Source organism: Mytilus trossulus, chromosome 12 (genome assembly GCF_036588685.1).
Source record: "Mytilus trossulus isolate FHL-02 chromosome 12, PNRI_Mtr1.1.1.hap1, whole genome shotgun sequence".
NCBI classification, from domain to species: Eukaryota; Metazoa; Mollusca; class Bivalvia; order Mytilida; family Mytilidae; genus Mytilus; species Mytilus trossulus.
In genome coordinates this window covers 8,576,836-8,721,014 of record NC_086384.1, presented here as the reverse complement: position 1 = coordinate 8,721,014, position 144,179 = coordinate 8,576,836, and the positions used below count along the sequence as shown (strand labels likewise).

At 32.1% G+C, this 144,179-nt stretch overlaps 7 protein-coding genes across 7 annotated transcripts in view; 3 read left to right on the top strand and 4 right to left on the bottom strand.

Moving 5' to 3' along the window:
- Positions 1-4,751, bottom strand: part of LOC134693209 (uncharacterized) — a 12,597-nt gene extending 7,846 nt beyond the window's left edge. The window contains exons 1-5 of the mRNA XM_063553944.1: positions 4,625-4,751; positions 3,919-4,037; positions 3,126-3,260; positions 2,417-2,596; positions 934-1,090 (exon numbers count right to left, since the gene is read on the bottom strand). Coding sequence (XP_063410014.1) covers positions 934-1,090; positions 2,417-2,596; positions 3,126-3,260; positions 3,919-4,037; positions 4,625-4,743 — 710 coding nt within the window. The 5' untranslated portion in view covers positions 4,744-4,751. The remainder of the gene's footprint in view (positions 1-933; positions 1,091-2,416; positions 2,597-3,125; positions 3,261-3,918; positions 4,038-4,624) is intronic.
- Positions 4,752-45,513: 40,762 nt separating this feature from the next.
- On the top strand, positions 45,514-50,237 carry LOC134693050 (thrombospondin-2-like). The gene is made up of 6 exons (XM_063553755.1): positions 45,514-45,821; positions 46,544-46,717; positions 47,423-47,596; positions 48,107-48,216; positions 49,407-49,497; positions 49,909-50,237. Exons 1-6 carry the CDS (start codon positions 45,599-45,601, stop codon positions 50,133-50,135), a joined length of 999 nt encoding a protein of 332 aa, XP_063409825.1. The 5' UTR covers positions 45,514-45,598; the 3' UTR covers positions 50,136-50,237.
- A 3,386-nt stretch (positions 50,238-53,623) lies between these two features.
- Positions 53,624-54,829, bottom strand: LOC134693640 (toll-like receptor 6). Its single transcript, XM_063554481.1, has one exon. The coding sequence runs from the start codon at positions 54,827-54,829 to the stop codon at positions 53,624-53,626; it is 1,206 nt and encodes a 401-aa protein (XP_063410551.1).
- A 7,353-nt stretch (positions 54,830-62,182) lies between these two features.
- Positions 62,183-88,747, top strand: LOC134693728 (protein brambleberry-like). Its single transcript, XM_063554628.1, has 11 exons — positions 62,183-62,458; positions 64,835-64,963; positions 66,390-66,575; positions 69,994-70,216; positions 70,723-70,839; positions 71,175-71,354; positions 74,270-74,476; positions 75,741-75,887; positions 78,856-78,950; positions 84,763-84,905; positions 85,875-88,747. The coding sequence occupies exons 1-11, from the start codon at positions 62,234-62,236 to the stop codon at positions 85,996-85,998; spliced, it is 1,776 nt and encodes a 591-aa protein (XP_063410698.1). The 5' UTR covers positions 62,183-62,233; the 3' UTR covers positions 85,999-88,747.
- A 411-nt stretch (positions 88,748-89,158) lies between these two features.
- Positions 89,159-94,812, bottom strand: LOC134693638 (uncharacterized). Its single transcript, XM_063554479.1, has 4 exons — positions 94,626-94,812; positions 91,079-91,925; positions 90,086-90,315; positions 89,159-89,400 (listed from the first exon to the last, which is right to left on the bottom strand). Exons 1-4 carry the CDS (start codon positions 94,810-94,812, stop codon positions 89,159-89,161), a joined length of 1,506 nt encoding a protein of 501 aa, XP_063410549.1.
- Positions 94,813-102,828: 8,016 nt separating this feature from the next.
- LOC134692125 (short transient receptor potential channel 7-like) lies at positions 102,829-130,340 on the top strand. Its single transcript, XM_063552545.1, has 12 exons — positions 102,829-103,700; positions 104,288-104,482; positions 106,046-106,213; positions 106,500-106,683; positions 107,566-107,847; positions 108,345-108,606; positions 119,856-120,087; positions 120,528-120,725; positions 123,974-124,003; positions 125,994-126,063; positions 126,820-126,995; positions 129,087-130,340. The coding sequence occupies exons 1-12, from the start codon at positions 102,954-102,956 to the stop codon at positions 129,300-129,302; spliced, it is 2,760 nt and encodes a 919-aa protein (XP_063408615.1). The 5' UTR covers positions 102,829-102,953; the 3' UTR covers positions 129,303-130,340.
- On the bottom strand, positions 108,681-118,195 carry LOC134692124 (uncharacterized). Its single transcript, XM_063552543.1, has 4 exons — positions 118,059-118,195; positions 117,174-117,250; positions 110,896-110,947; positions 108,681-108,957 (listed from the first exon to the last, which is right to left on the bottom strand). Exons 1-4 carry the CDS (start codon positions 118,078-118,080, stop codon positions 108,734-108,736), a joined length of 375 nt encoding a protein of 124 aa, XP_063408613.1. The 5' UTR covers positions 118,081-118,195; the 3' UTR covers positions 108,681-108,733.
- Positions 130,341-144,179: the final 13,839 nt, after the last annotated feature.

Sequence of the window (144,179 nt, the reverse complement as noted above, 5' to 3'; positions counted from 1 at the left end):
GCTCATATCAACAATTACAAAGTCAAATTAAAGAAATCGAACTTTAAGAGCATGAATTAGCGAACATAATGGAAGTTGTTCAAAATACGCCTAACGTAAATGTTCAAGCTTTCTCATGGAAAATAAACATTAGATGTTTCGTATCCAATTACATGTGATAATGTGATAAATTAGCTCCAAAATGTATTTAGTAACTTTTTAAGTTTGTCTTTTATTTTGTACGTGTTCCTAGTAAAGATTAATTCAGCTACAGGTGCACCAAGTCCATCGTCTTTGGTAAAACTATGATAGATATAGGAAGATGTGGTGTGAGTGCCAATGTGACAACTCTCCATCCAAATAACAATTTATAAAAAAAAAAGTATGATGAATGATTCACATTTATGAATAGTTTAATACCATATGGTATATATCATAGTTTGCGAGAGACAATTTCTGGAGAAAGTTGCGTTGTACTACATCAAATAATGTTCATGCACTGAGTTCAGATTTAAACCACCATTAACTGTTTTCCCAACTTCTGATACTTTTTTTACTTTATAGTTGTTAACAATGCTCTTTAATTTTACAACAACGGCACTAAGATTCTTCCCTGTATTGTAAATGACCAATTGAACCAACATTAACAAAAGACTTTTAAAAAATTAACACTGCATACTATCACTTAAGTTTTAACGAGATTAAAAATAAAATACTAGTATCTAACATGTGTGCAACTAAGAACATTTTACTAATATATTGACATTTAAATTGTATAAAATGTTGCCCTGTCATATCTTATTGGTTGAGAGTTTTGGGGCCTAATTTTCACAATAAAACAGTAGTTTTAATCAAAACTATTTGTAACTGATATGGGCTTTGCTGAGCAGGTTAGCTTAAAAAACAAATTCTTAGCAACTCATTTTAATCATTCAGTTGCTTGATGAAATTTACCTTAACGTCAACAAAAAATCGTTTTCCTTTGGATCCTTAGCAGACGACATAGAGGCGCTCATGTTGGCACATAATTCTCTCCCTTCATACACTGTCATATAAACATCGAACCATTTGTAACATCTTTCAGAAAAAGTTATCCAGCCTGGCGGGCATTCTACAAAATACAAAAATAAAATTGTGGGTTCACTGTTTTTCGGGTTTATCAATTTATCAATGGAAAAACTATTGTATTTTCATTACTTTAGTGGTGTTGCCAAAGATTGTATATCATAAAGATAAGAAGATATTGTATGATTGTCTTAGTTTGTTTCGTACTGTTTTATTATTAATATTCATACTCGCAATGTCACAAACTGTCATATTTCCTTTTAGATAGTATACTAGGCAGAATTGAAATCGTGTTATCAAACGTTTATATCTACACCTTTGAGAACATCTTTGAATGCTAAATTAAAGATATCAAAATCTCGATTTACATTTTGTTTTTGTTAATAAACTTTTTATCTGATTCGCTTATATTATTAATTGATAACATTCGCATATTTGCAGAAATAATTGTAAAATGTGTAAATGTGTGACTCTTTGTGGCATTTCATAGAAAAACAAAAAGCCAGACAAAACGAACCATTTCAGGCAATGACTGCAAACTCATTATCTCGTACACTCACGAGTTTCAAGTTCAAATTGTTTTTAAATATTTTCATTTTGCAAAAGATACACTTACCTACAGCTCCTACAAGTTGAAACAAAAAGAAAAGATTTTGAAAGCCTTAACCCCTGTGATGTAAATGTGGGAAAGACAATGCAAATATTGTAAAATGGAAAAATGCCAGAGTCGCTTTAATATTGTGTAGCTTATGCTACTGTGTGTGTTAAGGATTAAACATGGTTTATGAATGAAAATGAACAAAATATGTATGGATCTTAGCAACTGCACAGTTATTATGCCAAATGAGTATATAGTTTAAGATCTTAAAAACATCCTTCAAATAATTTAATTATGACAAAAGTCTTTATGAAGATTGGTCTTACCACTAGGATAATTGTTTTAAAGAAGGCCAAAATTGCATCTGACTCGTTCGTTGTATAAAGCGGGAGGAAATTCACTATGTACATAATGTATCGCACAAAGTTATTGATACATGTATTTGTCTTATCTTTCTATCATTTTGTGCTACTGGTAACTATAAGAAAGCTTTTCTTCAATGTTTTTTTTTTTTAGTTTATGCTATCTTTTTGCATAAAATTTTATGAAAGTTGATGTTCTAGTAAACTCAACAAATTAAGCAGAAGTCATTGAAAAAATAAAAAAAAATAGTATGAGAATAGAAGAGAAACGAAAATTCAACATCTATATCACTATGTGATAACAACGACGGGAAATATATGCTGCTACAACCAAAGCGTATAAGCAATTACATTGTTCACTATAATGTTAAAATTATAATTTGCATCCTCTTAACAATAGATTAATACGTACTTCCACAGACAAAGTTCCCTCCTGACCATGTACCATCAGCCAAACATACATGGCTATCTGTTTCCACACCGTTTATACACATGAATAAAACAGTTTCTCCAACTGCATAGCTTGTTTTCACGGGTATTTTTGGAATCCCGTCAAAGGGTATTAGTGGGCTTGAACAAGATACCCGTTTCACTACAATATAATTTTCATCACTACAATTGTATTTATATCTACAACAATTATATATTTGTTATGTTTTTTATTTTCTGTATGGGAAATCAAATTTTTTTAAACATATTTTATCATTAAATGTCCTCTTGTCATGTTTTGGAGTTTTTGTTAGTCAGAAACCTCTGGTTTTATCCATTTGAATGCCCTAATAAAAATTGCCGATTGACCCCCATTTTTCTTTTTATAGATTATTTATATGTATAATTACAAGCCATCTGTAAAAGTCTTATAAAATCCTTGTTATATTTTTAATAGTATTTAAGCACTTAAACTTGTCAATGATAAAGCTATGAAAAACCAAGAGAGAACATTTTCCAGCCAAATTTTGAATGGCTATTATCTCGAAAACAAGCACATTGACCTATATTTTTTTTTACTCCTTCGGTTCCATTAATAACCCCCTATCAATATAAACTAGTGTTTTGAAAAGCTTGTTTTTTTTAAACTGAGTAGCGAACCTCTTTAATACAATTATTCTCACAAACAGTACCTGGTAAAGGCTTCTCAAGATTACATAATTTACAACTTTTTCTACAACCACGTGATGCCTCTATATCCACAGAACAAAACTCCTTATCTTCTGTCATTAGATCATTACAGTCATCGAAGATGTCATAACATTCCTCTGCAACAGAAAAAATAAATAATTTGTGACACTACACCAAAAAATATAAACTTAGAAAACAAATATAATATGATGAAACATATTCATTTTAAATTAAATTTTTTAATTTTTAATATTTTAATTTTTGATATATGTTATTTTTAATTTTAATTTTAACAATAACATTTCAATGAAAGACTGCCATATTCTATCTAGTTTGAAATTTAAACTTTTAAGTTAATTAACGAGTTATTATTTAATTTATGAAACCTGCGAAACGGAGTTTTCATTTTTTAAACTGGTTATGGTCTAATGGTATGTATCAATGTGTCCTAAAAAATTTCATTGTTTTTATCGTAAAAAGGCATATTCTGAAAATACTTTATTCAAATTATTTTATATGAGTGATCAGGGCACAATGAAAATTCGAATTAACAATACACGCAATACTATCTATTACCAGCTTTGCACGAGGGATATATTACTTAGTCTGTGTATCTTTACATTGTTCTTACCTAGAAAGGTGTTTTTACATTATGTCAAAGCAGTGACGGTATAGTAGAATATACATTTTTCTGTACTCTGTTGGGTAACTTGTAAACAAATATGTGGGTAAAATACAATTTGGAATAAACATGCACAGGTCAATGGGTTTGGTATTAATTAAACATATACCTACCAAGATTACAAACATCACAATAGTCACGTGAACACTGGTCTACATCAGTATAACACCATGGTGCTAAACCATCGCCTGCACGCCTACAGAAGTTTTCTTTTAAAAATGATGCAGATTCACTACAATGATGACAAAACATAATATAAATGATGCTAAGAATAATACAGATTCGTTAAACACAGGCCACACGACATTTATTTTTTTAATTTACTTTCATACAATGCGCTAGAAATATAAACCTTCCAGTGTATAATATACATGTAATGGAAGGACTGTCGAACGAACATCGTGTAATAGTTTAAGTACACACTCCTTATTTAGAGTCTGTTTTGAGTAATATGACCATTCGACTTTTTGAAAATGAAAGGCGTAACCGTGTGGAGCAGTTTAGTTCACCATTCTTTTTATGTGAGTAAGTGCTAGTATTATTCAAGTATGTACCTGAATTTTAACTTATGTTTATCTTTTATACTTTCATCTGTTGGCAATTATGTTGCTGGATTTTCAAATATGATTCTTAATTTTACCCCTTTTGTATCTCCTTATCTTAGTATCATTTTCGAAATTGACTTGCACATGTGTTTGGATATCACACTATCTTATCTGTTGTGTAATTGTATCTCAATTCTTTTAAAGTACCCCTTTAATTTTCATCTTACATATTAACGAACATAAAATACATATTTTAATGGATGTTTCATAATACCTTCTTTCATATAGATTATTCACACAATGTGTAATTTTACTCCAATGTAGACATGTCTGGAACTTTTTTGTAACGTTGACGTTTCCATTGTAAGTAGTTCCATTTCCGTTATAACACATATCTCGGTCTGTTAAGATAATTTGAATTTTAAAACATTTCAAAGATTTTTCTTTGGAAGATAAAAATGCATAACATCTCTAGCAACAATAAATGGTATAGTCGGCATGATTTGAAGTTGATTAACTGTTTCAGTAATGTTGTCATTTTAATGTTATAATTAACACTGTCATTAAAGCGGGAGGTTTAGCATGGTACAAAACCAGGCTGATCCCAAAATATTTTCATAAAATGCCCTGTACCAAGTCAGGTAAAAAGTAAAATCTAAAAAATACTGAACTTAGAAGAAAATCAATTCGGAAAGTCCATTAACACATGGCAAAATCAAATAACAAAACGCATAAAAAACGAATGAACAAGAAATGTCATATTCCTGACTTGGTACAGGCATTTTCAAATGTAGAAAATATTGGATTAAACCTGGTTTTCAAATTCCGTTACATCTACAATGATGCGTTTACTAAACAGACACAATAAATAAAATAGTCAAAATATTTGTACAGCAGTCATCATCGTGTAACAATTTTAAAAGGAACAATTTAACAGAACACAAAAACATCTATCTACAAACACATTCATTGATTTGCGTGTCAGACGTCAGAAAATTTTATACGTCACATTTGTCGTTCAATGTACATACAAACAATTTTTAAATTTCACATAGGCAATGTTAGCATAGAGGGTTAAAATATCAAAAGTATAAAAGAATAAATTTCATAAAAAGACCTAGATTTTAAATAGTCCAAATAGTTAATTCCACTACGCGATTGAATGATTTTGACGTTTGAGGTTCAACGTATTTTGTAATTCATAATAGAAATATACCATAATGACATAAAATAGAACACTATCATACTGACGGGATCTTTTGAAGTACTTGGTCACGGTATAAGAACCAAAGAAAAACAAAAAGTCGCTTATATAAAACACACCACCAAAAAATGAAAGACAATAAAAAACATTGACGGGATATATAAGTAAATGGCCATTGTTACATTGTAGTTCGTTTCTGTGTGTGTTACATTTCAGTGTTGTGTCTCTGTTGTGTCGTGGTTCGTTTATATTTGATACGTTTCCCTCAGTTTTAGTTCGTTGCCCGGATTTGTTTTTTTTCTATCAATTTATGAATTTTGAACAACGGTATACTACTGTTGCCTTTATTCATAGCGCTGCTTTTCATCTATTCATTCATTTTCAATCTGAACCTTGAAAATACAACTAAACTACACACATTTGCAATACTTGTGAATATGAATCAAATTTGGTTGAAAGTAAACGTTTGTGATAAATTCAACAACTGAGGTTAAAAAACATTCACCCATAAATTTCTCAAATTAAAACTTCCACACAAGTTCGTTTCTGTATTAGAGAAGAAACGCTACCAATTAACTGACCAAGATGAGCATTTCGACAATTAGTTCCTCTTCAATGATGTTCGAGGCCAAACTATTTATAATAAAAAACAAACGTTGAAAGGCTGATCAAACCAAAAGTTAAACAGTTTACTAGAAATATAATCTAGACGATGGTACGCGTCAGAATGAGTACCATATATGTTCTACTTTAAATTGTTATTTACATAGCTGGTGCAATCTTATATGCCTTTCAGTCTTTTAGTCTGTTTGTCGTCTGTCATTTTTGTGTCAACGAGTTGTCAGATGAATATTAACATGGTAACCAACTTTCAGGAATAATAAGTTATGCTTACAAAACATTTTCGTACAAACCTCTTATCAGTGATATTGTAGCATTAAACCCTGACAGTAGCTGATTGTTGTTTCCACTTGTAAATGTTACTCCTAGGAAATTCATATCTGTCACCACAGATCTCTTGAAGCCATCGCCACAGTATCTATAATTATAAAATAGGGTTACTACTGTAACATTGATTAAAGATATGATTTATTTTATGAATTAAAAACAATGATATAGAAAGCCATAGAGAACACTAAATACCATTTGTTTCATGTGTTTTAGACTCTGATTTTGACTCTTGCAATAGGACTTTCCGTTTTGAATTTCTTTTTTGGTGTTCGGAATTTTTTTCGTTTGTCTGAAGTGTAATAAATATATTTAGTATAATTAAACCTTTCCTCTCACTTAGATAATTATAATATTAACTTTATTGACACAATCTTTGATGATTCTCGATGCAGAATTCATTAAATAACAAAATATTACATGATGTTTTTGTTTAGTTTATTTCTTGGTTATATTTGTGATTATCCTTTTGTTAGCGGTACTCTGCAGGTTCTTTTTATTGTGTGTTTAATTTCTTCAGCATAGATAGGGAAATGCTAAGTTACATGCGCAGTTAAACCTTAATTGACCAGATCCTAACATGTACCTTTGTTTATCGGAGCCACGTGTCGTTTGCCTTTATATGTGTGTCTTTTTGGTAGTTGCTAGGTATTTGTGGTTTGTTTTTCTGTTACTTTTTTGAGTGATTCCTGTGATACGGATTTACTTTTTTCGTTTATGTGCTTCATCAAATTCATGAATATGTAATAAAAGTAAAAGGTTTTTGTAATTCAGGTAATTCGTGATTCAAATGTGTGAATTGACAAAAGCATTTTCACAAAGAGCGCTTAAAAATATTGGTTTGACATAAATTTGAAATTAAATATAATTTTATTGAAATAATTCTTTTGTTTTTTTTTAAATATTTTGTGTTGACCTTTTTCGGATGAACGTTACATAATTTCAACTTCCAGTCTTACTTGAACATGAACTTCTTAGGAATCAACCTTATTCCAAGCCAACTCTAAATATTAATACATTACTTGATATCCGGTTGACCTGGTAGAGCACTTCTGATTCCAACTGTAGAAACACATTCTCCACTATCACCGACTTCAACGTTAAATGTATGGAAATTCATAATCAGTTTGGAATCTTCAGGACCCTGTTAAAATCAGAAATAGTGTGATATGATAGTACTAGCTCCTAAATATTACTCGTTTGTTTACCTTAAGTTTCATGCATGTACATTGTCAAATGTAAAATCGTATGTGTTCAGGAAGAATAAAAGAAAATATGTTATTTTGTTAGACAGCATTTTGATTAAAATCGAATATTGTAATAAAAACCATGTTTTGGTATTCAGACATTTCTGTTCATATTTTGTTCTTTTCAATTTTGAATATTTGTAGAAATTAAAACAAAAGTTTTCGTTCAAACACATACTTTCAACACCACTCTACGCAAGTATAACATTGAAAAAAAAACCCATAAAACTAGCTTACCTTGAATATAAAATTACATCTTTGTCTTGCAACATATGGTCCCGGGAAGTTAGGAGTCGCTATGTGCACTACTGGATTTGACGAATTCAGTTGATAAACACCACCACAATCTGGAGTGACAAAACAGGAAGCAAATTATATTATCAAATTGAGATTTCCTGATAGAATATAAGAAATGGTTTGATAAAACTTGAATAGAATTTGATTGAAAGGGAGAATTGTAAAAGTGATGCGAAACATACAAGAGGGACATTCAAACTCTGAAGTCGTAAATAAACTAGCTCAAAAAGAAAAAGACAAACAGACAAACAGACAAACAATAGTATACAAAACACACAACATAGAAAAAACTAAAGACTGAGCAACACGAACCCCAGCAAAACTTGGGTCGATCTCAGGTGACTTGAAGGGACGAAATTTACCAAAGGGACCGTAAAACTCATAAATCTAAAACAAACTGACAACGCCATGGCTAAAAATGAAAAAAGACAATAGTACACATGACACAACATGGAAAACTAAAGACTAAACAATACGAACCCCACCTAAGACTAGGGGTGATCTCAGGTGCTCCGGAAGGGTAAGCAGATCCTGCTCCACATGTGGACCCCGTCGTGTTGCTTATGTGATTACAAATAAGTTAAATAGTCGAATTCGGTAGGTCACATTCATGAGAGGGAAGGGGATTGTAGTTAAGACGTAAGGAACATATCCGATATCATATGTGAAAGGGTTATTCCATAACGGTCAACCAACTCAAATTGTCATATGCTCACCTTTCAATGTGAATCCCACAAATATATATTATTCTATAAATTTCAATAAAACAACTCAAACATCATTTAAAGCATACATATTATTTATGTATCTGTTTGTTTGTAGTTGACACCTATGGTGGAGTTCTTTATTGAGGAACGAATAATTACATTTTTGGAAAAGTCAACTTGTATATGTTATTTATCGAACGTAACAGCATATCGTTTAAAGAAGAAATTAAACATATGACAGTACACACAAATATAAGTGACGCTTCGGGTGACCATTTGTGAAATTCTACATATAGTAGTAAAGATAACTCTTTTGTTCTTTCTCTAAATCTAAATTTGATAGCTCTGTTCCATTGATAGGATAGATCACGACATGATATTCTTGGTTCATTTATTAGAGATAGTTTTTTTTTGTCTAGAGACAATGTTCTGTGATTAGAAGATTTACTAAATTTGATAGTTTAATAACATAATTTCAAATGTAAAATTAGTCTTTTGATTTTGACGTCGTCTGAAAAATTCAATAATCATCCTTTTGTTTTGTTTTTATATTTAGATAGTTGGTGTCGCAGTTGAATACAACTAGATTGATAAAAAATTGATAATGGACATACACCATGTTTAAATACAAAGTTACAATAATTTATTTGAAGTATACTCACTTGTAACAGCATGGTGGTAGTGGCAAAAGTGAACTTGGTAAACTCTCCCAATTCCACTCACTTTAGGAACAAACCCATACAAGGCCTGGGTATTGGATACATCGTTTCTAATCGTTAAATATTCCTCTTTGTCTATCATATCTGTAGAAAAAAAAGCATTTCATTCATACTTTATAATGAGCATAAAGTTATGTTTACTAGATTTGTTACAATGTAATAGTATAAATGTTCCGGATTATTGAACTTCTGGATTTCATTACAGTTGCTTCTACTTTTACGCATGTGTATCTAACACTTTATTGACTTCAATAACAGATGGATGACTCTGATACAAAAACTGCTGCACAACAGTTAAATGAAAAATTGCATAGGTTGTATGTTTATTATCGTGTTTATTATTTTTCTTACGATGAACATGATCTATCCGTGTCCAACTCACCAGCGACATGTTTTTTTGTATGGTTTTATTTTTTTTTTTAGAACAAAGACAGAAGCCGATTATCTTGATATTTATTGTTTGTCTCCTCTTATAAAGACAACAGTAGTTAATTGCTGTTGAAATTCATCAATAGATTGAGAAAAAAAAACAAATCCGGGGAACAAACTAAAACTGAGGGTAACAGATCAAATATAAGAAGAGAACTACGACACAACAGAAACACAACATTAAAATGTAACATACAGAAACGAACTTTAATATAGCTATGGCCAGTTTCCTGACTTGGTACAGGACATTTTGATAAAACGAAAAGGGTTGAAAAACCTCCTTCATTTATGACAATGTTAAATATAACATTAAAATGACAACATTACATGGCAGGACAACAATACAAATAAATGGGAGAACAAATAGGACAGAGAAACACACGAACAATAGCTAACAAAAGGTACCAGTTTCAAAATATAATACGCCAGACACGCGTTTCGTCCACACAAGATTAACCAGGCTCGCTCTGATGAAAAAAGTTCGAAAGCCAAAACAACTACAAAGTTAAAGATTTTGACAGAATGATGATTTAAATTGCGGTTTATGCTTTGTGTGATTTTTGTGAATGTTGTCTCGATGTAGTTTACACTAACAACTATTTTAGGTGAGGTGATAAACAAGGAACACGACGGGTGCCACATGTCGAACAGGATCTGCTTACCCTTCCGGAGCACCTGAGATCACCTCTTGTTTTTAGCGGGGTTCTTGTTGTTTATTCTTTAGTTTTCTATGTTGTGTCATGTGTACTATTGTTTTTCTGTTTGTCTTTTTCATTTTAAGCCATGGCGTTGTCAGTTTGTTTTAGATTTGTGAGTTTTACGGTCCCTTTGGTATCTTTCGTCCCTCTTTCATATTCCACATCAGTGCTTACTATTTAAAGCCATGCAATACATTCTTAGCTTTTAAATGTATTGATCTGAGCTTTTCTTATTAAGATAAGTCCAGAACAGCGTCCATGACGTAAGAAATTTTCAAAGGGATCTTTTCATTTTCTTTAATCAGATCAATATCAAAACATCATATTGCCGTGCAAGTCTTCAAGAATGCTTTCAGCTACTTAGTATTTATCTGCCACAGATAACCGTCAACATTTTCCTTGACTTTATTTTATTTTAAATTATAAATTGAGAAAATAAGAAGAAAATATCATTTATTTTGTAACATATTTACCTACAACCTTCTGGCAAGGGAATTTGCTATGACGAAACAAAACAAAAGAATCATGTGTCGGAAGTGTAATAGGATCTGACCAAGTACCGTCATCCCGACAACAAAAATGGATTTTAACATCTGAACTAAAATCTCCATTAGGTAAATACTGGTCTTCAAACTTTTTGGGTGGTTGTATGTCATCAAACTTGATGTATCCGTCTTCAAATCCTATTAATAAAGCATTGACATATATTTAAACATTGACACAATTACCTCGGATATAATTACAAAATGTATATCATTCAATTATGTTTCTCTCAAACGCCAAATTAACAGTTTATACTATTTTTTTAAATAGCTTATTCCGTATATGAATATGACAGACAATTACAGATTCACGCAACAAGAAAATGACAAAACAGCATAGTTCATTAATATTGTCTATGTCCATACGAAAATTTTAACGCGTTTGATGTCTAAATTGGTTTTTTTTTGTGAACGAGGTATATTACATATTTTGACTATTTTATTTATTGTGTCTGTTTAGTTAACGCATCATTGTAAATATAACGGAATTTAATGATACTGTCATCTAAGTGAGAGGGTTAACGCCATAAAACAAGGTTTAATCTACCATTTTCTACATTTGAAAATGCCTGTACCAAGTCAGGAATATGACAGTTCTTGTCCATTCGTTTTTGATGTGTTTTGTTTTTTGATTTTGCCATGTGATTATGGACTTTCCGAATTGATTTTCTTCTAAGTTTAGTATTTTTGTGATTTTACTTTTTGTATAGCATTTGAATAACAAATGTACCTTTGATAACTATTTACACCACTGGGTCGATGCCACTGCTGGTGGACGTTTCGTCCCCGAGGGTATCACCAGCCCAGTAGTCAATACTTCGGTGTTGACATGAATATCAATAATGTGGTCATTTTTATAAATTTCCTGTTTACAAAACGTTTATTTTTCGAAAAACTAAGGATTTTCTTATCCCAGGCATAGATTACATAAGTTGTATTCGGCACAACTTTTTGGAATTTTGGATCCTCAATGCTCTTCAACTTTGTACTTCTTTGGCTTTATAAATATTTTGATATTAGCGTCACTGATGAGTCTCATGTAGACGAAACGCGCGTCTGGCGTACTTATATATAATCCTGGTACCTTTGATAACTATTTATAAGACCTTTTTATTAACTGTCCCCTATTTCGGATATCATATTTTCCTAATTGTTTTTTCCTATGTTTGTTAACTTATACATAAGCGTAAGAAAAAAAATTAAGAGGATTTCCCATTTGATGAAATCATTCATATTATTTATGTTATGCAAAAAATCATATCAATAGCCTTCTTTACCTGTAGGACATATTCCTGTATAGCTAAGAATGCAATACGATCCTTTCTGCCAGTAGCTTGTTGGTCCTAAAGGCTCACTTTTAGGTTTTGAGCAAAACTTATACGTAATGTTGTTTGATCCCACCGTCACAGCTGAATACATCGTGTCAGACATAATAGGCAATGGTTCTGTAAACTGCTGAAGAGAACTTTCAGAAAATCCCTCTGGACACCCGTCTTGAGATTTCAGCATTGAAAACGATTCGACAGGCCAACGATTATAAAACACTTGACTTTCTGTGAAAAAATCAATAAAAAAATCATTTCTTTAAATATTTTTTATTATCATAGCCATATAGAAGAAAAACAATTCACTTTGATCAATGTGGATAATGCGCTTCGTATTTAGGGAAAATTCACCAAGGCTTAGGATATCAAATGCAGATTGATGTGCAGGTTAAACGTAAACATGTTTATCAATGATAGGCAACAATGTAAGACTAGTTGCTATCAACACAGTGAAATGTTTGCTAGATCTAAGATTATTTTTTTTAATTTACTTTTAATATATCGTTTCAAAACTTAAATTAAAGAGTACGTATATTAGAGTTGCATCTTATTGATAATATTCTACATCAAAATATATACTTACCGAAGTTTTCTGGTGTATAATAACAGTAGAAAAATTTAAAGTGACGAAAGGCCGCCTTGATACGCGGATGATAGCCACCCCTGTAGGCGACTTTCATGTCAAGATTTTTCACTTTGAAATACTGTACTGTAGATTTCATACCTAAAAATATAAAAAAAAAACATACAAGTAGCATATTTATAACAAATCGTTGATAAGTTTAGATTGTGATAATGTTATGTTGGTATAATTTCCAGACATGACTTCGTCCGTATCAATTAGACTTATACCTCGATTTAGAACGTCTCGTCCTTTTCCTAAAAACAATTCATCGGACGGTACAAAGACTTTGATGATAAATTTTCAGTATTAACTTCACAAATAATACGCAATGGTCATGTAGTATATATTCGGCGTACTGACGTTGTTGATCATCTTAGTAACGTGTTATAGTATTCTTTTATTTTTCTTTAATAATATTACCTTTACAGTTTGTTTTGTTTTTTTGGTGACATATACATCCCGTCATTGTGCTGTTTAAATTTTTTTTCGTGTTTGCTTATATGCTTTGTTCGTGTGATTTTTTGGTGTTTCTTTGTTACATTTGACGTGGCTCTGTACTAACACATTCCGTCTTTGTGTTATTGTTCTATCATAGTTTTTGTATTCTTGTCTTTAATATATGCTATGCTTTGTCAATATAAAATTGAGAATGGAAATGGGGAATGTGTCAAAGAGACAACAACCCGACCAAATAAAAAAACCAACATCAGAAGGTCACCAACAGGTCTTCAATGTAGCGAGAAATTCCCGCACCCGGAGGCATCATTCAGCAGGCCCCTAAACAAATATATACTAGTTCATTGATAATGAACGCCATACTAATTCCCAAATTGTACACAAGAAACTAAAATTAAAAAAATACAAGACTAACAAAGGCCAGAGGCTCCTGATGCCTATTTGATACATAATGACCTGGCTAAGAAAAACAAAATAAGCATATAGACAAGCGACAAGAAGGCAACATGGACAAAGTAAACTTCTAATTAACATCCTTCAAGGATATACCTATAATAATGCTTATTTGTTAAATACATGTTTGTTTTCGTTGGAATTACGATTATAACTCAATGTTGACTGATGTACCCCTAATTTTGCCATTTTACCCATTATGTCTGATTGCTTTGTTCACACATAGGTGTCGATGTAGTTGGGTATAATGCGGCTGTTGTACAAGTGTGTTACGAATTAACCGCAATACAGAAACACTTACTAGTTGTTAACGTAACGTATTGTAAAAAATTGCCCACAAACCCCTACTTTTCTTTTCATAATTATATAACATAAAATTTAAAAAGACATATTTCAAAATTTTATAAGATTCTTGTTACTTTTTCATTGTATTTGAAACAAATTAGATGTCAATGTTAAATAGATGAAAAATCTAGAGATAATTATTTCCCGCCAAATTTTCAAGGGCTTATTTCTCGAAAACAAGCACACAGACCCTCAATATGTTCTTCTTTTTTCAGTTTCTTTGTTTGTATACTATCAATACATAATAGTCTTTTAGTCATAATAGTTTGTTTGTACATTGAACGACAAATCGATGTGACGTATAAAATTTTCTGACGTCAGACACACAAATCAATGGATGTGTTTGTAGAGAGTAGATGTTTTTGTGTTCTGCTAAATTGTTTCTTTTAAAATTGTTATACTACGATGACTGATGTACCCATATTTTGACTATTTCATTTATTGTGTCTGTTTAGTTAACGCATCAATGTAAATATAACGGAATTAGATGAGACTGCCATCAAAGTTAGCGGGTTACTGCTATAAAACAAGGTTTAATCCACCATTTTCTACATTTAAAAATGCCTGTACCTAGTCAGGAATATGATAGTTCTTGTCTATTCGTTTTTGATGCGTTTTGTTATTTGATTTTGCCATGTGATTATGGACTTTCCGAATCGATTTTTTCCTCTATAGTATTTTTGTGATTTGACTTTTTAAAAAGTTTGTTATTAATCATTCGTTTGATGTGTTTTAGCTTTTGGTTTTGCCATTTGATTCAGGACTTATCGTTTTGAATTTTCCTAGTATTTTTGTGATTTTACTTTTTTTATAGTACTACAAAAAGGTGTCTTTTTACCGATAAATAACTAGATGCAAATGTGAACGCCAATTTGTATGGCCATCCTAGAAATATAGAAGCTTTAAAGCTTATTTAACTATTTAAAAAGTACTGCTATATCCGAAATGACAATAAGACATTTAATTTGATAAATATGTTCATGATTATATGAATACCTAGTTGACAAATTGAATACTAGATATTAGCAAAACAGGAAAAGTATCGTTTACTGTCACACACATAGGAGAGAGGCTAAAGATACCAAAGGTTCTTCCAAGTACATAAGTCGAAGTTAAACTGGCAAAGTCACCGCCAAATAAGACGACCAACAGTATAACAAAACTCATTATAATGTGATAAATAATTGAATAATGTTTTTGTTTTATCTAATAATCACTTATATTTTTTATAAATATATTGGAAGCTGATCGAATAGCTATCAAAGGTACCAGGCTTATTATTTGATACTCTAGACGCGCGTTCCGTCTACGTGTGACTTATCAGTTTCGCCCTGATCAATAATGTTATAAAGCCAAAACAAGATTAAAAGTTGAAGAGCGTTGAGGTCTAACATTCCAAAACATTGTGCTAAATTTCGTCTTAGGAAATCTTAGCCTGGGATTCGAAAGCCCATATTTTTTTTTATAAATCATACTATTGCAAACAGTTAAATTCATAAAAATGACCATATAGTTTATGTTCGTGCCAACAACAAAGTGTTTTCTATTGGGCTAATGATATCCTCGGGGACGAAACGTCAACCAGCTGTGAAATCTAACTAATGTGTAAATAGTTATCAAATGTACCCAATTATAGTTTGATACGTCAGACGCGCGTTTGGTCTACATAAGACACATCAGTGACGTTCAGATCAAAATAGTTAAAAAGACAAAGCGAGTACCAAGTTTAAGAGCAATGAGAACCATAAATTCCAAAAAGTTGTGCAAAATACGGATTAGTTATATAAAAAGCAAATATAAGTTGACCTACCATGTACGGCTTGACATCCATAGAAAGTTTTCTGGAAAAGTATAAACGGTTCCTTGTTTGGTAAATAGAGAGGTTTAGTTAGTCTATCATCTGACCGACAACAAAACTGCCATAGAACATCTTTATCGTACTCTCCGTCAGGTTGAAACCCATCTGTAACTGGGATATCTATTGTATCTATCCTTGCAGCTCCAATGGTAAATCCTGTCATTATAAATGATCGGTAGTTAAATTTATATTGCTTAACAAACGTTTCTGTGTTTGGTTTATAAAACAAGCAACTAGAGGTAGACATGTTTATCATGCAACATAATTAATTGCGTTCAATTAATTATTCCAGTAATCATAAAGGAATAGGAAACAACAAGCTTTTTAACATTTAATATTTCACCTATTATTTGGAGAAAAATGTATCTCTTCACAATGCTGTCATAACATTCAAGATAATAACATCGCTATTTATAAAGATAATATAGTGTTCAAATTGTTTTTGAAACTAAATTGTATTGATCAAGACAAAAAGTAGAAAAAAAAATAATTGTTATACTAATTTAAGATATTTTAGCATCGAGATTTTTTTTATTTGAATTTATTTAAAAAGTTTGCTGTAACAATTGTATTGGATATACGAATTCAAACTGTTTTAAATAAACTCATCATAGATACCATTTACATTTTAATTTTTTATTTATTTAACAATTAATTGTGATAACAGTGTATATATCTTACCTGACGGACATGAATTACCATGTTGATATATACAGTATTTTCCAGGTCCCCATCGGACACTTTCACCACCAACTGATGATTTCCTGGTACAAAAAGACTGTGTCAAAGTTTGGCCATCCATTGTTATAAATGCCCCATGATTAATCGATTGGCTGTTTCGAAGTGTTGTATATTTTATATTTCCCTCGATAAATCCAATAGGACAACCTGTCTTGGGTTTAAGAAGAGAGAAGCCTTCCGAGGGCCAATTTTCTACAGCTGTTAAATCTACAAGCCAAAAATGAGTATCATTTAATACATGAACATATAAAATATTGAAAGTATTACTTATCTGTCAGTCAATAGCTGTTACTTTTCAGTCGTTATTTTAGATCTTTCTTTGTTTAGACAAGTCATGTTGTTAAGAGGTTTACAGCTGTATTTTAGTTTGAATAGTTTATGACTGGCTGTTATACGGTTTGATTTGTTCCCTTTTTATTTATGATATTTGCATTTTGTTAACCGCTATCCTAAAGTGACTTTAGGACAAGTACACTACTGTCTTTATTTTATCTGTTCTTACTGCTAGTATTGTCATTGTCGATGTCAGTACCTTTGAGATCCTTGTCGCACAGCTACAGACTATCTCAGGTTTCCCGCGAAAACAAATCGAAAAGATAAATAACAAATACCATTATGAAAGTATGTTTTCCTTTATATCTTAAGATTGGCATATGTCTGCTGTGGTTGAAAATGCATATTATAAGCATAACAGATTGAAACAGACAAAAATCTTAAACGACAACGTCCTAGTAAGGCGGTTAACGTTATGCATGTACATTTATAAAATTTAAATCATAACTGTAGACATTTGGTTTTAAAAGAATGTTATTCATGTGCGTAGAAAACATTTCTAAAATCGTCATGATACATAACTAAATTGAATATACAAGTCACCTGAATAGTATAATGAAGTACATCCCGAGTGCGGATCTAAACCTTCTATACACCGACACTGGCATCGATCTCGTATTACTGTTTGGTATCCCCAATTATCACATTGTAAAGGAAAGTCCCCACAATGTAAAGCTACAACGGTTAAAAACATCTACATTTATATCAATAATTGGTGCTTCTACCTGTATGGTGATGCTTGCTAAACTTCTGGTGGTGTGTTACTCTCAAATGAAGTTGTTATCAAACATGTTTTCTTCATTACTTTTTATCACCCTTGTTCTTATGGTACAAGTGGTGTTTGATATCTCAAGTTTTCAGTGTATGTAAGAAATTGGAGTTGAATAAAAAATGAATTAGGGTTTTCTCACTATAATGTATAATTTATTTAAATAAAGGTGCATGCTGAATTGAAACAACATCTAAATAGCATAAGATACGCATCTTGTTGGCGACTGAAATCCAGTGAACATTATTAAGAATTCAGGATAATGCAAATCGTCAATGAAAGTATCAATTTAAAATAAAGAATGAGTCGAAAAGAAACTGATTATACCATGACATGAAAAGATGACTGTGTGAAGACAGCCACAATACATAGACAACTAAAATCGAGACAAACATAACCCACTTCTGAGGGTGTCTGAACTCAGATGCACCAGACGAGTAAGACTTTCCTGTTTTACTAGTCACATATTTTTTTTTCACTGTTCATATAATATTATAAGTCTTATTCGTTATATTGCTTAGTAAAACATCATATGATTCATTCACTATGGTCGAAGAAACTAAATGAAATTAGAATATTAAAATGCCTAAATGATTTAACAGACTTTTATATATTCAAAATCATTAATTTGCAAACTAAAACGTCACATATCTATGCAATATTAAATGATTTCCAGTAGATATTACCTTTACAATTATTTATGTCGTTGATAACTTCAAACATATAATAGTCAGTGGGGTCGCCATTCAGTAAAATTAACTCGTGGTCAGAATCTAGTACTTTCAGAGTATCTTGGTAGTCAATGTGTCCATGCTGAGTGTATCACATGCAATGAAACAAATATTCAGTATGCTATACTACAACTTCATAAATCATGTGTTTGTCGATTGGATAAAAAATTTCTCAGTAAATTTGTTATTAGAAGAAGCACATATAATGGTTTAAATAAATTTTACCTGACCTTGTGTACGTCACTCACGTCAGCGTGTCGTACACATCTAGAAGTGAGGTAAATAAATTATCAATTGTGAAGATTTTATATTGCAAATGTAGCATTTTCATGTTTGTTGTATGTTGATATTCTTGATTTGTTGATTATACTATTGTTTCTTTATATAACATTCAAAATCTAGGAAAACACCATATATCTGAAAATTGGCATGTTCGATTAAAATTCAAATATTCTTGAATAGTGTTTTGTATTCGGCAAAGCTTGATCACATAGTGTTATGTTCCTCTGTTGATAAATTATCAAAAGTAATAGACAAAAGTGTTGCATCATTATGTTTTTGGGGATGGTGGTGATATTATAACAAAACTGCACTTCAATCGTTTCATAAAGTCTTATTAAAACATAGTTGATTTTGACAAAACAAATCATCCCAAAGAAAAACAATAATTTGATGTTTGTCTAGATCTATTCTATCAGTACAACTGTTTGTTCTTCATGGATACTTATAGTCTGAAACCTTTTGCTTCATCCTATAAACAAACAAAAAACTATAACTAATGACTATGTCCTACTTACAAATGCTCCATAATGCATCAATGAGGACAAATCGTATCTTCCATAGAATCGGATTATATTTGAGGCTATTTTGTTAAAGTTCTGTACATTGGTAGCTACAATCATACATAAGTTATTGAAAAATTAAGCGTTGAAAAACATTGTATATACTTAACATATATTAAATGATGTTTGTTAAAAGAGTCGAAAGATACCAAAAAGACATACTAAGTTATTCAAGGAAAACAAATGGTACAATAAAAAAACCAACATAGAAAACTTATGTCTGCGCAACATGAACCCCATCAAACCCGGGAATGATCTAAGAGAGGTCTGGCCGTTCCTTATTCACATGTGCACCCTTAGTGCTTAATTCTAGACAAATAGATCAACTTCAGGAAAGAGTGACCTTCTGAGCCGCTAAACTCATAACATTTCTTTACACGGGTATACTATATATTCAAATATCTATCTTCACAAAATAAAATGAAATTTTATAACGATGGTTACGTTAAACTTTGTAAAATTAATTCTTTTACTGAGTACGTTTTTTACTATTCAAGCTTAGTCATTCCCTGAGATTTGTTTTAAAAAAAACTTTGCTTTGGTCGTGTAGGATTATAGCGCTTCTTGACGTGTAATAAGGACAGATATATAAAACAAAAATTATGTAAGTGCATTTATCCTGATATTAATGAAAACAGTTATCAAAGGTACCAGGATTATAATTTAATACGCCAGACGCGCGTTTCGTCCACATAAGACTCATCAGTGACGCTCAGATCAAAAAAGTTAAAAAGCCAAACAAATACAAAGTTGAAGAGCATTGAAGACCCAAAATTCCAAAAAGTTGTGCCAAATACGGCTAAGGTAATCTACTCCTGGGCGTAAGAAAACCCTTAGTTTTTGAAAAATCAAAGTTTTGTAAACAGAAAATTTATAAAAATGACCATATAATTGATATTCATGTCAACACCGAAGTGCTGACTACTGGGCTGGTGATACCCTCGGGGACGAAACGTCCACCAGCAGTGGCATCGACCCGGTGGTGTAAACAGTTATCAAAGGTACCAGGATTATAATTTAATACGCCAGACGCGCGTTTCGTCCACATAAGACTCATCAGTGACGCTCAGATCAAAAAAGTTAAAAAGCCAAACAAATACAAAGTTGAAGAGCATTGAAGACCCAAAATTCCAAAAAGTTGTGCCAAATACGGCTAAGGTAATCTACTCCTGGGCGTAAGAAAACCCTTAGTTGTTGAAAAATCAAAGTTTTGTAAACAGAAAATTTATAAAAATGACCATATAATTGATATTAAAATTAACGAAATAAATCTGATAAAACAATATATATACATAAGACAGGCTTATGTTATACACTTAAATATACTTGTGTAAAGCGTACTACAGTTAAGACATTTCTGCATGATCATTTGGCAATTCTTCAGAAAGTTATCAAAGATACCAGGATTATAATTCAGTACGCCAGACGCGCGTTTCGTTTACATAAGAGTCATCAGTGACGCTCATATCAAAATAGTTATAAAGTACAAAATTGAAGAGCATTGAGGATCTTAAATTCCAAAAAGTTGTGCAAATACGGCTTAGGTTTTATCTATTCCTGAAATAAGAAAATCCTTAGTTTTTCGAAAAAAAATCTAAATGACCACATTATTGATATTCGTGTCAACAACAAAGTGCTGACGACTGGGCTGGTGATATCCTCGGGGACGAAACGTCAACAATTTGTTTATTTGTGTCCACAATAGATATTCGCAAACCCCATATTATTATTGTTTATTATGGCAAACATTCTACTGTTGCTCACAAGAACACACAATTGTTTTTTTTATAATAAATAAAGGCAACAGTTGTATACCGCTGTTCATAAGTCATAAAACAACTCTGGGATACAAACTAACACCGAGGGAAACAAATCAACAATTTAATAGAAAAACAACGGAACATCAGAAACATGTAGGTGCAACAAAAAACAAACTCTAGCATACATAGAAAATGACTATTTGATAACAACTGTCATATTCATGACTTGGTATATAGAGAACATTATAAAAAAATTATGCTTGAATATCGAATAGAATTAACATAGTGCGAGTGTTGTGTATATGATTTAATGGAGATAAGGAAAATATACAAATCAGAAGTTATATTTTTGTCAAATTGTCGTGTGGCTTTTACGCTTAAATAGTTTTTTACAAAAATCACCACTGGAAAAACTTCTAAGCAATCTTGACTAAGGTTTTTTCATTATGCAAAAGATAAGATTGAGACTTGTCAAGCAATAGAAAATATTCAACAAAATATAAATGATTATCCGTTGAATACGTAATTGACCAAAACAATAATTTGTTAAACAAAGAAAAGGTTGAAAAGTAAAATATAAATGTGAGTGTATGTGTGTGTTATTGTTGCAGATTTAAACCTAACCAGATTAATTTACGTCTAATATATGATTAGAAATTTAGTCTTATAGTTCGTTTTTGTTTTTGTTACATTGTTGTTTGGTGTTTTGATGGGACTTAAATTTTTCTGTTGTTTTCCTCTAATAGTTGATAAGTTTCCTCCGGTTTTGGTTTATAACCCGGTTTCGTTTTCTCTTAATCGATTCATGACTTTCGAACAGCGGTGTATTACTGTCGCCGTTATTGATACATAGCATTTAAAAAAAAAATAAAAAAAAATAGGGGACCTCGTTGGCCGAGTAGCCTAAGTAGTTTCTACTGTAATCACTAACCAGTCAACACTGTGGGTGTGAGTTCAAACTCCTCTCATGGGTGTTTACCTCGACTCCAAACTTAATTGACTAGGATTGTCAACTTTGCTATATTAAAGATCGGCGGTTTTCTCGGGGCACTCCGGCTTCCTCCGCCAATAAAAAAAAACTGGCCGCCATGAAATAGCCTTAATGCGGTGCTTAAAAGTGGTGTTAACACATAAAAAATCAAATCAAATCATTAGAAAGAAAGTCCAAACCTTCAGTATTAATATTGTCGTAAGAAACCCGTACATAATCTCTGCCAAAGGGACTTCTTTGTTCATGGAATAGTCCAATTGAATGACCTAATTCATGAACACATGTTCTCTGAAAAATAAATACAATGTGTCAATTAAAATATTATTATTTGATAATTAATGAGACGGTAAGATGATGAATATCAGTTTTTAAATAGAAATAGAATTATACTATGATTAAAACATCCATTGAATCAGACATTATTTACTTTTGTTTGTCTATTTGTATTTATGTTTTGTTAAGTAGTGGTTATACGTTGTCGGTTTATTTTAGACTTATGAGTTTGAATGTCCTTCTGGTATATTTCGCCACTCTTTTAATACAATTTTTCAGTTATAAATAGTATCAGTAATTAATAAGAACAACTATTTAATTATAACCATTCGTTATCGGTCAATGTATGACGTATTGACCACGTCAAATATCCATAATTGATTAAAAGTAAATCATATATTTTCAAGGATGTGTGATTCCTTAAAACTTGATCGCATGTACATCTGTATTTACTTAGTTTGCACGGCATATTATTTCTTTGAAAAGCTTTTCGTTGGTCTAAAACAGCATTTTGTATAGGGTATACGCAGATTTTAAAACTACATTCTAAAAATCCCCCAATGTTCATGCAAAAGTTGTTTATAAATAATATAACATTTGTAGCCTTTGGTTGCGGTCAAGACGATATTATATAAGACATATCGACCTCAAACTTTTTCCTTAGTCAATATGTTTCTCTTATCATATCGACATCATAAAAGGGCTACACATATGTGTATATTTGTATAACGTCTATAGATAATCATTTCAAATGTGTATTTTAAAAGACAGTTACATCAAGTTACACGTAAGATGCATAATAAAGTTTCTCTAATTCTTCGTAAATTTATCCCTTTCAGCACCCAATATATAAAAAAATTCAACGTGTGGTTATTTTGATATCAGTATTTCATTGGTTTAAATCCGATTATGACGTCGATTTTTTTTTTGCTTTCCTCTGAATTTCCTATTGTGACGGCATGAATAAAGACGACCATGTCTGATGACGTCACATAAGAGCACATCTTTTTGCAGATCATTCGAAAGGAATAAATTTGCCTGCATTATGTTAGAAAATCATTAGAGAAACAGATTCCACCACCAAACCTCATGTCATACGATATGTATCCACTCTCGACAGTTAAATTTTGTATATTAAAAACGCTCGGGCAAGCCTCGCGTTTTCAATTTTAAAATCTAACTGTCTCGAGTGGATAAATATCGTATTACACTCGATGCAGTGGTAGAATCTATATCTATATACATATATATTAATATTGTTTTGTTTATCATGTCACATACCATACTAACTCGTTTTTTAATATCACATACTGCATCAAGCCCTTATTAATATGTTTTCTCAGGCAGAGCTCCCGAGATTATATTGATGCTTCAGATTTATACGAATTTGATATTGATAAAAAATTTTAAATATTGTATATTTACTAGTATTACAGTACATTGAGTGTCAATCGACATATAAACAATAACTAAAACTCACATCGTCACAGCAGTTGATTTTCTGACCATTTAGAGCAACTGGTGATCTTCCGATTAGGCTATTGCACCTATTAAATATTTTAATTGGCATATTACATCAAAAGCAAACTAATATTAATATACATATACACATTTCATGGATCTATAATATGTCGATATCTGTATCTTGGCATTGCTGAATGTTTTCCTCTCAGTGCTTATGACGTCTTTACACTAAATACATTAGATGTTGGATGTGTACTGACTTTTTTGGCTGACTGTACGGTATGAGGTTTGTTCATTGTTGATGGCTGCTTCGTGAACTTTAATTGTCTAGAAACATCTCGTTTTATCTCTGTTGAATAGTTGTCTCATTATCAATCATATCACATATCCTTACTTTTGAAAATCAAATCAGAGACCACAAATAAAATGAAATACAGTGACAAAGAAACGAAAGAAAAAAACAATGTCAATTATTACAAACCCTCCTGTTCTTATAAACTTTAATCTACTGTCATGGTTCAGTCCATAGTCAGCACGGGTACTGTTTGTCCACTCAACAAAACGTACACAAGTCCAGTATTCAATATGACGGAAAGCTCTGTAAACGCCTCTTTTTCTGATTGCATTATCTCCTAGAGGTTATAAAATTAGTTTTAAGAAGTAATAATTATAGAATCTGAAGATTTAGTAACAAAAGCAATCTGCAATATTTGTATTTTAATCAGAAGTAAAGAATTACATGCTTACACAATGTGTTTCCATTCAGAGTAAACATAATTTAAATGATGTAGACCTGTTTCTTTTTCTTTTCTTTTGTATGAGTAAAGTTAATGCATGAGAGGAAAATACACTTACAAATATTTCTATTCAAAGTTGCTATATTTAAGAAATTTCGTTGTTAACTCTCTGCCATATTTATTTGTCATTTAAAATTTTGAAAAAATTAGGTCATTGATTTTTTTTTTCATGTAGGGGTCTTTTATACCTTACTGTACGGTATGAGTTTGGTCAATGGCCATGATCGTACGGTGATATATTGTTGTCACCATACATGTCCTTTGGACATGGTTATGAGTTGTTACACAAACTCTCCTTATTGTCATATATTATCATAAAAATCATAGGTGTGATGTCATTAAATGTGTCGAATAAACTACATGTAATTATCTAATGAAGAAACATTAGTGTGAATGACAATGCACACACATATAATCAAAAATATATTATAAAAAAACACTATCTAATTATTTAATGTTATAGAACCGTGACCACACCTGTATAACAGTCCGTTCATACATACCCTCGTAGTATTGAGTCCACACATAAGGTATGATTGCCTTTGGCCAGTAACGTTCCACATTTGCAATAGCCAATCGTTTTCGCCTTTTCTTCGCACCTCCCATATGATTATTGTCTTCTCCTTGTTTATTATTCATTTCATGTTCTTCATTACTCATTTCATGTTCTTCATTATTCATTTCATGTTCTTCATTATTCATTTCATGTTCTTCATTATTCATTTTATGTTCTTCTTTATTCATTTTATTTCGTTCTATATTAATTTCATCTCCTTCAATATGTATAACTTGTCCTTCATTATTTATTTTATCTCCCTTGTTATTCTTTTCACCTTCCTTATCAATCTTTTCATTTATTTTAATTTTCTTTTTCTCTTTTCGTTTCTTCTTCTTCTCATTTTCTTTATTTTTCTTTTCGTCTTCTTTATTTTTCTTACCGGACGCATGCACATTTGGATATTTTTCCTAAAAAAACAGTCTTGGTAATCCTCATATTATATTATTGATTTCAACTCTGATAATTTTCGTGTTTTTCTTAGTTAATTTATATGTTTGGTTAGACTGTGTTTTTGCTGTATAATTGATGTTTTATTTTTGTACAGGCATGTCCATTCTTCTGAGCGTTACATGTTTATATCGATATAATGTCTTTTTGAACTTGTCTAGAATTAATCCTTTAATATTTTGGACTTTATAGAATAAACTATTCCAAAGTGCAAAGTTATGAGAACTTGTAACTTTCTAGGTCCAAGCGAAGTGCAATAAAAAAAGAGAGAAGCTTTTTGGTCACACGTAGCCTGCATAATTTGTAAGTTTTATACGCCCATAAAAAGAACTATATTATTTCCATCTGATGAGTTAGGCCTTTTTCAACTAATTTGTATAGTTCGTTCTTAAGTTGTACTGTTATACCACTGTCCCAGGTTAGGGGAGGGTTGGGATCCCGCTAACATGTTTAACCCCGCCACATTATTTATGTGTGTGTCTGTCCCAAGTCAGGAGCCTGTAAATTCAGTGGTTGTCGTTTGTTTATGTGTTACATATTTGTTTTTCGTTCATTTTTTTACATAAATAAGGCCGTTAGTTCAGTTTTAATGCTTGTTTAACACCTACTATGAACTTTTTAAGTTTCTCTGATTTCCATATTTTATCCGGATCTTGTCCTCTCTTTTCTGCTATTTTCTCTCGATACTCTACATCCTCTAACTCAATTTCTTCCTCCTCAATTGTTTGCTCCGTAAACCCTGATTTCATTTCCTCTAATTTCTCTTCCTTCAATCAGAAAATTATGTGAATTATTAAATATTTTGTTCATTATTTTACAAATCATCACTATATAAATATTAGGAAAGCAATGTAAAACTTCGAGACAATAGTATGTATTTGTATCTTACTAACAAAAACACCATTTTATCCAAGTAAACTTTGCTTGAGGTAGTTGACACCAGATTTTTTTTAATAGTTTCTTTATTTATCAGGGGCGAAATTATCATGCAAAACTTATGTTGGAGAGTCCATAAGGTATTGTGTTACGTGTTATTTTCGTGCAGATCAGATTACAACTGAATTAACTTGTTTATATTGTGCTGTCCATGGTTAAGGAAAGGGTTGAGCACTCAAAAAACATGTTTAAACTCATCATAATATCCTTTGTTTCCGTCCAGAGCAAGAAACGGGTACTTTTCTTTTGCCTTCGATAGTTCATATTTGTTTTAAATTTAAAATAAACTAAATATTCGAAAGTCTCGTTTGAATTGTTTACTTTTTTAACACCAACATTACTGTAATTTGGCTTAGCTCATTGGTAAAGGCCGTATGGTGAGTTTTCATTGCCTTTATCTACGTCATTCAGTTTCTCGCTTTCTATTGCCTCAATTGTAATAATACCATATGTACTCAATTGTATATTGTGTATAAATAATAAAATAGATTAAAATAGATAAATTTATGTCATAGAACAGTAAATTACGGGGCGCCGAATGGGACTCTTGTGGTTTTGTACAAAATTCAATTCTGTCATAACAAAATCATTTTTGTCTTACAAAACTATGTGCTGCAGACTTGTTTTGTGAGAACTTCAATTTTGTGATGACAAAATTTATTTGTGTAGACAAAATTCATTTTTGTCATGGCAAAATTAATTTTTTTAGACAAAATTCATATTTGTCATGACAAAAGTCAATTTTGTCTAAAAGGTATGCAAATATAAACATATTTGCATACAAAATTGACTTTTGTTACCTGATTTGGAAATTAAATCACAAAAGTCAATTGTGTGAGGTAAGATTCAGTTTTGTCAGACAAAATTGACTTTTGTGAGACAAAATTAACTTTTGTGAGACAAAATTAACTTTTATGAGACAAAATTGACTTTTGTGAGACAAAATTGACTTTTGTGAGACAAAAGTCAATTTTGTCAATTTTGTTGAGACAAAAGTCAATTTTGTTAATTTTGTTGAGACAAAAGTCAATTTTGTCAATTTTGTTGAGACAAAAATCAATTTTGTTAATTTTGTCGAGACAAAAGTCAATTTTGTCAATTTTGTTGAGACAAAAATCAATTTAGTCAATTTTGTTGAGACAAAAATCAATTTTGTCAATTTTGTTGAGACAAAAGTCAATTTTGTTAATTTTGTTGAGAAAAAAGTCAATTTTGTCAATTTTGTTGAGACAAAAGTCAATTTTGTCAATTTTGTTGAGACAAAAGTCAATTTTGTGACCACAAAATTCATTTTTGTGACGACAAAATTGACTTTGGTGAGACAAAATTGACTTTCGTGAGACAAAAATCAATTTTGTTGAGACAAAATTCAATTTTGTCAATTTTGTTGAGACAAAAGTCAATTTTGTCAATTTTGTTGAGCCAAAAGTCAATTTTGTCAATTTTGTTGAGACTAAAGTCAATTTTGTCTCACATTGGTCAATTTTGTCTCACAAAAGTCAATTTTGTCAATTTTGTCAATTTTGTTGAGTCAAAAGTCAATTTTGTCAATTTTGTCAATTTTGTGTAACAAAAGTCAATTTTGTGTAACAAAAGTCAATTTTGTGTAACAAAAGTCAATTTTATGTAACAAAAGTCAATTTTGTGTAACAAAAGTCAATTTTGTGTAACAAAAGTCGATTTTGTATGCAAAGGAGTTCACAGAAACCAAACTAAACTAATTTCAATACAAAATTGACTTTTGTCGCCCAATTTTCAAATTAGGTAACAAAAGTCAAGTCTGTGTAACAAAAATGAATTTTGTCATGACAAAAGTGACTTTTGTCCGCTGATAGATAATTTTGTATGACAAAATTTAAATTTGTAGTATGATACAAATTTTGTTAAACTGAACTAATTTTTGTTGAACAAAAGTCACTTTTGTCCGTACAAAATTGAATGTTGAGTACAAAACCACAAGAGTTCCATTCGGCGCCCCGTATAAATAGGCTATGTCAAATAGGTTGGTAAAATTTTACATATCAGTTGTGCTTGTTGAATTATATCTGAAAATCGTAAACATAGTACATTTATCTCGTTTATCTTCAGAAATATTACTGATTGAATTTTTTCTAAATAGGTGAATATTTGTATAAAAAGCACATGAAATCGACGAAAACCGTTCATAAATTAACCCCACAGGTTTTTACGCCTCCGGGTGCGGAAATTTCTCGCTACATTGAAGACCTGTTGGTGACCTTCTGCTGTTGTTTTTTTTATTTGGTAGGGTTGTTGTCTCTTTGACACATTCCCCATTTCCATTCTCAATTTTATTTTCTTGAAGAAAAAAATATTTGTTGGTGATACATAAATTTCCGTTTTAATGATATAAAATAATGATATGATCACCGACGACATTGTTTGTGATATAACAATTCCATTACCTTGTCTGCAGTTTAAAACGTTAAAATTTACGTTTAAGGTTCTACAGCGAGATAATGTTGCGATTATTTCGACGTGTTTGTTTTTTAATCAAGTATACCACTTTACTTAATGTATCCTGTAAAAACGGTGAGCTTATAAATAATTTACATCATTTTTTTTTGTATCAACAACGTACAGTTTTTTTGCGATTTTTAGATACAGTTAACGACCCAAAGATGTATAAAAATCTGTGACAAAGCCCATTTACTGTAAGCTTGTGAAAAAACTTTTTTGTTGGTTTTTCGGACACCTGTTTCGTTTTAAGGACACTTGTTTCATTTTACAGTGACCTCTCGATTAATCTGTCTTGTTTGTGTTTTGATTAGTCGATCCCCCGTTTTTACTAACCAGGTTCAAAAACGCCTTCTTATAACAAATGTAAATATAATATTAAATATAGATATAACAAGACAAGGGTTACCATTAATGTATATGAACTATTCTCTTAATAATGATACAAGTGATTAAACATACACGCATTTCACTCATCTTCTTAAAGTTTTCGTAACTGTGGCTCATCTTTCCTATAACTACAGCAATAGGTCGGTACATATCCTCTTTGTCCCCTTTATTCTGATAATCAAAAAAGAAACTTTAAACATTGTATGCTAGAATATTTGCTTTACAAATAGTTATATATAAAATTGTCCATTTTACATTGTTTTAAAAATTCAGAATTGATTGGAAAACGAAGACAACTCCCTGTCACGACAGACTGTCTTCCTGTCGATTCAATCCTATTAAAGCATCATGTCTAAATATACCTACCAAGAAACTAATTTACACACAACATATACAGTCTAGGCAATTACTGAAAACTTTAATATAACATTTTAATGTAATACAACATAAATCTGTAATATTACTCTTTTCTGTAATACAACAATTTTAAGAGGAATTTAGAGTAATCTCCCTGCAACTGATAACCTAAGACCTTATTTTTTTCGAATGTCTTCTCTCTATTAAAGATAAATATCAAAGCTTATTTGTAATTTCTAAAGGAGATACTATTTCAAATTACTTTTACTAAATTAATATTATAATATCAAAAGGTCACGGTTATCAGTTGCATGACTATATCAAATGCAAGTGAAAACATATGCTTATGATGAGTGTCTAACACAAGATAGATGCAAGGATGTGGTTAAAACCACAATTATAAATGTATCAGATAATTGTTAAATCAATTTATCTTTCTATTAATCTTAGTGTAAACAGATGAAAAAACTCTTTGTCTTCAGAAGTTAGACTTGTCAACTCACAACACGGGATTGTATTATCAAAAACTTTTCGATTCAGTTTTGAAATAAAGTTTACAATAACAAAATGCATATAATTAAATACGATATTAAAGCAATGAGTTATTAAATATGAATTTCATACCAAAATGATGGAATGACAACTCAATTCAACTGACAATTCCACCCACAGAAGAGCACAATATCATATGAATTGTTTTGTATTAGTAAAACCGTTATGCGTTTCATTATAACACGATTATTTTAAATGAAAAATAAAAATGTAGAACAAAAGGTTTTAAAGGGAGATAAGTCCATTTTAGACAAAACAGTAATTTAGAATTAAAAAGATTGTAAGTAATGTGAATGATCATTGTTCAGAGCCTTTTTTTCTTGAATATTAAGATATTATAATAAAAACAACTTTAACCTCGTCATCACCCAATATACTTAATCGGGTCGATAAACCATGAAGTGTTGTAGTGCTTGCTTCCGAGGCCAATATACTTTAATTGGTCGGTAAAATCTTGCTATAACTTCAACAACTGTATTACATTATAACATTCTTAAGTATGTATGCTTTATTTGTTTTGGTATTAAATGTTTCAAGTCATTTTGATTAGTTGATATGTATAGATTATTACATGGCATTTTTCATATCAAACCCTTTATCGGCCCAAGGTTGTGATATCAACCCAAGAGCCGCAGGCTCGAGGGCTGATATCATGAACGAGGGCCGATAAAGGGTCTAATATGAAAAATTACATGTTATTATCGTTTTATCATATTCTTCAGCAGAAGATATACAGACAAGAACTATTAAAATTGAATTTTGTTTGTCTTTTTACTTTCAGAAAATATTTACAGACAACCAAAACAAATTCTTTACTTTAATTGTTTTATTGATATAAGAAACATTTTAGTTGTTTTGTTCATGTTCTTGAATAACATTGTCACCTCATTTATGTCTTCCAAAACAAGTTTAACTTAATTCAGTTTTGCTTCTTAACTTTTTTGGGAAAAGTCTTATAAATTGACGTTTTCCGCGTTCTGTTGTCGTTTTCAATCAAATTTCCGTAAACGCACGAAGTTGCATGTGATAAACGTCACGGAAATTAACGAAAAGGCATGTGATAACATTCCGGAAGCAGTCAATAAAGGTACCTTTATCAGCCCGCAATGGAAATTCTTAAGAATCTGGTCAATAAACCTAGTAATCCTTTCATAGCCTTTTGATATTTTCAAATGTTATTGAATTGTAAAATTTTAGTAATATTTTATACAAGTATATGATAAAATTACTTACTGTATTGTACAGTTTATATAATTTTTTGATCTAGTGAAAATATACATTTAACAGTGTCCAAATTTGTAAGTATACAGTACATACTCAACTTTTCATTTATACATAAAATCAAATATGTGGTCAGGAGAACATGGTAAATAATCAGTTAATCTAAAAAACCATTCGGGTGTTGTTGGGTTTTTTTTGTTTTTATTTTGTTTACATTTGTGGTTGTGCTGATCTTTTTTTTTTATTGTTGGTTTTAAAAGAAGTTAAATCAATTAACGTTACGATAAAATAAACATGTATCAACTTACATAATCGAGTAAGTCCTCTGCAGATATGGACATCGAACAACAACGGATTGTCATCACTATTGTCAACATAAACAATGTTATCTGGTATCTTTTTGCCATGGTGTTTGTTGCACTTAATAGAAATGATGAACCATAAAACTGTAGAATTAAACTTTTTTAAGTTGCCTTTAAAGAATTGTTCAACGTGATTAATATGTCTGTCCTAATTTTGAAAGTTGAGCTACAATAAAAAAGTATAAATAATTTTATTGACAGGAATAATACTTGTCTTTATATTTTAAGATAGACAATATAGTTGTTAAAAGTAGTTTCATAAATTCAATTGAACCATAAATACATAATGCAAAGCATGTAGAAAAATATAAAATATATAAAACTAGTCATTCAGAATTGAATACCATTAATTCCAAAAATCATTATTGCATGATTAAAATGATATCCATTCAATTATTTGAAAACATATTTAGTAAATATTTTGTTACCAATGTTTTTTGTCATGTTTCATTTTTAGTCCAGTTGAAATGTGAAACAATTGCTCAGATTGTGGTAAAAGCATCAAACTTTGCAAGAGTGTTAGTTGAGGTCATAACTAACATTTATAGCTATGGACCCAATTCAGAAAATCAAAATGGCGGCTCTGGGCGGCCATTTTGAAATCATGTCCAAAAAGTTAATAAAAATTATTAGAAAAAATATGAAAAATATGTTACTTAACTAATTTTGATAAACTTTCAACTGAGGTTCATATGATGAAATCATAATCTTTCAGTCAGTTTAATTGAAGGATGGAGCTGGCATGTCAGTTAACTGCTAGTAGTCTGTTGTTATTTATGTATTATTGTCATTTTGTTTATTTTCTTTGGTTACATCTTCTGACATCAGACTCGGACTTCTCTTGAACTGAATTTTAATGTGCGTATTGTTATGCGTTTATTTTTCTACATTAGTTAGAGGTATAGGGGGAGGGTTGAGATCTCACAAACATGTTTAACCCCGCCGCATTTTTGCGCCTGTCCCAAGTCAGGAGCCTCTGGCCTTTGTTAGTCTTGTATTATTTTTATATTAGTTTCTTGTGTACAATTTGGAAATTAGTATGGCGTTCATTATCACTGAACTAGTATATATTTTTTTAGGGGCCAGCTGAAGGACGCCTCCGGGTGCGGGAATTTCTCGCTACATTGAAGACTTGTTGGTAACCTTCTGCTGTTGTTTTTTTATTTTGGTCGGGTTGTTGTCTCTTTGACACATTCCCCATTTCCATTCTCAATTTTATTTTATATTTTTTATGACAAAGAATATAAACTGAGGACCATTGAAGTATTTAGTGGTCATCTTGAATGGTGGCCATTTTGGAAACGTAAATTTTCAATATATTATTATTCGCTATTCTAAATTTTTTTTTGAATTAATAGTAAGTTTAATTTTATTCGCATTTACAACTAGTTTTGCTAATCATTTATTTATGAATGTTGCTTTTCATATAAGATATATTCACCAAATGCTCAAATAAGATATGCATACGTTAACAAATAAAGGTATTTAAAGAAATCCGTAAATTCTTTTAATTGCAGTTTAGCATGTAGGGCTTAGTTATTTTTTTACCATAACAAAAAATGCGTACGTATAATTTGAGCACTGTATGTTGAAAAGGAAAAATACGTAGGTATCAAAATCGCTGGAGCTGAAAAAAATCTAATAAATAAATAGATTGGAAAGAATTCCGTAACGGGAACTGAGGACTAGTGATGATTTACAATACCAAGCAAATACAAAAAGAGCAGACATAGACATTTGAGCTGATAATCAGTTATTTTTTGTAAGCATAAACCTGTTCCACGTTTATAAAGGCCCTGTAATGGGAGAATCACAAGGCAAAAGGTACTAATCATATCAAAGCAAATCTTAATATATTTAGTCAGGAAAAACAAAATGAGTCACGGATTGAAAATACCAGAAGAATAACCAACCACAGTTGTGATGAATCAACAAGAACAATGATTGCAGTGATTTCTTTCTTTCTTTGTGATGAGGTATCTGACTATCATCATAAAGCACCAACAATTGTGATTGACAATAAAGCCATGTGACTGTCACTTGAACTACTAACCATTGTTCTTTTAGCCAGACTCAGTGCTGAAGATTAATGTTTCAGGAGCCGATCTCATGCTAAATGTTAAAACTGCTCAACAAGGCAATTAGACAGAATAAGAGACACACAGAAAGAAAGTCAAGAATCTGTTATCCATTGAAATTGGGCTTGCCAAAATTATTGAAAACAATAACGGCTCACAGTCTTGAACAGATATTGTTTTAATATTTGAAATTGATGATATGGAAAAATGGTACAGCAAACGTTCTTAATAAATATGAGTTGCCATGGATGATATGCAAGCACACATAAAAAGTTCCGTCTCTCTCTGGATTTTCAATAAATATGTTGGGAAAGTTCTGAAACATGTCATGTCTTTTACAAAATGTTTTAGTCGAGATTGGGAAGGCCTCTTCATAGTCAAAGTAATTAGAAAAGTTTGAAGAGTTAGGCTTCCTACTATAGAAATGTTTACAGGGACATTCATTGTAGGCTTTCAAAATGAATCCGTTCCATAATCTTTGAGACATCTTACTCTCTATCGGAGGACTGATAAGTTGCAGTTGTATCCTTTCGACGACGAGTTACACAATTGAACTATTATAGCTGAGAAATGGTGAGTGTTGTGTTCCACTCATCGATATTACTGGATTGTGTCTCAATGTTTGGCCATCCTGTATCATTCATTATAAGGAAACTTATGTCTGGTGAACTGATTCGTCTTAACAGCAGTTATTGAGTGTCCCTGTAAAGCTTTTCTAAGTATCAAGAATATATATTTTGCCTGCTAGGGCTACGGTGATACCCTTTAATTATGAGGTCTGTTTCAGAGCTTCAAGTATACCTTTGTTGAAAATCAAGAGAACTAATTTATCTTGCTTGTATGCTTGCAGATATCCTTAGCTACATTCCTATTTTGTTAGATGCGTTATATCAGTTCTTCCTTCCATGATAACTACAAGTTGTTCCAGGCGTTTATTGTACAATGTAGCGTGATCTGCAAGCTTGAGATTGGTACAATATATCTGCCGTGTGCCGTCAATCTATTTTATTATTTTGGAAAGCACAACTCCAAGGATAAAATATTCTTGGGTTTCTTTCTGTGTCTTTTATTCTGCCTATTTGCTATGTTGTCAAGTTTTATCAATCATCAAGCAGGATACTAGTGATTTGACATCTCCAGCTCTTATTTTGGCTAAGGAAATATGTCTTGTAGTACAAGTGCACAGTCATGTCCCATTTTTGTCGATTTTTGAATTTCGATGTATCATGGAGATCTTCAGATACATAACCACAGAAAAAAATACATTGCAGTGATTCTTTGTGTTGATTCAGTATCGCTTTACAGTGTCAAGTTACTTATTGGTTTTTTTCAACTAGCAATCTATCCTCAACATCAGAAGTATGTTTTCTCTTTTACTGATGAAATATTTTGAGGTCTGAACATTTGTTTGACAGGATTTGTGCCGTCTGGAGTGCTTTTGCAGTTCCATAACCCTCATTCAACTGTTTCATATTGAGCGAAAGGAAAACCAATTCAAGACCCAACATCGTCGTATGCCTGCATCAAAAAGAGTGATTGCCAGCTCAAATGACTATGTCCGTTCTGTTTGTATTTGCTTGGCATTGCATGCAAACTCTCACATGTCCTCTCTTGACGTTTTATACATTCCTTCCAGTCTAAACGCCCATTATGTTCTACTGATATCTAGCTCCAGTGTTTTAGAAATCTTCAGTTTTGATCTTTTCCAACAACAACTTTCGGTCATAAATTATATCATATATACGTAATTTCTGTTTTATAAAGTTACTTAGGCAAACGTTTAAGTAACAGTCAGAAATTCTTACATTGATATCTTTATTTTGTAAACATGTGCAAGCCTTATCTGACCATTTCATAAATATCCGATAAAAATTAGTAAAAAAAGTGTGAATGCAAACAGTGAATTAATAAGATTAGCGAATAATTTTATATTGGAATTTCATGTTTTCAAAATGGTCATCATTAAAAATGGCTACCAAAAATCAATACATATGAAGTCCTCAGATGACAGTCTTTGTCATCTGTGATGAATATACCATCTGACTATATAATAACTTCCTGCATCAAGCGCTCAACTTAAGCCAAAGTGAACACGGTTTCTAAGGAAATGCAAATGTGTAATGGCAGTATTAAGTTGTACTTATTATATTGGTTACGTCAAATTGAGAACATTTGAGCAGTTGATGTACCTATAACATTAATTACTTGTATGACATGAAATTCATTATGTCTGCAATCAAGGTTTTTGAAAGTTGTTTCAAATGAACAATATCAACAAAACGAATGATCCTGTAATCAGCCAACTATTATAAATGACAGGTATACAAATCTGTTTTTGCTTTATCTATAATACTTGTAAAATAAAATTCTCCTGTTATTCTATGTTGATAACAAGCGGTGGCACGAATATTGCTTTTAGAGTAATAGTTCATTTTATGATCTTCTTCGTGGTCGCGTTTTGACTATGTTGATTACTTTTAAACATTAGAGACAATGATTCAGATTTTAACAACTTATCCATAGCTTAAAATGTTGTCCATGACATATACTACCACTATTCCAAATTTCATGCTTTTACCACAATCTGAGCAATTTTGTCCAAAATCTGCACAAATCGACTGGACTTGAAGTATCTTGACCACCGCTTAGCATATATTTTTATTACCAAATTCCTTTATCAAGCAAATATATACTTTCAAAAATTTGAAAAGTATTAAAGATGACGGGTTTTTTAGACGAAAAACTGTTTTTTTTTGTCTACTGAAGACGCACCAGTGACGATCAAATCAGAAAAAATGTTAATAACAAAATAATCAAAAAACGAATCGATTTGAGGTGCATTACAAACATAAAGTTCCGAAATAATTTGTCAAATGCATTTAAAGTATTATTTTCCTGAAGTGGAAAATTCGTACTGTTTAGAAAAATTCTAAGATTTGTAGACATTTAATTTATAAGTTTTACCATATCAAAAGTATTGTTACAATACAAGCATTCTCTCTTCTACAGATTTAAATCATACCTTTGCTTTTGTTGTAAGATGTCCAATACACAGTTAAAGAAAAAAAAATTAAACGGTGTATTTTTGATAATCTCACTGTTGAACACTCTCTAGAATAAATGTGTCCCAAGAAATCATTTAAGTCTATCTAAACTATAATTTATTCAATCAATAATTTCATAAATCTATCACAAAAAATAACAAATATATGCATGAACATGTTCAATCTACGTTGATACTGACACTTCTTTATTTTTTGTACGATGCAAACATAAAAGAAAGTATAAAAAATCGCCTACCCTGAGCTGTCAATGATATATTTCTTAAATACAAGTCAAGAAAGATTCAAACAATACGTATGGAAATATGATCTTCATTATTTGACCTGCAATGAAAATATGTAAAAAGAAAAAAATACAGCAATGATTTTCTAGCAGGAGTTATCATAATATAAAACAGTATATTTAACTAAGTTCCGTTTTTCAGTTCGTGTATCTATGTTTTTGCTATATTTTTTCAGAGGAAAATGAATAACTGTTTAAATATTTCGGCTTCACTCAACCAAGAAGTGTGCCAGAAGAAAGTTGGCACATGTATTTTATGACATAGTTTGAATAAGTTTTCTGTGCATTGGTCTATGTACTTTTGTTTGTCTTTTGTCTTTTTGATTTTATATGGTGTTACATATTCTACTCGATATTGTTTTGTTTGTGGTTTTTATCTTTTCTTTAGCGTATATGTCATATGTTCTTTGATTAATGAGAACATGAAAGACGGAAGTGTTTAAGTTTTAGCTAATGGACGAAGTTATACATGAATATCAAAAATATAGTTCAATTGGACAGGAAATGAAATGAAAATAGAAATCTCAATTATATGTATTTTAATAGTGTGTATTTTTGTTAATTTGTACATTGAATAGCCCTTACAATATCCATAACAAAGTATTTCAAAGTCTGACTTTATGGCAAATTCAAAAATAGAAAAATGTTCATAAAAAAGAAGATGTGGTATGATTGCCAATGAGACAACTGTCCATAAGAGACCAAAATTACACATACATTACCAACTATAGGTCACCGAACGGCCTTCAACAAAGCCCATACCGCATAGTCGGCTATACAAGGTCCCGATATGACAATGTAAAACAATTCAAACGAGAAAACTAACGGCCTTATTTATATAAAAATTAATTTAAGGGAATTATCTTCATGTGTAACATTTTAGAATTTGCCGCCAATGCAACTACTTACATGGTACATGAAAGTAATGAGTTTAACTGGTTTTAACCAGACAAACTCCCACGTAATAGGAATTTCGTTACAGCTCAATTAACCGCAAATCAGACGTAAAAAACTAGAAGCACATTCCACACAAGCCAATTGTTGTATTCATTAATTAAAAACAGTTAAACTCACATAGCGTTGTACTTATTCATTACATTCAATCTAATTGATATATCTTGATCATAGAAGTCCATTGGGCCTCAGCAGGTCACGAGCTCTAGAATAATAGATAGATGCATTTGTTTTAATGTCCCCGTTATGTTTATCTATTTTGCCAAGTTCACCATATATTGTATTTTTAACAGATCCCGAAACTATACTTTTGATATAACAAGACCCAACCACATAATATATACATTAAAATCTCAGAAACTTAAAGTCTAAGATGTAAAACAAAAAAGAAAATATACTTATATACATATATTGTATCAAAAATACAAAATAACATGTTGCAATTTCATACGATGCAGGAGCAGTTGTTGTTGTCATTAATGACAGTTTGAATACAATAATTAAACACTTGAAAACAGCTTTAGGATGATTCTTCGTGGTTATGCTAGATTTGGCAAAAGTATGTTGTGAGAGAACTTTATGATACATGGTTGCAAAGAATGCGCATAGGGTCTATGCATCGGAACTAAACACATTTATTTAAAAACCAGTTGTTGGCATGACACGGGTTATGTTCTTCTCATATATGTTATGATGGTATGATACTACACCCCTTACGGGACGGATTGTGCCTAATATTCTTATGATGAAGACATAATTCTTCAATCAGTTTAATGGAAGTCTGGAGCTGGCATGTCAGTTAACTGCTAGTAGTCTGAAGTTATTTATGTATTATTGTCATTTTGTTTGTTTTCTTTTATTACATCTTCTGCCATCAGACTCGGACTTCTGTTGAACTGAATTTAATGTGCGTATTGTTATGCGTTTACTTTTCTGCACTGGCTAGAGGTATAGGGGGAGGGTTGAGATATCACAAACATGTTTAACCCCGCCGCATTTTCGCCCCTGTCCCAAGTCTGGACCCTCTGGTCTTTGTTAGTCTTATACTATTTTAACTTTTAGTTTCTTGTGTACAGTTTGGAGTTTAGTATGGCGTTCATTATCAATATATTTGTTTAGGGGCCAGCTGAAGGACGCCTCCGGTGCGGGAATTTCTCGCTGCATTGGAGACCTGTGAGTGACCTTCTGCTTTTGTCTACTATATGGTTGGGTTATTATCTCTTTGACACATTCCCCATTTCCATTCTCAATTTTAGGATACTACAAGTGACTTTATAAATGTTAAAAGAATAAATCATGTTAATAACAAATGGTTGTCACCTTGTTACACTAAGATAATTAAGAAGAAAACACATGTTATCAATTCATTGATTATAAACGGTTAAATATGGCAAAAAAGTATCTTACAATATGTATTGTCTTTTAAAGAGAAAAATACAAAGCAATACGTGCATACGTGTTTTGATAAGGTATAGATAAAATATATGTTAAATGTACTGCTTACTTTATGATAATACATCACATTAAATGAAAAAATATTGAATTGCTACGTTTGGTTTCGTATTACCCTATGATATCTTAAAGACGACGCAATATGATAACATTCTAAAATATACACTTAGAAAAGACACTTTAGAGGTCAGCAAATGAGTGACATCTATGAAGATGTACACGAGTGTTTTATCAGCACCTAATTTAAAAACAGACAAATAAACTTAAACTTGGAATGTTTTAATTTGTCAATGGGGCTTTATACTCTCAAGTTAGTTCTTCACTGTTTCAAAAGCGACTCTCAATCTCAAAAACCAGACAAAACCAGAATTGGTAATAGAAATTAAAAATAACACATTCTAAATTTAATGCGTCCAGAGCGTTTTCCTTGATATGCGTTGATCAGGAGCTCATAAAGTTAATACATGTATTTCTAAGCCATTGATTAGCAGTTACCGAAGGATTACAAGTTGATTGATAGTTGGTTGCTTAACGTTTAGTGGCAAATTTTTCATGAATGTTCAGGACGATAAACAATGATGTGAAGAGCGTAACGAGCAACAGGATTTTTATTTTCCAAGTTCTTCATAAATCTTTTTTTCTAATTCAGTTACCTGCTTTGGATATTTATCACTTGTTTTAAATACAAGATAAATAATCACAAGAACAAAGATTGGAATGAAATGTATTTGACTGTAACGATAGACCGTTGTTAGAAATGTATACAAATATATATCCTGTATAAAGATTCTACCACTGCATCGAGTGTGATACGATTTTTATCAACTCGAGACAATTTAATTTTCAAATTTAAAATGTGAGGCTTGTCGCATGTTTTTAATATTTTAAATCTAATTGTCGAGAATGGATAAATATCATATAAAGATATATAAATATCATATTACACGAGAATTGATTGTGGAATCTGTTTCTCTAATGATTTCAGACGATATGCAGAAAGTCTTAATCCCTCTTTTCGAACGACATGCAAAAAGCTGTGTTCTTTCTACGTTACGCCATAAGGCATGGTTGCATTTTTTCATGACGGCACAATATGTATATCTGAGGAAAGCAAGAAAAGTTGACGTCATGATCGAATTTTGACCATGATAAAATGATATAAAACGAACCACACGTTGATTAAAAAGAAATCATAAACAGTCATGAAAGGGATAAATCGAGTAAGAATTATAGAAAGAATTATATATATGCACCCATTCCATATTTTTATATCAACGTGCATTTAAATAGTATTCAAAACTGTATCCTGTTTTTATTTGAGCGTAACTGCTTAGTCCTGCGTGGACAAAACAGGCTTCTGACATACTAAATTATAAACCTGATACCTTTTGATAACTAGTATACGTGTGTTTCTCATATATATGTTCTTCCGTTTATTTGTATTGTAGTCCTGTCATGTAATGTTGTCATTTTAATTACATTTTTTTAAATGTCCTGTACCAAGAAAATGCCCATTTTTATATTATAGTTCGTCTCTGTGTGTTTGTTACATTTTAGAGTTGTGTTTCTGTTGTGTCGTAGTTCTCCTCTTATATTTGATGTGTTTCCCTCAGTTGTAGTTTGTTTTGAACAGCGGTATACTAATGTTGCCTTTATTTACAACCAATAACATGGGATGTATGAATTTACATTTTATTACAGATTTTACATTCCAAACAACAAAACTCCGGAGAACGAAGTAAAATGTGTTGTAACTGTTCCATATACTTGTATTGATTTTGTTGCCTTGTAGTGGCGAACCCAAACCATATCTCCCTTGTTCATTTCTACTACAATGGTGTGAGAACCCGCGTTGTATTCTGTTGAATATGCCCTATTTGCTACCAACTGAACACCATTTTTCACCATCTCTACGGCTAAATCGTCTACAATGTGATTTTTAAAGGTACTTAAAGACAAAAGGTATACTCCTTTGACTGGAGAAGTAAAATGGCCGTGTCTAGCATCATATCCGCTTCCGATATTAAGAAGAACTTTGTCGTACTTAATTTCTTGTAGCTCTCCAAGATTCACTGAGTGTGTAAGAACAGCAGTAAATGCCACGTCAACACTGGTACTCGGTTGATATGTGCTCCCTACAATCGAATCATATTTGTTATTGTTAAGTGCAAATCTTCCTCATTCCGATCAGGTTAATCATGGCACATCAGAATCAACAAGGATCGACAATGGTATATAATTACCGAATTGTTATTTTGTGAACTAGTATGTTAAAAATCAAGTTTGATGAAGATTTGACTAGGATTCGTATTCTCAGCATTTAATTTTCTGTGTTTTCCTTTTTTGCTTTTTTTAAATTTGTTTGTTCCCTTTGGTTATGTTTTTTTTCCTTGTTTTTCGTTTTCTTTTATTACCCCTTCGTCTTGCCTATCCTTTTAATACGTTGTAAAACAATTTAAAAAGGAGGGCAGCAGTGTCGATTTACATTAGTATGTAAATCTAGGCATTGTACAGCTTACTATGCTGTTTGGGCTTTCCTTATTTCTATAGGCTATATGGTCACCTTTAATTGGTTATATCGACGACTTGTAGTCTCTGATTGATATTTATATAGTAACAAGTATATAACAATATCATTGTTGTACATTAACCCCCTTGCCGCTAGTTTATGAAGTTAAAATTTCACAGACGTAATCACATGACCTACACATAGCTCTAAAAATCGGTAGGCTTGTTTTCACGCATTTATGAGTTCACGTGATTTCCTAATTATTTTTATAACCTTGACTTATCTTCATGAAATTAATTTAAAAGATCTGAACATCTGTAAACATTACATTTAGATTAACATTAATGACACTGCAATTATCATTCTCGGGGGTGTTCACTTGCGTTACATTTAACTTCCTTCACACGTTTAAAAGGCCTACCACTTGGCAATAGCAACCTTTCAGCTCTGTTCAACTCAGTGTCAGAAGAATTATCATTCCAGTAACAAGAACATCTTCCTCTTCCAGCTAGATCATTTTTCAAAGATACAATTTCAGCTTTCATATTGTTCAATTCCAATTGATGAGCAGAGATTTGTTCTTTCGACTTCAATGTTTCTGTATCCATTTTTTCTCTAAGAAATACCATCTCCCCTAAATAAAGGGAAATCAGTTATTTTTGATAGGATTCGTTTTATTTTGGAAATAAACAAAAGCTAAAAAGGATGATTATTGAATGGCGAATATTGTGCATTTTAGAATAGTTGACATCATTTTCATACAGATAAAATGTTGAAATGTTTTCTGATCTATAAGTAACCGTTCGTGCCCAATTTCTGACTTTGTCAATTTTGTCTGGATTGGCATGGCAGATGAATATAAAAGTTATTTTCAATCAAGACAATATATTTGTATCCATAGGAAATATACACATACCCTTTATCGTATCTAATTCCTTTTTAGAAACGAAGAATGATTCATCCGTCGGTTGCGTTATTTCAGCTAAGCCTTTTGCAAAGATTAAGAACAAGGTGTACACTATAAGTAAATCCGCCATATTTATAGATAACTTCATTTAAGACAGATAAGATATAATGTGTCTGTTACGCACATATTAAGGGATATTTGTTTTCAATTTTTGCACTAAATGTTGTGTGTTCTACATTTTACAGCTTGAGATATATAACTGGTTTACAACTTATTAATGCTTGTCTTTATATACATTATAAGACGTGGAATAAATGACAATTAGACAACTCTCTAAAAGAGGCCAAATGACGGAGAAGAGTGAAACAATATATCAACGCACGGTCTTTTACATTGAGCAAAAGCAATACTTCACAAGACAATTGAAATTGTCGACGTATTTTGATACCGTTCTTCATGACATGTATGACGCAAACCCAAGGGGAAAATATAACACAATAGTTGAATGTTAATCAATCTCTTATTAATATGTCCAGTTCAGAATTCTGCGAGGATAACTAGAATAACTGTAATACAAGGAAGGCACAATGATTTTGCTACAATAAAAGCTAACAGTTATTTTTCTTTGTGTTATCTGTTAGGCATCTGCTAAGACATTTTAAAAAAATCACCTGAGCTTACCTTTCTGAAACCGATATTATCAAGATGTTTGATTTCTTGATTGACAACATATTTGTTACGTTCGGAGGACGTGTTTTTCAACAGACTGTCGGCATCCCAATGGGAACAAACAGTGCCCCTCTACTTGCTGACTTGTTTCTTTATTATTATGAGGCTGACCTCATGCAGGAACTTCTTAGGAAGAAAGATAAGAAGTTAGCAATATTCTTTAACTCTACTTTCCGCTATATAGATGACGTTCTTTCACTAAACAATTCAAAATTTGGTGACTATGTAGATCGCATCTATCCCATCGAATTGGAGATAAAGGATACTACAGATACAGTTAAGTCGGCTTCATATCTTGACTTACATCTAGAAATTGACAATGAGGGTCGGTTGAAGACAAAACTTTACGACAAAAGAGATGATTTCAGCTTTCCAATTGTGAACTTTCCATTTCTAAGAAGCAACATTCCAGCAGCACCTGCATACGGGGTATATATCTCCCAATTGATACGATATTCCCGTGCTTGCATTTCCTATCATGATTTTCTTGATAGAGGGTTACTGCTCACAAGGAAGCTACTAAACCAAGAGTTCCAAATGGTGAAGTTGAAATCATCCCTTCGTAAATTTTACGGACGCCATCACGAGTTGGTTGACCGTTATGGAATAACCGTTTCATAAATGATATCGGATATGTTCCTTACGTCGTAACTACAATCCCCTTCCCTTTCATGAATTTGACCTACCGAATTAGACTATTTACCGGATTTGTAATCACATAAGCAACACGACGGGTGCCGGATGTGGAGCAGGATCTGCTTACCCTTCCGGAGCACCTGAGATCACCCCTAGTTTGTGGTGGGGTTCGTGTTGTTTATTCTTTAGTTTTCTATGTTGTGTCATGTGTACTATTGTTTTTCTGTTTGTCTTTTTCATTTTTAGCCATGGCGTTGTCAGTTTATTTTAGATTTACGAGTTTGACTGTCCCTTTGGTATCTTTCTTTCAAATAGGTTATTATCTGAACTTATTAGCCGACTATAAGATGTTAGTTTTTCTCATCGCTGAAGTTCGTACAGTGGTATATAATTGCTTACTGCTGCTTGGCTCTTCTTCTGGTGGATATTTGATCTCCATTATAGTCATAGCATATATCCTCATTATTACAGACAACCTTCCAAAATTGTACATGATTAGAAAAAAATAAAGGTTTTTTGGTTCTTTCCAGTGTATATTTGTAAATAAATGTTATAAAGTCAAAATGCTCAACAATTGACATGTGCAATGCTTCACTTAATAATTAGTTTTAATCCCACTTGAAAATATTAAATAAGTACTTGAAAAGGCGCCTGTATTTGATTGTATGAAATAATATGGTAACAAGATATGTAAGATACGAGTTAATGATTTCATAAGTACATCAGCTTATTGGTTACATGAAGGTCAATGTTTATTTTATTACTTTTGTTATGCACTACACAAAATGGACCGACACAAATTATTAAATGTAGATCGTCAAAATAACCACGGTACTTCTTATAACGGCAATAATTGGAGTATAATCAGAGTGCTGTATACCTTAAAATGGACATCGTGTTTAATTGGTTTAGCTACAGGATGTGTAGTAACAGTTATTATGACTCTGTCTCTGATGCTTATTATAGCGCCATATTTGCAGTTTCATAATACATTGGCTTCATCAAAAGGTGAGTTGTCACTTAATAAAAAGATTCGAAATATTTATAGAACTGTTTTATTTTCATATTCATCAACTACACAGTTCATTGGTGTATTTGTCAGACTTGAACGTTGTTAATTTGGTGATTCCAAGTCTTAAAAGATTATTAATATGCAATATGTATTCTGGAAACTGACAATGTTCACCGCATATATTCTTTCATAGTACCGTGAAGTCGAGTAAGACCAAGCGTTGATAAGAATACCACAAACAGACCCAAAATCAACAAGGTGCATTTGCTATTTCTCAGACAAACACGTGGTCAATGTATTATAGAACAAAATAGAAAATCATATCATCGACTTTAGGCGGAAAAATTGTCCATCATCTATTAACCAGTTACGTTCATAAACTATTTTTTCACCACCAGGATGTTTTATGAAGTCGTACATCAATTGACACATTCCCCATTTCCATTCTCAATTTAATCGTATTCTTAAAAAAACACAATTATAGTATAAGAATGAAGATGACATGGATAATGCATAAACTCTTCAAACAATTTGAAACCAAAATTTTGTGAAGGCTTAACATTCAGTTAGAAGTATTTTTATAAGCCGTTACAAGATATAGAATTAAGACGATAACTAGTGTGCAACATAACATTTTATTTTTTATTTTAATCTTTCCACACGGTGTATGTTTACGTCAACAGTAAACTTAATTATGTTGTTTTCTGTGTTTAAACAGGAAATGGTGATGTATGGAGTAGTTATGGCGACTGGAAGTGGCAACCTTGTTCTGTTACCTGTGGACATGGTATACAAAATGGAGAAAAGTCAAGAACGTGTCTTAGTGAAGAGTATTGTGTAGGCAATGAAACGGAAAGTATGACAAGACCTTGTTCTATTGGACACTGCAAAGGTAATACAGATATACTATAAGGACGTGTTATATTAAAGACCTTTAATTCAAATCGTATGTCTTCCTGTTTCTTCACATTTACTCTGCAATGATGTTTTGGGAAACTTTTCCTGTTATATTTATTAACAAATTGGAAACTGCTAAACAAAAACAAGTTTAGTTAAAAATAAAGCCAGTCTTTATAAATTTCCTGTTAACAAAAGTTCTGATTTTTTCAAAATACTAATGATTTTTTGATCGCAAGAAAATATAATCTCGCCGTATTTTGCATAATTTTTGGAATTTTAGGTCCTCAATGCTCTTCAACTTTGTATTTGTTCGGCTTTTTATCCTTTTTCGATCTGACCGTCACATATGAGTCTTGTGTAAACGAAACGCGCGTCTGGCGTATTAAATTATAATCTTCGTACCTTTGATAACAAAAACATAGTAATGTGTTGCTTATCAAGCTTTTCTTTGGCTGAACATTCGGTTTATGGCTTTAATCATGATTAAAACTGTCATCATTCACAACATCATGCTTTGCTAAATAAAGGGAAGTTGTGTCACTAGCAATCATACCTAATTGTCTTAGTTCTATCCCTTAATGACAGCAAAAATATATGTCAAATAAATAACGAGATACTGTTGAAATAAACAAAGTTGTATTATCGTATCGTTTTAAAACTGATGATAAGACTGCATATCTAAATTCCTACATTGCAGTTGATGGACAATGGAGTGCTTGGATTGTGGATGGACCTTGCAGTGTTACATGTGGTAAAGGCACACAGAGCAAGTTCAGGGAGTGTTCCAACCCATATCCTCAAAATGGTGGAAAGTCTTGTACGGGTCAAAGAACTATTCAAACAGAATGTAATGAACAAGAATGTTGCCCCGGTAAGAAATTCGCTAATTTCGAAAAAAAAAACAACATCACTGAACAATGTTTGTGATAAGATTTTAAGTCAGTGCTAAGCTATCAAAAATTGAAATGACAATTTCACATGTGTCACAAATGGAACTGGATTCACTTACTCTTCCGGACCACCTGAGATCATCCCAAGTGTTTTGGTTTTGTGTTGCTTTGTCTTTTAATAGTTTAATAGTATGTTGTGTCTTGTGTACTATTATTTGTCTGTTTGTCTTTCTCTACAGCTTTAACTTTAAAAAATACATCTCATTTTATTTTTGAAACTGTTTGTCGTTTGTCGACTTCAGGTTGATCGAATTACATACATGTGCATGGTGTGTAAACAAAAGCTTTGCAATTAAGACTTATTAATTAGCCCTTAATTCCCTATTGGGAACGTATGATACCAGAATCAACTTCAAAATAAATCATATATCAAACGAAGCCTGCAATTCGACAGTTTGATAATGCCCTTTATGATTTGGTTATGGTTTCAGGAATAACAAAACCAGACAATCTACAATGTGAAAATGGTTGGATACGGAATGATGATTTCAATGCATGCTATTGCTTCAGTAAAAGACATGCTTCATGGGATAACGCTCAGGTAATTTGTCGACTGTTTAAAGAGGTATACTACTCAAAGGAACTTCTAGTGACAATTTAACAGGTTTTGTTATGTGAATGTGTGTTTTCTGTGACCAAATATCCTGACAATATCTAACATTTTTAGTGTATGATGATACCATTTTAATACGATGATGTAATACTGAACATTGTTTTTTTTCCCATTTTTGTTCGACGAGATGAAGAAATGCTTTAAATTTCCTGTTTTTTAAAGAAAGTGCATATTACAAACGTAAATATAAACTGCATGTGTTGCAATTTTGTAACTGTAAAAAGGATTGTAAAGACTATGGTTGATACAAAAGGGTAATACATATGAATATAGTAAGCATTGCACAGAAAATACACATCGAAATGTTGAGAGAAATGTAATGTATCTCATTATTGAAAGTGTTGTAAATCACTGCTTGTTCTTTTCTTGCAATGCCTTTTATATTTTACCGATGTACAAGGTCATGCATTTTTCGAACTTCATTTATTCAATTCGTTGAAATATGCTAGTTTGTATTTTCGTAGCATTTCGTTTTTCGATATGTCGTTGTAAGTTTTCATATCATAACTTATAGCCATGAGTACATACAGATAGAGTTAAATCAACCTTTCGATTGCGATTGCTTATTTTATTATGACAGTGAGATTTTGTAATTTTCCAAGATGGATTCATAAAAAGATGGCTAGGATTCTTTAAATAGCTTGTTTGCAACAACAGATTGTTTTATAATTTGAATTTATCGATATAGTTTTGCTGTGCTTTAATATAATATGAAAACAGTAAAATCACAAAAGCAATGAACTTCGTGGAAAATTCAAAACAGGAAATCCCTAATGAAATGGCCTAATCCAAAGCTCAAATACATCAAACGAATGGATAACAACTGTCATATTCTTGAATTGATACACGCGTTTTCTTGTGTAAATGAATACATTAATTAATTGTTTTCCTGTGTCTAAATATAATTTAAATACAACGATAAATAGTTGAACTATGTCTTACTATAACAACATAAATAGACGTATGACTTTCAATGAGATAAATATTCACAGAGACCAAATGGCATAAAAAAATACTATTGTTTTTATATAATTTGAATACAACGATATATTGTTTAATTCATTTTTTTACAATTTGATTGCAATGGCAAATCAATTTACCATTTATTGATATTTCAGACGTTTTGTAGACAACAGAAGGCCACACTATCATCAGTATATTCTAAAGCTGAATCTGACTGGTTGTCTCGTAAAATACGTACTGATATCGGTAGGTAAATCATTTCACATTATGAAAGTATATTTGAAAATTATGTACTATCCTATGACATTACCCTTTTTGTTGAATGCTAAATCATTTTGAAATTTATTTACGCTATGTTAAGGACTAAATGTTTGAAAAGGTAATGGTTTTATGCCAGTTTTATACAAGCTCGACTTATTGTAGTTAGATTCATTCCCCGTTGACCATATTGGTGCGAAAAGTGATTAATTTACTTTATTTAATTTAACAGACCATATTAAAACTTGTGGTACAAGCATTTCTGGGAAATTTTATGATTATTTCTCAAAAATAATTTTGAAATAACTATTTGTTTCAAGTGCACTATTTGTTTCTGTACATTTAAACAAAACAGTACATTGCAAAAAAATAATTTATGTGATTGAATTTTGATTTTAGGTAAGGATGTATGGATCGGAGGTAAAAAGGTCAGAAATGAATATAAATGGATTCTTTCATCGGGATATGGCAGAATGAATTTTACAAACTGGGCTCCTAACGAACCAGTGATGTATCCGAGACATAAAACTTATATTTGTGTACAAATATGGCAAAGTTCCTCATATAAATGGGATGATTTTGACTGTGGTTATAAACAACCATTCGTCTGTAAAAATAATCTATAAAATAAACAAACAAAGGATATGATTCGAAAACAAGACACTATTTAGTGTCATTTTTCTTCATTCTTTTACAATAAAATTGAATCATTTTAATCCTAGATGGCTAGTTTGATTATTTATCGAACAACACCCACTCTATTACTATATGATTATTAGCTATTGGTAAAGCTCAAAGGAAAATGGACATATGGCCAAATGTATTCTGAATAACAGTTCAAGACTAGGACGTCTTTAAAAAATTTATGTTTCAGCCTTATAAATTCAAAAAGAGAACACCGCATCATAAAAAAAGGTGTTGAAAGTCACACAACATTTTCTAGTTAAGTTTCTACTTACATGTACTTAAATGAGTGAAAAACAGACAAATCGGAGTTAAAACTATTGTCGATTAGTCATTATATTATATCCAACAAAAGCAATGACAGTAGTTTTCCCGTCGTTTGATGTGTTTGCGTTTTTAACATTTGATAAGGAATATTCCGTTTTAAGTTTGGAGATTGTTATTTTTGTTATTTTAAATTATATAAGGCTTACAAAACGACCATAATGATTTTTTTTCGTTATGTACATTACTACACCGCATCTTTTCATTTCTATGTAGAAAAATTCTAACAGCGCCTGTATATGGAGTATTATCTCCCAATTGATACGATATTCCAGGGCTTGTAATTCTTATCATGATTTCCTTGATAGAGGATTGCTGTTCACAATAAAGCTATTAAACCAAGAGTTCCAAATGGTGCAGTTGAAATCATCCCTTTGTTAATTTTACGGACACCATCACGAGTTGGTGGAACGTTATGATAACCGTTTCACAGATGATATCGAATATATTCCATTTGTCGAAACTACTATATTCTTCCCTTTTATGAATATGATCTACCGACTATTTTGAAAAGATGGTTAAACAACCTGTTTTGTCTGGTGCAACTAATTGGTTGATACCTTAAATACATTTATAATTGTAACATTTGAGATTTTCTTAAGTTAGTGAAAGCAAACCGAATCGGATGACCATTACAATTTTGCAACATCATATTTGAATACTGATAAACAGAGTCATTTTTTTTTTATCATAGAAGTCTAGATTTCTTACAATATTAACATGTTATGCTAAAAGTATAAGCATGATCTAGTTAGGCGACGGAAAAATAGTCAAGAAACAATTATCAAATTCTATGTTTATAATGAGAATTATATATGGATTGCGTATGTATTGGAATTGGGTAAAACAAATATTTCGAGAGGCATTAGTCAGGCGTTTTTATGCCATATCTAGCCTATACAACGGGTGTCTAAAAAGATAGGGCTCCGGATATCACGCTCGGGTATTTTTACTTCTTTTGTTTTTGTTGTGTTCGTGTTCATCCGTCTTTTTTTTATGTTGTGTTGTCTATACTTTTTTTTCAGGGTCTTCTTTTTATTGCCAGGGCACTGTCAAATATCTTGTTTGACTTATATGAGTTTGAATGTCCTTTTGTATTATTTCTCCTCTATTTTGACTACTTTTTCTCTAAGATATGTTATGTGTTTGTTGTCGTACATTCGTTTTGAACCCTATTTTCGACATTGTTACCTGTTGTGTCTGTTTGTTTTGTGCACGCATCGTTGTCAATATAATAGATTAAAATGTGACTGTCATACAAGTAAGAAGTTTGTCTAGCTATAAAGCCAGGTTCAATCCACCATTTTCTGCTTACGAAAATGCCTGTGCTACGTCAGAAATATGACAGTTGATATCCATTAGTTAAATGTTTTTGGGCTTTTTAAATTTTGCCATTTGATTAGGGACTTTCCTTTTTGTGATTTTATTTCTAGACGCAAATGCATGAAAACATATTTTTTTTATTTATTCGATTTAATTGTAAATAAAAAATGCAAATCTACAAATCTACATTTATATACAAATAAATATTGCAAAGAGTACTGACGCTATAACTGTGCTGATGGTAGCTATGTGTATATACGATGACCATTGCAAACAGGAAAACTCGTCATCGGGAACAGCAATTAACTGATTAATTTTGCCATCTTCATTTTGACATGTGACTTCAGTTAAATTTTGAATCGACGAAGTACTATTCATAATCCATTTCTTCAACCAAAGCGTTTTACAGTCGCATTTAAGTGGGTTGTGGTCTAATTTTAATTCTAATGCAATTATTTTGTAACCATTGTTCTGATTGGATGAGAGCAAGCGTAAAATTCTCTATCTCCTTGTCTGTAACTAGGGAAGCCGACATTTTGAATTTCGGAATGTATTGACATGCTATTTCTACAATAATAAACAAAAAAACTCACTTGTTGCGCCTAAAAATCTCCTTTTTATCAAATTTTATTACATTTTGAAGCGGCACAGAAGCCATAAAACGCCCGGTGTTTATGTTTGACGCCGGAAGCATAACTATGACGTCACCTAGTGTAGGGACCAAAGAAGATAACATTTTTTCGCGGAATTTTCTTTAATGAAGATTTTACACTGAAATAATGATTGAAATTTAATAATGAACTTGTTTTGCATTAGAATAAAGATAACTGTATTGTATTTGAAGCTTTGCGGACGTCCATCGGTAGTTTTACTGTTGCAAATACCCGTTTACCTGTCTCCGCTCCGCGTCGCCAGGTAAACTAAATTTGCGACAGTAAAACTACCGATGGACGTCCTTAAAGCTTCAAATACAATACAGTTATCTCTTAATTGGTCCAATGTGAGTGATTGTAAACTTTCAGGTAAAGAAAAAATTAGATTTCTATCTAGCTTTAAAATTTTCAAATTAGGCATTTTGCTAAAAATATCAGCATCAATTTTAAACAAAATATTGTTAGACATACGAAGCTGTCTCACATGAAAGAAATATGTTTGAAAACTTAATATCGTTATATTATTTAACTCCAACCAAAGGTCAACCATACCTGATGGAACACTCTTAGGAATATGAGAAAGACCTCTATTACGACAATCGATAATTGTTACTTTGCTTTGTGCATATTTGAAACATTTACAATCAGACGGATAGTTACTATCAATATTGCTATAAACATCTTCTGCTTCAATTGTTAAGACTTTCTTTCCATTCAACTCATCCGGGTTACTACATGTTTAATCTGTATAGAAATATTCTTCCCAACTCCAGTAAGAAAGGTCTTTGAATGGTGTCTTCTCATTTATCCAACTTTTTAAGATAAAGCATTCTCATTTAGCCAACTTTTTAAGATAAAGCATTCTCATTTAGCCAACTTTTTAAGATAAAGCATTCTCATTTAGCCAACTTTTTATTTTTGTTAATTATTGGGTTGTTTGTTTAGTAATAATAAGGTGTCTTTCTAAAATTTGACAGTAAATTTTTTCCTGTATGTTTTTATATTATCTAAAAAAATATTATATGGATTGAATGAAACCAAACATGGCATTAATGTTCCTTATGAGGTGCTGACCATGTGTTGTTACTTTGTAGCCGATCCATCATCCAAGATGGACGCCAGCGGGGGACTTAGTTTGAATCTTTCATTAAATGATTGGAGGGAATGATATCAGAATTACAGATAAACTTATTTCCATGAAGAACGAATTTAAAATGTTTGAAGACAATCAAAAGTATCTCTTTAGAATTCAAATCAAGACCACCGGGAATGATAATTCCAGAAATATTTCTGCTCGTTAGATCTAAATTTCTTCGTGTATATGTAGTTTCGTAAATGTCAGTAAAAAGAGGACTGGACGATCGAATAATACTTCTAATCAGCAATAGGCGATCAACACGTCTAAGAATTGTGTCCAAATTGCTAAACGAAATATTAGTGGATCGTATTTCTGCCTTTTCCAAACTTCTGATATACAGTATCGAAACTGGAAAATCTTTAAGTGGGTTATTATTGAAACTAACAAATTTCAGTTTTACACTTTGTATTGGAAGAATATTGTTGTTTAATGTTATAACTGAGTTATTATCGATTTTTAGTCTTTCTAAACATTTAAGACGAATAAATATCTCATTTGGGAGTCTATGTAATTTGTTATGACTTAGATCTAAATCAATTAGGTCTTGCAGATCATCAAATATATGAGGAGGTAGTGTTCTAATTTCATTGTAACTCATATCTAAATACAATAGCCCAGTTTGACCTGCAAAACTCAACTCCTCTACCTCTATTACTAGTATATGATTTCGTTTTAATACTAACCTCTGCAATCCATGCGTCTTTATAAACATCTGATATGAAAGTTTGTGTATCAGATTATCAGAAATTTCAATGAAATGTAAGTTACCGCTCACTTGAATTTGTTCAGGGATTTCTATTCCATTGTTTACTAATGCCAATACTCTAAGAAACATAGTCTTTGGAATGTTTAAACGTTGATGAATCGGATCCGCCTCTATAAAATATTCTGACACTGAAAGGTTCTCAGGAAGATAAGCTATACTGGAAGTCCATGGGAATGTTAAAGTTCCATCTACAGAACAGTGTGATAAATGTAATAATTGTAGTTTGGGAAATCTTTTTCGTATGATTGATTGTTTCACGATTCCTTTGCATCCAAAAATAAAAAATTCTTTCAATGAATCCGAAGATTTAAATATTTTCTTTATGATGTTCATGTCATCCTCAACCATAGCAATCATTGATAAAGATGTAAGTTTATTGAAACCTTCACAACAATTAGCGTGGGCATCGGTAACGAGCTGCACGCCATTCATTAGCAGAACCCGTGCTTTCGACTTTAACAGCAATGTATCTAGATCAGTAACACTAAGAATACACGAATCAAACTCTGAGGGCCCTCATGGGGTTTTTGATTATGTGATTACTTGGCCGTTTTTTTAATGATTATTTGATTATTAAGCCAAATATTTCATGATTATTTGATTACCTAGGACTGTATTTTTAGTTTATGATTATTTGATTACTAAAGATAAGCAAATATTTAATGATTATGTGATTATATTGGCAAAAAAATGGTGATTATGAGATTACTAGGACCCCCCCGCCCAGCCCCCCCCCCCCCCATGAGGGGCCTCAACTCTATATCACTAATCACAAAAGTTGACAAAAACGGCTGTATTTGAATATCGATTGATAATCTATCATTTCTGTCGCAATGAAAGCTTAACATACCAATAACAAACAATTCTTCGGGAAATGTAAACCTGTTTAAAATTGTGTTGATATTAAGATTGCATCTTGTATCTTTGTTTTTGATACATACATACACATACCGATCTACCGTAATCACGTACTTTGAATCTAAATCATATGATGGTGGTTTGTCAAACGTCATAACATCATAGTCACAGCAGTGTAGCATTGGCAATATAAGCATCATGCCTAATACGGAGAGCAATGCCACCAAATTGAAGGGCCTAAGAAAATACATAATTTCAGTATTTAAACAGTTCAAAGATAACTTTAATATAGTTCTGTATTCAAATAAATGAGAAGGTTTTACTACTTCACAACGTAATTAAAACAACATTATGATGACAGTCCGATGATTAAAATCGGAATACCAACTATACTGCTGGTCGACACAAAAGTGAATTTGTTCTCACTATTTCAAGTCTGCTCTATTGATATTCCTAAAAAGGAATAAAAACTACAAATTATGTCACGCAGAAAATAAAAAAATATCCAGTTATTCGCAAGGTAAAATTGAACGAAGAATACTTATTAACATGGTTAAATGTTAAATGAGAATACTCATTCAGAAGGTTAAACTTGCAGGTGTATGATATTCACAATGTAAAACTTGAAGGATAATATTTATTCACAAGGTACTTATTTAAAAGTGAGAATACGTTCCTGGTAAAAGTAGATCTTGTAAAAGAGCTTCGGAAGCATATTAAACTTATAAAGTGTTTAAATTTTATGTCTTCTATGTTACTCAAAAGAAAATGCTAAATATATGGTCTTTGGAAATTCCGTATATCGTCAAGTTATTGGAATTCCAAATGATACTCACTTTGCACCACTTATTGCGGACCAGTTTTTTTAATTGTTATGAGTTACTTTGGAGATTCTGTATATCGTCAAGTTATTGGAATTCCATGGGGACTAACTATGCACCACTTATTGCGGACCTGTTTTTGGTATTGTTATGAGTTACAATTTAAGACTAAAATCAGCAAAGACCCATCGAAACAACATTTGATATAAAAATTTAACAATACTTATATATTTGGATGATATATTGGTTATTAATTATGACGACTTCAGTATGTATACTAAAGAAATTTATCCTGTTGAACTTACTTTAAATAAAGCGAATATTACCAATGACCACTATCCTTTCATTGATCTTAATATCTATATTATTAACGGGAAACTTTAAACAAAAATTATGATACAAGAGGTTATTTTTCATTTTATATCGTTAATTATCCATTTGTAGATGGTGACGTTCCCTTGTCACCATATTATGGTGTTTATATTTTTCAACTTGTGCGATTCGCTCGTGTATGTAACAACGTATTAGATTTTTGCAAGAGAAATTTATGTATTACGGAAAAATTATTACACTAGGGTTTTCGATATCACAAATTAGTCAAGACATTTACTAAATTTTATCATCAGTACAAGGAAATAATTCGTACAAAATATCTCAACATGCAGACATCTTATACGTTCAGGTATTTCACATCCCATTTTTTTATGGAAATATTCTTTACAAACCACAAAAATATCAATATTCACCTCAAAAGCTAACAAAACATTTAAACAAACTTATCAAGAAGGGATATAGTTACGATACTGTTGTCAGGTCATTAAAGATTGCATATTTTGGCTTTAATATTGATACAGTTAAAGGGTCTTTGCATCGGAAGTAAACACATTATTCTAAAACCAGTTGTTGGCATGACACGGGTTATGTTCTTCTTATTTATATCATGATGGTATTATAAGACACCCCTTACAGGAGGAATTGTGCCTGATATTCATATGATGAAGACATAATCTTTCAATCAGTGTAACTGAGGTCTGGAGCTGGCATGTCAGTAACTGCTAGTAGTCTGTTGTTATTTATGTATTATTGTCTGTCCATTTGTTTATTTTCTTTGGTTTCATATTCTGACATCGGACTCGGACTTCTCTTGAACTGAGTTTTACTGTTCGTATTGTTGTGCGTTTCTTCTTGGCTAGAGGTATAAGGGGGTGAGATATAAAAAACCATGTTTAAACCCGCCGCAATTTCGCGCCTGTCCCAAGACAGGGGCCTCTGGCCTTTGTTAGTCTTGTATGATTTTTAATTTTAGTTTCTGGTGTATAATTCGGAGTTTAGTATGACGTCCATTATCACTGAACTAGTATGCATATTTGTTTAGGGGCCAGCTGAAGGACGCCTCCGGGTGCGGGAGTTTCCCGCTACATTGAAGACCCATTGGTGGCCTTCGGCTGTTGTCTGCTCTATGGTTGGATTGTTGTCGCTTTGACACATTCCACATTTCTATTCTCAATTTTATTAAATGAGTGATAAACAGTCATGCAGCCAAATTGGAATCAAAGCTTTAGTCGCTTAGACGTTTTAATATATCAAACAAAAGCTAGCCATGAACAGTTGTTTTCCTTCGTTTGATGTGTTTGATCTTTTTTACAATTGATAAGGGACTTTCCGTTTTAATTTTTTCTCGGAAAGTGATATTTTTGTTATTTACTTTATACATTTTACCAGGCTTACAAAACGATCATTTTGAATGCATCTTTTTTTACTGTACGTTCCTATACCGCATGTCTTTATGTGTATATCAATATCGAAATGCGCATTTTCTTTTATGAAATTGGAACCTTAAATACTGATGACTATAGAGATTTATTACATCAACCAATAAGGACAAAACACAATCAGTGAGAATACCACATACTCTTACTTAACTTTACGCAGAAGCCAATTAATTATAGATGCTCAAACAAATCTTTGTTGACTCTGTTTGACAGGAGGGCAGATAAAAATGACACTCCGTAAATTTTATGAACACCATCACGAATTGGTTGATCCATACGATGTGTCTTTGTCCAAACTAACTAAGAACATGTTTACTACGTCACGGCTTAGATTGTAGTTTGCCATTTTGTCCAAACGTGACTAATTCCCGATTGTGACTGTTTTACAGCTGTTAATTACATTGCTTTAAGACGTGCCATGGTATTATCCTATCCAAAATTCATGTATTTAGTGTTGATGTTATATTTGATATTCTCGTCGGATATTGTCAACTGTCTTATCGTTTGTAGTTGTAAATCTTATTTTTCCCTTTCTATTCGTGTGTTACCCCATATTCATGTATTTGGTTTTGATGTTATATTTGTTATTCTCGCGGTGTATTGTCTGTTGCTTGGTCCGTTTCGGTGTTGTGTCGTTGTTCTCCTCTTATATTTAATGCGTTTCCCTCGGTTTTGGTTTGTTGCCCCGATTTTGTTTTTTGTCCATGGATTTATGAGTTTTGAACAGCGGTATACTACTGTTGCCTTTATTTAGAGTAAAGATAATAAATCACCTAGTTCATTTATAAGATTTTAGTTTGGGTAAACTAAATTAACACGATGTATTTGTTTTGCAGTTTGATTTAGAAGAAATACCGACATAGCTATAGACAATACAATTATCTGTTGCTACCACATTTTTATATTAATAAGTATTGTAATATCAGTATTACAAAACTTATCTGGAACTTTATCCTATTTTGAGGGATTTTTTTAAGGTTGTTTTACGTATTCCTTTTTATTCTGTAATACGTCACCACTTCGGTGTTAACATGAATATATCTATTAAATAGTCATTATATAAATTTACTGTTTGCTAAAGTATGAATTATTCTAAATACTAAGGCTTTTCTTATCCCAGGCAGATAACCTTAACCGTATTTGACCCTACTTTTTGGAATTTTTGGTCATCAATGCTTCCATGTTTGTTTGACTTTCTTTGCTATGTTGACCTAAGCGTCCGAGCACTGAAGAGTCTGGCTGTAGACGAAAAACGCGTCTGACGTCAGTATTAAATTATAAGCCTGGTATCGTTAATAACTATTAGCTTGTCGTAATGTTCTGTTGTATTGTTTATTTGTGTGTTTCTCTGTCCTGTATGTTCTTCCATTTATTTGTATTGTAGTCCTGTCATGTAAGGTTGACATTTACATGTTGTATTTGACATTGCCATAACAGCGGGAGTTTTGGCAAGCCACAAAACCAGGTTCAACCCACCATTTTTTCTTAAAATGTCCTGTACCAATCAAGTCAGGAAAAGGGCCATTGTTATATTATAGTTCGGGTCTGTGTGTTTTGCATTCAAAGTTGGTGTTTCTGCTGTTTCGTAGTTCTCCTCTTATCTACATCTACATCTATATCGTTGAAATGCAAAGGGTCTAAGACCCATCACGCAAGTACTAATTTGGTCATTCAATATGGTGCTCATTAAAAACATATTTACATGTGAAATTAAAATCAAATGTTTGTTGCGTGACTACTCTGTTAAATAAGATGTGAGGCTGTTCTTAAATGCCTCTGCATCTTCTATATTTAACAGTCTTATTGGTAGAGTATTCCAGTCTTTGGTGGTACGTGGAAAGAAGCTGTATTTGTAGGTGTTTGTTGAAGTTTGAAGGTTTCTAAATTTGCTTCGGTGGTATTGCCGTGTTGTCCTGCCTTGTTGTTCTACATAATTTGGAATATTTATGGCTATCTTTCTATGTAAAGCTTTGTGAAACAAGCAAAGCCTTTTTATTTTCCGTCTTATTTCTAATGATGGTAGTTTTAGCTCGTTCAGTAGACTAGTAACTGTTCCAGGTTCTCTGCTGTATTGATGTTTGATGAAACGTGCTGATCTTCTTTGCACCATTTCTATCTGTTTGATGTGGTTTTCTTGATATGGATCCCATGCACTACTTGCATATTCAACGTTTGGTTTGACAATGGCTTGATATGCTCTTTTCTTAATTTCTTCTGGGAATTTGCTGATGTTTCTCCTCAGAAAGCATAAGATTTATTTGCTTTTGCCGTGATGTTATTGATGTGTATATCCCATTTCAGATTGTTAGTAAACTGAACTCCTAAATATGGGTTTTGGCTTACATTTTCTAAAACTTGGCCATGCATATGATAGTCATGTAATACAGTTTTTTTCTTGTTGGTTATTCGTAGAACATGACATTTTGAAGCATTAAATTATTTCATCTGCCATTTAGATGCCCAGTCAATCAATTTATCTAGATCTTTTTGTAGTTGGTTACAGTCATCTTTGCAGTCTATTGCTAGGTATAATAGGCTGTCATCTGCAAAGAGACGCAACTTTGACTTGATGTCATCTCCAATATCATTAATATTGATGTACAAAAGAAACATCAATGGACCTAAAACTGTACCTTGGGGTACTCCTGATTTAACAAAGGCATTTGTAGATGTTTCGCCTTCAACTGCTACACACTGCTGTCGTTGTGTGAGCCAGGCCTTTACCCACTCTGTTATTTTGCCATTTATTCCATAGTGCTCTAGCTTCCGCAGAAGCCGTATGTGAGGCACTACATCAAATGCTTTGCTGAAATCTAATATTAGCATATCCACTTGCTCTTTTTTATCTAGATGTTTTGCGATATCTTCAATTGTTGTTACTAATTGAGATTCGCATGATCTTTTCTGTCTGAAGCCGTGTTGGTAATCGACTAATATGTCATATTTTTCAAGATGTTGCATTATGTGTTTGAAAATGATGTGTTCCATGATTTTGCATGTAACTGACGTCAATGAAACAGGTCTATAATTTACTGGCAAGCTTTTGTCTCCCTTTTTAAAAAGTGCATGCTGTGATGATAGCTGTAATCCAATCGTTTGGGACAGCCCCTTCATCATATGTTTTCTGGAATAATGTTGTTATGTATGGTGAGATACTTGTAGCACATTCCTTTAGGACTCTGTTCGGTATGTTATCTGGTCCATTTGCTTTTTTCGGATTGACATTACTAAGTAGCTTTCTTACTCTTTCTACTGTTATCTCTAGATGGTTTATATCAGGCGATGGGCTGCCATTTAATTTTGGTTGACTTGATGTATTTTCATCAGTAAAAACAGATACAAATTGATGGTTAAGTGCTTCTGCTTTCCCTTTGCTGTCTTCCATAAGTTTTCCGTTTGAAATAAGTGGTGCTACTCCACATGAGTCTCTTTTCTTTGATTTAACATATTGCCAAAACGTTTTTCCAACTACAGGTGTTTTTCTCTCACCCTCTTCGTCTACTTCCAAGAGTTTAGATATGTAGTTTTGATGTGCTTCTTCTAATTTAGTTTTTACTGTTTTTCTTAGGAGCTTAAATTCTTCCCAGTGTTTTTCATTATTGGTACGTTTTGCCTTGTTGTAAACCCTTTGTTTTTTTCTGATCATTGTTTTGATCTCTCGATTGATCCAAGGTACATTCCATCTGGTTGACAGTATTTTAGTTGGGATATTTGATATTATAGCCTGGGACAATATAACTTTAAACTCATTCCAGCATTCTTGAATCATGGTACTTGTATTTGCTTTTTGTATAAAATTATTCAGCTCTTTATCTAGTTGTTCATTTATTCCGTTCATGTTTCCCTTTTTATAAATATATACTTTCCTTGGTACTTGCTTTTTCAAGTTGTTTTTGCTTTTAGATTTATGTCAGTGATGATTATGCTATGGTCACTCATTCCATCTTGGACTGATATATTTTCAATGCTTGTTGGATTTGTTGTTAGTACAAGGTCTAATATGTTATCTTGACGTGTTGGTTCTTTTACTATTTGTGTTAGACAGTTTTCTTCAAGTGTTTCTATAAACTTGTTATTGGTTTCCATACTATAGTTGTTTTGTTTCTTTATTTGAAAGTTGTTATCTTCGTCTATTTCCCATTTTATGTCTGGCATGTATTTGATAGTTTAAGTTTGTAACCCAAATTCTTGTAGCTAAAACTGTGTTCTCTTGCATAATCTTTTAATATTTATTTGGAATAAGTTCTTGACATTTCTTGTCGCTCAAATGCTTCTTGTCTCTAATTAGTGAGACCAAAAAATAATAACCAATCAAAATAGACTAAAAAATTCAGCGAGGGGCATTCAAAATATTAATATCCACTTCCTGTTGTTAATTTGTTGAAATGCAGCGCATTTGTTATTCTTTTTTCATATTGATAGTTTGCTTTACCCACACTGACAGTTTGGTCCTAGACTCTATAAAAGGATGGCTTTTTGGCCCCGACACAGATATAGATAAATCATTTTCTAAAAATGTGAAATTTGAAGTGGTTTCAACAGACAAAAAGTTTCTGAAGTTTGCCAGTGAACTGAACGAGATGTCCCCTTTGGATTCTTGTTATCATATAGTAATTATACATGTGAACAGTATATATATATTCCTGTTTATACTTATACATACTGATAGTCACAGAATATAATTAAGTCCCCCCATAATAGTTGTTCCAAAGAACTTTTTAGCATAAAACAAGTTCCATAACTTGAGAACTTACTTTATACACCTTCAATCACCTTATCGTTATAAGCCTACTCGGCCGCTTGACCTTTTGATGCATACAACAATCAATTTTCCATTGTGGCGTCAGATATTTTGTTTTATTTTACGGGAACTTGTGTGATATCCAGTAATGTTGGACAAATAGCGATAAGGTGTAATTATACATGAGTATAATTAAGAAATAATTTATGGGGGCTTGAATATATTGTGATTTTACCATGGGTTGGCCCTTTATGACAAATATTTTACCCTGAGCGATAGCGAGGGGTAAAATATCGGCATAAAGGGACAACCCGTGGTAAAATCTAGATATATTCAAGCCCCCATGAATTATTTCGATTCTAATAAGACGATTACAGCAATTCTTTTGGATCCAAGCGCTCTAGGTGGAGGCAAATATTTGCTGTTCCCATAAATTAACGCACTTTTAGATTGGCGGTAAAGAACGGAGCAAACAGAATAAGTGACATGCTAAAACTATTTACAATAACATATTTAGATAGATTTGGATGAATTTTAATGAGAATCTACTTATATATCTTCTATGTATATAAAAAAGGGCTTATACCACATTTTAGCATCGTTTGGTTACGTTTTCTTCTTATCATGCTTGTAATGATTTTCGGTATCAGAAGCGTGTATTTTCCCGTAAAATACTTAAATTATTATGTTATCATTCTATGACGTCGTGTACTCCATTCATAAACAATCATATCACGTGGGAGTACAAACTACAATCGGAACAGCACAACTAATATATTCATATTTTACCACGGGTGTGTACCCAAAGCGTTTGAAGGACGTCATGTTAGAATATTTAATATCCAATGCTATCAAAACAAATTCCCCTTCTCAAAGGATAAAATAATATGGGGCAGGCATTAAATGTAAATGGGGACCATGTCTATCATGTCTATCATGTCTATGATTGGTTTGTTTTTTTATTCAAACATGTTAGAGTGGGGTGCTCATTTTCGCAACATCTTTTCATGTTTTCTACAGTTTATATTTTCAGGTCTAAATGTTTTTGAAGTATTCTGATATTTCTATATGAAGATAACTTCAAATGCAAAATATTCTTAGGCTTGAAAACGTGTTTGATTGAATATTATCATCTAAAAAGTTAGATTAAAGGGCGTATGAAATTTCCTGATTTTTTGTCAATGGGGGACACATATTCGCCGTTTTAAACCAAAAAACTGCATCTTTAAACAACATTGATCAAATCAAATTCATTATAGATGAATAGCAGACATTTCAAAGGTGTTATAAGAACTGAAATTTAGGGCATTCAATCAAAGAATTACTTAGAAATACTTCTTTGAATTTCGTGTTTTTTCTTCAGGATATTGGCCGAAAATCGCTGTCCGTATTTCAGTCCTTTTCAGTATGTGCCGCAATTTTGTCTCAGTTTTAAAAAATAATCACATTTGTTATATAATATAATTTATCGGTATATGTCTTCCATTTTAATCATCCTTTGAAGTTTTTACACCTCAAAATCATAAAACGGCAAAGTTGTGTCCCTGGCGAATATGGGCGCCCCACTCTAATAAACAATGATAAAATAAATGGAAATACTGTAATGTTTCTGATTTTGGTTCTGTTAGGGATTTAGTTGTGACATTATTTAAGTAATGACGTCATATTTAACATTGTTGAATGTAAACAAAGAAACTCTCTCATCAGGCAATGATTTTCATATCAAACAATTATTAAAAATGAATGCTTTATTTTACGACACTGATAAAAATATATGCAAACAAGACCAGAAAAGGAAGTCGATTTTTTCGCAAATGCAGGGATTAAAAAAGTCTGAAAAAAAAGTTAACGATTATGGGTTCATTAGCAATGATTAGTCATGTTTGTAGAATGATTTTTTTTTCTTTTTTCTGCCATAATCATGATAATTGGGATCTTTGTCCCCATAATATGAGACAGGCATTACCTTTGAGAAGGGAAGGAAGTCTGGTATCATTCAGTGTATGAATTTTTTTATTATTATTATTTCAAACACATTATCTTAGAATTACATAGAACATCAAATTTAATGCAAAATAACATGAGTACAACAATTTCAAATTGAATCTCTTTACAAGAGTGATAACAAATACATATCATGCATATATAAAATATTTGTGTGCCTACACCATGTGTACATTTTGAACTTACAACTTGGCAATTTTGAATTCAAGATCTACATGTACATTTTATCTTTTATTTATAGGTTGTATTTAGTCTAAAGAAAAGGTGTGGGGAGCTTACTGAAGAGGAATTGAACAAGTTAGCAGTACAACTACTAAATTGTCAATCACAGGCAGAAGGGAGACCGGTATTTAAATGTACTACTGACATGGTAAGAACTGAGATTAACCCTTTCAACGCTATACACAGCATATGCCGCAATGACAAAAACCGTCCGCCACTGCTATTCCTGGCATATGCCATGTATGCCGCGATGACAACGGCTTTTTCATCAGGACTCTTTAACCATTCAGTTTTCATTTCGGTCCTCTCTAATTTTTCCTTGTATGAATCGAGGATATGCAAGGTCTCATTTGCGCTTGAAATCCCGGCAATTTTTATTGTAAAATCATGCATTACTTTAGAAGGAAAATTGAAACAAATATTTTGACAAATGCAAATGGCGGAAATCGGAAACGAAGCTATAAATATGAAAATATATATGGGAAATATGATTTGACGTAGAAAAAGAGGGGAAAACAAAGGTTGACTGAAAATTTTGAGGACGGAGCCACTGATTTGTACCATGATTACATAATATGTTGTGTATGGTGCAATAGTTATACGCTACAGAATCGAGCAATTGATGTCTTCTTTATTATATGGCAGATAAAACAACAAAATGGATGAAGACTAAAAGTAGTTTTTATTCAAAATTCAACACAAATGTAATAAATTACACCAATCTGTTAATTACCTGAAAATGCAGGTAACCTGATAAAAATTTTAATGAAATAACTGCCTAACATTACAGTTCATACTCTCATGAGCATTTTTCATGCAATAACTTTCTCTGTATCTCTTATAATAAAAAAGATACAGCAGTCTGAATAGGAATATACTGTTCTAATGAATGAACACATAAAAATGCAGCAGCAGCAGCCATATTTCTATTTTTTTGTGAAGCATTGAAAGGGTTAAAGGTATATACATGTACAATGTATTGTCACTTGGCTGCATTATCTAAGTAGTTACAACTGTAATCACTAGCTAGTCAACACTGAGGTTGTAAGTTCAAACCTTGCTTGTGCTGGTGCACTCAACTCTAATCTTAACTGACTAGGATTATCAGTTTTTACTATCGAGGGATAGTGGTTTTCTCTTGGCACTATGGCATCAACCACCAATAAAAACTGGCCGCCATGAAATGGATTAAATGAGGAGCTTAAAAGCACCATAAATCTAAAATCAAATCAAATCATTTGTGCAGGAGTTCCATTTTAATCACACACATGAATGTTCTTGATAAATGCAAACAATAATTTTTCTGAATTTACAGAACTATAAGTAAGATTTAACATTTGATTTGATAGTCTAAGACTGCCATGTTTGTTATTGAAATTGTAGAGGAATTGTAAAATTCTGATAAATTACATACTTCATGGAATTGATTGTGTTGTTTTATTTTTCTAGACTTTAGCTGACTGTACAACATGTACAAGAGAGATGGATGGACCAACATGGAATGCCTATCAGATTGTAGGTAACAGAGCTAGGGCCATGTGTAAATGATTGGGTTGTTTTATTTATTTTTCTAGACTCTAGCTGACTGTACAAGAGAGATGGATGGGCCGACATGGAATGCCTATCAGATTGTTGGTAACAGAGCTAGGGCAATGTGTTATGCCACTCAACAGGAACAGTTTAGAAGGATGACCGAGATGACCGTCAGTAATTTGGTGACAGCAGCTACAGATCAGCTGGACAGTATGGAATTAATAAAGGTCTGACCACCTCTAATATTAGGCTCTATCTGTTCTAAAGCAGCTATAAGATTGAAAGTACATAAAAATTATAATATATTCCTTCTTTTTATGCCCCATTTATTGACACTACATGTATGTTTTTCAGTCTGTGTCCATTCGTCCCACTTCAGGTTTAAGATTTTGGTGGAGGTAGTTTTGGATGAACTTGAAGCTGATCAACTTGAAACTTAGAACACATGTCTATGATAAGATCTTTCCAAATTTAATGCCAATTTAAAATTAGAGTTTTGACCTCAATTTCACAGTCCACTAAACATTGAAAAGCTTAGTGCAAATGGGGAATCCATTTATTGTGTACACTCTTGTTTTTCCCTATTTCATAAGCTACAAATTGATTTTTCTATACACATGATACATGATGAATAAGTTTTCTAATATTTCATATCATTTTCTCTCTTATTGATAATATTGATGTCTGCAGAATACATTATTATCTTCATTACTAAAAAAATCTTGGTTATTCAGGGTACACATTAAGAACCGGTATACAATATTTCTTAAGTTTTATAATTATAATGAGTCAAATACACTGGTTTACATGCACATGTCCCATGTTCATGATGCATGTGATGTTTCTGGATTTTGCATGTACACTTTGTTACAGTACAGTTCAAGAGTACCAACTCTCCCACACCCTACACCGAGGAAAATGTCGGAGCCACTCCGACAAACTCCGATATTCCTCCCAAAATGTTGGGAGGAATTTGGGAGTAATCTCTCCCAAAATGTTGGGAGGAATTTGGGAGTAATCTCTCCCAAAATCAGGTAAATGTTTATTGTGATAACGAGCTCACTCTCTACACCGAGGAATTAATTGCCCTTATCCTACTTTGATCTATACCGGCACAAGACTGAATGGGAAATTGGATTACCTGACAGGTAAAGGTTGAAGTAATAAAGAGTTATATTTCCGGTCTACTGTACCAGTTTAAGTGTCAAGCAGGTGTATAATTTTAAATGTCTTTTATACTAATTAAATTATATTTGTGGTAATAAAAACTAAAGTCAAAATATTTTCGTATTTTTTGTTAGCCCATCTAAAAATATCTTAACCTTAATGTACTTGCTTAAAAAAAAAAAGATTATAAAATATAGCGGAATATGTGAAAAACAAAATATTCTACTTCAAAGTTAAAGTCTTTATTTAAAAATTATAAGTCTAAAAGTTTTATATATGCAAGTAAAAAGGAAAATTTATTCACCATTCATTAGACAAAATGATTGTCCCGTATTAATTGTGTAAATCTACGGCATTTTCTTTTTACGATTATCTAATTGCTGGAATGAATAAAAGATTTAAAAGCAAAATGTTGTTGTTAATTCTTTCAATTGTATTTAAGTTTTATAAAAAATGAAAACTACTTAATTTTGACCTCGATGTCTTCACCAGTAAATTAATATTTTATTTACGAAATGAGCATACTTGTGTAAAAATAACCGGAAACTTTCGCTAAATTAATCTGAGCAGTTAAATAAAATTACGTGTTTGAAAGTTTTGTATATTCAAGTAAAAAGGAAAATATTATTCACCATTCGTTATGCTTAACAATTACGGCATTTTCGTTTTACGATTTGTTGGCAGTACAGCAGAATAATAATACATTTCCGTTACAACAGGAATACTGCCAGCTGCATTAATTCGTCTTTGTTTAATATTAACTTTCGCACAATGAATGTAAATTTGTGTATTTTCAACAAAAGATTTTAAAAACAATTATTTGCCGTGCGAAGACAATATTCCACGATACCATCTCAGTTATCAACAGTTTGGGTTGAACTTGAACTTTACTTACTTAACAATGTTAAATGCTAAAAATAGTTAACATCAATGTTATCCACAGCACGAGTTTTTTAAAGGGCGGGAAAAAATATCGCGTACTAGTAAACTCAGGTGACCTTTCTGGCCGACCTTGGGAAAGTCCATTCAAGGTTTCTAAAGTTGTAGAACGACATTTTTGTGCAATCGTATTGAGGCTCCAGAAGGTTCTTTTACAATTGATTAATAAGAATCTATAATATAATTCTTATCCGAATAAACGAGAACAAATCTTTAACTATATGAATCTTAATGTTTATCTTTCAAAAAGAAAGTAGACCTGAACATTAGTTATACGTCCATGGTTAATAATATAAATTCACGGTTGATGATGTATTAATTGAAATTATGATGGAAATTGTCCGGGGTGATTTTAAATTGTTTTCAAATGACAATAATACGATAAAGAACTGCCAATTGTAGGCGGGGGTTTGAAAAATAAAATGATGACTGCTATAACTGGAATAATAATTATGATGGGCAATTATGAGGTTTAATAAATTTTATTAATAATTAAAGGATTAGTGACCTATCGGATAGCATACGCGGATTACTTATCATCACAACTTTTAACATCTTTTGTAAACGTAAAATGATTGAGCGTCATAAACTTGTCAAACATATGGAGACCGGTAGAATTATAGTACTTTAATGTGAAAATATTTTTACACTTTCCAAAATAAATGACGAAATTGATTTAAATACTTTCGTAAATTTGAAAACCGTTCCGTAAAATACGAAATTGACGAGCGCTATCAATATCACTTGAAATTATTTCCTTTGTTCAACAGAGTTGTCATTTTACAGTTTCTGTTCGTAATTTAAATTATTCAAGTCTGTATAAATGTACAGAGGTGGTGAAACATAATATTTCACATTGCTCAGTAAACTAAGTTTACTTGATGATCCGAGCGTAAAAACAACATGATTTTATTAGCCAGTTGATTTTTAAATAATGAACAGTTAATGCGCCGATATTGCTTATTGAATAAGTTACAAAAGATACTAATTGTGGCAAAATCGTCCTTGTTGAAAGAACACAATGTATGACCTGACTGGACTGTAATAGAAACACAAAATAACAAGTATTTTCTTCATACTTTTTCGTATGAACGTTTTATTTTAAAGATAATGGCACAAGACAAAAACATATAAGATAATAATTATCTTATTCTAAATGATATTGTCACATCTTTATCTGTAAAAGAAAGGAAAACATTTGCTCAATTTATAATACCGTGATTTTAAAGCACACCTGTGCAACCAAGATCGATTAAATGTTCAAAGGTAAATTATCTGGGTAATCCAATTATGTTGTCACGCGTCGTTAATTTAAAGTACATCTGATGGGCAATAAACCAATTAACATCCACGCGGTGTTGGGAGAGAATCTTTGGAGGATTTTAGGAGTGAAATCCGCGGTACGCGGTGTGATTCCGAGAAACACGGAAATCGGACAAAAAAGATATCGAATCGATATTTTTGGATGGTACTGTATATGACTGGATAATGAATTCAACAGTATCTACATGATTTATATTATAATTTATCTAATTATAGAATAATCAGGAAGCACTACACAACATGGCTACAGACACCATTAGAAAGTTATACGAGAGTCAACAGGAAATGCTAGGCCATCATCAACAGTTACAGATTACACAAGAGGGAGTGATGACCCAGATAACAGACAATATGGCGTCTCTTAAAACAGAAAAAGCTTTGATTGCTGCTGGAAATAAAGAACTGGCAGATCAGACGCACAATATAAAGAACAAATTAGGTTATTGTTATGCTCCATATATGATACAAGGGGGTTAGGTTTTCTGGGGGAGGGGGGTATTTAGTAGATTTGCATATGGACCATAATTTGCTATTGGGCTCCGTTTCCTATAACTATAGATAAGTGATAAAATGTGAATTACTGCTAAAATTCTGGTTTCAGGTAGTTTACTATGGTACTGTAGTAACATCAACTTGAAATGTAATTTTTTCCTCCAAGTCTCACTAAAAGAACTTTAAATGAGATTTTTTTCAACTTTTTAAAATTTGGTGTGATATATGCCATGATACATGAACACCAGAAGAGAATTACTTAATTTTCTTTAGAGATAATTTGTGATTTGTGTGATAACTTCAATTAATGTTCTTGTTATGATTAAGTTGGAATATTTAACAAATTGAAGCCATACAATAGTTGACTACAGATTTTTGTGAAAATCAGTGGCTTTTAAAAAATTCAATGTATCTAGATTAGGGTAATATTGATAAAAAATTGTCTTTTTTCAGAGGAGGCCATGAAAACATTACAGAGTCAGAATCAAGAACAAAAGTCAAACCATGAAATTATCATACAAGATCTAATGAGCATACAGACGAAGGCTCAAGATACAATAGATAAACTTGGTAAGATCTATTCTTTATTTGATGTTACATCAAGAAAGTTTATGATAAAAGTTAAGACCATTTTGGTATGAGACTCAAATATTTTAAAACAAAGACATTTGGATAAGTAGACCTTTTTCGTTATGTTATCTCAAATTTTTACTATGATTTCCCTGATCAGGTTGTGATTGATTTATCTCCCTTTAACCACAGTGTATTCAGCTGGTCAACTATAAAGGAGTACTTGAAAGTGCTGGCTTTTTTTTTGCAGCTGATGTAAATTCAGAAATTCTAGATATCCAAAGTAGACATTGTTAAAGATTATTTAAGGTTTTGATATGATTTTTGTATTTCAGACAAAAGTACTCAGCACTTATTACAAAACCACCAGGATTTGAAGAAACAGTATGTAGTCATGCATGAAAAGATGGTTAAAATTAATTCAACTGTAACTGATTTGATGAAATCTATAAATAGTATGCAGGAAAAGTTGGACAAAAAGATTTCTTGGTTTTCTCATTTACTTGGAACTACAGGTAAGTGTCTTCTTTATCCCTAGGTCAAGAAGTCAAATTCTTTGATAAAGCTTAAAATGGTATATGCAAAAGGTTTTGAAAATATTGTATGTATACATAAAACTTATGATTAATCTGTAATTGTTTATAGATAATTTTTCAAACAGTGTATATCTGGCACAAGCCTTCACATTGATTAAACATGTATTTGTATGTACAGAATAGAAATAGACAAAGGGTCTTTAACAATGAGCAAACCCCACACCGCATAGTCAGCAAAATAGACAAAATGACAAATATGTAAAATAATTCAAACAAGAAAGCTTAAGGGTCTGATTTATGTTAAAAAACAATGAAAGCAAAACAAATGTATGATATTCATGTACACCAAAAACAGCTAGTTATGTTTTAAAAGGGCTCTGGCTGTCAAATTCATGTTCTCTGATTTAAGTCAAATTCTCATATTTGATTCATAACCATCATGACCATGTAAAATATTTATAAAAATTGTAAACAAAAATTAAAAAAAAACAACATTTGAACATGTTGAAAGGGCAAGTGAATAATTCATCATCAATATTTCTTAGCTTAATTTGCCAAAATTGGACCATACTGGCTGCTAAAAGCAAATAATTATTTCACTATTTCACATTCATTAATGATAGAAACCCCAAAAAAATCATGCTTTAGATTTTTTTATATATCTAGTAGCTAGCCCCCCTTCAATAAAGAATAATATTATACAATTGTAAAATAAAGAAGTAGGGATAAAACAATCATACTTTTAGATTACACAATGCAGCAACTTGCATTGTCTACTACCATTCCAAAGACATTCATTTTCGTCTTGCTAAACGGAGTATGCTGTTTCTGCTGGGGGCATCAACAATGTAATAGTTTGTGATTAGGTCTAGTTTGTGGTATGTCAATGATATACGGTATACAGTTCTATTAGCATTGGCATTTCTCATTTCCATGGAGATTATTTGGCTCAGCCACAGGCCCGTTACTCATGATCTATTGAATTTGAAAATTTTGATTAGTTAACATGTTTTTATACCCCCGCTTTAAAAAAAAGGGGGGTACACTGTTTTACCTTTGTCTGTCCGTCAGTCTGTCCGTCAGTCCATCCGTCAGTCAGTCAGTCCCATGAATATTTTTCGTCGCATTTTTCTCAGGAACTACAATACAAGGATTTCTGAAATTTGGTTTCAGGGTTTATCTAAGTCAGCTATACCGTGTGATGCGTTTTCAGATTCATCACTCGACAACTTCCTGTTTACCGAACACTTGTATGATTTTACACATGATAGCCAAGTTGAAAATTTTCGTCACACTGTTCTCAGGAACTACAATACAAGGATTTCTGAAATTTGGTTTCAGGATTTTTATAAGTCAGCTATACCGTGTGATGCGTTTTCAGATTCATCACTCGACAACTTCCTGTTTACCGAACACTTGCATATTTTTACACTATTTATTTTTTCGTCGCATTTTTCTCAGGCACTTCAATACAAGGATTTCTGAAATTTGGTTTCAGGGTTTATCTAAGTCAGCTAAACCGTGTGATGCGTTTTCAGATTCATCACTCGACAACTTCCTGTTTACCGAACACTTGTATGATTTTACACATGATAGCCAAGTTGAAAATTTTCGTCACACTGTTCTCAGGAACTACAATACAAGGATTTCTGAAATTTGGTTTCAGGATTTTTATAAGTCAGCTATACCGTGTGATGCGTTTTCAGATTCATCACTCGACAACTTCCTGTTTACCGAACACTTGCATATTTTTACACTATTTATTTTTTCGTCGCATTTTTCTCAGGAACTTCAATACAAGGATTTCTGAAATTTGGTTTCAGGGTTTATCTAAGTCAGCTAAACCGTGTGATGCGTTTTCAGATTCATCACTCGACAACTTCCTGTTTACCGAACACTTGTATGATTTTACACATGATAGCCAAGTTGAAAATTTTCGTCACACTGTTCTCAGGAACTACAATACAAGGATTTCTGAAATTTGGTTTCAGGATTTTTATAAGTCAGCTATACCGTGTGATGCGTTTTCAGATTCATCACTCGACAACTTCCTGTTTACCGAACACTTGCATATTTTTACACTATTTATTTTTTCGTCGCATTTTTCTCAGGAACTTCAATACAAGGATTTCTGAAATTTGGTTTCAGGGTTTATCTAAGTCAGCTATACCGTGTGATGCGTTTTCAGATTCATCACTCGACAACTTCCTGTTTACCGAACACTTGTATGATTTTACACATGATAGCCAAGTTGAAAATTTTCGTCACACTTTTTTCAGCAACTACAATACAAGGATTTCTGAAATTTGGTTTCAGGATTTATATAAGTCAGCTATACCATGTGATGCGTTTTCAGATTCATCACTCGACAACTTCCTGTTGACCGAACACTTGCATATTTTTACACTATTTATATTATCCACTTGCGGCGGGGGTATCATCAGTGAGCAGTAGCTCGCAGTTTCTCTTGTTGTTTGTGATAAGGTCAGTTCAAGGGGAACCATTAGTTGTAGGCCAATGTTAATTGGTATCCAGTTGTATAAGCATTAGCACATCTCATTTCATTGGAGAATATTTGGCCCTGTCCCCTCAGTCATGGTCTATCAACTTTGAAAATTTGACTTAGATAACATGTATTAGTTGGTGATTAGATCAAGTCAATGATATTTGGTATGCAAATTTATTATGTTTGTGTTAACGTTAGTTTAAAGGGAACAACTAATAATAAGACAATGAAATTTGGTATGCAGTTGTATTAGCATTGTCACATCTCATTTACATTTACATTAGCCTAACTAGTTATGTATTGCCAATTAAATTTCAAAATTTAATTACTCAAAATTACAAAAAAATGACACATATCTCTCTGATAACAGTTTTAATTTTTTTTCCAGAGGAGAAGATTACAACATTATTGATGTTTGGACAACATGTAGTATTCCTCATGCTGATAATGTTCTTGACAGCCTACCTACAGGTTCCTCCTATGTCTCGTGTTCTTATCCTCATTATTACCTTTGTTAACTCAGCTATAGAGATCCAGTCTGGCAAAGGAGCAGGATTTATCAGAATGGCAGGAGTTGACTTCTCTATAATCATGGGTAAGGCCACAATGACAGTAGATACTATTTTAGCATCCTTGTTGATGAAGTTTATCTGAGCATTATCATGGTTACTTTTTCTAAAAGACTAATCCATGTAATATTAATGGACCTTATATTTTTATATCAAAACTGCAATAGAATGGTTCTTTTGGTTTCTTTTTGGGATGATGATATTATTATATATTGAAAAAATAACTGTAGAGCCTTCCATCTACCTAATAAAGAAGATGGTTCATGTGTTGTATAGCCTCCAATGGAATTAGCCATTCCAGTCATTACACACATTAGTTCTGAAAATAAAACCTGACACTTAAAAAAAAAATATAAAAATATAAAAAAGAAGATGTGGTATGATTGCCAATGAGACAACTATCCACCAAAGACCAACATGACACAAACATTAACAACTATAGGTCACCGTGAAATAAGATTATCAACTTTTCAGTTGGTTTTACAGATACTTGTTCATTCTTGATCCATATTACAATTCATTTGAGATACTTTTAGATGAAGTATTCATTGAGAGCAGTGAATTTCTTTCTTCTTTCCTAAAGAGTGAGTAACTTGTTAATTAAATATCCATTGAGAGCAGTGAATTTCTGTCTTCTTTCCTAAAGAGTGAGTAACATGTAATTCTAATGCAATTTGGATGTAACAATTTTTTTCATTGGCTAAAAGTTGCCGTCAAATCCACAGTTGACCAGGCGTAACTAAGGAGGGACCCGCCATTTTGAATTTATGAATCAACAAATGTTTGATTACTACTATATAATCGAAAATAAAACAACACCTACCTCAAATTCGCCATTTTAATGTAATTTTATCCGAATTTGAAGCGTACAGGTAACGTAATAACCTCCAGTTTGTAAGTTTTCATTTGTATGACGTCACGTTTAGCCTGGACGTCTTTGTGCCAAAATCATTCATGAAGTTTCGCGGATTTTTTTTTATTTGACAAATTTAGACATTTTTTCAAGTTTTATCGTATTTTTTCTTTTTGTAATGCATTAGAATCGGAATAACAGTACTGTAGTTGAAGAGTTGCCACCGTCAATTTTGATTTGACGGTCGCAAATCTCCGTTTTACTGTCTCCGCTACGCGTCGCCAGTAAAACTGCATTTGCGACCGTCAAATCTACAATTGACGGTGGCAACTCTTCAACTACAGTACTGTTATTCCTTAAATTAAATATTTATTGAAAACAGTAAATTTCTGTCTTCTTTCCTAAAGAGTGAGTAACACTATCATTGACTTTTACAGCTAATGGGTTATACTATATTTGGAAATCCAAAGGTTGTTTACCGAAGGCCCCTTTAAGACTTACAGGAACAGATGATGTCAGTCAACCTGTCACACATGAAGAGTTACAGAACTTGACAAATATAGTGGGCAGATTACAGTTTTCATGTGAGTTAGAAATATATATCATCAACAGTCAGGAGACTTACTGAAATAAGTGATTTTTAAATCAATTATTTGAGTAGCAAATTCAAAGTTTTGTCACAAATAGGGATTATGTATTTTTTTCAAAATTTTAAACACATATGTTTAAATAATATCTTTTAATTTGAATGAATGAATACTTTATTTGCAAGAAGCATATACATGCTATGGCAAACGAAAATATATACAATATATGACAAACAAAAGACAGCAGAGAACAGTAGTTACAGAGTATACAATAATATTATGACAATATATGTGATCTAATTTTCCAAGCTGCATTTAAATAGTTACATAGTTTTACTGTCAGAGATTTAGAATGAGCTTGTAATTAATTATCTAACTTGTGCCCATTTGGCCAAGAACAGTAGAATAAAGTTAAAAATTCTATACGCACAGATCTATACGCTGGACATGATAAAACAAAATGATACTCGTCCTCTAAAACATTCATATTACAACACATACAAATTCTGTTTTCTCTTTGAGTCATTAGATAACGACCAACTTCATTGTTTAATCTAAGTGTGCCGCTACGTAGTTTTGTTAATATAGATACATTACAATGAAAATCTAAGTATTTTTCAAAACCAAATTCTAGTTTATATCGTTTATAAATACAAAGTTTATTACATTCTTCTTAAGCTGTATTCCAGCTTTGTAATTAGTAAAATTGAAAAGAAATGAACTTTTTGCTTCTTTTAAGTAGCAAGGTTTATGCCATATCATTTAGCTGAAAATTCTATTTTAGTTGAAAAAATGCTACAATAACAATGGTCTTACATAATGAACTGATACTTTCTTTTAAAACAGATTTTTCCCAGCATTGGGTGTAATTTTCCTGTAAAGTTCAAGGTTTCATCATTCAGATTATGTAATAAAATTCTACTGTTCGCAATAAATTATTCACTGTTCGGGGGTGTTGAAATTAGTGGGTTTATTAAAATAATGATACTTAAATAAGTGATTTTTGTGAAGGAAATTGAGGTATGATACTTAAACAAGTGATTTTAATGTCATTATCCTAGATTCAATACAAGGACAACACAGATGTTGGTTCTGATAAGTTTAGAAACATAATTAGTCCCTGGATCATTAGTATTCTATATATAAAGTTACAATAAGATTAAATCACTTCTTCTAGTGATCAGAGATGGGTCCGATTACTTTCAATGTAATTGATTAAATTACAATTACTTTGTCATTTGTACAATTAAATTAAATTAATGATTACATCATTTCTGAAAGTATCTGATTAAATTAATGATTACATTGGCAAAGTAATCATGATTACATATGATTACAATGAATTTAAAAACAAAACATTTTGAATGATGTGAATGAATAAACGTTCAATATAACTATCATAACAATAGCATTTTTGAGAAAGTATTTTATTTGGTTCAATTATAAAATGATAACTTCAAATTAAACTTCATCTATTTAAATAAACACCAAATTTCACTACACATATACATTACACTTAATCACCTGTAAATAATCTCTGAATTATTTTGAATTAAATTTAATTAAGAAATATCATAAAGAGTTTTTATGTTTGTCTTCTGACCTCTTTCATAATGTATATGTATTCCCAGGTGTAGTTTATGGAAGTTTAAATATGGATGAAATAAAGTTAAGAGTTAAAAGTATGTTAAATTTTACTAGAAATGTTTAATCAAATTGTAAACAATATATGTAAGTACTAAACATCATTGCATTTTACATGTCCAGTCCAAATACATTTAAAAAAATTTTAAACAACATATTTGTCCAACTTTTAATTTAGTTTGTGCTAATTAGATAAATTTTCATGTCTGATTTAACTTTTATCATATCAAGGATTTGTATAGTTAAACTATACAAATCCTTGATCATATATATTTTCCCTACAGCTATACTCAATTGGTAATTGCAATAAAAACAAACCTTAATTAGTCTCCTACCTGTCAATTCAAAGTTGACAAAAATCACAAAAATTAACAAAAGAACAGTATTACTTGAATATAAAACAGTTATAAACAAATATTAATATGAAGATTATTATAAAACGATGAATATACATGTGTGTACAATATCTTTTATTAAGATAAAAGGTATATTGTATTAGATGATGTCTCTGCTTAGGGTAATGATGACTTTTCAATACTGTAACAGTTTATTTTTTACTGAAGTAGACATGCTTAAAGAAACCAAACCATTTTAGCATGTAAAAAAATTATCAAATATGAATAACAAAGAGGTTCATTTAATGACCAAAAACACAATTTTAGATTTTTGTCATTGTAATCAGGATGTACAATGTAATCAAAAAGTAATCATGATTACAGGGTATTTTGAAAAGTAATTGATTAAATTAAATTACATGTAATCAGATTTTTGGCTGATTAATGATTACTCTGATTACTTGAGAAATTGTAATCAATTACAGCTGATTAACGATTACAATTACAATTACCCCAAGTCTGCTAGTGATTAATTTGTACTACTTAAATAGGTGATTATTAAAGAAAGACAACTCTTACTTCCAACTTTTATGGAAATAATGTTACTTAAACCAGTGATTTAGAAAATCACTCATTTAAGTAAGTCCCCTGACTGATCAACATACAGATTCTACAGCACAGTTAAACTTATTGTGATGCAAAATTAATCTTTCTAAAAAAAAAAAAAATTAACAAACAGAATGTGTAACATGGAGTAAAACTGTCTTTTCAAATCATTCATCACATGATGGTCGACATAAAAGGCTATTGTGTCTGTTATTAAAATAATTTTTCTTTTTTTTCACACTGGTTGATGCTTTTGTTTTATAGTAGACAAAACTCTAACATTCTTCCTCAATTATGTTTAAAATGACTTCATTGAAACTTGTTTGCTTGCTGTACTTCATACTTACAAGTGTTAATTGTTTGTTTGGTTTGTTTTACAGTGAACGAGAGTGGTATAGGTAATGATACCAGTATAAGAACAATACCTAATGTTACTCAGATAGAAACACAGGCTAGACCAGATTCTTCCACAATGGTGAGATATCATATTGTTATTTAAGGTGGTACCTAACACTACAGGGAGATAACTCTGTAAAATCAGCTGAACGTTTTAATTATGTTGTGTTGTTAAGAGAAAATTAAGGTTCTCAATGATCAAAAGTAGTGTTTGTCAAACTGCTAAATAACCAGTGTATTTTTGTCGAGCCTGCAACTTTTGTTGCAGAAAGCTCAACATAGGGATAGTGATCCGGCAGTGGCTACGGCTAAGGCGGCGGCGGTGTTAGCTCACTTCTTAAAAGCTTTATAATTTAGAAGGTAGAAGACCTGGATGCTTCATACTTTGTATATAGATGCCTAATGTTACGAACTTTCCGTCAGTCACATGTCCAATGTCCTTGACCTCATTTTCATGGTTCAGTGAATACTTGAAAAAAAAGTTAAGATTTTTTGTAATGTTAAATTCTCTCTTATTATAAGTAATTGGATAACTATATTTGGTATGTGCATACCTTGCAAGGTCCTCATAGCTGTCAGACAGTTTTCACTTGACCTAAACCTCATTTCATGGATCAGTGAACAAGGTTAAGTTTTCGTGGTCAAGTCCATATCGCAGATACTATAAGCAATAGGTCTAGTATATTAGGTGTATGGAAGGACTATAAGGTTTACATGTCCAACTGGCAGGTGTCATCTGACCTTGACCTCATTTTCATGGTTCAGTGGTTATAGTTAAGTTTTTGTGTTTTGGTCGGTTTTTGTCGAGCCTTCGACTTTAGTCGAAAAAGCGAGACTAAGCGATCCTACTTTCCGTCGTCGTCGGTGTGGTCGTCGGCGGCGTCCACAAATATTCACTCTGTGGTTAAAGTTTTTGAAATTTTAATAACTTTCTTAAACTATACTGGATTTCTACCAAACTTGGACAGAAGCTTGTTTATGATCATAAGATAGTATCCAGAAGTAAATTTTGTAAAAATAAAATTCCATTTTTCCGTATTTTACTTATAAATGGACTTAGTTTTTTTTCTGCTGGGAAACATTACATTCACTGTGTGGTTAAAGTTTTTAGAATTTTAATAACTTTCTTAAACTATACTGGATTTCTACCAAACTTGGACAGAAGCTTGTTTATGATCATAAGATAGTATCCAGAAGTAAATTTTGTAAAAATAGAATTCCATTTTTCCGTATTTTACTTATAAATGGACTTATTTTTTTTGTACGGGGAAACATTACATTCACTCTGTGTTTAAAGTTTTTTAGAATTTTTATAACTTTCTTAAACTATCCTTGGTTTGTACCAAACTTGGACAGAAGCTTGTTTATGATCATTAGATAGTATCCAGAAGTATATTTAATAAAAAAAAATCCATTTTTTCCGTATTTTACTTTTAAAAGGACTTAGTTTTTGTGCGAGGAAACATTGCATTCACTCTGTGATTAAAGTTTTTAAAATTTTTATAACTTTCTTAAACTATCCTGGGTTTGTACCAAACTTGGACAGTAGCTTATTAATGATCATTAGATAGTATCCAGAAGTAAATTTTTTAAAAAGATAACTCCATTTTTTCTGTATTTTACTTTTAAATGGACTAAGATTTTCTTCCAGTTAACATTACATACAGTCTGCAGTTAAAAATTTCAAAACATATATTACATTCATTAACAATCCTAGATTTTCACCAAACTTGGACAGAAGCTTCTTTATACAGTCAAAAGATAGTATTAAGAGGAATATTTTTATTGATTTTTTTCCTCATTTTTGTTGAGCCTGCGATTTACAGCAAAAGTAGGTGAGACACTGGGTTCCGCGGAACCCTTACAAATTTTTCTTATACTATATGCAATAGGTCCACTATATTTGGTGTATGGAATGATTGTCAGGTGTACATGTCTAGCTGACAGGTGTCATCTGACCTTGACCTCATTTTCATGGTTCAGTGGTCAAAGTTAAGTTTTTTAGTTTTGGTCTATTTTTCTAATACGTTATGCATTAGGTCAACTATATTTGGTATATGGAAATATTTTATGATCTATATGTCGGTTACGCAGGTTTCATTTGACCTTGACCTCATTTTCAGGGTCCATTGCTAAGTTTAAAGTGTTTGTGTTTTGGTCTGTTTTTCATTATTTATAAGCAATAAGTCAACTATATTTGTAATATTGAAGAATTGTTAGCTGTACATGTCTGCCTGGCATGGTTCATCAGACCTTGACCTCATTTTCATGGTTCATTGATCAATGTTTCATTTTCTTGGTTAATGTTGAGTTTATGTGACAGTTGTAGTAAAGCTTTATATTTAGGTCTATCAAGATAGTATCAAGGATTAGTAAAGAAGGCGAGACATTTCAGTGTGTGCTCTCTTGTTTCTGATAAAATGGTTGATACAAATTTTTTGAAATTTTTATATCTTTGTCTAAGGGTCAAAGTATATACTTTGTCAAAATTTTATGAAAATTAAACTAGCCAAATTTATTTTAGTGAAAGTGTTATGTACCACCTTAAAGCATGTTGCTGTAAAAAAGTAATGTCATAAGAATTGAAAATAAACAATAATTGTTTTGGAGCTCTTTTTTAATAATATAATTTTGTGTGTACCTCTCATATCTTGACAATTTCATTGGTGATCAAAGTAACATGTTATTGAAATATTTTGAAACTTATTTTATGGGTTTCCTTTGAAGTTTTACATTTGCTCAAATAAATGGTTAATTCACCAGGTAAAAAGTGAATTGTCACATCTTTTCATCTATCTTCACCATTGCTTGAATTGATTCATGTCAACAATAGTCAAAGGTTGTTTAGTTGTTGAAATTCCCTTCCAAAGATAATGACATCCTTGATCAAATTTTGAGGAGTGTATTAAATTATTTTCCAGGGCTTATATATAGCAGTTGGTTAGGAAAGTGTATTTCTTGGAAAATTTGTCCTGTATGAACAAAATCAAGGGAAATGAACATATGAAAGAAAACAATTTAGATAAGTTGCAACATTTGAGGTGATTGTGACACACTTAAAATTATATTACTTGATAATTGTCGTCAGGGTTGAGATTTCAAATATGACGCAATTTTTTGGCTCATCATATAGTCACATTTTTATACGACCGCAAATTTTGAAAAAAAATTTCGTCGTAAATTGCTATCACGTTGGCGTCGTCATCGTCGGCGTCCGAATACTTTTAGTTTTCGCACTCTAACGTTAATATAAGAAAATAGAAATCTATGAAATTTAAACACAAGGTTTATGACCATAAAAGGAAGGTTGGTATTGATTTTGGGAGTTTTGGTCCCAACAGTTTAGGAAAAAGGGGCCCAAAGGGTCCAAAATTAAACTTTGTTTGATTTCATCAAAATGAGATAATTGGGGTTCTTTGATATGTAGATTCTTAACTTTTAGTCATGTTTTCAAATTGGTCTACATTAAGGTCCAAAGGGTCCAAAATTAAACTTAGTTTGATTTTGACAAAAAATGAATCGGTTGGGTTCTTTGATATGTTGAATCTAAAAATGTACTTAGATTCTTGATTATTGGCCCAGTTTTCAAGTTGGTCCAAATCTGGGTCCAAAATTAAACTTTATTTGATTTCATCAAAAATTGAATAAATGGGGTTCGTTGATATGCCAAATCTAACTGTGTATGTAGATTCTTCATTTTTGGTCCCGTTTTCAAATTGGCCTACATTAAGGTCCAAAGGGTCCATAATTAAACTAAGTTTGATTTTAACAAAAATTAAATTCTTGGGCCTCTTTGATATGCTGAATCTAAACATGTACTTAGATTTTTGATTATGGGCCCAGTTTTCAAGTTGGTCCAAATCAGGATCTAAAATTATTATATTAAGTATTGTGCAATAGCAAGTCTTTTCAATTGCACAGTATTGTGCAATGGCAAGAAATATCTAATTTCACAATATTGTGAAATAGCAAATTTTTTTTTTAATTAGAGTTATCTTTCTTTGTCCAGAATAGTAAGCAAGAAATATCTTATTGCAAGAATTTTTTTTAATTGGAGTTATCTTTCTTTGTCCAGAATCAACTTAAATCTTTGTTACATACAATATACAATGTATATTCACTTTTTACTACCAACTGATAAATTAAAATGATCTTTACCATTCAGTGATAACAAGCAGTTTTTTAGCTCACCTGGCCCGAAGGGCCAAGTGAGCTTTTCTCATCACTTGGCGTCCGGCGTCGTCCGGCGTCGTTAACTTTTACAAAAATCTTCTCCTCTGAAACTGCTGGGCCAAATTAATCTAAATTTGGCCATAATCATCATTGGGGTATCTAGTTTAAAAATTGTGTGGTGTGACCCCGCCAACCAACCAAGATGGCCGCCAAGGCTAAAAATAGAACATAGGGGTAAAATGCAGTTTTTGGCTTATAACTCAAAAACCAAAGCATTTAGAGCAAATCTGATTGCTGTAAAAATGTTCATCAGGTCAAGATCTATCTTCCCTCAAATTTTCAGATGAATCAGACAACCTGTTGTTGGGTTGCTGCCCCTGAATTGGTAATTTTAGGGAAATTTTGCTGTTTTTGGTTATTATCTTGAATATTATTATAGATAGAGATAAACTGTTTATCAACAATAATGTTCAGCAAAGTAAGATCTACAAATAAGTCAACATAATCAAAGTGGTCAGTTGACCCCTTTAGGAGTTATTGCCCTTTATAGTCATTTTAACCATTTTTCGTAAATCTTAGTAATCTATGAAAAAAATCTTCTTCTCTGAAACTACCAGGCCAAATTTAAACAAACTTGGCCGCAATCATCATTGGGGTATATAGTTTAAAAAATGTGTGGCGTGACCCAGCCAACCAACCAAGATGGCCGCCACGGCTAAAAATAGAACATAGGGGTAAAATGCAGTTTTTGGCTTATAACTCAAAAACCAAAGCATTTAGAGCAAATCTAACAGGGAGTAAAATTGTTTATCAGGTCAAGATCTATCTGCCATGAAATTTTCAGATGGATCGGACAAACCGCTGTTTGTTTGATGCCCCTGAATTAGTCATTTTTAGGAAATTTCACCGTTTTTAGTTATTATCTTGAATATCTGAATATTATTATAATAGATAGAGATAAACTGTAAAGAGCAAGAATGTACAGCAAAGTAAGACTTAAAAATAAGTCAACATGACCTAAATGGTCAATTGACCCCATAAGGAGTTATTGCCCTTTAAAGTCAATTTTTAATAATTTTCATAAAATTTGTAAATTTTAATTAACATTTTCTTAGGCCAAGTTCAATATAGATAGAATGTTTGTAAGCAGCAAGAATGTTCAGTAAAGTAAGATGTACAAACACATCACCATCACCAAAACACAATTTTGTCATGAATTCAAATGCATCCTTTGTTTAATATTCACATAGACCAAGGTGAGCGACACAGGCTCTTTGGAGCCTCTAGTTTACATCTTAATATTTTATGATGTATTTAAATGAGTAGTTATTGTTGCAAACTCCATTAGAATATTTTAATTGAGATTAGTTTTGGAATAAGGGAAAGGGGGATGTGATTAAAAAATTGGGTTTAATTTTTCTCATTTGAAATTTCATAAATAAAAAGAAAATTTCTTCAAACATTTTTTTGAGAGGATTAATATTCAACAGCATAGTGAATTGCTCTAAGAGAAAACAAAAATTTTAAGGTCATTAGAACACATTCATTCTGTGTCAGAAACCTATGCTGTGTCAACTATTTAATCACAATCCAAATTTAGAGCTGAATCCAGCTTGAATGTTGTGTCCATACTTGCCCCAACCGTTCAGGGTTCAACCTCTGCGGTCGTATAAAGCTACGCCCTGCGGAGCATCTGGTTTAATTTGAATTCATTTTAGCCTGAAGACGTCGACAGAGTACACAGATTTGTATTGAATAGTTCGATGGAAAGATTTTCTACACATTCCAGAGAGGGTACACCTGTATTCTCTAGGACCAGTACACCTCAGCCTTCAACATCAATCAACTACAGAAATGTCAGGTAGTCATATACATGATATATACAGTTGTATCAATTTCTTAATATTCTTTTAATATTAAATTAGGAAACTCCAAGGGTGATTTATTGCTAATCAAGCAACTCACCAATAACGTCTCAAAAACAAGGCAACAAATAAAAAAGAAGATGTGGTATTGATTGCCATTGAGACAACTATCCACAAAAGACCAAAATGACACAAACATTAACAATTATAGGCATTCAACAATGAGCCTTTGCTCATAACGCATAGTCAGCTATAAAAGGCTCCGATAAGACAATGTAAAACAATTCAAACGAGAAAACTTAAGACCTTATTTATGTAAAAAAATTAACGAAAAACAAATATGTAACACATAAACAAACGACAACCACTGAATTACAGGCTCCTGACTTGGGACAGGCACATACATAAATAATGTGGTGGGGTTAACAACATGTTTACTTGGCAAGTTACAAAGAATATTCACAATGTTATATTGAATGGTTCATTGATCTTAAAAGTATATTTTTGTCTCTTATAAATGCAGATATGGGGAAAGGATTAAGAGTGTGTCAAATTCACCGATGATTGTATATGTAGGTAAAAGATAGCTTTTATCAACAGGGATTCTAAGTGGGAAACCACACTGAAAATCACCATTTCTTAATGGAGGCTAAAGATATCAAATGGACATTTATAGTAATCTTATAAGTTGAAAATAAACTGACAATGTTATGGCAAAATGTGAAAAGCCCAAAAGACAAACAATAGTACACAAAACACAACATAGAAGACATAAGACTGAGCAACACCAGGGGTAATCTCAGGAACTTTGGAAGAAATATAAGTAGTCCTGTAAACGTTTTTGCAAATCAAATTGTATTCCAAAATGTTAGCTAACTAATTGCCACTGTAAGACAAATAACTTCCACAAGCATAGTAATGATAGCCTTTGTTCTCATATATATATATGAATAATTTGATTGTAGGGGTTCAACACCTAGCAGCAGTGTGAGTTCTCGTTGTAATGGCCTGACACGTGGTGGGACCCCATGTAGACTTAGTTCTGTTAGAGGACAATCTTATTGCAGAAATCATACAGATCAAGGTTAACCTATAGCTGTGTCAAGTCTTCCACCAGTTAATACAGTCATGCCTATAAACCAGTGGTAAATTGCATAAAATATGCATTTAAAATTGAAATGTAAAAACATTTTCTTGTAATGTTTAAATAATCATGATAATCAAAACAGCTCAAAAGATGTAGATCTCTGATTGATTCATTTTATAAAGATGTGAGATTAATGGAGGCTGAAATGAATAGTCTTCCAAGCATCCCCCTTTGCATTTTTTCTGGAACTTTTATAAATTATTTACTTGTGTATGTTTTAGTCATCACAACATAATGGTGTCACTAGACATTCCAGAACAGATACAGATTGGGTCTTCTGAGAAAATTGAAATATATTTGCCTTTGTATTATTTATAATTACATTTGATATTTGAATGATGAAACATGATATACATTTCACATCACATCAATTAGTTATACAATCATATCTAAGATCAGGAAGAATGACCAAAATGTTTAAAAGTTTTTTCCTGCAAGTTTCCACTGTGGATTCATTTATTTTCGTGGGTACCAATTTTCGTTGATTGCCAAAAACTCACATATTTCGAGGATATTTAAATTCGTTGTTTTGGGAAAGTTTGCATGCATTCCTTTGGAAAATTTGTATTTCGTTGAACATTTAAATTCCTGGTTCCCCTGTTCCCACGAAATCCATGAAAATTGGTATCCAACGAATATTAATGAATCCACAGTATTTTTAATTGAGTGCTAAGCTCTGAAAATAATTTTCACTGTTACAGATTTTAAAAAATTTAGATAATGGTCTTTGAAATATGTTTTAAAATTACTTTAAATCATGAAAAAGTCATAAAAACTAGTTTTAACATCTAAGTTAAGGCATGTGTCATTGTAATTTGACACATACAAGCTATACCGTTATAATTTATGCCTTTCTTTGTTCATATTATCCATCAGAAAAGTTTTCTGGAGTAATGTCTCATTTCATTTTCTCAATATAATGAAGTATTATAAAAATTTTCTCAGTCATTGGACCAAAGTTTTCATTCTTTTCCCATCTTATTTTAGCTCAGGAGTAGAGTATTAATGTTTAAAACCAGGACTTAATCTGAAAAAGAAGAAATCACTTTTTTTTTTATGATTTTTGATAATTATTTCCAGTGCCAAAACTTAGCCATTTCTTTTTTCCTGTCTCTAATGGAACATTGATACTGTTTCATGTGTGTGTGCACTCTTGTTTTTGATGTTAAAACATGCATTTTCATTATATGTATAATAATTAATACCATTCAATACAGAAAACAATACCAGTTTGTAACTTTTATGGATTATAAATGCAAGTTATGTAGTTTTTCATCGTATCAACTTGTTATAAAATTGAGAATGGAAATAGGGAATGTGTCAAAGAGACAACAACCCGACCAAATAAAAAAAAAACAGCAGAAGGTCACCAACAGGTCTTCAATGTAGCAAGAAACTACCAATCATGAAATACAAATTAGCCAAATTAGAAATGAATTATATAAACATATGGAATAGGTCCATATGTATGTATATTATAAGTTATAAAGTTCGCTACTGACACCCTATGGATCCATTGATGGTTAGTAAAATCCAAAGGGGGTGAGGCCGGAGGCCGAATCCCCTATGAATTTTATTCACCCTCTATGGATTCATAGGGGTCAGAAGTTAACCGTATAACGAATTTATCGGACGCTGCACTTTTTCTACGCGTTTTGTTGAAAAATAATCAATAAAACACAACAACATTAATAGATGACGTTGCCATTAACGAGTCATGAACCCCATATGAAACTTACTAACCCCATATGGTCTCATAACGGTGTTTAACCAATCGCAACATGATAATTCATCTGTAGTCCAATAAATAAACATATGGAATAGGTCATATGTATGTATTTTATATATAAACTTTGTTTAATTTTGAAAATGAATTATATATGTTTATAAATGGGTCATCATACTTAGCGAAAGATAATTCAACTTCTTTTATATATATATAACTTAGATAAAAGAAATTATAGAAATGCAGAGACTATTTAAGGTTTTGCTTGTGAAATGAATGAAGTTTTAAAAACATTTTGTATGACAAATCTATTACCGGTATATATATGGAGTTGGATATATGCTTTGCTATTTTCATATATATATTTGCAGCTGCATGTATATGATCTGCTTAAATTAAATACTATAAATTCAGAAATCTTTTCCAATCATTTTATAACTGCTAAAACTAGGGATAGGTTTCACAAAATAAAAATGTGCATTTTAAATTTTGATGGCATTATTTATATATACATATTAATATATGCATCATTTCTTAAAGCATAATATTTATCTATTATTGGTGTCCTTTGTCCATCAATGGCACTTACAAATGCACACAAAATTTTCTGAATTTACAGTAAAACTTATATCTTATGTGGTGCAGTTTAGGTTTTATGCTATGTTAAAAATTTGATAATAATTGAGGTGTGGGTTTGCTTTGTTAACAATTAAAGTATGTTACAGTAAGGGACAATATCAAAAGTTCAAGGATAGAAAACTTAATTCATATAGTTTTCACTGACTCCCCCCCCCCCCCTTCTTAACTTAATTTTGGAGAAATTGTTAAATTGATGTCAATTTATACAAAACTTGCAGCAATTTGACCCCCCTACCCCCAAACTATTTGAATTAAGTTTTTTATCCTTCATTGATTTTTTTTTTATGTCCCTAAGCAAGAATAGGATATGATTTTGTATTTATATATATTTACAAACCTGTTCATGGCAATTTCTTTGTTATTCAAAGAAGAATTATATTTTAAGATACCTGGACGATCCTATTTATCAAAGGATGACTATTGTTTACGTATTGTCCTTTTAACTTAAAGACTCGGTACAGGTCTTTAAGTTGGGGTTGAATTATAAAAACTCACTCATGTTCTCACTAATGAGACACGCCCAATAAATGACCAATTGGGGTCACGAAAGGAGAGAAAAATCCACCAGCCAACTTTGAATTCTTCATAGGAAATTGCTTTACATCGAAACTCTTTAGATTTTACAATATGATACACTACAAAAAGTACAATAGACCTACAAACACTGTCCAATTCATGAACGTTAACAAAACGTTCATTATTTTATTTTTGAAATAGCGTTATTTAACATGAAATATTTAAATTTTTATATTGAATGTGAAACTAAGTGTTGTTGGCTCAGCGACGGATTGTCTTCGGACAGCCTCTATGTTAACAACTTGGTGTGATGTGTCATGACTAGTGTTTTCCTCTGGCGATTGTAGTTTCGTCTCTGTGCACGTGGTAGTTTTCTGCTTTTTGCCATACAAGATCTCTGATGACTCATTTTGTTGGAAGTTTGCTGTCCTTTTGTAACTACGAACAGCACTACTACGATGACCTAGAAAAAAATGTGTTATTTTTTAGTTAGAACTTGATATGAAAAAAAAAAGTGTTCACTATATATATGTAACGATTGCATATTTAGAAAAAAGGTAAAAAGAGCCTTTATCTAATCGATTATTTTTGAATTCTACAGAATGTTTTTGTTAATGTCTTCCACGCGAAAATTAACCTATTGACTCCTTTCAAAAAGTCTGTTTGGTTATCCTCATCAGTTCGGAATTTGATGTAATGTCTGACAGTTGAATAGTTTTAATAGTTTTGTATGATGTTCGAATTGTAAGTATACATTATAATTAATAGTTGCAGGACAATTTCAAGGACCACAATTTCGTGAGAAAAACCTTATCTAGTTTATGAGGTAAAATGGTTCGACCGTCCAGGCTATTTTTTCGTTTTCAAAGCAGCATCTAGTTATTCCGGGAGGAATTGTTATTTTTCACAGGCGGAATGGTTATTAACAACTTTTGCTAGTACGACCTATTTTTTTCGCCTTTTACCTTTATTACTGCTTTCGTTGTTCGGTTAAACTGTGGCCAAAACATTCATTTCAACCCCACCCCTGTTAATCTTAGCAATATGGTGAGCGGTTCTTCTCTTTTTTTGAATCGATAATATCGAGCTGTTTCTCTTTTGATGTATGAATATGTCAGTTCCGTAAAAGTATGTATCTTAGTACGTACCAGTTGTCTCACAAATAAGTTGTTCCTCAACTCCTGCCTGGTATAGTCGTGTTGCTGCCGAAGCCCTTAAGCTGTGGTTTGTTCGCTTGCCTTCCAGTCCAACTGCTGTACACAGTCTTTTCACAGTTTTTTGCAAGGTATTATGACCTACTGGGACTTTACAAAACCACTGGTCTGTTGTAAAGTTGACAAGCGGTTTAAAATAGAATGCATCGATTTCATCTTTAGGACTGTAAATTAAAAAAAACATAATACAATAGTAAAGAGGGGCAGATCAATGAGTAATTAAATAAATAAAGAATTCTTTTTGTAAAAGTATTTCATATATTAATCGACTAGTCTTACTGTAATAAAGAGGGAGGGCCAATTTGCCGGAGATATGTTTCGTTTGTTACAAACTTGTTCATGGCAATTTCTTTGTTTCTTTTTTTTAGAGATAAAGTAAAATTTGCCTTACACATGTTACATAGTTTATACGTTATCAGTTTTTTTTTGTAGAAAAAAAATAAAAACAATTAACATACATCTTTAAAGTGGGACTTTTCGGAAACTATAAGAGATAACTTGAATGTAACAAAGGAAACTATTCGCATAGAGATATTTCTGGTCTTACATTTGAATAATCAGACATGACACCCTTTTCATACACTGGAAATCCGCTTACATTTGTGTAACATGAAAAATCGTAAACATAAAAGACGGTAAGCGCCTCGAAGGCTGACGTCAAAAACAGGACGCCTCATTCGATGCAATAATAGATCCGAATTGAAAAGATTAAGACATTGAAATATTTAAATGACACCCTCTTCATTCTGTACTTATTTTCCCTAAAAAACATAATTTGTCTGTTGCTTCGTGTCCAGTGGCAAATATTTCATGCATTTTAAGGACAACTTTAACACAGATTTGTTGACTCAGATAAAGTAAAGTGTTGATTCTTGTTTTGATATATACAAAAAAACTAATTGTGCTATTGTATTACATGTAACATACCATAAGCGTTTGTACTTTTCAAAAAGACTAACAATACATCGGTCTGGGTATTCTATATTTTCATACGCCTTTACAGTCTTTGGTATATACTTTTTGTCTTTCATGCCTCCAGAATTTGTTTTGGATATGTCTTCTTTGTATAGAATATATCTTTTGTTTAAATCTGAATCAATGAATGGCCCAGTTATCTGTGGATTTTTGTTCAATCTCAAATTACGATGTTCTTTACCGCCACGTAATGCAAAATGTATACCATTTAAATAAACCATGGTGTCCAACAGCTTTGGGGGATTATCCGACCCTATGACTGCTCTCTCCCACAAAATGTTTTCCTCAAGACTTGAAATGGGTTCTGCCCTTCTTCGACTGGCGGCACCTAACCCCTCTGCGGATCTTTTTTTCATCATAGAGTCCAGTACTTTGCGGCACTTGACATAAGTAGGTTGTGTAAGCAGATTTACGGCCGGATCATTCAATCTGATTTGTCCTTGTATAGCCACAAACAACTGGTACAAGGACGCTGATGGGTAGTCATTTCCATCGGTCTTCTTAGCTTCAGCTAGGAAATACTGCAATGCTGTGTCCCTCATGCATGGTTCCATTTCTGTGATACTCTGTGTAAGTGCTTCGACTGGGATTGGTAAATTGTCGCTAACTGGGCGAGCCCTCCTCTCCTTTTGCCAATTACTGAAAACGTTATATCCCCATTTATAATGACATCGCGTCGATTGAGGAATTGCTGACTCTATTAAATTCGAAATTTCTTCAGGGGTCACGGGTAGTTTATGTCTATACCCTGCACTATTTGCATCATTTGCCTCACTACGATTTGAGGTTGAATCAGTTTCTAAAATAAAAAAAAAAATACAATTTTATAGGTTCGTAAAAAAATGTTGTATATCATATGTCATGAAAAATCGCATTTTAACTAGTTTTTAGTTCAAAGTTCATTGTAACAGTTGAATTAGGTTTACAGAGAACCATCTAATATTAATTTTGAAATTTATTTTATTCTTGAAATACCGAATCTAACCGTGCTTTCAGATTTTTAATTTCGGGGTCTTCAAATTGGTCAACATTAAGATTACAAGTGTCTAAAGTTTGACTAATTCGAAAAAAATGAATCTAAGGAGTTCTTTAATGGCTGAATGCAACCGTATATTAAGGTGTTATTTTACTTTAGGACTGTTTTTTACGTTAACGTCCAAAGGGTCCAAAGCTAAACTTCATGGGGTTCATTGGTATGGCAAATCCAGCGATGTATTTAGAGTTTTGTTTTTGGGTCAAGCTCTCAAGTTCGTACAAATTTGGGTCTAAAATAAAGCTTTGTTTAATTTCAGCACAACTTGTTATCAAATTGGACCACATAGAGGTACAAAGGATCCAAGATTGAATACATTCGTTATTGTTAAAATTTTATAAAAATATCTATCGTTTTCTCCCTACCCAGGCCAGTTAACCCCTATTACTTTTCATAATGAGGACCAGTCATTGTTATTGAATCTTACGCAGCTTGATTTATTATAAGTTAACCTTTAAACTGTTTATTATTTTTTCATGTATTTGTATTGATTAAAAAAATCAAAGTACTGAAGTACTGAACATCGGATGGCCGCAAGTTCTTGTGGATGGTCAAAAGCACTTGTCATAGAAAAAAAATCAAATCTCTATACCTGAAACTGAGGTTAATTAACAGAATTTTTTTTTCTGGTACAAGTTCGTGTGTGGATGATGAATAAATGATAGGCTGGTTTGTTTTATAGTAATATACCAGTTATATGTACATTGTATATATAATTTTCATCCATTTGTATATATCATTCTATTCTGCTATTGTGATAAAATTGCAGTGCAAGTGCATGGTGGACATTCTTCTGTAAAAAAATATTTTCTTAAAAGATTGGCTATGAGTAGGCGTCCTATTTCCCCGCAAAAACAATTACAGAGTTACCGGTCCTTGCCGGGATTGTCGCAAAACGTTCTTGAGATATTCTTCTGCATGCATTAACACATTTTTTCGGTACGTGTGCATAGATATTATCAATGATTTTTTTAATTATGTTATAGGGTTATTGCATGAATATTGGGGATCATTGTCCCGAGTAGAACTTTATATTGCACGAACTTGCGAGTGCAATATATGTTCTACGAGGGACAATATTCCCCAATATTCATGCAATAACCCTTTCATTGTATAGCAATATAATATTTGAAAGTAAAACTCCGTTTAAACTAAGATTTTGTCGTTGATGACGTCATGAATTTTGAAGATTTATTGCACTAGTGCAATTATATTAGAATTTATTGCACGCTAACTTTTGGTTACTTTCTGTGGGGAATATGATATTGCTATACAATAAATGTATATCTCGAACGACAAAACATTTTCAAATTATCAATTTATGTTCTAAACCAAAATATTTTTATCAGTATTCATTGAAAATATGTATTTATAACAAACGATACGAATTGTTAGTTTGAACAAATTACTATTAGCGTATTTATCATATTTATAGATAGGTTACAATCCAAAACCAAAGTTACAGGCGCGGGAGTTGGAACCCCTCCTTTTTTTCGACGATCAATGCATTTCAATTGGGACCTATAGTTGACCCCCCTTTTTCCTGGGTAAGAAACCCCCCTTTTTAAAATGTCTAGATCCGCCCCTGAGTTACGTGAGCAAATTTATGCGATACATGTAGTAAACAAAAATACATTGGAATGACCTTAAGGTCATCTCAATGTAAAAATGCATGAATGTGTACAGTTTCTTTAATACCATTGAAACTGGCCACTGGACTAGTCCGTGTCACTTTTTTTTATCAATTAAACTAAAGGTATGACATTGTTATAAACTTCCTCTTAATTTATTGTCACAAAATGCTCCACGTGTAGAGTAGATAAAAAATATATATTGCCTATTCCGGAGAACAAATAGAAAGTTTACAAAGAGGGGCATGAAGTTTTACCTCAAGCTCGTCCGTTCGTCCGTCCGTCCGTCCGTATAAATATGCTATGAAATTTATACAAAATTCTTATTACCACGAAGCAATGATAAATTTGCATTTTGGTTGCTTCACTTATACACTGGTTCCGAGTTTTGTCCCTTTACGAAAGGACAGTAAGCAAATTGACTGGGTTTCTATATATATTCTGGAATTTTTAAAATCTCATGATGTGTTCTCGATCCCGTATTTTGAACGGAAGTAAAAATAATAAACCAATCAAACAATCCTATATTCGCCAAAAGAAATCTACCACGGTTATTGAGAACAGAACTTTTACCAATATACTAGTAGTAAATTGATTGAATGGAAGTCTATATATTGAACAACCGTGCATATCAAAGAATGTGCATCAACTTAATTTGTGATTATCTTAATATTGAAGATTTACGAGGATATGGTTGGTTGATGGTTGCTGAACGTCCAGTGGCAAATATTTCATGCATATTCAGGACGATACGAGGATATGAGAATTCGAAGCCACTGTTCCGATTATATATATTAATACTAAAATGCAAGACTTCAGATTCAAATAAATGTACCTGTTATTGATGAATTGTTGGAAGCATCTGTATCTGTCTTTTCTACGGTAGTCTCCTCCTCAGACAAATTAAGAAAGTCAAGACCTTCATGGTGCGAAAAAAATCCATAATCAACCAATTCCTCGTTTTCAAAGGCCTGAGAGAATTTATTTTGTGTAAGAAAAACATCCTCATCGCCGAGATCCATAATTACAAATGCCAAAAATGCATTTTCTAGCACGGTATAAATTCACACGCTAAATCACGTGAATTTTCAAAGACTTAGTATGGATTGAGGTCTGATATAGGTTTTTATATTAGGTGCAAATAAAAAAAAGTACCTTCAATAGTATATTCACATCTTAAGGACGTAGCTTTTTTTCAAAATAAAAAGGTGAAACCATGTATTTTCATTATTTCTTTAATAAACATAAAACAACATTATTTTCTTAAGGAAGAAGCTTAAAATATTATAATTTCTGTACGTTGGTGTCCGTTTTTATCTATTCTTTATTTCATAATCACATATGTATTGTATTGTGAACACTTTTAATTGCCATATATAGAAAGCACTGACAAATGAATTTTACTTAAATTATAGAATCGCCCGCAAAAGGGAAAGAAGGTGTTTGTATTTATTAACAAATAAGCTATTTCGGGATTTTTTTAAATGGTTTGTAAGTTAGTAAAAGTTCAATTATAAGTTAATATTGAAATTAAAAGACCTACGAACCAAAAGGGGCATTAAAATCCCCTCGCCCTTCGGGCTCGTGGATCTTAACACCCCTTTTGGTTCGTAGGTCTTTTAATTTCAATATTAACTTATAATTGAACTTTTACTATTACATAAATGGTATAATCTAATTCTGCCTCTAACAAACATCTCTAAAGAAACAGTAGTTTATGGATCCAATCCTATAGAATTTTTGGTTGTATCATTTTCAATACATTAACGCACAAGAATAAGACAAACAAATCTGATATTAAGGTATATACACATTTTTTATATTGCTGATTTTGTTGTGCATGATGCACCACCCTCCTGAGAATATATGTCTTGAAAACATTGCTATTTCAGTGAACTTAGAAATGTTGTTTAATTCCAAATGTCAAGCTAAACATTTATATATTTATCTTTTAAATGGCTTAAAGAGTACAGTTGTCTTTCTTTGAAAGCAGTTTTGGTGTATACTGTTAACCAACTTAATTTTGCGAGCGATTTATTTTTGCGACTTTTACGAATAGAAAAAAGGCGCGAAATTTAAATCATCGCCAATCTGCATAACTTGGATCTTAACTTATCTAAACACCTCTAGTAAATTAGGAATTTGCGAAATTAAATATCCGCGAAATGGACTAAATTAAGTATCCCCTAATATAAGATGGTTTACAGTAACTGAATTACATTTTTTAACTTGTGAAATTTCTACCTTCAATACCTCTTAATAATAAAAATGTAGGTGCGTGTGTGTGTGTTTGTAAATATTTAACTGATTTGTCTTTCAAGTATTGTAAGTAGTTATCAAGATTTTATGGTGCATAATTTGTTTTCCCAAATGGTAGAAATTGTTTAGTTTGACATTTTATATTATATATAAAGATTAATAGCTGGGAAATCAGTTAAATATTTATAAAAGAAATGTTTTTATTGAACGACTTTTTTTTTTTTTATTTGACATTACATCAGCTTCAAAACAGACATAAATAGATACTTTTAATTTATAGTACAGATTTTAGTGATGATAGATAGACAGATAAAGACGACAACCTACCTTGACTACACATGAGGGTCTTGCACTGTTGGCAAATAGATATGTCTTTATAACACTCATCTTTTGTAGAATATTATTGTATTTGATGCCTTATTGTTTCAAATCTCCGCTTCACCCTAGCTTGTATCTACATGTCTAAAGTGAATATGTTCCAATATGTAGCTTACACTCTCACCTTAATTTCTAATAAGTTCACCAGCTCAAATAATGAAAAAATGCATGCCCTCAGTCCAAGGATCCGGAATTTTTTTCACCTAATTTCGGTCATATTGAATGTTGGTGTCCCTTTTCAAACAAAGATTGTCAAAATCTCACTACTGAAAGATTATGCTCATACTCGTAGCATCAACGAAGTTGAGGGCACCGCACACAACATATGCTTTGAATAAAAGTTTTAAATTTCATCCATATTTTTTTAAGCTTTTTAGTTTTACTAACGAAGCAGACAATTGAAGATCTAACAGTATTATTAACATCTATGCAAAACTGAATGAAATAAAACATAACGAAAACTTATGGTGCTTAGATTATGATTTAATGTGTATTTATGTGTGTGTGGTTTTTTTTAACACTATTTTGATAAGATCATTATGTTAACTATTTCCCATGTGTGACTTATATTATTAATCATTACAACTTAGGGACCAAACAGCCTTTATGTATGTTAAGAGTTTTTATGCCCCACCTACAATAGTAGAGGGGCATTCTGTTTTCTGGTCTGTGCGTCCGTTCGTCCGTCTGTCCGTCTGTTACACTTCAGGTTAAAGTTTTTGGTCAAGGTAGTTTTTGATTAAGGTGAAGTCCAATCAACTTGAAACTTAGTATGCATGTTCCCTTTGATAAGATCATTCTAATTGTAATGCCAAATTAGAGAATTTATTCCAATTTCACGGTCCAGTAAACATAGAAAATGATAGTGCGAGTGGGGCATCCGTGTACTGTGGACACATTCTTGTTCTAGAAAGTTTTAAAGTGAATGTTTTTAATTTTTCTTGTAAAGACATCAGTTAACATTATATAATGAAAAATAAGGAGATGTGGTATGATTGTATTTTATGTGCAAATCATTTTTAAATGAATAGCCAGTTGTAAAGTTATTTCAGCTTTTTGTTTTGTTTTTATGCCCCACCTACGTTAGTCCATGCCCCACTACAATATTAGAGGGGCATTATGTTTTCTGGTCTGTGGCTCCATTCGTCTGTGCATCCGTTCCGGGTAAAGTTTTTGGTCAAGGTAGTTTTTAAGGAAGCTGAAGTCCAATCAACTTGAAACTTAGTATATATGTTCCCTATAGTATAATCTTTCTAATTTTAATGCCAAATTAGATTTTACCAAATTTCACTGTCCATGGAACATGGAAAAGGATAGTGTGAGTGGGGCATCTGTGTACTTTGGACACATTCTTGTTTTCGTAATATATTTTTTATCATTTGAATTGATTAATTCACTAAAAACAAACCAAATTTAGCACTTGTATATTGTGAATTATGTTCGGTAAATTTTAGATATGCTAATATAAATCATGTCTGTAAGTTGAAAATTATGTGACAAATTTAATCTTAAATTTGTCACATAGTTTACTTTTAGCAACTTTTCTCAAAATAAGACTTAATGAGTTATGATGCATTTGTCTGTGCATTGATCAAATGTGTTTATATATGTTATCCAATTAGAGTAACTGGGCATTGTATTACAAATTGTTTTATGTTAAAAAAATAAATGTTAAAAATTGTTTTTAATATAAATAATGACTTCTTCCCCTGATAAAACTGTTATTATTTATGTTTAAAAGATGTAACATACACATTAAGGTGTGAAAATTTTTGTTTTAAGTGCTGGAAAATGTTTGAAAGTTAATTTTACATCATGGAGACCAATTTGACAATTAATTATTTATGCAGTATTTTTTTTCTTCAGAATATATGTAAAAGTATTTCATAGATATCATATCAAGAAGCATTGATTTATATGTAATTAAGAGAGTTTTTTGTGAGTGAGATATTTATTGTAACTATGTCCTGTAATGCAGGATAAATTATGTCTTTAATTGTGTTCGCTGTGCTTTCTGTTTTCAATAAATGGTTATTGTTTTAATTTGTGTTTAATTTATTTCCGCCTCACCAATTACTGTAGGAAGAGCTATATAGTTACCAGCTTGTCCTTTGTCCATCTTAATTTTGTCTGCTCTATAACTTAATACCCCTACATACCAATGAGTGAACAAAATTATAGTAACCCATGGTTAATATATACATTTTGCAGAGAAGGCCAGAGACATATATGTCTTAAGAGTTGGTCTACCAATGAAATGGACCGAAATTTAGACTGCAATTTTAAAAGGAGGACATGTAACATACTGAAATCTTGCTTGCAGAAGGTCACTTATGGACATAAAAAAGATTTTCTCAAAAGGTGCTTTGCAATCCCTCTACACAAGACTTTGTAGTTAATGTCCCAATTCTGACATGATGTGGCCATGTACTTATACATCCCGCAATGCCAAACTAACAACCCTCTAAAAATATGTTTTACCACCTGATTAATTATAATAAAAAAAGATGTGGTATGATCGGCAATTAGTCAACTGTCCACAAAAGACCAAAATGACACAGACATTAACAACTATAGGTCACGGTACGGCCTTCAACAATGAGCACAGCCCATACTGCATAGTTAGCTATAAAAGGCCCTGATAAAACAATGTAAAACAATTTAAACAAAGAAACAAAAGGCCTTAATTATATAAAAAAAAAGGAACGAAAAAAAAATATGTTACACAAAAACAAACCACTTACACTGAATTACAAACTCCTGACTTGGGACAGACACACACATAAATAATGTGGCGGGTCAAACATGTTAGCGGGATCCCAACCCTCTCCCTAACCTGGGACAGTGGTATAACAGTACAACATATTTAAGAATGAACTATAAAAATCAGTTGAAAAAGGCTTAACTCATCAGATGGACCAAAATACAAGTAGTTCAGAAATGAGAAAATATTTTTGTTATTGATTAAATGAAGGAAACATACTGTTATCTCGTGATTAAAAATCCAAGAGTCTAGTTTCTACGTTTTTAATGTACCATTAGTAATAGGTCAACTGTATTTCTTGTTTAAAATATTGTTTATGTGATAAGATTTATCTGACCTTGACCTCATTGTCATATAACTTTAGAGATATTAAGTGTATGTGATACTTTTAGTAAAACTTTTATCTTTAAGACTTTCAACATAAAGTAAATGGTCAGTAAAGCAGGTGTGACATTTCAGCTGTGCACTATTGTTTTTATACACATGAACTGTGTGTCAGTTTTCAAGCAAAAGCCTCTTCCAGAATTTATATTGCTGAAAGTCAAGAGCAAGAACAAATCACTGTTTGGCCTTCAACAATGAGCAAAACCTGTACCCCATATCCATAAATGAAAGGATCTGAGAGAAAAAAAATGTACTTCAAATCAAACAAGAAAACTGTAAGCCTGATATAGATATAAAAAAAACAATAAACAAAATAAAAAAATGATATACAACATCCACTGAATTACAGAATCCTGACTTGGTACAAACACATACAGAATGTAGCAGGGTTAAACATGTAAGCGGTAGCCCAACCCTCTCATAATTAGGAACAGGGATGTAACAGTACAGCATATGAATAACCTGTACATATGATCAGTTGATAAGGGTTAAGTCATCTGGTCACTAAAAACACAGACAGGACGTGCTATGGCATTATAACATCCCTGCAAAGATCAGACATTAAATGTCTGGTCGTATTCGAAGTTACTGACAATGTGTTCACGCAAACTGAAATAACAACAGTTTATTCATAAAAAAATATCAAATATCTGAGACTGAAGTATTAATCAGCAAACATCTAACATACATCGGGTTTAGTTTGAAGTCGTCACTTGAACTGTCATTGAATTTAATGCTGCTATATGTTTTCAATAGATGACATATGTTGAAGAAATATATGGAACAATGGTACAACACATTGGCGGATCCGGGGGTTGGAACCCCCCTTTTTTGGCCGATCAATGCATTTGAATGGGGACATATAGTTGGGACCCCCTTTTGTCCTGGGTTGGGACCCCCCCCTTTTTTTTTAAATGGCAGGATCCGCTTCTGCAACATACATTATCATATAGCATTGATAAATCTGGATTTTTATTTCTCAAAAATAAGCAAATTATATTGTATCTTGAAGCAGGAACATATATATAGATATACTGTTCCCAGCATGAAGATATCGTTGAGACATGTGAAAAAAATCGATTTACTCAGATGACATGACATATTGAACTATAATAGGCTCTTTATATTTACGAAAATAAAAATGATTATATCAAATGAAGGTAAATTGAAAAAATAATCATTTTCCCCCATTGAGGGTCGACCTTTACAAGGGATTATATCGGAGACTACTATAACACAATATTATAACAGTCTCATATTTTATATATAACCACAGCAGCTTTTTCATTGAATATCAAAGCTAGATGATTCGAAGTAGGTTAACTTGAAGGCCAATAATAAATTCAATATTAATCTAAAAAAAAATCCTTTTTATGCAAAGGTGAAATGTTGATTTTTGTTTCAGTTGAACATGAACATGTTGAACATGTAAGTAAATACACTATTTTGACTGCAATTTGAATTTGAGAAATTACATGTCATTTAATTTTCGAATACGTTTGATCAAGTCCGATATTTATAGAAAAACTATATGGTTATCTGCCTTTGCGCAGCAGTTTTCAAAATTTGTGAAAGCGTATCCTATATGAGAGATAACATATTTATGATTTATTTGATATCGCTGTCTGTATGCTTATTTTTAAACTACAATTCTGAACGTTTGGCACCTCGGGGCCTGACATTTGTCTTTTTGTCGAGCATTCGACTTTAGTCGAAAAAGCGAGACTAAGCGATCCTACATTCCGTCGTCGTCGGTGTCGTCGGCGGCGTCAACAAATATTCACTCTGTGGTTAAAGTTTTTGAAATTTTAATAACTTTCTTAAACTATACTGGATTTCTACCAAACTTGGACAGAAGCTTGTTTATGATCATAAGATAGTATCCAGAAGTAAATTTTGTAAAAATAAAATTCCATTTTTTTCTGTATTTTACTTATAAATAGACTTAGTTTTTTTCTGCAGGGAAACATAACATTCACTCTGTGGTTAAAGTTTTTAGAATTTTAATAACTTTCTTTAACTATCCTGGGTTTGTACCAAACTTGGACAGAAGCTTGTTTATGATCATAAGATACATAGTATCCAGGAGTAAATTTTGTAAAAATATAAATCCATTTTTTCCGTATTTTACTTTTAAATGGACTTAGTTTTTCTGCGGGGAAACATCACATTCACTCTGTGGTTAAAGTTTTTAAAATTTTAATAACTTTCTTAAACTATCCTGGGTGTGTACCAAACTTGGACAGAAGCTTATTTATGATCATAATAGTATCCAGAAGTAAATTTTGTAATTAGATAACTCCATTTTTTCTGTATTTTATTTTTAAATGGACTTAGATTTTCTTTAAGTTAACATTACATACAGTTTGCAGTTAAAGTTTTCAAAACATTCATTAGATTTATTAACTATCCTAGATTTTTACCAAGCTTAGACAGAAGCTTCTTACAAGCATAAGATTGTATCAAGAGGAAAATTTTTATTGATTTTTTTCCTCATTTTTGTTGAGTCTGCGATTTACAGCAAAAGTAGGCGAGACACTGGGTTCCGCGGAACCCTTACACATTTTTAAAATTACCAATTGTTCTTAAAGTTACCGTGACTATAAAGGGAGATGGAGGAACATTTACTTTAAACGATTTATCTTTTGAATTTTTATTCTTCTTCTTTTAATTTGTGTGACACCATTTTAACGTTCTGCTTGTAAATTCCCCGGACCATACGCGTTGGTTTGAGGCATTTGAGTTAACACACAGATGGTCATGACAATACGTGTTACTGTATGGTCCAAATACTCATATGGTCCGGAATATATACATATATACCACACCACGTTGTAAATGTTAATCAGCAATTCGTATGGATATAATATGATTATGTTTAACTTGCATGCAGATATTTTCAGAAGTTAATAAAGAGAAGTTTTGATAAAAGAAACAAATTGTTAATATGAAAATGCCATTATCATATAACATTTATATACATTTAAATGATTTATGTAAATATACATTCGACTCATCTTATTTAATCCGTATTTTATTTTAAAGGTGCGATACGTTCAACAAAAGATTAGATGCAAAATCAATTCTTTATTTTGTTCCGAGTTAAATAACCTTAAAACACATGTTCAAAAATCGACAGATACATATACGATAATAAATGAGTTGTATAATAGATTACTATGAATATGATACAATATGTATCTGTTACTATCATTCCAATTTTGAATAAATTGTAAAGATGCAAATTAGATAAAAATTGTGCCTTCTAACAGATGACGTGAAATGACATTTTATGGAAGGATAGAATAATATTGTTTAAACCCAATGAGGTTAATGTCATGATGACAGGGGTAAAAACATAGCTAGGCCACTGGAAATATGATGGAGAAATATAATAAAGACGATAAAAACAAGGTGAAAGTTTTAGCAGAACGACTTCAACCAGGACTGAACGAGAATGAACGACAACTTTTGTCAGCTTCAGAACTTGGAGACGAGGAAATTGTGAAACAGTTGATAGACCGCAGTGAAGCAAGTGCTGAAGTATTAGATTTTCAAGGAAGAAGTGCCTTAGATTTAGCTATTATTGCTGAGGATGAAGGCCTCACTTCGTATCTGATTAGAAAAGTTTCGGATAAGTTAATTCACCAAGGACTGCTTTGTGCAGTGGAACAACAGAGGACACAAATTTGTGAATTGTTGTTGAAAAATTCAATTTACGATTTGACGTCGAGCGAAAGACAGGCGAGTGAACAGTTAAATTTAATCTCAATCACAAATGGGACGACGAATAACGTGCACCCAAAAAATACTAAATCAAAAGTACGAATTATGCTAAAGGAAGCACTGATGCGAGCATCGATTAAAAACAATTTCCAAATCGTACAGATAATTATGTTGAAAGGAATCTGCTTAGAAATACCACATGACTACTTTTGTTCCTGCAAGCATTGTATCGGTGACCGCCATAATGATTACTTGGGATTTTGTAACCGTCGGTTAGATACATTTAGAGCTTTAGCAAGTCCTGCTTATATAAGTCTTACGGAAGAAGATCCTGTGCTAGCTTGTTTTCAGCTAAGTAAAAAGTTCCGACATCAAAAGCAAATTGAAACTGAATATCAGGTAAAAATCTAAATATGAATTGAAATGTTCAGGTTTACATAATTTTGCACTTTATGTTTTCCAAGTTTGTGTTCCGCGAATAATGATTTCGATTGTATTTATGACGCAAAACTTCAGTATATCATTTATAAAAATATAATGATGTGTTTTAGTTTTTTTTTTGTCGCTCAATTTCAAGTATTTGAATAATCTTTTTAATCCTTTTTATTCTCCCTTTTCTGTACAAACGAGAAAATACATTACAAGTCTAGTTGCTAATGATGTAGAATAGCTATATACTATCATTTTTTTGGCTGGATTCAAGACGTGTTGAAATACCTACAAAAGAAGATTTATTAGACACATATGTGGTTATATTCAGATTGAAGATTCACCATTGCCATAATTAAATGTTTGCTTTGTGATATCTTAAGAAATTTTACTCTGATGGAAGGTCTTAAATAGTCTTTTTTGGACTCCGGACATATTGCGAAGAAACGAGTACAAACCACAACCCATGACATTGTATACATTTAATAACTTCTTCAAAACAAACAATATGTAGAGATACTGCGAAAACAATGGTTAATTCATATTTTTTTCTATAGCAAATCTACGACGAGCTTGGTAATCAATGTGAGCAGTTCACTCTTGACTTACTAGACGAATGCAGATCATCGGAGGAGGTTAAAGTTTTGCTGTCTTCTTCTGTCAAAAGTAAAATAGAGACAAACACAGAAAAACCCTATAGCAGCGAATCGTTTCCTTTACTTTTAACAGCAATGCAAATGGAACAAAAACAGGTAGATATAATCTACGGTATTGACTTTTTTTTATAATTTCTCGCCGTTTGTCAACAAGCAGCAAGATGTAAGTATCTAGATATAGGAAGATGTGGTGTGAGTGCCAATGAGACAACTCTCCATCCAAATAACAATTTAAAAATTAAACCATTATAGGTTAAAGTACGGCCTTCAACACGGAGCCTTGGCTCACACCGAACAACAAGCTATAAAGGGCCCCAAAATTACTAGTGTAAAACCATTCAAACGGGAAAACCAACGGTCTAATCTATATAAACAAAACGAGAAACGAGAAACACGTATATATTACATAAACAAACGACAACTACTGTACATCAGATTCCTGTCATTCATGCCTATTTTCGATTTTGAAACAAGGAGATGTGGTATGATTGCCAATAGAGACAAACTAGTGTAGAAGTATTTTAAGGAATTATAGGTACGACTTTAAACAATGAGCTAAGCCCATACTGCATAGTCAGCTATGAAAGGTCCCGACATGACAAATGTATGAAAAAATTCAAACGAGAAAAACTAACGGCCTAATGTATGTACAAAAAATTAAACGAAAAACAAATATGTAACATATCAACAAACGACAACCACTGAATGACAGGTTCCTTACTTGTGATTAGAACACACATACATACAGAATGTAGCGCAATTAAACATGTTACCCTCCCCTAACCTGGAACAGTGGTGTAACAGTGCAACATAAGAACGAACTATAAAAATCAGTTGAAAAAGGCTAAACTCATTAGATGGATACACATAATAATACGTCTAACAGAAACACAGATTGGAAGCGTACGCGGCCGGGTACTTGTATATCCCAACAGCAAAAATACACCAATTACTGATCTGAGATTTCTCGTAGTTGTGTCCTATATGTTCTCCCATTTATTTGTATTGTAGTCCTATCATGTAATGTTGTCATTTTAAACAGAAACAAACGACAACCTACTGTATCTTGACTTGACATATGCAAACATAAAATGTAGCGCCGGGGGAAATGAGTTTTAACGATGATCCATCGAGTATAGCAAACACGCAATTCTTCCATCTTCAAGTAAAATTGATGCAAAATGGAGGAGTTTTGAATACAAGTATATATAATATTGAAATTGCGAATTTTAAGCGGAGTCCTCATGTAGGGAGAGTGTCATATTCTCTTTTCGTTAGTGGCTTGTCCCAAGTCAAAATGGTTGGCTCATTCCAACATCTCTTTTTTCCAGTGACAGGCTTAATCTCCTGTCCTATATTATAGGCACTCCGCTTTATTTTATTCAAAATCTTACGATTTAATTATTTGTTATTATGTTTTTCTAATGTTCACTTGATGATGCTCAGCAAATTACAATTATTTACAAGTTATCAGTTTTGATTATGTATCGTATGGCTTTTTTTAAACTAGGCTTAGCGTAACACTCTTTAGATGCGTGTGATCATTTAATGCAGATCATGGCCACCACAAGAACAAACATGAAGAGTGATACTGTTTTGCTATCACACATGAAAAAACTTGTACGTAACGAAATATATAATGTATTTATCCTTGTTTAGTTTGTAGCACATGAGAAGTGCCAAGCACAAGTTTCTGAGAAATGGTTTAAAGGTCTACAGGCAATGAGGTATCTGAATAGATTCCAGTATCTGTTACTGTCTATTCCGATTGGTATGGTTCTACTGCCTATTTTATCAGTCGTGTATATAGTTGCGCCTTGGAGTAAAGTAAGTAAATAATAAAAATGCTTATATCAATCGGTTTGCAATAAATATACATTGTGTTCTTCATTTGAATTGCTTGGTAAAGTTTGTTTGTAGGAACTTTCAAATTCTTAGAAAGCTAAATTTGGAAATAGCTATTACGCGCGTTAGTGATGGATTACTGGTTAGCGACAATGAAATAAAACAGAGGGATGTAGTTCAGATAAGCAGGTCGATCAGTATCAGACAAAGTTTTGCGCTGTTAGAATGAAGAAACTCATATATTAATGTAACCATTCTTATATTGTAGGTGACAGTCCTGCTAAATACCCCATCTACAAGATTCTTAAGTTATACATGCTCATACTTATCTTTTCTCTTTCTGACCGTGGTAGCCAAATTACATTATAGTGACATGTGGATTTCATTGGCATGTGATAACACACCAACATCTGCATATATTCTGATAACGCTGATATTTGTTTGGATTCTTGGTAAGACCATGCTCTGAATTTGTAATCCGGATTTTTTTCTTCTCAATCGATTTATGAATTTCGATCAGCGGTATACTACTATTGCCTTTATTTATACACTGTAATATTTTAAAATTTATTTTTGAGTTACAGAAAATGTCTGTTACATTTGTTTCAATTACAGGGTAAATATCGGAAATTGTGGAAACCAACAAAAAGTCTAAATAAAATAGTTTTTTTAAAATAGGTATTTTCAGAGCTATACAAAACATAAAAAAACAATATTAATTTAGGCTTGGAGTTTCTGAGAGACTCCAATAACATTGTAGTTTCGGCCAGTTATGCATATCTGTTTCCCTACCTGTAAATACTGGAAATTTGTTATTTCCCCGCAAAATTGAAGTTAAACTATATTTTATACTTGTTACTGTGACTTAAATGTGTGTGTTTTTTCTTTCGAGTTTAAGACAAACATAACAAATATATCTAAAATGTCTTTTTAATTTTGCTTATATTTTTTAATGCATTCGACAAAATTGCTATAAGTTGGTTAGTAACTTATAAATGTATGGAATTTTGAAATTCCTTTTGTTCACCTCATTTGAATATAATACATAAATAAATGACAACTACAGAAGGAGCTTGGACTCAGTAACTAAAACTTTAAAGATGAGTTAAGCTTTGTAAAAATGGATCTTGAAAACTTATATATGAGCATATAGAAGAGGGACGAAAGATACCAAAGGGACAGTCAAACTTGTAAATCTAAAACAAACTGACAACGCCATGGCTAAAAATGAAAAAAGACAAACAGACACACAATATTACACATGACACAACATAGAAAACCAAAGAATAAACAACACGAACCCAGTTTAAAAAAAGGGATTTAATATATTGTAGGCTGGATCTGGGAAGAAATGAAACAAGTATGGTCTTCTGGCATAGAAGATTACGCCGGGTCAGTTTGGAATATTATAGATTCGCTCATGCTGATGTTTCTTCTTGCGTCCTTCACCTTAGACATAGTTGTACCAATCAAAGTAGCGGACGCCTTTACTACAAACCCACTTCCTCTGAATGTAACAGGAGAACAAGTTAACCTGTCTACTCTCCTTCATTGTTACGTAACGGCTGAAGTTGACGAAGTTGATGTGTGTCCATCTGTTTCGTATTCCGTAGGAGGTATGTATTCAGAGATCGAAACTAACGTGTTCATACGCCTACAGTCCCCAAATATAGTCGAGATTGTTACTTTTTTTGTATATGTCACAGTAATTTACTAGTTACTGGAATACATTGCTGCATAGTCTACTGCGCTTAAAATTCATGTTCCATCCCTGTTAAAATGATTAAACAAAATAAACGACAAATTAATAGACTTTTGATCATTTTATTATTTTATTTATTTTATTGAAATCTTACAAAATAGTTAGCCGCTTAACGCCGATTGACTAGTTGAATAGTACATCTATCAACGGTATGAGTTAGAAGCGTAATATTCAAATGAAAGAATTAATAATAAGATAAAAAGATGTGGTATGATTGTTACTATGATACAATGTAACTATCCACCATACACAAACTTTGCTAATACAATTCAGAGTAGAAAACGAGGTTAACGAACAGACACTATTAAATGTTCATGTACACAACCGTTTAAATGCTATTTATATTTACAGTATCTTGGGAACCATCATGGATACCTGATCCCGAGCTGATCTCTGATATACTGTTTTCCTTTGGAATAATCCTGAGTATATCCAGAATTTCCTTTATTATGCCAGCCAATGAAACTTTCGGAACTATTTTAGTATCATTTTACCGAACATTCACAGACTTAATGAAATTGTGTGGCATGTTCTTGCTGATACTTTTGGCTTTTTCTTGTGGGTTAGCAGCTTTGTATGCCGCTCATCGATGTCAGACTACTACATTCAAAGGGTAAGCCCCAATTCAAGATTATATCATATCGCAGTCACATATCAAATTTATATTTTCAGCCATTCACCTCTCTTATATTTGTCTTCGGAAGACATTTGTATCACATCTTTATCATGGAATTTTTTCATCACGAATTGCATGTTTGTTCCTCCTCCTCTTTATCGTTTACTTCTTTTGGACATTCGTCGAAATAGTGTGTATCCTCTTCATCATCATCATCATCATCATCATCATCATCTATAAATACTAACTGACCACCAGATAAACTAGTCGTATCTTCGTCACTCAAATCGAGTATATCTGAACAGTCTTCGTCAAAATCAAATTTTGATGATAAGGAGTCTGTTCGGTCTGAAAATATACAACAGATGACTAGCTTAACATCCAATATCTAGACTCGACTTGATGAAATAAACGTCAGTAAACACATTTGCCCCCTCCAACATACCTTACACTATCTTCATTGGTTATTTAACTATATGTATTTGAGGGGGGCAAAGGGGTCCCCATAATAGCAAAACAGTGAATTGATTTGGTGAAAAACAGATAACAAGGAATTGAAAAGGGACAATAACAGATAACAGTAAATAAAATATGAAAATAAATCTGTCCAGGACCAATCCAGTTGATGACTCGTAGATCTTAGTATATAATTTGTAGTATGGACCTAGAAATTTGTCATTTGTGTAAACAAGACGTTTCGGCCATTGACACTTTATTATCAATTTGATTTTTAGATTTTTTATTTCTGAAAAGCAATATATATAATTTAAAAGTAATAAAAAAACCATTAATGCACAAGATAGTTTTTGTATATAATGACCTCATGATAAAACTTACTTATAAAATTCAAAAATACCAAGATCAGTGGAGACAGGACATGTAACTGACACACGCATGCCAGTTATGGTTATTCTGATAATAGAAATTGAGTCGAGTGACAATTCTGATAGTATAATAGACATTGGACCTAGTGAAAATTTGGATGACACCAAGTGAAACACCAATCACGCATCTTATGTGAAATTATAGAATATGGAAAATTTGGGTACAGTATTGGAGAAGCTGTTGGAATTTTAAAAGGGTATTTGTCAAAAAATTAAACTGAACACACATTATTTGCATCAATGGTTTCTGAGACTCAATTTTCGCCATGTGAAGCAGTCAAAAAGCTTTTAAAAATATGGTGGTTAGAATTCTCTTTCATGCTTTTGAAAAGAGAGGGAGTAGCACTTATAATATAAATGCTATAAGAAAAAGTTGTTGTATAATTCCCAAAGCCATAATTCAAACCACTACCATGTAGTTAATGTAAAACAATTCAAAGGAGAAAACTAACTGCCTAATTTATCCACAAAATAGTGAACGAGAAACTTAGTATTTCAGTAACAAACTATAACCACTGAATCCAGGCTCCTGACTTGGAAATAGGCACATACAGAATGTGACTGCGTCAACTTTAGCATGCTAGTTGGTGTCCAATCCTTCCCTAATCAGGGACCATGGTGTACTAGTACAACATAAAGATTATTATGGGGTCATTGAATGAAAAAAATCTATAGGGTGTACAAATGCTTTTTTTATATTATAATTTGTACAAAATGCTACATGTTCACAGACAATGGAATTTATTACAAAGGATGATAATATATACTGGAATGGTCCTGGGTCCAATTGATTTTAATATGTTTATGTGATGTATGTTACTGAAATTAATCTGCAAATACAGGGCCAGCCGATATTACCAGTAGAAAGACCTTAATAGATATATATACATTGTAAGAAGATGTGGTAAGCGTGCCAATGAGACTATTATCCAATCAAATAACAATTTTCAATTATCTTCAATTTCTACGGAAGATTGGCTGTCAAAATGCTAACATTCCAATTTGCAATAACAGTTAACAGCAAATAGATTCTCACAATAACAGATAACAAAATAGATAATAGTCCTATAACAGCTAACAAAGAATAAGACAATAACAGCTAACAGTAAATATATTTTCAGAATAACAGATATCAACGGATCAAAACGCCTCATAACAGCATAACAGTTAAACCCCTTGCCCCCCTCGTATATATATCCTAGTGGCTACACACACAATATCAATATTGCGCTGAGAGAAATAACTTCACACTGTATGTCCAAAGAATCAAATTTTATAGCAGAATAGATAGTGTTCAAGATTATTGTACGATCATTATTATTTTTTGGCATTTTTTTTTTTTTTTAGATGTAGCGAAAGACGAAATTATTGAATAATAAGACACTTTTTGGTCCATTCTTACCTGTTTTCTTCGTGCTTTTCAAACTAGAGTCTGTTTCCAAAATGTCCTTTCCCTAAAATGGAAAAGACATTGTTATTTGTTGTGAATATTTGTGTTTGTAAACATTTCTTCGGTATACATACACAGTTTTGCGCAATGCGTAAGTTATACAACACATACATAAAAACTTTCAAGAAGCAAGATCTAGATTAAACAATATTTATTCAGATAATTCATCATGATACAATATTTACAAAGGAAATAATATTCAGGATTCAGAAACAAGCAATTTGCTTTTACAAATCTGTCTCCTTAAAAGCAAGATCTAGCACTACTACATTTTTAGCTCACCTGGCCCGAAGGGCCAAGTGAGCTTTTCCCATCACTTTGCGTCCGGCGTCCGGCGTCCGTCGTCCGTCGTCGTTAACTTTTACAAAAATCTTCTCCTCTGAAACTACTGGGCCAAATTGAACCAAACTTGGCCACAATCATCATTGGGGTATCTAGTTTAAAAAATGTGTGGCGTGACCCGGTCAACCAACCAAGATGGCCGCCACGGCTAAAAATAGAACATAGGGGTAAAATGCAGTTTTTGGCTTATAACTCAAAAACCAAAGCATTTAGAGGAAATCTGACATAGGGTAAAAATGTTTATCAGGTCAAGATCTATCTGCCCTGAAATTTTCAGATGAATCGGTCAACCCGTTGTTGGGTTGCTGCCCCTGAATTGGTAATTTTGTGGAAATTTTGCAGTTTTTGGTTGTTATCTTGAATATTATTATAGATAGAGATAAACTGTAAACAGCAATAATGTTTAGTAAAGTAGGATTTACAAATAAGTCAACATGACCGAAATGATCAGTTGACCCGTTTAGGAGTTATTGCCCTTTATAGTCAATTTTTAACCATTTTTCGTAAATCTTAGTTATCTTTTACAAAAATCTTCTCCTCTGAAACTGCTGGGCCAAATTGAACCAAACTTGGCCACAATCATCATTGGGGTATCTAGTTTAAAAAATGTGTGGCCTGACCCGGTCAACCAACCAAGATGGCCGCCACGGCTAAAAATAGAACATAGGGGTAAACTGCAGTTTTTGGCTTATAACTCAAAAACCAAAGCATTTAGAGGAAATCTGACATGGGGTAAAAGTGTTTATCAGGTCAAGATCTATCTGCCCTGAAATTTTCAGATGAATCGGTCAACCCGTTGTTGGGTTGCTGCCCCTGAATTGGTAATTTTGTGGAAATTTTGCAGTTTTTGGTTATTATCTTGAATATTATTATAGATAGAGATAAACTGTAAACAGCAATAATGTTTAGTAAAGTAGGATTTACAAATAAGTCAACATGACCGAAATGGTCAGTTGACCCGTTTAGGAGTTATTGCCCTTTATAGTCAATTTTTAACCATTTTTCGTAAATCTTAGTTATCTTTTACAAAAATCTTCTCCTCTGAAACTACTGGGCCAAATTGAACCAAACTTGGCCACAATCATCATTGGGGTATCTAGTTTAAAAAATGTGTGGCCTGACCCGGTCAACCAACCAAGATGGCCGCCACGGCTAAAAATAGAACATAGGGATAAACTGCAGTTTTTGGCTTATAACTCAAAAACCAAAGCATTTAGAGGAAATCTGACACGGGGTAAAAATGTTTATCAGGTCAAGATCTATCTGCCCTGAAATTTTCAGATGAATCGGTCAACCCGTTGTTGGGTTGCTGCCCCTGAATTGGTAATTTTGTGGAAATTTTGCAGTTTTTGGTTATTATCTTGAATATTATTATAGATAGAGATAAACTGTAAACAGCAATAATGTTTAGTAAAGTAGGATTTACAAATAAGTCAACATGACCGAAATGGTCAGTTGACCCGTTTAGGAGTAATTGCCCTTTATAGTCAATTTTTAACCATTTTTCGTAAATCTTAGTTATCTTTTACAAAAATCTTCTCCTCTGAAACTACTGGGCCAAATTAATCCAGACTTGGCAATCATCATCTTTGGGGTATCTTGTTTTAAAAATGTGTCCGGTGACCCGACTATCAAATCAAGATGGCCGCCACAGCTAAAAATAGAACATAGGGGTAAAATGCAGTTTTTGGCTTATAACTCAAAAACCAAAGCTTTTAGAGCAAATCCAACACGGGGTAAAATTATTAATCAGATCAAGATCTATCTGCCCTATAATTTTCAGATGAATCTGACAACCCATTGTTGGGTTGCTGCCCCTGAATCGGTAATTTTAAGGAAATTTTGCTGTTTTTGGTTATTATCTTAAATTTTATTATAGATAGAGATAAACTGTAAACAGCAATTATGTTCAGCAAAGTAAGATTTACAAATAAGTCAACATGACCGAAATTGTCAATTGACCCCCTAAGGAGTTATTGTCCTTTATAGTCAATTTTTAACAATTTTCATAAAATTTGTAAATTTTTATTAACATTTTCCACTGAAACTACTGGGCCAAGTTCATTATAGATAGAGATAAATGTAAGCAGCAAGACTAGTAAAGTAAGATTTACAAACACATCACCATCACCAAAACACAATTTTGTCATGAATCCATCTGCTTCCTTTGTTTAATATTCACATAGACCAAGGTGAGCGACACAGGCTCTTTGGAGCCTCTAGTTAAAATTGTTTAATATTATATCGTATATAAAACAGCTATTATGAAGAGGCCCTTATATTGCGTTCCTATACATTCTTTGTTAGTTTTAGCCAAACTTGTACTTTGTAGTAGTACGTTTACATCTTACGAATAAGCAGATTGTTAATCTATCTCATATTTCCCATGGTTGTTCACGTTTTCTACCGAATTAGACTATTTACTGGATTTGTTAACATAAGTAACACAGCGGTTGCCACATGACTATCCTTCCGGAGCACCCGAGATTATCCCAAGTTTTTGGTGGGGTTCGTGTTGCTTTGTCTTTAGTTTTCTATTTTGTGTCTTCTGTACTCAGTCTGTACTATCATTTGTCGTTTTGTCTTCTTTTTTTTTTTAAATTTTTTAGCCATGTCGTTGTCAGGTTTTTTTTTCAATCTTTGAGTTTGGCTGTCCCTCTGGTATCTCCCGTCCTTCCTTTAGACTATTCACCGGATTTGTTATCATATAAGCAACACGACGGGTCCAACATGTAGAGCAGGATCTGCTCACCCTTCCGGCGCAACTGAGATCACCCCTAGTTTTTGGTGGGGTTCGTGTTGCTTATTCTTCAGTTTTCTTTGTTATGTCATGTTTACTATTGTTTGTCTTTTTCATTTTTAGCCATGGCGTTGTCAGTTTATTTTCGTTTTATGAGTTTGACTGTCCCTCTGGTATCTTTCATCCCTCTTTTATCTATGCATGTGTTACCTATACCATATTGATTACCCGCCACGTTAAGATAGTTTGCATTCAAAGCAGAATATAAAGCCCTTTCTGAGAATCCGATAAAACATTATAGTTTTGATAAGCATGTGAACTAGTTGTATATTTTTTTGCATATCCCATGCATTTGTCTTGGTGCTTTGGACTACCCTTTGTCGTGCATAATAGTTCCATTGCTTCACTTTTCTGACTTCCTCTTCAAGAGACTGTACAGTTGAAAACTGTCGAGTTTAGTTCTGCTTATTTTGAGATAGAGATAATAAAATATCCGCTGATTTTTTTTGATTTTTTTTTCTATTTGAAACAGGACTAGGAAACGCGAAAACGAAACGTCGCAAACAAGATATATATGGACCTAGAAATTGGGAACATCAAATTCCGCATATTAAACCACTTTACACGTCAAGTAATAGTAGTTGAATAAGCCTAGGTCTTTTCTTTTTGTTTATGTAAAAAAAAGTATTAGAACCATAGAATACAGTTACAGACGCCTATCATAAAATTTAGATGAGCTGCAAGTTGCATCCTTGATTATGAAATAATCTCACGGTGATATATAAATGTTAACCTCTACGTCATGCGGTCTCACGGTGACATATAAATGTTAACCTATACGTCATGCGGTCTCACGGTGACATATAAATGTTAACCTATATGTCATGCGGTCTCACGGTGACATATAAATGTTAACCTATACGTCATGCGGTCTCACGGTGACATATAAATGTTAACATATACGTCATGCGGTCTCACGGTGACATATAAATGTTAACCTATACGTCATGCGGTCTCACGTTGACATATAAATGTTAACCTATACGTCATGCGGTCTCACGGTGACATATAAATGTTAACATCCACGTCATGCGGTCTCTGGTGGAAAGATGTCTCATTGTCAATTATACCACATCTTCTTATTTGTATATCAAGTGCTCGAAGGCATCACTGTTTTCATCATATCTACATTTAGAATGTTATCTACATTTATTTGTAGAATGTTTATTTTCCTTTGTAATAATCTATATTTATCAACAGTAAACAGTAAGCGATCGTAATACAATTAATAGTGTAGATCAATATTATATCAGTTTGTTTTGCTCAAGGCCGATATTGTCCCTGTATCCATCTGTCAATATTTGTTTTAGAAACATTCATGAATGAGTTAGCCCGATTGGTTGTATATATATATAGTGTTACACAATATACGTGTGGACTGATGTGGTTCATAAATGTTTCTCGTTTCTCGTTTTTTTTTATATAGATTATATCGTTGGTTTTCCCGTTTGAATGGTTTTACATTAGTCATTTTTTGAGGCCCTTTGTAGCTTGCTGTTCTGGTGAGCCAAGGCTTTGTGTTGCAGACCGTACTTTGACCTATAATGGTTTACTTTTGTAAATTGTTACTTAGATGGAGAGTTGTCTCATTGGCACTCATACCACATCTTCTTATATTTAAATAGTATTGTTATTGCAAAAGAAAAGTGAAATTCTAAATAAACTTTTGTATTTGCTTATTCATGACCCGAACTCATTAAAGTACTGAAGTACTGAACATCGAATGACAGCATGTTCTTGTGGATGGTCAAAAGCACTTGTCTCAGAACAAAAAACATATCTCTATACCTGAAACTGATCTTAATGTACAGAAATATATTTTGTTCTGAGACAAGTTCGTGCGTGGATGATGAGTGAATGACAGGCAATTCAACCTCACCGTAATAACTGTTATATTGCAGTGATACAAATATACACTGGTTTGTTGTTATATATTATATTAATATAACAGTTACATGTATATACAATTTTCATCCATTGTTATATCATTCTATTCTACTATTCTAATAATAGTACTGTGTAAGTGCATGGTGGACACTATTCTAGAAAAAGTAAAAGAACAAATTTTTAGAACAGATTGGATTTGAGTAGGCATTCATATTTCCCCGCAAAACCAATCTTCTATGCAGAGTTAGTAAGGACCGCTAACTCTGCATGGGGGATTGCTGCAAAACGTTCTTGGGACATCTTCCGCATGCGTTAACACCATTTTTTGATACGTGTGCATATATATTATCAATGATTTCTTTTACGTATAATTATAGATTATCGTTGATCATCTCAACGAGATTGATTTTCTCGCTTGAGCTGGTACAGCGAAAGTGAGAAAAGCAATCGAGTTGAGATGATCAATGATAATCTGTTTATCGCTATTTTACCTATGACGACGTCGACAATTTCATGTCAATTTCGTTAGCAACGCCACGTGGCCTCCTTAGTTTCTAGTGATAATTTTTTCCATCTCAAGCTAGAAGCATGATATGAAAATTATCACAAAAAAAGATCAAAGGAAAAATGCACAAAATAGCGATAAATATATGTATCTAATAACAAAACATTTTTATGTTATTAATTTATGTTCTAAATAAAAATATTTTTATCAGTATTCATTTAAGAAATGTATTATAACAAACGAGAAGGAGTGTTATTTTGTACTCGTTAATGTCTGCGTATTTATCGTGTTTATCGATCGGTTAAAAACCCACACAAATGTTATGTAATGGAAATCTAGGCGACAGCAATGCATCGGAATGCCCCCACGGTCATCGCGATGTAAAAATTAGTTTTACGATGGCTTTTTCAAACAATAAATATTAATCATGTATTTATCGTGGAAATAAAAATCTTATTTATGAATACATGGCTGAATAATGTAGTCATAATTTGTTTTGTGAAACCTACTCCAGATCCGAATTTTTAACAGTTCGTTAGTTTACAGTTCGCAGGTAATCATTTTGTACGCGTCACCTTACTCGGACATATCATTCTGATGCAAAGCCTATCAAGCATTTCTCTAACCCTATATGCCGCGTTCATTGCGGAAAAGCAACACACTAAGTCTTTGAAAACACCACTAAAAAATGCATACCTTTTTCGTGAGCAGCTTTACACGTATAGCTCGCAGTACTCTGCCAATGAACATGGTCTTTTGACGCTTTTCCTGTTCTGAAAAAATACGCAACAATCTAGATACTTTTTCGTTAAATGTTTACTTAAATATTTTATAGTCATTATACATAATTCAGCTGATTTTAAAATTTAAACTTGATATATTGTTTGTGGTTAATTTGTTGGTCTACCACCATAAAAAAAAGGGGGTGGGGTAGGGGGAGGTTAAAGGATATGAAAAAAAATATTGTTGAAAATTACTTCCATGCTCCTATAATTTTTCTGTTGAAATCGGCGTAAAATATTTGCAGATTGGGCAAGTTGATGCAATGCCTCGTCGGTGGAATGAGAGCGTAGAACTTTGCATATGGTAGGCGTCTGATTTGACTTGTTTTCCCGGCTGTTCATGAGTGCGTATTTATACATCCCACATAGCCAAACGGACTTTAATATTGGTTCTATTGTCAGTTGGAAGTTAACGTGACACGTTATCTATATAAAGTAGACCATTAGGGTCTGGAAAAAGGTACCTGTAAACCAAAATACCTTTATGGCAAATATTTAGATATAGGAAGATGTGGTGTGAGTGCCAATGAGACAACTCTCCATCCAAATAACAATTTAAAAATTAAACCATTATAGGTTAAAGTACGGCCTTCAACACGGAGCCTTGGCTCACACCGAACAACAAGCTATAAAGGGCCCCAAAATTACTAGTGTAAAACCATTCAAACGGGAAAACCAACGGTCTAATCTATATAAACAAAACGAGAAACGAGAAACACGTATATATTACATAAACAAACGACAACTACTGTACATCAGATTCCTGACTTAGGACAGGTGCAAACATTTGTTTACTTACCTGATTCTGAAAGGGTGGTCATGATATTTACTCAATTATTATTCAAATATCCTACAAACAATTTTAACTAAATGTTTTAACATAAGTGTACATTGATGTCCCGACCGATTTACAGGAAATAGTTTTCCTGCGAAATATTAACAATAAGCTTACTATCTAAAACACAACTACTACTTATACCGTGTAATCCGTTTTAAGTGGTATGTCCGCTTTCACATGACCTTCAATATACAATTATTTTATATTCGACAAAATAATATTATTGATTTTTATCTTTCAAAATTGGTTAAGAAATTAATTTCCATTTAAGTTAGTCACATCTCATTTTGTTCTTTTAAAGCATCAACATGTTTCATATAAGACAAAAAGCTCGCAAGAGCCTGAATCGCTCACCTGTTACTTTTTTGCTAAAATCTTTCAATAATAATTATTTTTGCTTTTCAATATATATTAATGACTTGCTTAAAAGTCCATTTAAATGTTCATTGTATATGTCTCATTTTAGCCAGTGTCTATGATTGTTGACGTACAAGGAAATAAAATACAAAATTAGTACTACATTCATTTCAGAAGATTTCTTAAGTTAAAAATCATGAACAACTTGTGTAAAATTGTCCTTAAAGGGCAATAACTCCTTAAAGGGTCAATTGGCAAATCTGTACATCAAACATTTTTGTTGATCTTACTTTGCTGAAAATGTTTGCTGTTTACAGTTTATCTTCATCTTAAATAATATTCAAGTTTATAACCAAAAATTGCAAAATATCCTTAAAATAACTAATTTAGTGGCAGCAACCCAACAATGGGTTGTTTAGTTTGTCTGAAAATTTCAGGGCTGATAGATCTTGACCTTTTGAACCTTTTTTTTTACCCTAGTCAGATTTGCTCTAAATGCTTTTAGTTTTTGAGATATAAGCCAAAAACTGCATTTGATCCTTATGTTCTATTTTTAACCATGGTGGCCATGATCATTGTTGATGGATAAAAAATTTGGTTACATATTATAAAATAAATTTCTGAAGGAACATTTATTTAAAGTTAAGAAGAATAAGGCATAATAGTTTCAGAGGGAAAGATTTTTTTATTTTAGCAGACTTGATGAACAAATTTCGTAAAATTGTCTTTAAACGGCATTAACTCCTTAAAGAGTCAATTGACACTTTTGCTCATATAACTTCTTTGTAGATCTTACTATGCTAAACATTATTGCTTTTTACAGTTTATATCTATCTATTATTATATTCCAGATAATAACAAAAAACTGCCAAATTTCCTTTAAACTTCCAATTTAGTGGCAGCCACCCAACAATGGGTAGTTCGATTCGTCTTAATATTTCAGGGCTTATATATCGTGACCAATTGAACAATTTTACCCTAGTTCGATTAATCTTAATATTTCAGGGCTTAAAGATCTTGACCAATTGAACAATTTTACCCCATGTCAGAGTTGGTTTAGTTTTTGACATATAAGCCAAAAACTGCATTTGACCCTTATGTTTGTTTTTAGCAATGGCGGCCATGTTTGTCGATGAATCAAAATTTCGGATACAATTTATAAATTAGATAGCCTGTGGATCAGTTAGTTAAAGTTTGAAGGTATTTTGCACAGTTTATGACGACAGATGACGACGACGAATGACAAGTGATGGAATAAGTTCACATGCGGCCCTTCGGGACCCAGTGAGCTAAAAAAGAGATGTTGTATATTTGCCAATATGACAACTGTCCATATGACTTTGATATCATATTCCGTATTCATTCAAATAAATAATTTCATTATGTACAATTATAAATTAGTTTCAGGGCGACTTTATTTATGTTGGTATGGTCTCTGTTTGGCTTTGGACCAGGAGAAGCACCGGAGCTGAACAAGGATGCACCAATGAGTTCTCTGACGAACAACCCTTCAAGGAACGTCTACACAGAGAACCTCGGATACTTACTATACGGTACATATGTCTTTGCTGCGCTGATTGTATTAATGAACCTGCTGATTGCTGTGATGTCAGTTACATTTGAAGAAGTACAAGTGAGTGTAATATATTTGGGTCTGGTTGGGGTCCTTTTTCTGTTTTCTTTGTTTGTTCTGTCAATTGTGTCTATTCTTTATTTTTTGGCCAATTTTTCTCTTTTGATCATAATTTTTATATTTTGTCCTATTTTTCTCTAGGTTTTGTATTTTTGGCTCTTAATTCTGAACTTTGTATCCATTATTTTTATTCTGTAAATCCGATCCAGACTATGATATATTGAAATACACAGATCGTTTTCTTCTTCGAGTAAATGCCATGAGTTTTTTTATTTGAAATAAAAGCAAAATAATTTTTGATTTGTTTATAGTTAGGTTGTAGAAAAAATATTTTTGTTGGTACAATTGAATTTTGGAATATACATTGCTTGCTTAAGTTATGCTTATACTTTTAATAAACTTAAATAAAATGCCTTGATGCTTGTATGTTGATTTTACAGGATAAAAGAGATGTAGAATGGAAGTTTATGAGAACAGAGCTGTGGCTTTCGTTTATAGAACCCGGATGTCCAGTGGCTCCACCGTTCAATATTATCCCAACTCCAAAAACAATTATGAAATTTGTCTGTTGTATAAAGAGTTTTATATGCAGATGTGGATGTAAAACTGAGCTTAAAAGAACCAGTATGTTCAAAAAGGTTATATATCACAAATCTTGTACATGTACAAATTCATATTTATGTCCTCCACTTCCTGACTTTACAATGGCCTCTTTTCATAAAAATAATCATTCAACTTACATTTATCGTAAGTTATACTGAAATGTTCATGACTAACGACTACTATTTATCGTACGATATGTGTTCCTCATTATGAAACAAGTAAAATAACAAAAACAACTATTTCAAAATAAATTCTTAACGGAAGGTGCCTATAATCAGATGGCAAAATCAAAAGCTCAAAAATTTCAAAGGAATGAATAACAACTGTCATATTTCTGACTTGGTACAGGTATTTAATGAATAGAAAATATACTTTTGCTTTATTGAACTTGTGTATGGGTTGAATATACGCTGTTCATGTTCCATCCTTTTGTTAGTATATAATGTTGTTTATGTTGCAAGTATTTACGTCACACGTGTATACATTCGACCGAGAACTAATTTTGTACCAATGTATCATGGCCGTATTATTGATAATGGTCCATCCATGGAATTTGATGCGACTGTCTTACAAATGAAAGGTTTAGCTAGCTATTGAACCAGGTTCAATTCACCATTTTCGTCATTAGAAAATGCCTGTACCAAGTCAGTGATATTACAGTTGTTATCCATTCGTTTGATGTGTTTGAGCTTTTTATTTTGCTATTTGATTAGGGACTTTCCGTTTTGAATTTTCCTCAGGAATCAGTATTTTTGTGATTTAACCTTTTTCGTTCACATAATTTATTGAATTTACATTTCATTTTTGTCGAGGTCCGTCTTCTTGTTCATATTTTTTTCATTTTAAAATGTGACATAATAGATGGCAGTATATTTCCTATGTTCTAAACTTAAATAAATCAATGGGGGCTTCGTTGGTCGGTTGGAATATCTACAGATAATCACTTTTTCAACAGTGAAGATGTTAGTTCTAACATTGCCTTTGACAGTAGCATTTGTCTCCAATCTTCATCGAGATGGATTAACATTTGTCCTGCAATGATAGTCATGAGTTTAACTTCGGAAACTTTGGTTGCCCCCATTAATAAACAATGACCACTATGATCTGCTACATGTAGTAGCTATAATGATAAAAGTTGCGTTACACTCAGTTAAACTTCATTGGCATGCAATTAACAAAGGCCCTCCCTTTATTTCACAGCTGACATATAATTGAATGATGTAAGATGTGAAGGTATAGGTAAAACAGATTAGGGATGTTCCAAACTTTTAATTTACTTACATGCGTTTTGATCAGATGATTATGATGATGATGATGATGATGATATGTGGGTTTCTCTGTCCGACTATCCTGTCTGAATATTGCGGACTTTCTACCTATTGTCTGGTTCTGTTTCAGTTGACCGTTTAGCTTTTACTTTGTTTCGAGGAGTGTGATAAGGTGTATCTGGCCGATCCAAGATCAGCTCTGTCAATATATGATATATTCTATATTGACGTTGCCGTAGTTTTGCTCATGCATAATCAATTTAAGCTAGACGTGTCTTGATCTCAATTACTCGTGTAATAACCTATAATTCATCAATAATATATGCCTTTATTGTCTCAAACTTGATAGTTTCACATATGTATATACAAGTCTAAATTGAAAATAACGTTCAAATATATGATTGCGTTGGATAAATAGTTATCAAAGGTACCAGGATTATAATATAGTACGTCAGACGCGCGTTTTGTCTACACAAGACTCATCAGTGACGCTCATATCAAAATATTTATAAAGCCAAACCTCAATTTAACGTGTGCAGCCAAAATACTTTTTATGGTAGAGGGGTCGATATACCAACACAATTTTCCAAAGGCCACAAAAGTGAAAAATAACGCAATTGACTAACAGGTCGCATAACGGAATTTCTGAAATCCTGCTGACTGTCATGGAGATTGTCAAATAAACAGATCACCAGATGTAACGAAATGAATCTTAATTATCAAATCAATACCAATCCGAAAACAATAAACTTGCGGAAAGATGGTATACCTCAAACATGGGGTGTAAAAAGTGGTACATTATATCCGGATTCAGTCAATTGATGTCTCTTCAGTGATGTTAGGAATCGAAAATAGCCTTTTTTGTGCTAATGCGGCGTAAAGCAACCAACAATCAATCAATCAGGAATCGAAACGGTTTTGGAAAGCCATATTATTTGCCTATATCTAATAAGGATAAACCCTTGAACGTTGAACAGTCGAAATGGGATGAATGTTTTATATAACTTAAAGGGAAATATAATACAAGCCCAAACAAAAAACAAAACAAGTCTAAATTGAAAACAACATTAAAACTTATAATTGCGTTGAATAAACTCCCATTTTGTTTACGTGTGCATGCAATACAAATTTCTTAAAAGAGGGATCGAAATACAGCACCAACAACATTTACCTAAAAGACCGCAAAAGTAAAAAGTATATTTTAACAAAACGCATTTGAATAGCAGGTCGAACAAAGGATGTTCATACACCCTCATGACTGCCATGGCGATTGCCAAATAAACAGATCACTAGATGTAACGCAATGTTAATACAAAACAAAAAAACAATAAACTTGAGGAAAGGATGGTATACAGTGGCGGATCCAGGAATTTTCATAAGTGGGGGCCCATTGACTGACATAAGAGAGTGCCCGCTCCAGTCACGCTTCAATGATTCCCTATATAAGCAACCAAATTCCCCCTCCCCCCGGGCCCCCTCTAAATTCGCCTCTGGTATACCTCAAACATGGGGTCCAAAAATTAGTTATCAATAGTACCAGTACCGTCATCTGTAACGCTCGATACTCAAGTCTTGGTGAATTAATCCATATAATTATATAAATAATCTATAATATAATATTCTTTGTATCCCATACTTCTATGTTCTCTTTTCCTTTTGGAGTGACGTAATTAAAAATAAAATAACATTACAACCGAACTCCGTTGAAAATTATAAACAGAAAGTCCTTAAGCAAATGGTAAAATTAAAAGCTCAAAAATATCAAACAAATGCATAACATTTATGAAATATTCCTGACGTGTACAGGCATTTTCTTATGTTGAAATTGATGGATACAACATGGATTTATAGCTAGCTAAACAATCCACTTCCAATGATCGTCGCATGAAATAAATGTATGCAATTGTCTTAATCTGAACATGGAAATGATTTTGTGTGTGTCGGCTTTTATATTAACAGATCCATATATCTGTTATTAATTAATATAAATATCTTATATTTGTTTTCATCTTCAGAAAACAGATGATCCATGCAACGTCCGAAAGGTAAATATTCGTACATTATTAACTCGAAAATTCCGACTATAGTTTGTTGTTTCATTATTTCTAGAACTGGTTTGCACAGAATGCACTACGTATGTTTCCATACGACACATTCTCTAAGTCTGTAGTAAAGTTAAACATAAAAAGTATTTATGCAAGATTATTTCCAAAGCATCACAACAGTTAAAAATGCGACCATATCAAATATGAAGAAAACAAGTAAAAATTAATAATAATATGTAGACCAAAATTTTTAAAATATCAAGAAAAATGCACAAGAAACCACTAGAGGTCACGATTAAATAAATGGTATAAAATTTCCTAGTATTGTTGATGAGAATATTTCCATTTTTGTCGAGCCTTCGAAAAAGCGAGACATAGCGATCCTACTTTCCGTCGGCGTCAGCGTCGTCGTCGGCGGCGTCCACAAATATTCACTCTGTGGTTAAAGTTTTTAAAATTTTAATAACTTTCTTAAACTATACTGGATTTCTACCAAACTTGGACAGAAGCTTGATTATGATCAAAAGATAGTATCCAGAAGTGAATTTTGTAAAAATAAAATTCCATTTTTTCAGTATTTTACTTATAAATGGACTTAGTTTTTCTGCAGGTAAACATTACATTCACTCTGTGGTTAAAGTTTTTGAAATTTTAATAACTTTCTTAAACTATACTTGATTTCTACCAAACTTGGACAGAAGCTTGTTTATGATCATAAGATAGTATCCAGAAGTAAATTTTTTAAAAATAAATTTCAATTTTTTCAGTATTTTACTTTTAAATGGACTTAGATTTTCTGCCAGGAAACAACACATGCACTTTGTCGTTAAAGTTTGAATTTTTTTAATAACTTTCTTCTTTCCTATACCATTTTGGATTTGTACCAAACTTGGACAGAAGCTTTTTTATGATCAAAAGCTAGTATCAAGAAGGAAATTTTGTTAAAATTTTGTACCTGTGTATCTGTATTTTACTTATAAATGGACTTAGTTTTTCTTCCAGTTAACATTACATACAGTCTGCAGTTAAAGTTTAAAAACATTTATTAGATTCATAAACTATCTTGGATTTTTACCAAACCTGGACAGAAGCTTTTTACGATCAAAAGATAGTATCAACAGGAATAATTTTATTGATTTTTTTCCTCATTTTTGTTGAGCCTGTGATTAACAGCAAAAGTAGGCGAGACACTGGGTTCCGCGGAACCCTTACGAATTTTTTAAGATTAATTCCGGACGAGGAGACCCATTGGTTGCCATTGGCTGATATCTGCTCTATGATTGACTTGTTGTCTCCTTGACACTGTCCCTATTTCTGTTCTCAAGTTTAATTCCTCAGTAACGATTTCCCCAAAAAATCCAATTTGAGAACATAATGGAATAGCTACAACAATCTGCAGTTTTTATTGTTTTACTTGAGATTCTAACATCGTTATATTATATATCAAGTTCAGTTACAAGTAATCAAATACAAATTCCTCAAATACATATGCCAACTGTAAAAGCTTTAGCTACTTTTTTGTGCAATTTCAAAAGCTTTTGACAGATTTATCAAATTGATTGCATGTCATATACCGAAAAAGAAATATGACAACACGTAAATTGCTAAACTATTTGAAATAAAAATAAATATTATATCAGAAGTCTTTAAACATATTATTCATAAAATAACATCCAGAAGTTTATAAATTTTGCTGTCATAGAAAACTACATTTACTAAGACCCTTTTATGATATTCACATTTTATTGTGTTTCCAACCTTCTTTATCCTAATTATGTATGTCTTTTCTAACACATTGTATGAACACTAATAGTTTTAATCCCCTTTATCATCCAGAAATGTTTGATTTTTCACCGTTTATATTAAGAACGGTTCCCTTAATAACTGGTATTGAATATAAGAAACAAATATTGTTAGTTTTGCCTTGATACAAATGTAATTAAACACTTATAGTCTAATCATTATAAAGAAGTTAGTTCATTTATTGTAGGTTGTGATATGTTCGTTAGTAAGGAGATATATACTACACGCAGAGCGGGAAAAGGTTGAAGACGACGATGGTATTATTTGTAATAAGATTGAACTAAACATCACCATGTATTTGTACTTATTAACTTGGTGGTATTATAATTAATTCCACAAAACTGTTTGAGATGAGTTGACCTTTATATGTGATGACATAAATCGGCTAATCTTCTCTTCAAAAAAGCTAAAAGTAATATTAATTTGGGAAATCAGTTACATAGTTTCTTTAATTGGAAAAAGGAATTGCTTTTCTGTATAATATCATATTATTGCTAATGTTTTCTGTATAGACATATTTTAAGTAGATGTCTGTTGCATAGAAATGATTGCAATTCAGCTGACCATGGACATCAGGGGTTGAAGTCATAAAACTTTGCTCAGTGCTTGGAGCACAAAAATCATGCTGGAAACACCAAATCCAGTATTTTGATTGGTTGATTCCCGAGTCTGAGTACAAAATTCTTGCTCGAAAGTTTTATGACCGCAAGGCCTTGCCATATAAACAAATGACTATTTTTTGAATGACATCTTGATTTGTAATTGAATGACAAAACTATTATTTAGTTACTGGATTCATGTGAAACAACTTAACTTAACGTTACGGCAGTATTGTAAATGCTGACTACCGTATATGACTATACGTTTTTGGAAACGACGAAATATTTGTAATTAAAGACTTGCACAAAAAGAAATATGCAAATTTCAAACCGTTTTTTTACCGACTAATTACATGTATTTGAATGTTGTTTTTGCTTTTGTATGATTTCACCATTTACTATTTACAATTGTAGACGCAACAGAAGACAAATTAAGACGATTGATAGAGCTTGTTGCTTCCAAAATTGAAGGTCGACTTGACGACATTGAGAATCGACTCAATACAGTTGATACCAGCATCGGTGATGTTAATAAAGGAGCCAATGAAATCTTTACCCTCCAAAAAACTGATATGGGTCTTACAGAAAAGGTAGGTTATATATGGTGCATCATACCATTAATCACTTTCAAAAATTAAAATCACAAAAATATTGAACTCCGATGAAATTCAAACTAAAAGTCCATAATCAAATGGATAAATCTAAAGCTCAAATACATTTACCTTTGAGTTTCTTGACTATATTTGATAGTTTTTGTTTCTATTTATTTATTTGTTTATACGTTTATTCGTCTCAAGGCCCTTACAGCCCGTGATCAGTTTTAGGAGATTATCAACGCAATTTGCACTTGGTGTATATTTGAAATTCGATTGTTGAGTTGTCGTCCATCTGCCCAAATTCTGTTTGCTGTTGTTATTGTTGTTATCATAAGGTTAATGTCCTCCGAAAGTGGTTTGGAGAAACTTGGCTGATGGTGTGGGTTTTGTTTGTTAAATCTTTTGTTATGCAACTATATTTGTATATTACTTAGTTAAGACTTTAACTCTAGGTACTGTAATGTCAAATTGTTTTAACCGATAAAAATCATAAATACTTGTCGTCTCAAGTCATCTAATCGCGCCCGCGACATTTCAAAGAAATTAAATTCTTAAACATTAAGGGAAACCTTATCAGAATTAAACACACACATACAAAGAAAATAATTGTTTGTATTGCTTTCTACAATAATTAACACTGTTTCATTGCCTTAACTAATGCAATATGTTATATGTGGATAATGTAGGTTATTACAACTTTAAATATGAGAGCCAATAAATGATCTTTATGTTCGGATAAACTTTAGAAACAGACATATCACTAATGGAAAGATATCAATGGATCCCACTATATTACATCATAGCATGTAAAACAAGTATCATTCCTCTGGTACAATACCATAAGCCAAGATTTATCACATATTGTATACATCATCTCAACAATGTGTTTAGATTCTTCTCATGCTTGTTTGTAACTACCCTCTACGATTTATTTCATTTAGTCGAAAAGAAGTTAAGTAACTCTTTTAACAAAGTTGTTTAATGTTTTATGTACAAGTGAATGAATTTCGTAATAAATGAATCCTTATTGAGCAATACATTGTGTTTTTCCTCATGGTTTCTTTGGCAAATATATATTACTAATTGATTATTTGTGAGAACATGCCTATAGGTTTACATATCAATAGAAAGCTTGAAGGAAATATGATCAGTGGTAGACCTTTCAAGCTTCCTTTTGTCAATGATTTATGAGACAATTTCAGCAGATGACATATTACTTTGTAATCAATATTTACAAATTTACTTTTTATAATCCATAACCTGTCAAATATTTTAGATTGAATTTATTTGTTAAAACAAAAGACAAAATATAATCATATAGTTAATATATTGAGTGATCTAGTGATCGTTTTACCTTGCTGTTAAATAGATTTTACAAGAATGTACTACTTTCATATAGTTTTTAAATTTATTTGCTCTAATATGTTCGGATTCTGTTCACTAGTTATGTAAATGCGTTGTAGCCGTTCTCTGTTTTTATCACACTGATATAAAAACAATTTTTATTTTCCGTACGACAAGGGAAAGTCGTTAAGTCACATGCCTTGAAATGTTCGTTTTTCATTTCCCCCTCTTCTAACAATTAAGAACCACAGCTCTTTGAAGGATAGAGCTCGAATCCGTACATGACATACTCTAAGCTTGATTGAATAGGATTGTTTTTTCTCCTATGAATTTGTTTTAAAATATACATTTTGAAGTCTCTTTTTTTTTGGTAGACAGACTGGGTTTCGAACCATTGTTGAATGCCAAACGCCGACCAATAGTTGCTTATATTCTGCGTCATTTGTCTCTGGTGTCGGGTTAGTGCCAATCGTACAGCATCTTGACTTCTTCCTTTATATAAAGAAGATAGATATTATATGAAGATAGTGGTCTCAAACACAAATGTTAATTGATTGATCAAAGATGTTTTAATTGATCATTCGTCTAATGAAATGTAATATGATATAACCTTATTCTTAGTCACTTAAGATACAAAAATATATGTTTTTATATTGGAATCCTCTATAATATTTAACGTTAATATTAAATTTGTTTCAAAACAATTTTTTACATATGTATATTCTCTCTTTTTTGTACTAGCTGATTGAAGCACAGGAGATTTACAAAAAACTAATGCATAAAAACTGGGAAGAGAATACAATGTTTTATGAACGGAAACTTGAAGAAATTAACGAAATGAAAGATGAAAAACTTCGATTGGTAGCTCTAGGGAAAATGACAGAGGCAGAAAGAATAAATGATGAAATGTTAGCCAAGCTAATGACCGAATTTGTACCAAAAACTACACTGAAATGATAGAGGACGGATACTTAATTTGATATATATCATGAATAGGATTTAAGCGGTTTTTACAGCACTGAATGTTCATGAAATATCGAAAAATCCATAACAAGATGATCAGTAACAATACAATATTTATACTCTTAAATACGTTTACGACATACACAAGGAAGTCGTCTGGGTAAATTTGTAGATAAAACACAATGATGATAAATATTCATAATCTTGTTTTTGTGACATGAAGACAGATCATCAAACTAACATTAACTAGTGGATACAATTCATTCAACCATGAATGGGTCGTTCTGCATTCGTTTATATAAACAACATTTCATACGATAGTGCCGTACATTATTTCACTCAGTTTTTGTTTGTAACACAGATTTGTTTTCGTTCAATCGATTTATGAATATTTAATAGCGGTATACTACTGTTGCCTTAATTGGATACCAACTGGTAGTATATCTATAACGCTTTCCATATCCTATTAATCACTATTCCTAAATGTCATACATTCAGAACTTATAAACAATTTACTTTTACTTTTTAAAGCCCAACCAGTTAACAAGCCTCACACTTTTAATTTCATTCATCAAGTTGCTTTCATCGTTAATTTATCAAATAGATACAACAAACAATATGCATGTATTTGTTTTTACAAAAAGGTTTATTCCACTATTTTCTACATAAGGGAATGGATCAATGTATCAAGTCAGGAATAAGACGTTTGTTTTATGTTCGTTTTATGTGTTTGACCGTTTGATTTTTTCCAATTGCTAAGAGACGTTCCGTTTTGAATTTTCTTTGGAGTTCAATGTTTGTATTATTTGACTTTTTCCTAGTGGTAATATGCATACGTTTTAATCAAAGCAAATCAAAGAAACATATATCAGACGCAGATAAGACAGTACGTTTTGCTTTAAGTTATCAATAAAGAATTTTGCACACTATTACTGTCCACGATAATTTAAGTCCTTGTAGTCAATGTTTAAGCCTTTGTCATGAATTGTTTCATATACACACACTGTTAGTTATTTAATAACCTTTTTACCAAAAAAATACAAGATGGTGCCACCATAACGTAAAGTTAACTAATCAATTCTACCTTTTACTGTTTGACGACTTCCTATTGGTTTTTTCATTTTACTGATTTTTGGTTTTGAACTTCAAAATCAAGATCGCGATGAAAGTTTCAAGGTGTCATGAACCCCATGCTACCCAAAACTGCTAAGAGAAATCCCATCTATAGACCTGAACATTGATCAGCACTGAGTTTTAATTTTCCCCTTTTTTATTTGCTCTAAACATTTTCCAATTCCCTAAAGATGAAACAAGCTGGCAGATATACTTAATTGATTTATTTTAAACACGCACTGAAATCATAATCCAAATCAGTATGCCAAACATATCGTGAAACTATCAGGATTTGTATCACGTATCTATGATATTAATACCTTTCCTTTCGAAAGACAATTTTCAAAACAATAGTTCTAATCATAAACAATAAACTTTTTTTATCTTATTACCGTCTTGCATGTCCCAAAGAGAGCCATGCCATAGAAAATCAAAGAATTGAAGTAAAGTTTATACATCTACTAATATCCGGTGTTAATATATCACATTTTCTTTCATTGAAGTATATTGTAATACACCTTATATATGTCGAGTTAATAACAATAAACGTTTTAAATATCTTATTGTTTGTCTATTTGTAAAAGTAAATTGACTCTTATTCAAGTTTCCATCTGTAGTGTTCATTAGCAGCTTCTTTCAAATATTTTCCGCGAATGGTTATTTGTACAGAATTAATTTTACCATGCATGCTTGGAATTAGAAGATTGTATTTCCAATGCAGATCATTGCTTCTTGTGAATCAATAACCAGGTGTTTTTATCTAATCGAGCGGTCTTCAGAAATTAAGGAAAGTGTGCATCGTCTATGTTATTAATGAGATATTGCGTTTACAATAGACCTTTGGCCGACGATAAGTAAGTATCCTCCAATTGCTTCTCATCCAGTTAAGATATTTCGATTAAATTATCCCGGATTTTCAATGTCAAATGAGACGTTATATAAGCAAGAGTGTACATTTAATTGGCGCTTAGCCCATTTGTGGCCTTCTGTTGTTTTCTGTTCTATGGTCGGGTTGTTGTCGAATCGACACATTTCCTATTTCCTTTCACACTTATATCTTCTCAATGCATGTTATTTCTTTCAGATTTATCATATTTTCATTATATCCTCCATCAAATATTCACAATCAACGATTTAATTGTTCTCTGCACCCCAACGACAAAACTTCAAGCTGTGATCAATCTTCATACGGCTGATAACAAATGGTTAGAATTTGAAATAGACTTTGTGATGTTATTTAAGGTTGATTTATTTATTTTCGTCGGTACTAATTGTCGTAGAAGTAAGATAAGCTACATGTTCGTGGATATTTAATGTCGTGATTTTTTCTTCCGAAGTCAGAATACAAGCCTTAAGTAAATGTGTCATTCGTTGAACATTAATTTCGTGGTTTAACTGTACCTACGAAATTCTAGAAAAATTGGTGGTTAACAAATAATAATAATTCCACAGTGAATATCTTTTCTGTTATTTGTAACGTTAAGTTGTACCTTCTTTGATGTGCAGCTTCGAAATAAGACGCAACAAATACTAAGCCATATGGGCTGGATGTTTCTCGATTAAAATATCATTTAAAACTATTAAAGTAGAGTTTTCGATTGAAGTTTCAAGGCGTCATTTATCTCTTCCCACTAAAACCTGCTCAAAGAAATCCCGTACAGACCTGAACAACGATCAGCACTGATGAGGTCATTGTTCCCCCCTTTTTTGGCTCTGAACATCTTACAATTCCATAAAGCGTGTAGATATACTTGGTTGATTTGTTTCAAACACGCACAGAAATCATATTGCAAATCAGTTTGCCAATCACATCGGGAAACTATCAGGATTTTTATCACGTATCTATGATATTAATACATTTCCTTAAGATAGACAATTTGCAACACAATAGTTCTAATCATAAACAATAAACTTTCTTTATCTTATTTCCGTCTTGCATGTCCCAAAGAGAGCCATGTAATAGAAAATCAAAGAATTGAAGTAAATTTAATAATATCCGGTGATATAATGATTTTATGTTCCATGCAAATTCCTGCTTCATGTCAATCAATAAACAGGTGGGTTATCTACTCCAGTGGTCTTTAGAAATAATGAAAGTGTTGCTTCTACACCATTTAAGAAATTTTTCGATAAAATAATTCAGGATTTTAAATGTCGAATGAGACGTCTATATAAACAATAGTGCATACTTTATGAGCCCTGAACACCTTTGGTGGCATTCGGCTGTTTTCTGCTTTATGGTCTATTCCTTAGTTCTATTGACAATTTATCTTCTCAATGCATGTAATTTCCTTAAGATTTGCTATATAATTCATTACATCCTGCATCAAATAATCACATGCAAGTACTTTTTAGCTTTTCTAATCACTTGGCGTCCGTCGTCCGTCGTCGTCGTCGTTAAATTTTACAGTTTGAACTTCTTCTAGAGAACCACCGAATGGAATAAAACTAAACATGGCATGAATGTTCCTTATAAGGTGCTGACCAAGTGTTGTTACTTTGTAGCCGATCCATCATCCAAGATGGCCGCCAGCGGGGTACTTAGTTTAACATAGGACCCTAGGGGTAATGCATACAAATGACTTTTTTATAGACACACTGAATGGAATAAAAACCAAACATGGCATTAATGTTCCCTATGAGGTGCTAACCAAGTGTTGTTACTTTGTAGCAGATCAATCATCAAAGATGGCCGCCAGCGGGGGACTAAGTTTAACATTGGAACCTATGGTAAATGCATACAAATGACTTCTTTAAGAGAACCACTGAATGGCATGAAACCAAACATGGCATGAATGTTCCTTGTAAGGTGTTGACCACGTGTTGTTACTTTGTAGCTGATCCATCATCCAAGATGGCTGCCAGCGGGGGACTTAAAATAACATAGGACCCAAAGAGAAATACATGCAAATGTCTTCTTTTAGAGAAACACTGAATAAAATGAAGTCAAACATAGCATGAATGTTTCTCATGACAAACTGACCAAGTGTTGTTACTTTGTAGCCAATCCATCAACCAATGTTGCTTCCAGCAGGGGACTGGGTTTAATATAGGACCCTATGGGAAAGACATGCAATTGTCTTCTGTTTGAGAATCACTGAATTAAATGAAAGCAAACATAGCATAACTTTTCCTTTCTTACTGAGGAGCTGGCCAAGTGTTGTTACTTTGTAGCCAAATTTTATCTTTTTATATGATTTCAAAAACCCATGTAGAATCAGGTGAGCGATACAGGCTCTTGAGAGCCTCTAGTTTCTTCAACCCAACGACAAGAAGTTATGATCAATTTCCATATGGCTGATAACAAAATTAGCAAAAAGACTGTGGATTCATTTATTTTCTTGGGTATCAATTTTCGTAGATATAAGAGAAGTTACATGTTAGCGGATATTTTCTTTCGTTTTTTCTATGAAGTCTACAAACAAGCCTGAAGTAAAAATGTCATTCGTTGAACATTTATATTCTTTTTTTCAACTGTACCAACGAAATCCATGAACATTGGTGTCCAACAAATAATATTAATTCCACAGTTAATGTCTTTCAAGTTATTTATGACGTTTAGTTGTACCTTCACTAATTTATTAATCTGCTTTTGTTCATAATTTCATCAAATATTTATAGAAAACCAAAACTTTATATAATGCATAGGTGTTCAACAAAACATATCAAACGAATGTTTTATAATGGAAAAGAAAAAAAAACAATGCCTGATGAAAGATACATTTGAAACAAATAAAAATGAACTCGCTTTTATATTAAACATGTACAGTATGTAGTAAATGTAAGAATTTATCGAAAACTTCTTTTTACTCAATTTCTATCTCGATTGAATGAATGTTTCCGCACCTTGACCTTCTATTCAGATGCAAACATGTTATTGTACAAAACTCTCTGCAACATTTATAGTTCGAAGTGTAAATATGTTTTATTGAGTTTCAACGTCTTATATCTACAAATTTCTTTTGTAAAAGCTGAGCAAATACAACATGCACAAAACTAAATAAGGAATGATCTTAATGAATTCTTCTTTGGACTTGTTATTTTAGCATAAATTTAAAGAACATGTGTAAATATCTATAACTACCTTAATTAAGAGAACTACATGTACACAATTGTGTCCCTAAAATGACCCCTATGGTTATCGAATTCGGTTAGTTTAAAAAAAGGAACATATAATAAATATTCATGTCAACACCGATGTGCGTACTATTGGGTTGGTTGAACCCATATAAGATATGTATTTGGTTGATCAAAATTGTGGTTTCCAAAATAACTGATGACGGTATATCTAGATAGATATATCTTTATAGTGCGAATTGTATCATTATTGACTTTGAATCGTTGCCATTACTTGTTGTTTTATATGCTTTAGTTTGATATCCTTTCTAAAATATGCAGAATGACCAAATTTTAAGTTGCCAAAAATAATTTACTTTCATTCAAGAAAAAATAGATGAAACACTAATTTTTAATGTTTGAAAACATAAAGACTGTTAGTTCCGTAGATAAATGCATTCAATACCATTCAAAATTTCACTGACCGTCTTTACCACGCTGATTTAATCAAAGGACTCTCCTCGATGCAAATGTAGATCAATAAACTATGTACTCGTTCGACTCACTTATATATTTAGGACTCAAATCAATGGCGGGTTCCAAATCTATGGCAGATTCCTAATCTATGGAAAGTGTGACGTTACAAACGCCAAACAACTCAAATCTATGGCAGAGTTTTGTTTTCTCCAAATCTATGGCATCTATCTAACATATAACGTCACAATTCAATAACGCCATATTACATCGTCGCCGCCGCAAACGATGGCGGAACCAATAGATTTGAACACCGTTCTAGATGACAACAATTTGACGATGGTTTATAACATAAAGATGTGACCCATTATCCAGAAAAAGGACACAATGTGCTGTACCGGTTGAAGTCCGCGATGAACAAGAACACCGCTTTTTTCAGTAACGGACATTTCAAAAAAGAAGTTATTATAGTAAACATTCTACTGTCTGCAAAGCATATAAAGTGAAACATGAAATTAACGGATACCAATATTTTTAGATCGTCATAAAATAAAAAAGATGCCATAACGATGAATAACATATTATTTGAACTCTCAAACTGTTCATTTTCATTTATCCCCATTTTTTTTATTTATTAAAAATCCACGTTGTTGTTTTTTAAGGGCCTTAACGTTAATTACTAGTTGGTTAAATAAATGCACAGATTAGAAAATGTTTATTTTTACAAGGCACATCATTTCAATCTTGAAGTCTGTATTTTTGTTATGAATTCATCATTTACGTTTTTTTTGCCGCCATGATTTTGTTGACCAGTATTTACTCTTTATTTCACAAATATTTATAGACATGCTTCCGTTGTCGTACATGTTCACTTGATTAAGTAATGCAAGTTAATGGTCGTATGTGTACTGCATTATTTTCCATTTGCAATTCATTTTCCTTAAACTTGGACACAATAAAAATCCGCCAAAGGTTAGGAAATTACAAAACTTGCCATAGATTAGGATTGTAAAAAATCTGCCATAGATTTGGGATTGCTTGACGTCACATTTGCCATAGATTAGGAATCTGCCATAGATTTGGAACCCACCATAGATTTGAGTCCTACATATATACTTGTCATTGACAATCTCACCACATCTTCTTTTTATATTGTCAACTTTACGATTGATAAGCTTTATAAATTAATGTATCGAACAATATAAAGCATAGTATGTCAGTACGTATAACCACATTGTGATATTAATCATTTGCAGAATTTGTTTTTTTTTAATACACATGAACACAGAGATTTAGATTAATCAACGAGTGTAAGAGATATAGATCAGTATTAATTAAATATTATTGCAAAACCAGGAAGAACCTATTGACATCAAATGGTCATGGGTGAGTTATTGGAAATAGGTGATACTTTTAAGCTTCCCCATATCGATCTTGATAATGCCCAGAATAAATCGGATATATGATCGGGAGATTTTCAAGTGTCAATAACTTTCCGATGAGAAACAACATATAGGGGGAGGGTTGAGATCTCACAAACATGTTTAACCCCGCCGCATTTTTGCGCCTGTCCCAAGTCAGGAGCCTCTGGCCTTTGTTAGTCTTGTATTATTTTAATTTAAGTTTCTTGTGTACATTTTGGAAATTAGTATGGCGTTCATTATCACTGAAAAAGACTGATCAATACGAAGCAACCATTCACAAACAAGTATGTAAAACCCTGTACGAAATACATGTGTCAGAAAAGAGCAAAATAAGATATGTAATTGTTTTTTTTTTTGTTTTTTTTCTTTAGTTACGTTTCTTTTCATTTTATTGAAATTTAATCCTGTTTTATTTTTGAAATCTACTATCGCCTGTAGACTGTTATTAAAGTGAGAGGGTTAGCGCTATAGAACCAGGTTTAATCCACCATTTTCTACATTTGAAAATGCCTGTACCAAGTCAGGAATATGACAGTTCTTGTCCATTCGTTTTTGATGCGTTTTGTTTTTTGATTTTGCCATGTGATTATGGACTTTCCAAATTGATTTTCCTCTGAGTTCAGTATTTTTGTGATTTTACTGTACTGCTGATGCACTTTACAGTATCGTTAAATCGTCCGCAAATTGCCCATTCCAACAACCAGACAAATTTGGTACCAAAGGTGTAATTATTCAAGTCATTGATAAACTCTCATGAGATAGTTTTTAGCTGTATTTAACAAAGTGCACGTAAATACTGCAAACTAAGATTGAACAGATGAAATTTTGTTTCTGTAAGATCAATGTAATGATAATGTTCGCGTTGGGATTTGGGTTCTTTCAACTGAACAAAAAAGCTAAAATTTAAACACAATAACAACATGAATAAATGACTTTGGTCAAATGGAGTATTCTTGTTTACTCCATGATATATTTAGAGATATTGATGAATTGGAAATAAGCATTGAACTCCACTCGCGCACTATGTACAACTTTGTGACTTGATGCATGAGATAACGAGGAGGTGGGATAAAAACAGCTCATATTAAAAAAAACAAATTACAACTACTATAGTGCCTAACAAGATTTTGTGAGGTAGACGAAATTGACTTTAAAACGATCGTATTGACTTTTTTGGTCCAAAAACAGGTAGATCGGACATATTTTGACTTTATTTGATGACTTCTTTAATTTGAGATTGATTGTAATTAGTATGTTCCTTTGAGACTGTAAATTAATGTTTTTATAAAATAAATAATAATTTTACCTGGCGTTGCCGTGCGTAACATTTATTTCGGCATTTTTCTTCAAAATATAACTTGTTGATTGGAATATAATGTCTTATTTGTAAACTTTGTCTGTTTTCTCCGCAATTGGCTATCTAAAAATGGTCCATTTACTGTGTATTAGGGAAATTTTGTGAAAATAGGAAAATTAGCAATTCTTACCTTTCATACCTACACTTCCATTGATAAAACATAATATGGACTCATCCAGTGCCCACCTTGAAGGTCATTTTAGTTATTGTTACATTCATGCACGTTCTAATTTAATCAATAGTCGAGAATGAAAAGCATAAACAGTTTTAAGGTAAACTAATAATAACCTAATCCAATCAAATTGCGTTATGTTCAATAACAATGACCGGTCCACATTATCATAAGTAATAGGGGTAAACTGGGTAGGGAGAAAATGTAAGATATTAAAAGTTCAGTTGTTTGCAATAACGAGTAAAAATTTGTTCACCAAAAGTTTTGCCATTTCATAAACATGTCGTATTGTATTGATACAGTTTTTGGATCTTTCATATATGTATGTAAGGCACTACAAAGTTTGGGCCTCAAAAGTCCGCATATTTATTGATTTCATACAGAAAATTCGTCCTTTTAAAACATAAACTGTTTCACAAACAATACGTGACTACAAAGTAAAATCCTTTCTCAAAACACTGCAAAAAATTTCATTTCGATTGGTATAGTAGTATTATCAAAAAGTGTGTTGACATGAACATTGGTATAGCAAACATCGAATTCCCTCACAAAATCTTGTTAGGCACTATAACTAGATTCCCAATGACAATCATCTTTGTACATTGTAAATGAAAACACTAAGGTATAAAGGACTTCAGATTTTCAATCTTTACATTTTAACTTCATATGTGTATATCTTTTCACGTGTAATATTCGAACACCACTGGTAATTATTAGACTTTTATAGAAAAACGTTTCAGGAATACTCAATTATAAGCCTGGTGTCATTGATGAGTTTAAATGTTTTATTAGTACTCAAAAACATTCGTTTTTAATTCTAATTAGCTATATGTAGGTATGAACAACAATTTAAAGAAAAAACAGTACAATGACAAACTTATGACGGTCCGTATACTTTCGAATTAAAGAAAAGGGATGTCCAATAGATATAGGAAGATGTGGTGTGAGTGCCAATGAGACAACTCTCCATCCAAATAACAATTTAAAAATTAAACCATTATAGGTTAAAGTACGGCCTTCAACACGGAGCCTTGGCTCACACCGAACAACAAGCTCTTTTCACATAAAAAAATAATTCTATCAAATACATATCAATGTTTCAATACCAAAACTGCAAAAGCATATCTGATGCACATACATCCATCTTAGTATTGTGTAAAATTGATGATACCATTTTTTTTGTGAGATAGTTTATTTAATGTATTCCAAATTGCTTTTAACTGAGATTTTGCTGAGGATATTTAGAGACTTTTGAGTTCAGCTTTTGTTTCTTTATTATTTGCATATTGAAAGTCATCTGATGACTTATATATGTCTTTCGGCAATGTTCGGTTTTGGGTAATTTTGTTTGCTATCTACTTGCTGCATACTTATCATCTGTCTTAATTTAAATAAATATTTAGAGCAATATTCGACTCTTTTGTTCTCACCATCGTTTTGAATAATTTTCCTGTTTTTTTTAAAACACAAAAGGGCCAAGGTTGAAACTTTATTACTTCCAGTAACAGATCCTTGAATTGTTACGTAACTCTTTAATGTGCTTACTTAGGTATTCCCAGTGTGACACACTGCTCTTACAATAGTATAAATCAAGCTTTCAAGATAAAATGTAAGATCTAGAATTTTTTGGATTTTTTTTTATTTGATTAGAAATCATGATGGATCAAATATAAAAGGCAAACCAAACGAATGACAGTTATTCGGTGCAAGATATGAATGTTAAATACTTTTTTTCTTTATTTGAATCAGCTGTAATGTGAATTCCTAAGGTCAAATAAAATTATTAAATTTTCTATATTTTTATTGTTTTATTTTTATTCAATATTAGAAATTTCATCTTATTGTAGGTAGAATTTAATGCACAAATGAGAACACAGTTATGCGACTGTTATAATATTGACTAAATGGATAATTCTTCATACTTGACGAATCTTATAGAAATGTGTATTTTTTCAGCTTCCAAATCCAATAATATGATTGTATACAACGGGTGTACTAATACCGCCTCCGACTAGAAACAGGCTGACAAACCACATTTCAGATGAGCAAATAAATTCATTCATTGGGTATATAAAAAAAATGTGGTATGATTGCCAATGAGACAACTGTTCACAAGGAGACCAAAATGACACAGACATTAACAACTATAGGTCACCGTACGGCCTTCAACAAGGAGAAGCATAGTCAGCTTTAAAAGGCCCCGATAAGACCATGTAAAACAATTAAAACGAGAAAACTAACGGCCTTATTTATATGAGAAAATGAACGAAAAACAAATATGTAACACATAAACAATAGTTATCAAAGGTACCAAGATTGTAATTTAGTACGCCAGACGTGCGTTTCGTCTACATAAGACTCATCAGTGACGCTCATATAAAAATATTTATAAAGCCAAACATGTACAACAATGAAAAGCATTGAGGATCAAACTTCCAAAAAGTTGTGCCAAATACAGCTAAGGTAATCTATGCCTTGGATAAGGAAATCCTTAGTTTTTCGAGAAAAAAAAACTAGATGTATAATGCAGATATGGTCGTATTCAGATAATGTTCCTAACACTGGTCAACATATATTTTGATCATTTATATTTATATTTATGTTATACAGAGAACTCTTCAAGTGAAAGAACAACTTTATATAGAGATTAATACTTTGCCATATCAGCCTGGGTATCATCCCGAGACCCCCATATCAGCCCGAGACGGAGTCGAGGCGCTGATATGGGTCGAGGGATGATACCCAGGCTGATATGGAAAAGGCCATGTATTAATCGCTTTATCATATACTTCCGACAATAGTTTTATATAAGGAAAAAAACCCAAATGGAACAACTAAAACAGTCAAAAACTTTATTAAGAAGTTAAGTTATAAATTCAATATACTATAATTGTCAACTAACAGCATCACTACCTCCATATATATGTACATTGTATGATAACATTTCCTATAGAGGCAGTTTGAAACATTGAATATTTGGAAGAGTTTCATGATCATTATTACTCCATGTTTGTTGCACTATAAAATGATTCATAATTGCCAATGGCATTTGTTAGCCAGTACTAAACTATCCCCACAAAAGTTCCCGTTAATTTTGACGTCATCAATATCTGACGTCACAATGGAAAAATAAACAACCGATACCGGAAACACCGGAAGTAACTTGCACGAGAAGCACTGTTATGGGTTTTTGCACGAGACGCCCCTGATATGGGTTATCAGACCGGGCTGATATGGGTTATCAGCCTGGTTGGGAAATTATGGCTTGTGTACTTCCGTTCGTTACACATATGCAAAAGCTATCATATTAATGCTAAGTATATGATAAAACTTGATATACCACATATCAATAAGGTGCATCCGATTAAAGTGTCTACTTGTCGATTAATCCACAAACTGATTAAAACAAAACATTTGACTTTATGCATCAAAACCCCGATGCAAATGTGTTTCATTCAGATCATACGTACTCAAACAACTGTGTTTTAGAATTCAAATGGAAGATTAAACCATCAGCTGTAGAAAAGTCCGAATGACTTTAAAGTGACGTTTGTAAGTCAACCACTAACTCTAAACGCCAATAGCTGTGTTCAATTAAGATAATTCTAACAACAAACATTCTTCAATTTCAGCTTTCTAAGAAACCCCTTTATTCCATATATGTTTATCACGCTGACATATACCTTAATGAAATCCATAAAGGTTGTTACATTAACATACTCTTTATCAAGATAATAAATCAAGGACAAATTCCTAAAATTAGATCAGTCACATCCTACTAGTAGAATGCAAATCATTAAAGAACTATTTATTTTCAATCATTTTTTTTTATTTATTCTATTTCATTGTTGTGCTATTATATATTTCATCGTTTGATTGCCATGTCTCTATGTCATCACATGAAAGATTTAGATAATGAGCTCTATCAAATTAATATTCCGAACATTTCTGTTATAATCTAAGAATTGATCAACCATGCATTCAACTGTATGTTTGTCGGGAGTAAATCCTAGACAATGTTACCTAATGCTCTATATAGTCTTTATTGTCAGATTAGAATAAAATATGAAGTTTTACATGTTTAATTTGTACAAAATTTTCTGTTCAGAGATCTAGGAGACTATCAAATCGTGTTCAACGTGCAAAAACATAAACGGAAACTATTTCATCACCGGATGCGCATTACGACAACAAATGTCTCATCAGTTATTCCCAAGAACAAAATATTTTAAAATACGAAACGTATTAAAAGAATAAGAGCTTATAAATGAAAAAAGGAAGGACAAAACCTTTAGCCGGGCACGAAATCAGAGCTTTGCAATTGAAGTTTAAGTAAAGTCTCACAAAGGTCGTTTTGGCAAGCGCGATGAAAATGTCATGCAATGTCAAATATTCAAACAAATCAACTAATAACAATATCTGGTGTAATTGCCAATCAGACTGCTGACAATAGAACAAAATGTATAAATTTATGCATTATTATTAATCTGTAATTCGGTTTCTATTATTGTTTTCGTAAAAGAGACATGTCTTATTTTCTTAATCATTGTTCTATTATTCTTATGTCTGCATACAGTTGTCAGCATCGTTCAATCTTCTGAACAGTCGCTAGTAGCGAATTATGAATACAAATCATTGTTGATTTCAATTGGAATATTTTAAGTGGTACAAACATCAAAATGTTTGTGTTAGCTAAGTTCTAGCACTGAATATGGAAATTTAACCGATGAAGGGTTGTTCCTGTTGGTGCATGATGTAAATAAAAAGTTTCTCAAGTAATTTCGAGTACTTTTAACTGATAAATACTAATCAACCCAATACAATGCCACCACGAAGGTTTGATCAGAGAGTGTTCTGTATAAATAAAAAGATGTGATATAAGTGCCATTGAGACAGCTCTGCAGCCAATGTATAAATAATTAACAAGTACGGTGTTCGACACGCAGACTAGACTCACACAGCACAGCGAGCTATAAAGGACCACAACACTACTAGTGTAAACAATTTTAAACAGTCAGAACAATAGTATGATTTATATACAAAACAAAAAACGAGAAACGAGAAACACCTTTAAAGAGGGACGAAAGATACCAAAGGGACAGTCAAACTCATAAATCTAAAACAAACTGACAACGCCATGGCTAAAAATGAAAAAGACAAACAGAAAAACAATAGTACACATGACACAACATAGAAAACTAAAGAATAAACAACACGAACCCCACCAAAACCTAGGGGTGATCTCAAGTGCTTTAAATTATACCAACAAACGATAACCACTGACTGATTATTTCCCAAACTTTTACAAAATTCAAAAAAAGTTATATGGTGCTCAGCTTTAGTTAAGATTGGTAACAATAAAATATTTATAGTCTCAAATACGTTTATGACATGCACAAGGAACTCGTCTGAGAACTTTTGAAGATAAAGCAACGTGTTGATACACGGTGTATATTCTTGGTTTTTATTAAATGAAAAAAGACCAAATCATTAATCTCAAACAATCATTAACAATGGGATAAGTTTCATACAGCCGTAAAGAGGTCGGATGGCATTCATTCATATACTCAAAATAGCATATGAAATATAGTGTGGTATATGTTTGATATGGATATCAACTAGTTAAAAATCTTTAAACTTTTACATTTTCGATTAGTCAGTATCTTTAAATAATATACATTCATATATTTGAACCGATTTACTTTTTTGGAAGCCTTTGACAGTATACAAGACTCACACTTAAGGTGGCTCGCGGATCTAAATCAAAATTTTATTTCAATATAGGATTTCGCTATATTTTTCGTCAAATGAACTTTATCTTATACTTAGAATAAAAATAAAATAAAAAGATGGGGTAACCGTTTATTCACGCTCACAATCCACCTTCTCGATAGAACCATACTTTTGTTTCTGTTGAACTAATAGGAGAAAAAATGTAATATCGAAATGAAAAAAAGAACTAAATTACAGAAATCGCTCAAATTTTATAAAAGATAAGTTTACGTGCAGCTTCTTTGAAATTAATAATAAAAAATATAGGTAAAATATAGGTCACTGATGAGTTTAAAAAGATATTTCAATATTAATGCAAAAAAAAAATGGCATTTTTGCACCAAAGGGAAACAATTTAGAGCTTTTTCAGTGATATATACATTTTAAAAGTCTTCTTGGGCAAACACAAATTGACTTTTTTTAAAGTTATTTTAGTACCATATGATAAGGTAACACATAATAAAGGTAATAGATAAAAAATTTAATGGAAACTAACTGTTTAA

What these genes read in the sequence shown, in the direction of transcription:
- LOC134693050 (XM_063553755.1), top strand. Translation starts at nt 45,599, where the DNA reads ATGGACCGACACAAATTATTAAATGTAGATCGTCAAAATAACCACGGT. An exon ending in CTTCATGGGATAACGCTCAG is followed by an intron (nt 48,217 to 49,406) that starts GTAATTTGTCGA and finishes TTGATATTTCAG; the next exon opens with ACGTTTTGTAGACAACAGAA. An exon ending in TAAAATACGTACTGATATCG is followed by an intron (nt 49,498 to 49,908) that starts GTAGGTAAATCA and finishes TTTTGATTTTAG; the next exon opens with GTAAGGATGTATGGATCGGA.
- LOC134693640 (XM_063554481.1), bottom strand. Translation starts at nt 54,829, where the DNA reads ATGAATGGCGTGCAGCTCGTTACCGATGCCCACGCTAATTGTTGTGAA.
- LOC134693728 (XM_063554628.1), top strand. Translation starts at nt 62,234, where the DNA reads ATGCAGCGCATTTGTTATTCTTTTTTCATATTGATAGTTTGCTTTACC. An exon ending in TTAAATGTACTACTGACATG is followed by an intron (nt 64,964 to 66,389) that starts GTAAGAACTGAG and finishes TTATTTTTCTAG; the next exon opens with ACTCTAGCTGACTGTACAAG. An exon ending in TCATTTACTTGGAACTACAG is followed by an intron (nt 71,355 to 74,269) that starts GTAAGTGTCTTC and finishes TTTTTTTTCCAG; the next exon opens with AGGAGAAGATTACAACATTA.
- LOC134693638 (XM_063554479.1), bottom strand. Translation starts at nt 94,812, where the DNA reads ATGGATCTCGGCGATGAGGATGTTTTTCTTACACAAAATAAATTCTCT. An exon ending in CAACAATTCATCAATAACAG is followed by an intron (nt 91,926 to 94,625) that starts GTACATTTATTT and finishes TTTTTATTTTAG; the next exon opens with AAACTGATTCAACCTCAAAT. An exon ending in GAAAAGTACAAACGCTTATG is followed by an intron (nt 90,316 to 91,078) that starts GTATGTTACATG and finishes TTTAATTTACAG; the next exon opens with TCCTAAAGATGAAATCGATG.
- LOC134692125 (XM_063552545.1), top strand. Translation starts at nt 102,954, where the DNA reads ATGATGGAGAAATATAATAAAGACGATAAAAACAAGGTGAAAGTTTTA. An exon ending in TAGTTGCGCCTTGGAGTAAA is followed by an intron (nt 106,214 to 106,499) that starts GTAAGTAAATAA and finishes CTTATATTGTAG; the next exon opens with GTGACAGTCCTGCTAAATAC. An exon ending in ATCCATGCAACGTCCGAAAG is followed by an intron (nt 124,004 to 125,993) that starts GTAAATATTCGT and finishes CATTTATTGTAG; the next exon opens with GTTGTGATATGTTCGTTAGT.
- LOC134692124 (XM_063552543.1), bottom strand. Translation starts at nt 118,080, where the DNA reads ATGACCACCCTTTCAGAATCAG. An exon ending in TAAAGCTGCTCACGAAAAAG is followed by an intron (nt 110,948 to 117,173) that starts GTATGCATTTTT and finishes TTTCCATTTTAG; the next exon opens with GGAAAGGACATTTTGGAAAC. An exon ending in GAAAAGCACGAAGAAAACAG is followed by an intron (nt 108,958 to 110,895) that starts GTAAGAATGGAC and finishes GTATATTTTCAG; the next exon opens with ACCGAACAGACTCCTTATCA.